At 28.3% G+C, this 144,179-nt stretch overlaps 2 protein-coding genes across 6 annotated transcripts; one reads left to right on the top strand and one right to left on the bottom strand.

Annotated features, from left to right (window-relative positions):
* Positions 1-33,955: 33,955 nt before the first annotated feature.
* LOC129985284 (transcriptional repressor CTCF-like) lies at positions 33,956-66,591 on the bottom strand. 3 transcript variants are annotated; one of them, XM_056095260.1, is made up of 11 exons: positions 66,499-66,591; positions 62,519-62,699; positions 57,656-57,769; positions 53,770-53,991; positions 48,336-49,247; positions 46,668-46,934; positions 45,123-45,284; positions 44,018-44,240; positions 39,007-39,138; positions 38,361-38,500; positions 33,956-34,435 (listed from the first exon to the last, which is right to left on the bottom strand). In XM_056095260.1, the coding sequence occupies exons 2-11, from the start codon at positions 62,696-62,698 to the stop codon at positions 34,379-34,381; spliced, it is 2,409 nt and encodes an 802-aa protein (XP_055951235.1). In that variant the 5' UTR covers position 62,699; positions 66,499-66,591; the 3' UTR covers positions 33,956-34,378. The 3 variants fall into 3 exon arrangements, with proteins under 3 accessions (XP_055951235.1, XP_055951233.1, XP_055951234.1); XM_056095258.1 differs by having other exon boundaries at positions 66,443-66,568; XM_056095259.1 differs by lacking the exon at positions 66,499-66,591 and adding an exon at positions 66,143-66,317.
* A 763-nt stretch (positions 66,592-67,354) lies between these two features.
* LOC129985353 (CCR4-NOT transcription complex subunit 1-like) lies at positions 67,355-112,624 on the top strand. Of its 3 annotated transcripts, none has more exons than XM_056095354.1 (47): positions 67,355-67,659; positions 72,178-72,285; positions 72,423-72,521; positions 74,274-74,454; positions 74,554-74,691; positions 77,885-77,973; positions 78,172-78,227; positions 78,334-78,460; positions 79,929-80,036; positions 80,163-80,333; positions 81,043-81,170; positions 81,805-81,931; positions 83,330-83,437; positions 85,155-85,394; positions 85,538-85,686; positions 85,772-86,187; positions 86,413-86,588; positions 87,545-87,669; positions 89,751-89,861; positions 91,045-91,123; positions 91,869-92,045; positions 92,629-92,772; positions 93,538-93,717; positions 93,802-93,918; positions 94,797-94,907; positions 94,985-95,119; positions 95,463-95,813; positions 96,301-96,441; positions 96,530-96,685; positions 97,183-97,323; positions 97,438-97,542; positions 99,095-99,214; positions 99,929-100,117; positions 101,376-101,633; positions 103,137-103,235; positions 103,385-103,452; positions 104,014-104,266; positions 105,133-105,372; positions 105,461-105,624; positions 105,869-105,986; positions 106,114-106,215; positions 106,298-106,555; positions 108,596-108,664; positions 109,021-109,201; positions 110,418-110,550; positions 111,498-111,632; positions 112,291-112,624. In XM_056095354.1, exons 1-47 carry the CDS (start codon positions 67,558-67,560, stop codon positions 112,355-112,357), a joined length of 7,050 nt encoding a protein of 2,349 aa, XP_055951329.1. In that variant the 5' UTR covers positions 67,355-67,557; the 3' UTR covers positions 112,358-112,624. The 3 variants fall into 3 exon arrangements, with proteins under 3 accessions (XP_055951329.1, XP_055951330.1, XP_055951328.1); XM_056095355.1 differs by having other exon boundaries at positions 99,095-99,229; positions 104,014-104,248; XM_056095353.1 differs by having other exon boundaries at positions 99,095-99,229.
* The last annotated feature ends 31,555 nt before the right edge of the window (positions 112,625-144,179 follow it).

Raw genomic sequence — 144,179 nt, 5'->3', positions numbered from 1 at the left:
TTTTCTGAGTTATTTTTGCCAAAGATAGGTAGACATTTTCCAAAGTTGTGTTTTTCGAACTAAGGCAGGTCTAAAACGTGAGAATTTGTCAGAATCTCGAGATCGAATTTTTTGACGATTGAAATACTTTCTCTGTACTTCAAATACGAGAAAGTAAAATTTGCTGAAATGTGAAGCTAAATTGATTAGTTAATTAAAAGCAACCTCATTAGATCCACTGCCTAAAGTCATAAATTACCCAAATTCGCTACAGACTTCATTTAGATTATAACATTTGTCTTTTTTATTATATTTTAGAAAAAAAAATTTCAGATGAATATATATCAAAAAATAAAAATAAAAAGTGCACAAAAGGAGGAGATGGTTGCTTAAATCATGACATGGTTGTCTTGGTAACATATAAATCAGACATAAATTAAAAATTAAAATTAAAATTAATGCTATATGCTAATTTGTTAATAATGCCAATGGTTTCTAATAATAAAGGCTATTAAATTTAAGAAATATATTTTAAAATTAATACACCATTATCATTGAAGATCACAAACTCTGAGAAACTAAGTATATATTTATCAGATTCAGTTTATTTTTTAATAATGATCCTGATTATTTTTAACGTTGTGCTTTCCAAAAAAGCATTTAAATATTATTATTATTTTTTTTTATAATAATAGGTTTAAATGACATTTCCCAATACGAACATCATTTTCACGAATATTACATTTAGAGCCACTCGTCATAATTTTTCGGATAAGAATATTATATAAGGTATTGATTTCTGTCAGTGAAGCAGTAACAAATGACATCCAAGCACGGTGTTTTCTTTTTCTCCAAATACTACATTTACTCTTAATATCTAAAAGCAAAGATATTTTACCGTCTCGTTGTCTTCTAAGATGGATGACAGGGACTCCATACCCTTTGCTCCCTCCCTTCTCACTGTCTAGTTCGTGCTGGCTAATGTAATTACTGTCGAAAGATTCTGATATGTTTGGATGCGGCGTTTAGTTTTGTATGCGTATGCGTATCTTTTTTAAACCATGCATTTCCATGTTTGGACAAGTATTCTTAGGATCATGGGGATATTTCTGTTTATTTCAGATATGATTTAATTTTCTTCATATTTTATATATTTACTTCGGTAAATGCCAATAATAATTTGCCTTTTGTTATTATTATTCTTACAAAATAATAACAGTTTTGCCAATTTGGGTTACTTTGCATCTTGTTTTGAAGTTTTATCTTTTTGTATTGACATTTTTACCTTGTCTTATAACCCCACAAGGGCACCTTGTAATTAAGGATGAGAAGCTTCCTGTATGGTGTTGGTTCTCACCACCCTGGTTGGTACATGAAAAGGGGGGGGGAATTGGCTCCTGCCATCGATAATGGGACGTACTTCCCAAGGGAAGTGTTTTACCGTGGCCGGTGATGGCCCTTAGACTTAACCACAGTTCCCGCCAGTGTTGCTGTTGCGGTGGTCCGGCCATTCAGATTTTTCTGTGTGCCTTCCGGCGGGTCGGAGTAACCAGTTTAAGGTTATTTTGTCATATACAAAGAGAAAATATTGAAATGGTTAAAAAATTCAAGCTCCAGATTTTGATGAATCTAAGTTTCAGATCTTCCTGAATCCAAAACGCACATTCTCACTTTTGAAATGTGTCTGCCTGCCTTTGAACATAATAACTAAAAAACAATTTGAACGAGATGGATGAAATTTCAAATATGGTCTTTGCACTAAATTTTTAGACTTCTATCAAATTTTGAACGAAATCTATTGATAGGTTTATTTGTCTAGCTGCCTAATCATTGATTAACACGATAACTACAAAATGAAGGAAGTTAAATAAATGAAATTTGGAAAACAGAATTAATATCTAAAGTGCATATAATTATTAAATATGGAATCAAATCCTTTGTGAGGTCGACAGTCTGAAGATCTACACTTTCACAAGCATGTAAATGCTTGAAATGAAAAGCTAAGTTGCTTTAATATGTGAAATTTGGTGTGTAATTTTGTGACTATAATTGTAGCCCAATTTTGGTTTCAATCGGTGGGACAAAAGGTATTCAAAAAACATATTCTGTGCTCTAATGCTTACGTATTAACCACATCGCAGTGATTATCGGGGCCGCTGTGGGCTGGTGGTAATATCTCGGCTTTGGAACCGAACGGTTTCAGGGTCGAGACCACATTCCGAGGAAGAACCACTATCTAAGCCTATCTGGTGCAGCCGGGGCCAAACTTCCTCCTTCTGGTGTGGTGTGGAAGGTTCGAGAGGGGTTCCCTCTCAGATGTCGTCCTTGTCATCTACGTACTGTTCAAAATTACGAGGTCTGTCACAAAAAAAGCCCTAGTATTGCCTTAAAATAGGACATTAATATAACTAAACTAACTGCTGCCAAAGATCACAAGCTTATAGGCTTTTTCGTAATTATTGTTCATGAATGGCATGCGTTAATAATGTGTAAGTGCATTTATTAGAGAGGACGCAAGAAAGTTCCGGGGACCATTCCCGTTGGTTTCATCATTTTTATTTTTTCATTTTTCATCATTTATATAGAATGAGATGTCCGATGAGATGGTTCATTCATCAAGGATGGAGGATTGAATGAAGGGGTTGGGGAGGGATAATACGCTAATTTGATAGACAAATCAAATTAGGGAATTAATTACTTCATCATAATGAGCAAATTTTTATATGTATTCCACCCCATAGAAAAGATAACAGTATACAAATATCGCCATGGTGTTTATTTTTTGTTATTCTTTTATTGCCGAAAGTGCGATGGTCTCATGAAAGAGTTTCATCTTCGAAATTAGAAGGTACTGGAAGTTTCCAGAATTCGCGGAAGATCCATCTTGTATATTAGCCGTACTTGCAAATAACTTTACAAACGAGTGTGATCTCTCCGAAACTTTCTCGCATATTATTTAATAAAAATGATGTTTCCTTCCCCATACTGGCATAAAATTGTAGATCTCACGCAAAGTCAATTTTTTATTTTCAGAGATCTGAACTTATGAATTATGTGCTGAGTAGTAGAGGGAAAGAAACTGGTACTTGCATCATTGGCAAACAACGGATGAAACTATTTAATGTGTGATCCTTTGGCGATTAATCGCATGAATGCGATTAGTACGTAATTACCACAAAATCGAATATTTATTTTGGACTTTTATCCCGATCGAATGAAACCGAAATGTTGACTGTTGATGTAATCGCAAGAATACACAGCAATTTTCGTTTATTTCACCATAACGATTTTTAGTTATCATGCTTATATACACGTAAAAGGACAGACTGACAGATTGTCAAACCCTCTTTGAATATGGTTCAAAATTTGATATAAATTCTTAAATGCTGTGAACCAAATTTTATCTGTCTAGCCCTTTACTCTTTGTATCTATCGTGCTTCCTCGGACAACCAGACAGACAGTCTTCCTCTAAATGGATTTCGTTCAAAAGTTGGTAGAAATCTGGAATTGTGGTGTAAGTTCCTTGATCTGATATTCATCCATCAAGCTCAAATGGTTTTTGTATCATCTTGTTCAAACATAGATGGACAGACAGGCAGATATAAGTCCAAAAATCTGTTTTTCGAACTCAATGGAAACGTGGAAGCTCATTAAAAATCTTAAGTTCGAATTTTTCGATAATACTTTCTCTATGTATACTTAGCATGCCAGGAAGTTAAAAAAATCCAAACAGTAAAAGTACAAAAGTAAAGGAATAAGTAAAAAGAGTAAAAAAGAATAATCCAATCTAATTTCAGAATTTTTTTAAAAAAATAGAGGGTTAGTTAATCTATTTCTTTCTTTCTTTCTTTTTTTTTTTTTTTTTTTTTTTTTTTTTTGCTTTCTTTTATATCCAAACATATGCTTTCAGTCTTAAAACAAATTTGCATCTTTTTATCATGCCAAAGCCTTTTTATCATGACCTTAAATTTTTGTATAAATGTCATGTAAAATTGAAAAATCGCATTTACCTAACTCATTGCACGAATGAGTAATCGGTTTCATATGCATACAGACAAAGAAACACACAGTTACGTGATATCAAAAAAAGATTTGAATTCAGATCCAAGGACATTTGAAACGTCGAAATTCTCTAATTCTAAGAATCATTTCTTTTTACGTCTAAAGAATTTTTTTTGTTTAATAAATATTGTAAAAATATATAAATATAAACTCTTTTATTTCGTGAAGAATATTCACAGTATTCATGTATTGATGTTTTGAAATATAAACAGAAAGCACTTTCTTTTTACAGTTAAGAAGCAAATAATTTTAAAACTCTTTTAAATGTCCATCTTTAAAAAAACATTCTTCATGATTTACATAAAAGGTGGAACTATGTATCTAAATGATACAAAGTACATTGGAACTCTTTTTGAAAATAAAACATCTTAAGAGAGCTCAAAAGACAGAAATTCTCAATGCTTTCTAACGCTTTTTTTTTTCCTTTATCAAGAAAAAAAATTTCTTTAAGAGGAAATTTAAAAATGAAATGAAATAAAACTCAATGAAGGAGAAAAGAAAAAATAAATAAACTCCAACTTTTTAAGCCAGATATGAGAGAATCACAAGTCATTAGCGAAAAGTCTTTCAAAAATAAGAAGGATGACGAAAAATAATAATTAAAAAAAAACTATGAATTAATTCATTACTTTAAAAATTAGTTTCGTTTTTATAAATGAATTCTTGAATTTTCTTCTAAATGAAGATTTTTTTTTTTCATTTCAAAAACTTGCAAGTGATTTCAGAAATTATATTAATGTATAAAGCTTTAAAAAAGAATATCTGTGTGTATTATTTATATAGAAGCTTTTTCTTAGACATTTTCAAAATGAAAACGTTTTATTTTTTGTATTTGTATACTAGTAATTTCTAGAAATTGTGAAAAGATTTATACACACTTTCAAAGGAAATAAATTTTTTAAAAAACTCGTATTAATTGATTTTAAACTGCAGTGGATGATAATGATATGAAAGTTCTTCCTTTTTTGCAGCTTTTTATTTTCCAATCTTAGCATTTTCTATCTTATAACTTTAAGCGGATAATTCATGTATAAATATAAATTTATTTATTTTTCGTGTATCTCAGAAACGGCCCTAACGATTCAAATCAAATTTTATATTTGGATAAGCTTTTACTTTCTGAGTTTAGGTGTCTTTCCTGGAAATAATAAAAACATTTTTTGTGACTAACTATTAGAATAAATTAATTTCGGCTTCGAAGTCTAGACAATGTAGCATAGTGGTCAGAACAACATCGCTGACGCGCGTGTTGCGGACTCTGGGATCGAGTAGCGTTTTGTTCTTTGCCTTTTTATTTATGTATTTATATTTAATATCTTTGCTTTTTAAGTTTATCTATCCAGGTGTCGTGTTCTTGGAAAAACAAGAATTTACACGAAAGAACACCTCTTTAGGAATATTAGAGACTTTTTCTATCTGCTCTCATGTTGACAAGGTCATGTAGCGCCATTTTGGACCCGATTTTTCAAAAATATAAATAATGATAGATAAACTGTAAAAAGAACACCGTATTATAGCAGATTGTTTCAAATGACATGTTAACCCTTTCTAGGGCAGTGAGAAGTATGTTTCCCACCAAATTTATCAATCTTTGTATGAATTTATGTAGGTTGGCATCAGTTCTAACAATTTTTTTTAGAAAGACAGAAACTTAGAGGCTTCAGTTCTTTATCTTACACAAAATGATGTGTCTTGATTTGTTACTTAATTATTAATTAACCTAATTAATTAATGAATCAAATTAAATTTATCTAATAAGCTAAATGAATCCCTTTTCTTATTCTAATTTCAAGTCTAAAAATATTTTAACATAATAGGACTAGAAAAAAATGGCCCTTTAAAGGGTTAACCAAAGAGTATTCATGATTTTTTTTCATTTAAATGATCAGTTTAAATGTAGGAAAGAATAAAAAATATTCAAATATAATCAATATGCGATTCGTATCTAAATATTTTCATCAAAACAACAACAAAATTTTACAAAAAAAAAAAAAAAAAAAAAAAGGAAAAAGGAAAAAATGCGAAGAAAAGCTCCGTCTTCTAGATATCCTATTCTAAAAGCACAATGTATTGAATTGAAGCGAGTTTTTCGCATGTGCATTAAAATAAAATCAAAAATCATTTAGAAATGTATAGATAATTTTTGTAAATTTCAATTTCCTCAAATAATCATTCGTTTGTTTAAGCAAAGGCCGTAGCAATAATATAATATGTTTAAAAAAAGATAAAATTGAAGATCCGTATACTCAAGAGGATCCTGCCGTCATGCCAGATATTCCTCATAAAAAAGGGGATACTTGAAACCTAATTTAATAACTGGATTCGGTTTGGTATTTGGTGAAATATCTATTCTAAAAGTGCAATGAATTGAATAGAAGCGTTTTGCGCATGTGCAAAAAAATCTAATATTTTTTAGAACTTTATAAATAATTTGTTTTAAATTTTAATTTTCTAAAGTAAATTAGATGAAATATTTCGTTCGTTTTAATAATAGCTAGAACAATATTACAATCTGTAAAAACAAAAAGATACATGTTTAAATCCATATTCTGATGACTTACAAAATAAACGAAAACTCAAGCAGATCATACCATCAGGTCAGCATGGATGCTTAGGCAACAGATACTTAACATCTAATTTAATAACCGGACTCCGTTTGTTATTTGATGGAATATTTATTCTAAAAGCGCAATGTATTGAGTAGAAGCGAGTTTTGCGCATGTGCAAAAAAAATTCGTTCGAAACGTCAATTTTGTGAAGTAAATTACATGAATTTTTCTTTACTTTATTAAGGCTACAGCAGTTCAACATAAGAATCACCTCCTTACCCCCAATCCACTTTCTGGATATGCTTATTGGGTCTACGAGGCGATAGCAGGGGACTCACTCCAACTACTCGATTTCCGATTTCTGCACATCGATATTACGGATAAATTATTTTTCATCTCGTGTTACTGTCCATTTAAGAAATGAATTTGTTTCATAACGTTTTAGCAATATATCTGAAGCAAAAATACGGGTCTTTTAAAGTTTCATCTTACTTTGTGGGATCTTATCCAAATATTAAATTGACTATTATTGAATGATGGAATTCCACACTTCAAATAATGATTTCTCCCATTTAGAACCAAATTAATTATTCCATCATTGCCGCGATTTGATCATTTCTGAGTAGATATCTGACTCATTAGTTACACACATCCTTGTGAATGTCAAGCGATTTATATTTGAGGGATCTTTCTTTCGTATGTCGGATGCATCTGTACTTGAAAAATATCCTCATTTCTGACGTTAATGAAAGATCCTGATAACATACCTTTTTACTTTCCGTATTTAAAATATCAAACAAACCCCAAAAGAATTTGGATGGTGAATTGTCACAGATTTTCTGAAAAGTAATATTTTAACCAATGCAATTCATTTCAAATATTAACCCATTCGATATGGATTGCATACCGTACGTGCTAACAGGCGGATAACCACGTGCAATGATTGAATTGCAATTATCAGTACAGAATTTTGACCGCAGGAGACGACATCAAAAATGAGCCGTTTCGAATATGTTAATAATAGTAATTTAATGGCTGAAAAGGGATCCATTCGAGGGTTTAAAAATTGCAGATAGACGAAAAATACCGGAAAGCTTTTGGAAATAATTTCGAATTTAAAAAGACGATGTTTAAAATTCATTTATTATACATGAAAGACGAGAATTTTTATAGGCATATACATAGATATAAAAAAGTAGGTAATATCATATACACTTACCACGAGCACTGCTAGAGTCGAGCCGATTTCAGTTGTTTCCATTCTCAAATAGTTTCATTTTGAACGCAACGTCTTTGCAAACGTAATTGTAAATGCTAGTTCCTTTGAATCGCAACTATTATTCCCCGTTTTTTTTGTTTTGTTTTGTTTTTGTATCTGTTAAGAGTTCTTATTATACAGGGGATGACAATATTTGTTTGGACATATCCCAGGCTCATTGTTTCAGGTTCATCCGTTTTCTTTGTAAAAATAGTGCTGAAAATCCAATCCTTAGTCTTCTGTTACCCATCATAGAAGCATTTTAAGGGGAGAAACGACTGAATGAGATGACAGTCAAATAGTCCCAATGCACGAGATTTGAGTAAACAAATCAGCCGTCATTTTTTTCCAAAATCATGTTATGAGCTCTAAGTGTAAAAACCAGGTGCCTAGAGGGCTGTAATCTAAGGTAATTCAATCCAAGTGAACTCTCCGAGGTGTCATCGAAGTTCGGATAACCGAGGTCCGGATAATGAAAGTTTGGATAATCGGAACTCGGAATACCAAGGTTTGGATAATCGAAGTCGGAATAACTGAGGCCAAGATTAGCAACTTCCGGATAATCGGGATTCTGATAATTTACGTTCAGATAACCGATGTCCGGAAAATCGAAGTTTGGACTACTGAGGCCCGGATAACCGTATTTAGGATTCCCGAGTTCTGGGTATCAAAGTTCCGATTACCAAGATCCAGATAATCAAGGTCCGCATAATCGATGTTTGGATTACCGAGTTCCGGATAATCAATGTTTGGATAACCGAGATTTGGACAATTGGAATTTGGATTATTGAGCTCCGAATGACTAATATTCAGTATACAGAGGTCCGGATAAGCGAAATTAGGATAAATTGGAGTTTGGATTACCGAGATCCGGAAGTTCAGATAATCGAAGTTCGTTTACCTTTGTGCTCATTCCTAGGTCCGGATAATCGAAGTTCAGTTAATTGAGGCCGGTTAACCGAGGTTACTCTATATGAGATATATCTGATGTTGATTTAGAGCCTAGAGCCAACCTATGAGAAAAATATTTCGGAAGGAATAAACCTAGCTGCCAATTCTTGGGAAAAGTGCTGTCTTGAGTGTAAGAAGACCTAGGCCTTCTTCACTCTGTCACGATTCAAAGAAATTGAAGAATCTTCCTAAAAAGGAAATATCACGATTATGCAGAAAATAAAACCGTGTCCCTCCAGCTAACGTTAAGCCCATCATTTTTCAACGTAAGTTGAATACATAAACAGCAAGGGCCCTGAATATTTTGCCTCGGTGGAAGTGAAATGTCCAGACCGCATTATTAAAATCCCATTATACAACGGAATTCTACTAACACATAGATTACTTAAACAATTCGGATCCTTCCTTTGTTCTAAAAGATCAAGAAATTTGAAAAACTCGTGAAGAAATATACATTTATTCTTAAATTATAAAATTCCTCAGAATTATAAATTTTAGAACCTTAATAGTATGGTAACATTTGATCTCGTCTGACTGTCTAATGGTGTTTCGGAGCTGTGAATGGATTTTATTCCCTCATTTCTCAAATATGTCACACACGCTTAGTTAATTTAGTTACATTAAAATACCATTTTGAAAGCAACACTAAAACTATTTCGGGAGCTTCAAGCAAGGATCCTACATTCACCATGATGAAAAGGAATTCTGGATTGTCAGACTACATAACTATTTTTTAATTCATCTAATGTTTAACTTAGATGCCCTTTATTTTACAAAGGGCCTCTTTTTTTCAATTTTGCACTCAAATCATAGATTTTTTAAGTTGATCCCATTTGCTATTAAAATGAATTATCCAAATCTCCGCTCGTCAAGAGCAAATAGCTCTTGATTATTTTGCTCTGCTATTTGTTGTATTGTATTATTGCACACTATTCCATCAGATATCTGGCTCCTTTTTCACTCCAGATTCTGTACCATTTATTTTAGCTGTCATTCTTGACGATTCGTGTCACTATTTTAAGAGAAAAGCCAGAAAGATTAAGGGTTTCGAGGATAACTGGAATTGTCTGTTTTGACGCCTATAATCATGCTATGTTCCAAGCCACGAAAATATCTTATTACTCCACAGATAGAGGAATTGCAATGTTTACTCATGCTTTTGATTAAAGGAAAGCAACAATGAATCCTGTTCATAATGCCAGCGCCTGTCCTGTAGAGAAGATGAAGTGATTCATATTTTCGTTACTCAATGTGGAACTTCACTATGATTGTTTCCAATTTGATTAAATAATGAAATAACTTTTGTTATAATTATTAATAATTTTGTGCCACCATTCTGGCATAAGGGTAGCGCATCTTCACTGTAATCTTGGTATTTCGGGTTCGAGTCCTGGTTCTGGCATGGTTGTTCTTCCTCTGTGTTCTGTCTGTGAAGTGTGTGAATGTTCCCCCCATGTAAAAAAGGGTTGTGCATGCGAATGTGATGCATGAAGTAGCTAAGTCGTACTCTTGGCCCTAGTTGGAGTACTGAAAAAGTAAGAGACGCTCGTTCAGCTTAAATCGCTGAAAGATGTTAGCGGGCTTGTAACATGCCATAAGTCACAACAGCAACATTAATAATTTTGCAAATACAGTGTTTCAAAGTTTGAAACCACTTGTGTTATTATTCTGTAGGGTATCTTTAAAATATGTGACAGAATTGTAAAGGAAGATAGTAGGAACCAAAAAAAGAGGGTTTTGTGAAGAAGAATATGTGTGAAAAATGCGGATTGAAGGGGTAAAGCTAAAAGCGGTACGGAATGGATAAATTAAACGTCATACCTGGCGTGAGTTTCTATCAATATCATTACACGAATCTGGATTCATCAACATGTTGCCAGAAAAAAATTCTTCATTAATATCTGGACTATCGTCCAAGACAAAAAATGAATACTCTCATTGCTCAAATTAATAATATCAAATTGCTCAAATGTCCATACTCCTGATATTTTTTTGCAAAATATTTTGTTGGAAATTCTTTTTAATATTTCTTCAATAATATTTGGATATCTTGATTAACATCTGGAAAACATTCTTCATTAATATCTGGATTATCGTCCAAGACAAAAAATTAATACTCTCATTTATAATATCAAATTGCTCAAATGTCCATACTCCTGTCGTTTTGTTTGTAAAATATTTTGTAGGAAATTCTTTTTAATATTTCTACATTAATATTTGGATATCTTCATTAACATCTGAACTATTGTCGAAATAAAGCATTAATACTATCATAAATACTATCAAACTGCTGAAATGTCCATTGTCTTGATTTTTTTTTTTTTGAAAAATATTTTGCTGGAAATTTTTTCCAATATTTCTTTATTAATATTTGGATGTCTTCATTAATATCTGGACTATCGTCGAAGACTAAAAATTAATAATCTCATATATACTATCTAATTGCTCACATGTCCATACTTTCGGTATCTTTTCTTCAAAATATTTTGTTGGAAATTCTTTAAAATAATCGTTCAAGTATGTGTTGAACTTCAACTTCTTGTAGGAGGAACGCCAGAAATTAGATGGAGGTCATATAATTACACGTTTCATATTGAATCAAACGGAGTGGATATGGAGGATGACCATCATCCCTGATCATTATAGTCACCAGATTCAACATGCATGGATTTATTCATCTAAAAGCCTATTTAGATTATGATGTATGATAGTCCTATTTCATCCGATGATTTAGCAACCAGACTGACCATCGCCGTTGTAGTTGTACATGACAGACTTGGCATTTTTACTAAAGTTCACCTATCTCTTGCAACTCTTGCATTGATGTTGTGGTCGCTCTTTATAGGACATACTGTATAAACATTGGAATATTTGTTTTCTTGGATTTCCTCTGAAATTTTCTTAATTTGATCATGTTTTTCTTAGGTACTAGTGAACTTTCTCATATACCATATTCTCTTGATTGATTTAGTTCGTAACCTGATGCATATCTGCAATTGCCGTGTTGAGGCCACAGGCTAGATTGGAGCAATCTAGCTCGTTGTAATTCGTAGTTATCGTGCTTGTAAACATACAGGCAGATAATCAAGTGACATTACGAAAAAGTGACAACATTTTTGTTCCTGAACTGGAATTAAAACTTTAAAAAAAATCAACCATTCTCGAAAACATTTTTTTTTTTTTTTTTTTTGCTAATACAATTATTTTGTGTGTGTGTGTGTATTTGGTGAAATACCCAAACCTGAATGAAATATCTATAAAATTTAATTTTAAGATTCTTTTAAAGAATTATTATCCAAAATATTGAAGATTCAATAATTGAAATTTATGTTAAAACAAAAAAAAAAAAACTTTTATTTATCATTAACAATGTTTCATAAAATATTTGATCACGTCTAAATATCTAAAAATCTTTTTTTCTATGTTTTATCATTTCTTTCTCTCTCTCTCACTCTCTCTCTCTCTCTCTCTCTCTCTCTTTGTTTTTCTCTTTCAATTCGAATTTTTTTAAATTTTTGAAAGATCTCAGTATCCATATAATAATTAGAAACATCAGAAAGAATATTTTTCAACTGAATTTCAAATAATTAAACCCACGTCTTATTGAAACATTCTTCAAAGGTCCACTAAAAGGGAAAACTGAGCATTCCAATTGTACTGAGCACATAAAGGCTTGTTCAAAAAGTAGGAGATAGCAAAGAAGCTTAAAAGATTGAAAGTCTCGAGGCTTTTTAATGTTTGCTCAGACTTTCTTCTCTCTGCCAAAGAAAATGTTTCTAAAGGAGAAAAAGTTCAAAACAAAATGAAGCTTAATTAATTACGAAAGAGGAAAAAAAAAAGATCCAAAGAAAACTCTTCAAATGAAGAGAGAGAAACTTGAATAATCAGCGAATCGTCTTTTCAAAAGTAAAAAGTAAGAGAAAATACTGCAAAAAAGTCTTAAAATTTATTCATTAATTTCTTTTTTAATGAATGTCATTGAAATGTGAATGATTTTTTATAACATTTCAGAAATGTATAAGAATTTAAATGAAGAAAATCATGTGAATCTTTGAAATAGAGTTTGCTTTAAGTTTTCCAGAATAAAAAGATAATATGACTTCATTTGCAAAAGAGAAATTGCAAGAATTTTTTTGTAAAAAATTCATACTTTTTAAAGACAATTAATAAAAGGCACATAAGCTCACTTATTTAAAGAACATTTAACGATATTAAAATCAAAGTTCTCTCGGTTTTCTGATTATTCTTGACATCTTCATTCTCCTTCATTTTGAAAACGAGTTAAAAAGAAAGAAGAATCAAGAATATGAAGAAAAAAATCAACAAGCCGATTTTTATTATAATCAAATACTTTCTCTTGTTTAAAAAAAACTATTTAATATTTAATCTCATTTGACTGCGTCCAATATTTTTTTTTACATTTATTTCTTTTCCAGAAAAATGCTTTTTGTTTCTGTCACATTCAAATAATTCTATAAAAAAAAAAGATCAACCTAACAGTACAGTGAAAGTTATAAATGTATCTTCTGCTTAATGAAATAATATTGAAGTACATCTAGGGCATTTTGAAAGTCATTCTTTTTTATTTAAACAGGATATGGCTTTAAATATCAATATTTGACATTCTCAGTAACAAAAAGTTAAAAATCAAAGAGAAAGTAGTTCAATTTTATAATTTTTACATACTCTTATGCGAAGTATGGAGAAAGTATTATAATCATTACAAAATACGAACTCGAGAATTCGATGAATCTCCATGTTTTAGATCTCTTTGACTTTCAAAATCACATTTGAAAAAAATGTCTAACTATGGCAAAGATAACTCTAGATGGATGAAATTTGGTATATGGGCTTAATGCCAAATTTCCATTCCGAGAAAGTCTGTCTGTCCGGCTGTTCAAATATAAATTAACGCAATAATCACAAAGCGAAGAGAATAGATGAACGAACTTCAGCATACAGATTTAATATCTATAATTTAATTTATATTTTGAGCCAAATCTAATTAGGTGTTGAAGGTCTGTCGGTCTGTACTTTCAGAAGCATGTAAATGCAATAATTCAAAAATTCAATGAATTAATTATATCAAAATTGGTATGTAATTTTGTCACTACAATTGTATCCTATATCAAATTTTGGTTTCAATCGGCTGGGGAAAAAAATGCATCTTAAAAATCAAATGTCGACTTTCAAATATTATTAACCACATGCCAGGGATTAATCGCCAAAAAACTCGCCAAAGATCATACGATAGGATCAGAAAAATTTTTAAATTCAAGCCAAAGGTTACTATTTCGCAACTTTTTTCTGCCAAAGCCATGCCAGGCGTTCCCTGTGATAACACAATTATTAATAGATTTTGAGGAGACCATTTTTCCTTTCTCTGTGATCATCTTAATGTAAGCACGTTCTTTTTACATTATCTCTCATATAAGATGCATGAAAAAACATCTCTTATAAAAATTTTACCCTGGTCAAACTGTCGTTTTGGAGACAAATTTTTTAATTGAATATATGAATAAAAATAGGAAACGGTAGTTATCAATTGAGAGCCTTGTTAATACTGAAAAAGTAAACTTTATCAACTATATAGAAATATATCTGTTAATTTGTGAACAATATAGCCGATGAACTAAAATAAAATATGGCGGAGATATTTGAAATTGCATACACATCCACAGAGCAAGAATATTCTGCATGTCGATTATATAGCCAAGATTTTCACTCTTCTGATTTTCTAAAAATTGTTGCATTAACAATTTTTAGAAAATCTTGCATACTTTCTAATGATAAAAAAATCGTCTTAAATTTCAAATTTTTAGGAAACTTAGTAGCATGATAATACTTAGATTTGATTATATTGAAAACCGAAGAATTCTGTGTGTTAATGGTATGTACATTGTACATTTTACAGGAAGAAAGCACAATGAAAAGAAACCAATTTAGAGAGAAAGAATTTTTTTAATCTTGATTTCAAAAGCATGCGAGTGATAGATTTGATTAAACAGTAATATTGGTTTAAATTTCGGAATAACAATAAAAGAAATGTTATGAGATATTAACCTTGAAAAATTTGTTAAAATTGAAAAGAAATGCAAGGTAATAAAATTAGTGGCACTAAAAAGCCAATTTTTAAAAATTGGTATAAAATTTAATTGGTATAAAAATAATTTTTGTGGAATAATATGTCCCAATCTTATTGAGGGTAGTATTTAAATTTCCACTAATTTTTAATCCATTACGAATCCAAGACCTTCATTAGTTACCATCTTCTACCTAAGAAGTAACTACGTACCAAATTTGCCATCTCTAGAACACGCTGATTTCTTTGTAGAGCATTGCATTCATTTTGCATCACAGAATTTACAGAAAAAAATTGGCATATTAAAATAATGTGAAATATCAATAAATTTATCAAAGGGGTCAGACTTAATTGTCTTTTTTTTTCTTTGCCAATATCACATCCCCGCCAGAAAAGTAGCCGCTTTGGGCATGCTCTGTAGTTCAGGTTTGTCTTTCCCATATCTGCTCGTGTAGCAAATATTTCAGCGCGCGTTTGTGTTTACTTTCCATCAGCGTAATCAATACTTTGGATGGGCAAACTGATGAGGCATTGAGGATAAAATTACCTCTTTTATTTCCCCATAAAATACGTTAAAGACCCACTTCGACAAACGAGTTGCAGTAGACATGCTGCCTCGCAGAGTTTGCTCTGGTTAAATATCCGAAAGGCGTGATGAAACCTCTTTTTCACTAGAGTGTTTACACGGTAGGCTTTATATCCACGATGCACGCAAAGCTGATTTTGTTTTGAGGGCAGTTATTTCGAACATAAGTTAAGAATTCTTGAAAATGCAAATAAAAAAAGAAGAAAAATATTTCTTATTTTAGAGGTATCTGCATAAACGTATTATTGCCTTCGAAGAGAGAGAAAAATTTACATACCTTGAAACTAGATAAGGGATAAGACTTGATTGGTAAAATATCAAGAAAAGTTAATGCTATTTTGATATTTAAAAACTTGCAAGTATTAATAAAATATTTTGAATCTAAATAAAGGACAAGGTTTACTTAGTAAAATATCAAGAAAAGTTAATGCTATTTTGATATTTAAAAACTTGCGAGTATAAGTAGAACATATTCATTACTATATCCTTGTTGTTTCTAATGGCACTTGCCATAGACAAGCTCGCTAACGAAGTCGGTGATTTTAAGGCAAGGGAACGTCTCTTATTTTTTGGTAGAGCCATTTAAGGCCAAGAGTACGTCTGAGCTACTCACGCATCACGTTCGCTCGCACAACCCCTTTTTACAGGGGGGCACGTTCACACATCTCACAGAGAGAACAGATGTAGAGCAACCATGCCCGAACCGGAACTCGAACTCAGGAAACCAGATCACGGGAAAGACGCGCTATCCCTATGCCAGGACGCCGGCCCATTACTATATGCAAGAACATATCTTATAATAGTTTTTCCGTAATTTATAGGTTTTTTTTCTTTTCGTGTTCATAACGAAGGAAACTGTACAAGAAAGTACTGCAAAATACATTTCATTGAACAAATAATGGCTGGCGATGAATTATGCGTATTTCACACCATTCTACAATCTAAATAGCAGCCTAACAAATGCAAAAAACGCAATATCTTTGAAAAAATGACCAATTGCACTTGAATGGCTTATTGGTCCTGACTCCAAATTAATCTTAATAATTGGAACTCTGTTACTTTAAATAAATTTAATCCACATTTTACTATTCTGGTACTTACAACAATACGCATTTTATATTTTTTCGAACAACAAAACTGGATATATTTTCGTTAACATTTCAAAAACAACACAAACAAAAAATAAATAAATAAAGCTATTTTAACTGCTATTTTAGAGTTCTGTATAATGTCAAGCCACAACAGACTCCCCTCTGACACCATTTAAGATGGTGCATTATTTTGACGTGTTATTTATTTTTTTAGTTTTGATTTTTAAAAATACTTACAGAGTGGTAAAAATATCTAGATTAATTTGGGGTGGGGGAGGAATTCAACTTAAAACAATTATATATATTTATTTTTCGGAACAATAAACAAGCCCTTACATTAGGAAAATAATTATGCATTGAATTACTTTTCCTACAGCAAAAGATTAAAACCAGAACCGCAACAGAAAAAGAGATCACTACGATGGAGTATTAAAAAGCCTATTAGAAAAACAGGGGGGGGGGGTATCGGTTTTAACGGCGATCGGAAAGCGTTAAGAAAAAATTTCATTGATTTGACGTTCAATGGTCAAATCAATGAAATTTTTTGACAATTCATTGATTTGACGATTTCAATCGTCAAACTTTATAGCATGTGATCGCAAGTTCAAAATTTTTCATAATAAATAATAATGCATTTTAGTATATTTTTATAATTTGAAGAAATTTTTCCTTGGCGCTTTTTGGTCGCGTTAAAACTGAATTGTACTGGAAATTTATTTATAATATAAAATCTTTGCTAAATTCAAAGTAATTATTTGGCTGCCCAAATAACATTAAAATTCAGCTTTTATTGATCTAATTTGTCATTCTTCGTAATTGAGGATGAGAAGCTTCCGGCATGGTGGTTGGTTCTCGCCACCTTGTTGGGTACAGAAAAAGGTGAAGGTCTGGCTCTTGCCATCGATGACGGGACGTACTTCCTTTTAGGACTCAACCACAGTTTCCCCATTGTTGCTGTTGCAGCGGTTCAGTCACCTTGATATGCTTCAGTACAGACCGGAGTAGCCAGTTTAAGGTTAATCTAATTTGTCATTAAATTTATCAGAATGCAATAAGAAATTAGAATTACTCTGATATGAAACTAAAAATGATTGAAATAAAACCGTGAATTTTTTTTAAAATTTTGGCATGGATTTTGGAATTGAGAAACTTGGCCTTCAAATGTACACTATGCATGAGTATTGATCCTCCCTCTCTCACTCTCTTACTAGCTGACTGATACTTCTTTCTCTGGTACTAGATTCATCACGACTGCAATCGCCATTAGAATAATTTGTTTATTATCATTGTATATTTCATAAAGTTTGCGCTATCTGATTAAATTATTGTGCCAGCTTTTTAAAACTTATTACAGACTACTTTTTTTACCCCCTTTTGCAAGATTTTAAACTTTTCTCAATTTTCCCCCACTATGCTAATGTACCAATACTTTTTTCAGCCAAATTTTGCAGTAGGTACCAGAATAGCAATTCGTTTACATAAATAAACAAATCATTAAAAAAGGATTTCCCTTAGAAAACTCAAAATGCCCCTTATGATATTATTATAACCTCCATGAAGCATTGTTCCAACACAGCCGAAGCTTGCAACCGATAAATTTCAACATTTTTTTAACTAAGAATTCAATATATCGGTTCACTATTGTAAGAATTGATAGATGAAGTAACAACGTAAGTAACATCCTAGTTTTGAAGATATAACATTCTAGTTGGTTTTTCTACTTTCTTAATCCAAAGCATTTTTATCGTGAAAGAATGTTTCATATTTCGATGGTGTGAAGTATTCGTTACCTTTCCAAGTCTAAACTCATTTTTACTCTTTACTTTCTGATTTTGATGAAGTCGATTACTTTGAAGGAATCTCCTTTGTAAATTACCTTCATATGTTTAAAAAGTTGTATTTATAAGAATTGTTGGTGCATTTGTATCTGTAGTTCTCATTTTTGAATTTGAATTAAGAGATTCACCTGGAATTGTATCTTCCTTTTTAAATTATTTATTCTAAGTATTTCTATATTCACCAGAATTTCAAGAAATAAGATTTTTCTTAATAAGAGAAAAAAAATATTATACTTGTTTGTTTGTTTTTTTCCTTTCTTTTTCTTCTTCACTGTTTTGCCATTAGAAGTTTTGACTTTTTTCTGCAATCCTTTCTTGGGATGTCGTCTTTTCAAGCATTTTGTTTATTTTAATAACAATTATTTTAATTACCAATTTTCAAAATGTGCCATGTATGTGTATTTCAAATGTGAACCTTAACAGTCAAAAAATTCGAACTCGAGATTTTGACGAATGTCCACGTTTTAGACGTCATAGAGTTCGAAAAACACATTTTTGGAAAATTTCTGTCAACCTAACCAGTGACTAATATAACTGTAAAATACTTTCCGCTAGACGGATGAAATTTGGTATACAGTGTTTATACTGAATTTGCAGATTTCTATCAAATATGGAGCAAAATTCATCCACAGAAAGTCTTTCTGTCCAGCTGTTCCAGCATAAGTTAATACGATAACTAAAAAAATGAAGACAGCTAAATATATAAATTTCTGTACGGAGAATTAACATCTAGAGTCTAGACACCTATCGAATTTTGAGCCAAACCCAGTCTGTCGGTCTGCACGTTTAGAAACCTATAAACGCGGTAATTCAAAAACGGAATTGTTTAAATGCATTGAATTTGATATGAGATTTTGTGACTACACTTGTCTTGTGTGAAATTTTTGTTTCAATCGGATGGGGAAAAATTCATCTAAAACAGAATTCGATTTTCGGATATTAATAGCACAGTGCCAGGGATAAATCGCCGAATAACTCGCCAAGTATGATACGATAGATTCAATAAAAACGCCAGATTCACGTCAAAGGTTAATATTTCATAGTTATTGTACGCTAAAGCTATGCACAACGATCTCGGAATAATACCTTTATTAGAAAATTTGCGAAAAAATTTTGAAGGGACCACTCCTGCTGCTTTAAATTATTTTTTATCCTTAAGCAAGTGAAAAAGACTAAGGGTACTAAATATCTTGATACATTGTAATGGCATGAAAGAGAAAAATCCTCTCTTGCAAAAGCATTTTAACTCAGAATCAGAAATAAATTACTAATAAGGCTAAAGATTAATAAAATTTATATAAGGCATCCACTTACTTCACATTATTATAAATTACTTTTTTAACTAAATACAATTTCTTGGTTCCATTTCAAATCAAAGACGTACTATATGATTTTTTTTCCATTATTATTTTTGATTTAAATAGAAAGAGGTGAAAATGTTTGATTCAAATACAAGTTGCTGCGGAATTAAAGATAACGAATTGAATTCCACAATTAACAGCATAAACTTTCAAAGATGTTAGTAGCTCTTTCTTTTTTCCCCCCTCAACTACATAATATATTAAACGAAAAGATGCATTCAGAACTTCTAATAAATACTAGCAGCCATCTTTCATCCGCATTTGTTCCAGGTATTAAAAAGAGCCCTGGGGTGATAAATCATCTTTATCTAGCGCTTTTCACGAGTTTTCGAACACCAGGGAATATCCATTAGAGAAGCCATTGAAAAATGTACAGGACAAAGATGAGGATCGGACAGAGATTTTTAGAGAGCTTATGAAAGAAATGTTAACTTAACGACCCGAAACATACAGTTGGAACTTCATTCATTCAACCATTCATCAAGTTTACTCCAAAAAGAGAAAGGGAAAAAAATCTTCTTCCTATTGTGCCTCTTCCCATTGATAAATGATGATGATGAAGCATGAACTTTCGAATGGCTCGAATAATTTTCGGCTCAATTCCGCCAATAATGCCGCCATTTTTTAAAATATGAAGGATTATTTAAAGATGCGCGTCAAAAAAAGTATCTACAAGCAAGGTTATTCCATACAAATCTTACAATCGATGATTTATTTCAAAAAGGCAGTAATGCTGCATCTAACACATAACCCAGGCATTTGAATTGAGGCTCATATCTCCTCCAGGCGCCAGAATACAATAACGGAAATGGTTCTCTGCATAAATTATTTGAACACATCCATTTTAATAATGTCTCCATTTTTCAAATGGCATTATTCATTTTTTTTATCCTTATAGTATAACTAAATTCAAGTCTTTAGACTGATAAACAAAATTCAGCACCAATAAAAAAAATGACTTTATATTATATTGCTACTTTGCACTTTGGGAATTATATGCTTAATAAAATATGCAGATTTGTTCCTTCTTAACTTTACATGTTAAGTAGTTATAAGCATATTTATAATACAAAGTTTTACAAAGTTCTTCAGTTCTATGTGATGAATGATGATGATAATGATGTGTGATGTTTCATGTCCCTAAGATTTTTTTTTATTCTTTACAATAAGAAATTTTTAATTTCCTTTATTCTGTGTTATTTTAATTCAAAAGTACTTCAGAATGAATCTGAAAGATCGATTAATTACAATTAATACAATTTACTTACAAAATCATGCAACTAACCTGAAAATAATTTAAATCATCCGTTAATCATGGTTGTCATGGCAACAATCAGAACATAATGCGCATGCGTGAATTTTCTTCGCCTGTTACGATAACGCAACTGCGTGAATTTTTCTACGTCAGTTGGGGTAACGCTATGCAGATTATACATTTTTAATTTCCTTTATTCTGTGTTATTTTAATTCAAAAGTACTTCAGAATGAATCTGAAACATGGATTAATTAACAATGTTTAATTTTAAATGCATAAAGCATTAAGAAAATAAACAGAATCGTTTGAAATAATCGGCCGAAAAATGTTAACCCTAACCTCATTACTGTTGGGGAAAAAAAACTGAAGCCTTACTCATTTGGCGTTGGGGAAAATAAAAAGATTTTTTGGCGGGAAAGTTAGTTTTTAATTAATAATTAAAATTCTAATTAAAAATTCAAAAAAAGGAACCCCAGGTGCACATTCCCGACCTCTAAGGTTATACATGTACCAAATTTGGTAGCTGTAGGTCAAATGGTCTTTTCCGTAGAGTGCCAACACACACACACACATTGAGCTTTATATAAGTATAGATTATAAATTTTCTATAGATAAAAATGCAATGGCTTTTTCTCTATATGAAGAATCGGGAAATTATGAAACTTCTGTTTTTATATAACAAAAAAGGACGCGATTACTACTAAGATGTCGATTCGGATTACAGTTACAGTTTTTAGCAACATTCTTGAAATTAAAAAAGAAAATCGTTTCTAAAAAATATTTATCTCTGTTTTAAGGCGAGAACCCATGTACCAGCCAATAAAAATAATTTAGTTATTTAAATTTTGATATAAATACTATAAACAAAAATAACTGCTTTTCATTCAGAATTAATACTTTAAGTAAACTCCGAAAAACTTTATGTAGGTTAGTCCAGAACCGAATGCTAAAGAAAATAAGGACACGATGTTTAAAAAAAAATGAAGGAAGGATTGTAATTTCAATGTTTAATTTGTGGAAGCGGAGGAACAAATACATTGCGTGTGCGCAAGCAAAACAGCTGTACATATACATTTAATTCCGCCAGACCAATCTACAAAGTTAAATTTTTAGATTCATTGCGCAGAAAAATTGCAATACAAAATGACTAAAAAAACAAATTTCTGGTAAAGAGAATTCAAAAGAATATATTTAAAACAATTGCCATAATGCAACAGCGAAATCCTCTATCATTTATGGAAATGAATGGCAAAAGCACTTAAGGCTGACAGCTTTACAGAAAGAAATCGTTTTAAATTCATCTTTTAAGCCATCGCGTTTTCCGTGGAGTTTTGCACTGAAAAAAAAAAAATTGCGTAATGGTACTAACAAAAAATACTTTTTTTATCATTAGTATGATTTTATTCTGAAATCCCACCGTTTTGTTCTAAGAAATAAAAAATACATTTAACAAAGAATAATGATTCACACAAATTTAATAACCTATTCTCTCATAGTACGAGAGAAAAAAGAATCCTTATTTATCATAATTTATGCATTTTTGTATCATGGTTTTCATTCTAACTCGGAAAGAAAAAAATGGAGATATTATGAAATCAAAAAGCCTCTATTTCTGTGATAATCACTATGTGCATCAAAAAAAATTTACAAAAAATGATTAATCACTCAAGAAAATGCCATTTTCTCTGAAATTAAATAGGGAAGCTTCCGTCGGTAATTGGAGGAATCAAAATAAATGAATCAAAACCTTGTGCAATTCTTTTTCTTTCATTACATTAAGGATATTCAATTTTCATCAGATTCAATATTGAAATTTTGTCTAAGTTTACACATCATAAATGCTCAGATTTATGATTATTTACATATTTCTGAATTCTAACATTCAATAAAATGAATACTTGCATCTCAGTTCCCGCACAATATTTAATATTTTCTAGTATCCCCAGGATACGAGAGCAAACACAGCTTTAAACAGCTCTCGGAAAATGGTCATTACTCTTCATTTATTTGAAGGCAGAAAACATAAAAGGAACAAATATTTTTTTTCCGGCTGGTTTGATAGTTATTATGTTCTTAATTAATTATTTTATTATGCATGAAACCTTAAATAAGTATAATTATTTTTCGGTTATTTAAGCTTATTCATGATAATAATGCATGTATTAATATTAATATATGTAACCCGATCAACCCCCTTAAGTATATATATATATATATATATATATATATATATATATATATATATATATATATATATATATATATATATATATATATATATATATATATATATATATAAGCTTATTTTGGTTGAAGCAGAATGCAGGTTCGAAGACATAGAAGACGCTTTAGATTTTTTTAATTATCTTTAATATCCATTCCGAAAAGCATAATTATTTACAAGAAGGCGCAGCGCGGTACAAAAGCAGCAACAGAGAAGAGAACGAAACAAATGATCACTAGTTTTATATAACATAGGATTTCCGGCCCAGTGGCGACTAAATACATGTGTTGACCTTTGACAAGGGCAACGAAAGTATCATTTTCACTTGATACGTAGACTGATTGCGCAGTAATTTTTACACAGCTTCATACGTGGAATGAGATCAGGAAATAAGAGAATATTTTACTATGGGCTAAATTAAGATAAAGTCTTTCAAATTAATTTGGATTAAATTAAGAGTTCAAAATATCATTACATATATATATATATATATAAAGAAGCATAACTCCTATATTTCGAAATCGTACATTTTTTATATTCAGCACATAAAAGATTTAAATTTCAATCACTTAATTAATTACTACTCTAACTTATCCAGGTAAAAACATTTTCTGTTCAAATGTTTAATGTATGCATGTAAAGATTTGCGTCTCACTCTAAAATTTAGCAGTGGATGGTGACACATGGAATTTCTAGATTCACAGTCTTAAAGGTCTTCTTAAGTTATTAATTTTTAACCTAAAAGATTAACAATGCCAGGAAAAAGTAACCTAAATGCTTTTGAGTCTCAAGTATTTAATAGTTCTTTTCCCTTAATGCATCTGCTGAATGGGTTCTTTTTTTAGCAAAAAATTGCTGTCATTCCCTAATATCAAGAAATTTAAGTTAGTATACATTAAAAAATTTCAGTGATCAAAGGATATTTTGCAAATGGCAATCATTAAAAAACAGTTTTTTGAAGAAAAATGTGTAAGGGCTATATTTTTTGATGATTAAAAACTTTACTTTTCATTCTAGCTTCACTTTTCTTGTTCTAGTTCAAGTTTCTTTTTTGAGTGGAGTGGTGCAAGAGAATATAATCTATGTCATTTTTGTTGTTGTTGTTACAGAATGAGACAATAAAGGTCATTGTAAATTCCATATTTATTCAGTATGGTTGAAATAATTAGACTTGTTTTTACTATGCCCTCTCTTTTATTTTTTAATTATGGAATAAAAAAAGAATATCTCTAAGGATTGTTTAGTACTTGCTGTTTTAATAAGTTTGATGCATAACATGAAAAGAGATTTTCTGGTAATATTTAATAATATTTCCGAGTAATCCATTCAAAATCTAAGAATTACGTCTTTTCATTCCAATAAATATTTGAATATCCTGGAATCCAAATTAACACGATCTTTTGGTTTAGTTTTAATCGAATTCGGATTTTCTTGATTATTCTATAAATATTTTGAAAAATAATTTTAAGATAAACTTTTTAAAGCTTGAAGAACAGAAAAACTGCTTATTAGTAAAAGTAATTTTTTATTTATTTATTCAAATTTTTGGAGAGGGTGTGAGAACTGAGAAGTTGTGAAAACATTTCGGCCATAAAGATAGAATTTATGAAATGAATTCAATCAGCGAAAGATTGTAATGGTAAGATACTTAAAATTATAATACTAAAACAGAATTCCAAAATTTAGATAATCCGAAATTAATTAATTTTCATAAAGTAAGATACAATAGGAACGTTAGGAATGTCATCGTGCATTTTGAAATTATATTTGGCCGCATTCCTTTATTTATCTATTGTGGCAATATTTTTTTGTTTTAGTGCAGATTTTATTATCTGAATTTATACATATTTAAGAACCTTGATATGGCCGTAATTGAGGTAATAAAAATTTTAAAAATACTAAGATATGAAAGAAATTATGTTGAACAGTTAAAGAAACAGCAATAACTGTAAAAGATAACATTTATAGACGAATTACTGCACACGCATATCAATAAAAATTGCATAACAAATTCAACTCAAATAAAAGAAACTGCGTTTTAAAGCAAAAGTAAAAACGCTGGAGAGAAAGTAACTTAACATCATCATTAGCAAAAGTGCGTGAGTGACAGATGTAATCTATACTTATAATAAAGCTCAATGTGTGTGTGTGTGTGTGTGTGTGTTGGCGCTCTACAGGCCAGGTCATTTGACATACAGCTACCAAATTCGGTACATGTACACCTTAGAGGTCGGGAATGTGCACCTGGGGTCCCTTTTTTTGAAATTTTAATTATTAATTAAAAACTAACTTTCCCGCCAAAAAAATCTTCCATTTTCCCCACCGCCAAATGAGTAAGGCTTCAGTTTTTTTTTCTCCCAACAGTAATGAGGCTAGGGTTAACATTTTTCGGTGGATTATTTCAAACGATTCTGTTTATTTTCTTACTGTTTTATGCATTTAAAATTAAACATTGTTAATTAATCCATGTTTCAGATTCATTCTGAAGTACTTTTGAATTAAAATAACACAGAATAAAGGAAATTAAAAATGTATAATCTGCATAGAGTTACCCCAACTGGCGTAGAAAAATTCACGCATGCGCATTGTGTTCTGATTGTTGTCATGACAACCATTATCAGCAGATGATTTAAATTATTTTTAGGTTAGTTGCATGTTTTTGTAATTAAATTGTATTTATGTTAGTTATATATTTTTGTATACGCTTATAGTTATAAGTACATCGTTTTTTTAGTTTTTTTTTAACCAGTTTTCAATGATTTAAATTATTTTTAGGTTAGTTGCATGCTTTTGTAATTAAATTGTATTTATGTTAGTTATATATTTTTTGTATATGGTTATAGTTTTAAGTACATCGTTTTTTAAGTAGTTTTTTTAACCCTGTTTTAGACCGATTATTTTAAACGATTCCTTTTATTTTCTTAGTGTTTGATGCATTTAAAATTAAACATTGTTAACTAATCGATCTGTTCATGATGAAGCTGAGAAAATTTTGTTGACAAATTCTTGAGATATTACATAAATTAAGAAAGATATTCTTTAGTGCCCATAAAGTTTAAACGCTCAGTGACTCTATTATCAGTAATCATATTATTAAAAAAATGCTTTGTTTCAGTAAAAATTATTATTATATTAATTGCAGATTAATCATTTACACTTTAATTTAAAGCATAAATTCTACGAGGGGTAACAGAAAATGAGAGAGATACATATCACGTTATGACTGAAGGCCTTTATAATATTATGAGTGAATTATATGACTATCAAAATTTGAAGTTTTAAGATATTCTGCTGAAGAATCTATTAAAGTTGGAATTGCATAACATATTTAATTATTAAAATTTTAACGAACATTAAGATTGGCGAACCAGCTGGTCGCCAAAGGCGACTAGTTAAACAATAAAATAAGTTTGATATTTTATAAAGGGATGTTTATACAATATATTTAGAATAATTTTAAAATATTGATTAAAATTAGAGATATACCCATTTAGAAACCAAACTGATGCTACTATAAAGCTACATTTTGTCAATATATCCAGCATAAAATAATGTAAATAGCATGAGAATACGAGATCCCGTAATTAGTTTTTATGCATGCCTATATACACATGCATAAAAACTCATAATGGGATTGTGTATTCATCTATATTCACACCGCGATAAGTCAATCAATTAAAAATAAAACTGTCCCAGTTTCTAGACACACTGACTGATGGGAAAAAAAAAAAAAAAAAAAAAAAAAAAAGAGCGAGAGTAATTTTAGAGTTAAAAAAAGGGGTGGGGTATTTTTTTTTGCCCAGCGTTACAGATGGCCATGGAAGTTTCTTTATACTGATAATGTATTCATTTTTTAATCTTGTAGGGCGTTCTCAGATTGAATGAAAGATTTAGAAAGCGTAGCATCAATGCGAATTTTAAAAGAACGATGGAATAAAAATTTTCTAATAAAAATGAACTCGTTTTCCATAAAATCCCTAATCCGACAAAGTACGTAGTACACCATAACGTGTAGTTATTCGCTTCAACAATGTCAAAGAAAACGGGGATCAAAAATGACTTTTGGACAAATCTGTATTTTTAAATAAAACAATATTGTCTAGAGTAGAAGGTTCTGTAAGGAATCCATTCTGAGGCGATGGCATAAGATTATTGATTTCCATTTCATAAATTAAATGAAATTGACCATTCTCTCAAGCGTTTTGGATAGACAACTTGTGAGTGCTATCCCTGTACGATATTTCCATGATGTTGTCCAGCATTTTGAATTCCGCGTAACAAACGTGTAGATATCCTTTGTTGTATATTTTATGCTAATAAGGATAGGATGATAACTCGATGGATCAGCGCCATCTTTGCTAGGTTTTAAAATTGGAATTACTAGAGCATTTAGTCATTGTCTTGGATAGACACGCTCATTCCAGATTCAGTTAAATAATCGAAGAACATTTAAGAGAATCTTCGTTCAAATGTTGAAGCCTGCAATATGTTAGTCAGTCTGCTCCTAGAGATGAATTATGACACTGGGATAGAGCATTTCGTAATTCAAATATTTTAAATTCACAGTTTTAGTAAGCATATTTGCCATTGTTAAATGAGACAGGATGCGATTAAAAATGTTTCTTAATTTCCTAGAGTTGAAAATCTCAGCCAAGTCCCACCGGTGGCATTAGTGATATCTTCCGAGGAAGAATAATCGGAAGACCACATTTCAAAATGATAAACCTGAAGTCATTGTAAATGCTTCTGGTTGCGCTAACGTTTTGGCACAATTGAGAACTCGACATTCAAGAAGTTATTGAGGAAGTGAATCGTATGTATGTTTGTATTCTACCAGCATATAATGTGGCGCTTTTAAAGGAAATAAAATTTCTTGTGTTTGGACACCGACGAATGATACCCCACAATTTTGAGGGGAGTTTTTCAGCAGCACAAAGTATTGTATCAATGACGTATCGAATTGCACTCGTCCTTTATGTCTGAAGATTTAACCATTTTCTCAGTGAACACAACGAGTTATGTGAACTTTTCCCAATCGCTCGCTAGAAAAAGTATTTACTTGGAAAGAATTGAACACACACTATATCAGCAAGGGAGACTAGAAGTGAGAAGTGACCATTGTTATGAAGGTCACTTTCAACAGCAAAATTCAAATTCAATATCATGAGGGGGAACAAATAGGTCCAATGAATGGAAGATACATGTTGGCATATGAAAATTAATTTTTTACATCCTTATTAAAGAGGCAGTGATCTAAGATAAGCTTCTCGATTCTTCTGCATCGAGAATTATTATTATCATTACCTCCTAACGTAATATGGCCATTAAAGTTACTAAATAAAATGAATGGTGTGGACACCTGATCAATCAACAAATTAAGTTCTTCCTGGTTAGTAGTTTCATTTGGTGGAAAATAGATGTTATACGGATTTAAAATGGATTTGTGTTGCAACGACCTGTAATGAAGTACGTAGTGGAAGATTACTATTAGAATATAAATTTGAAATGAAGATGCAGAAACCAATTAAAATTACATGTGTATCTACATCTTTTCTAGTACATACATACCCACTTACTTTTGCCAGAAGTATAGGCTTCAAGACCGAGCATTTCTTGAAAAACAATAACAACAAATTAATAAGAGGTAATTAATGCTTTAATATCAGAAATTTTGGTACGAAAACCGCGTCGATTCCAGAAAAAACAAAGAAGAATTTTAACATTATATATAAGGAATTCTGCTGACACCAATGCCTGCATCAGAAATGGTTGGTAAATGATCTGTTACAGAAATAAAGCTGTCCAAGACCAGAGCAGAGTTACTTGAATTCAGTTTCATAAGTTCTTTAAAGAGGCAAAGTTTAATTGTGTGCTTCAACAAGGTGGGGAAAAAATTAAGAGTGCTTTTCCATAGAATCAACATATTAGAAAAAAGAAAGAGAAATAATACCTTACAATAAATTAGTAATGGGCATGTCTGTACACTAGAAATTTAGTTGCATTATCCCTAAGAACACATTTTCTGCAGTGTCATTTGGACATCTTTTCTGTAGAAAATTGTAGCTATATTAGCAAAAATCAAGCGAATGCTTCCACCAAAGATTATCGAAAAATGCAAACATAGACGATAATTTAAATGCCCCGAGACGTGTAGTAAATAGATTCATGTGTTTGTTAATTCAATTTTTTATGTTAAAAAATATTAAGTTGTAATTATTATGTTGTTGTTGTGACTTATGGCACTTTACAAGCCAGCTGACAGTTATCTGTCAGTGATTTAAGCCGCGTGAGCGTCTCTTTATTTTTTCAGTAGCGCCAACTAGGGACAAGAGTACCACTTAGCTACTTCATGCGTCACATTCGCTTGCACAACCCCTTTTTACAAAGGGGGGGGGGTAGCACATTCACACACCTCACAGATAGAAAACAGAACAACCATGCCCGAACCCGGGACAACCACATTACCGGGAAGACGCGTTACCCCTATGCCAGGACGTCGGCGTAAATATTATAGGAGTGGCAACTCTTTGCATTGTCATATCCATACTCATCAACCTAAAATCAGTAATGTGTAACTGCATTCATGTTTTAATCTCAGAAAAAAATGTTCATCAAAATTTGTTTTGTGTAATATTTGTATTCCAAATATCATTATAACTGATTGGTTTAATACCTTTTACCCTCATACATTTCACTGAATTAAATTTATAAATATCTTTTTTAATATTAGAGTTAGTTTTCCTTAGATATTCATAAATTAATGTTTTAATCCTTTTTGTCTTCATAAATTCTAAAAATTTAAATTAAATCTAAATTTCTAATTAGAATTCTAAATTTTAGAATCAGAATTTTGAAAAATATCTCCAATAATTTTAGAAACACATAAATCTATTACACACATACTCAATAAATACTATGAAATCTATAAACTTTATATCTTTTTTTTTTTTTTTGCATTCTGGATTTTATATATAATATAATTTTATAAATAATATAAAATCCAGAAAGCAAAGTATTAATTAAATTACTTCTCATTTTGTAGCTAAATGAAGGCTATTTTACAATTTTGAATTAAATCAAATTCTGAGCACAAAACTACAGGGTGATTATAAATGAATATTGCAACTTGGAATATCCAACTATTAACCTTCATTGCATTATTTTTTCTTTTTTCGGGAAATAAATCTGGGAGCTATAATACATGCTCTAGATTAAAGGAAAAATGTTTAGGAAAATCCAAGTATAAATATATAATATCAAATAATTATAAAACAGTATGATGGAAATATTCATCATCATGCAAATTTACATGTTAAACTCAATGCAAAATCTTAAGTGTCCCTCTCTACTAAATTTCTCCACTCATTATCATGTTTATTAGCAAAAGAAATATCTCAGATTAGTTATAAAAAAATATTCAAGAAATCGCATGCTTCTTCCAACCACTAAAAACAGCAGAATAACAATTTCAAACCCGCTACAATGATGGATTCTTTTTATAGCTACGTTCCTTATTACGCAATAGTCATGACAAAGTTGCCAGCAACAGCCAATTTACAGTACACTTGTTTTGAATACAATTTTTTGTTCACTAAATGTTATGAAGGAAATTTCCATCATCATGCAAAGAAGGGTTAAAAGATAACAAAACAAACTTTGTTGCTCCTCTGAAATTACAAATAACATTTGAAGGTTTAAATTAAACACAGTTTTAAGTGCTAATTAATGTCCCACAAAAAATACGAGTGATATCATTACAATACAATAGTTCATTCCATACTTTTTCAACATCTTTGATGTGATGCATTAAAAGTCTGCAGATACACATGCCTTATGTTCATCAATGTCAGCTGGTAGCTGGGAAACGAACACTTGCTGTTTGATCCCATTCTATCCATTTCTGCATCCTTTCAATATATAACTTTCTCACATTGAATACTTATAACTGAATTGAATTTAAGCTTTCAATTGTTACTTTTGATTTCCAATGAACAAGACTGTACTTTCTTTCCTTTTCTTTTAACAGACTTGCATTGTTGGAACATTCATTTATAAACACTCTGTAGACTTATCACTACTCTCTCCAAAGTTTTACACAACACAAGTACGCAGTCATCTACCCAAAAGGGATGTAATATTTTTGTTCATGACAAAAATTCTCAAACTCACAAAATTTATTTTAAAAATAAGTACAATTCAATTCTCTTTAAAATTATACTGTTTATGATTCTTAATTAACAAAAATAACTCTATGCTACATGCGATACAAATGCTCTGATACCACATAAAGTAAACATAGATAGGCTGATTCTAAAAATATTTATTGTTATAAAAGAGAATGTGTTACGATACATATGCTCAATTAATCACTTATGTAAATAACATAGTTTAAACATACTCAAGAGAATGCAGATTATTTTCATCCCAATTTACTTGAAATTAAGATAACAATTCCACATAACAATTTAAAACATTTTAATTATGACTAATAACATTTTTATATTATTTTCAACTTAAACATTTTTACAATTTTACTTCATTTAAATTTTAAAATTGTCTAAGTTAGAATAATTATTAATGATACTGTATATAAAGTTTGTTTTTTCCTGTTTGCTAACAAATAAAGCACTGGGCACCATTGTAAAAAATTAACTAAGCAAATATTACTAACAACAAAATTTACTTGACTTAGAAAAAAATAAGGGGTAAAAATAGCAAAGAGGCCAAGAAAATTTAATACATAAAAGAAACTTTCCTTTAGTTATTTTGATAAAGAATCATATTTGAGGAACTCCTGCTTTGCTTCAAAAATAATTGATAGAATACACTTCAATACAGCATGAAGATTTACACAAGCAAATAAATGTAGGCAAAATGAAAATAACTAAAAACTGGAAAAATTCTTTAATCAAATTAATGGAACACATATTTTTATAAACAATAATTCCATATTTCATAATATAATTTGAGTTTTAAAATAATTACTTCTTTAATAATTTAAAAAAAAATCCAGATGTAACTATCTTTTTTTTTTTTTTCCCCATGAGCAGTAAGCAAGCAAATGAAAACTGTTGTTCAAAGATATTTTCAAATTTCATTTTCAAAATTCTGATGTTTGCTAATAAAGACACAAGATTGAAAATTTTTTTAAGTAACATTATACAAGGAAACATTTGGACAATAATTTATTATTTTTATAACACAGTGGAGCATCTCCTAATTCAAAATAAATTGACAATCATCACTGGCTGTGATAGAAGAGCTTATTTTCACTGGTCTCAATACTTGAGAATAGATAAATTTAGTCTGAAAAGTTGAAATCCCATTCAGTAAATCAAATTTATAGTTTATTCATTAAATAATAATTAAAATTAAAACAAAATGTTAAGATTACAGAAGAATTTTCAAAAATCATTTTCTAATATTCTTACCCACTTATGTTTAAATAGAGCATTAGAAAAATAATTTTGAGTCGCAACCATTGACATAATCCATACATTTTCTGAGATGTTTCCACAAGATTGCAAACATTCTCATAGTATGTATTCTTATGGATCATTTATTGCATGCTGTCCATATCAATTGAATGCTGTTCCAAATGCAAGACAAAACCATTTAAAATTAAATGGATATTTCACATTTCCAATAAATTTATTATAAGCAATAATCAGATTTGAATGATTTTTTCTAGTGAATCATCATATGATTATGATAAGGGTTAGTTTAAGAAAAAAATTATATTCAACTTCTTAAAAAAGAAGAAATTGCTTTTATAATTATCAAAAATAATAAAAAAACACTTTAATTATAATAATATGAAAAAACTGACTGTGATAAAGTTATTTAGACATTAAAAGAAATACTCTATGATATAATTTACTTTCATCATGACGCTAACAGAATATTAAATAACTCTCCATTTAAAGTTATTAAAAACTGATTGTTCATACAAACGAAAATTATTTTAAAGAAATCAGAATTCAACATTTTTATTAACTTTCAAACAATAAACATTTAGCCTTTAAATAACACAAATTAATTTTTTTGATGAATTAAAATTATTTTTTTAATAATACATAACCAAATTTCAAACAAAAAAAAATTAATTTCAACAAAAAACCAAAAAGAAGTTTGAAAACTAAAAGAAATAAAGAAACATGATAACATGCAAACAAACAAAGAAATAACATGTTAAAGAAATCTCTTTTTTATATAAATAATATTTGAAATAACAATCTTTAGTCATTATCTACCATTCAGTAGAAAAAAAATGAAACAACAGTCAATTTATTTATGTTTGAAAGGAATTTACACATACTGCTTAATAATCATTTTTAATGCAAAATTACTTTATGAAATGAAGCTAAAAAAAAAAGTTTAGTGTCTATATCACAAAAATAAGCAAATGGCAAAACTTTAGTTAGCATTTTACATATTAAATGCTTTTCTACAAATATAAATAACTATTTTTTTATGAAATTATACATATCATTCCATCAAATCAAATTATCTGAATTCAAAGAAAAAAAAACTCAATTTATAAATTTACATTTTGTTATTCTTCTTAAGAGACATACAAATCTTTAAATCATAAATATGGAACTGTTTCCAAACTGAACCATTTCTAACATTTAAAGCAAGATTTGCTTAAAATAACAATAAAATAATTGCAGTAATGATTTTAACATTCATCAGATGTTTCAAATAATGCAACTTTTGCAAAGAATAACACATATTATGAACAATCATATAATTCACATAATTTTTTTAAATTTAATATCATATTCTAGTATGATGAAAATTTCTTAACTGAAATTTATGCAATACATATATAATGCATTTCACTTGTATCTTGCATTTTTTTATTGATTATAAGTTAGTACTATATACACACATAAAATTTAACAATACCATATGAGGTCATAAAACATGTATAAGCTCGTAAAAAGAAGTGGTATTGATAACTGATTTAAAACTTGAAAAAGAAACTCTTTCAATACCTACAGAATTTCTATACAAAACATACTGTTCCTTTTATAAAACAGCTTTTGCAGTATTCTTAATCCATAAATAATCTGCGAAGTAGCTGGTCATATGACACAAGTCATTACTGAGATAAATAATTAAAATTTTACACATTATCAAGATATGTCTTCTAAGTGACCAGGGAATGGTTCATAGTCTTCTTCTTTGTCATCCTGGAAAAAGCATTTCAATAAATTACAATAAAGCAATTAATTAATTGCTTGATTTGAAATTAAGAAAAATGACTCAAATGCATTAAATGTTTTTGTTTTTTTCATTTCAAATTCTGCATTTATTGTGCAAAAGTACATAAATAAATAAATAGCAGTATGTTTATTAAAGATTATCCATTTAATTCATTAATGATTTTATTTGGATTAATGCTCCATTTCAAACCAAACATAAGGACCACTCTGAAGTGAGCATTGTCATTTCAAATAAAAATGACACGTGCTCTTCTTTCTATCAGCCAATAAAAACCATAACTAGAAATATGAACACATATGATCTAATGAAAATACAATAAATTGAGATGCCCTAAATAAATAAATGAAATCGCTTGTTTCCTATTATATATTTTATAACTGAGCAAATTAATGCTTTTCAAAATAGTTTCAACCATTTCTAATCTTAGAGATTCATAAAATTTTCCTATACCAATAAAATAAATAATCAGTGATTTCATAACATTATTGGGGTATGTATTATGATATATACTAATTTTATCAATATAAGGCTGGAAATTATATGTACGTACAATGTAAATAGTATTATTTTAAATAAAATAATGTGCTACATTTGTAATTTATAGTACATAATATTCTTCAATAAAGAATTCATTTCAATGCATCAATATAATATCACTATGCAACTACACATTTTATCATTGATAATATAGGAAACTTTTATTACATGTGTAATTTTAGATTTTCTTGTTGACAATCTTTGTTTGAGCTTATTTTAAACTGATATACATGCTAATGTAACATTATAGAATCAATGAATATGTAGTTACATGCATACACAATTTTTTTTTTTTTTTTACTTTAAAAATGTTTAAAATCACTTTTAAATAAAAATCGGTATAGTAAATTTTTAGGCAGCTTAGTTAGCTCATTAGATGAGATAGCAAAATTTTGGCACTTTACCATTTGGAGAAATTTGATCCGTACTGAGCCTTTTACCAAATACTCGTCTATGTGATGAACTTTTGCAGAAGTGAATCACTAATCTATAATTTTATAATTCCAAAGCAAAGATTTACCATAAATCCTTACATTATTTATAAAATAAAATTAAAATCCAATGTAGTTTGTATTATTTCTGAGTTTATTACCTTAATTAATTTGTTTTGAAAAATATCATCCTTTAAATATTTTACTTATGTAGCCAGAGGAGACTTCACATAATAATCATAATAAAAAGAATAAGAAGAATATAATAAACATGCATTATTTTATTAGGAAAGAATCTGCTTCTGTAAAAAGAAAAAAGAGAGATTTAAAAAGCATATGAATCATCAATTTAATACAGTAAAAATGTCTCTGATGATTAAAAAAATCTTTAAATTTAATAACAAAAATAGGAAATCAAACAAAAATGAAAACTGAAAGTCTTATATTTTATTTCTTTATTCACCTAAAAGTTGATTTCACCATGCAAATTTCAGAATTTGGGGACAGAATTTCAGAATGAATGGTATTAAATAGAATGAATATATGATCATGAATATAATTCTATTTAATTATACGAACACAGATTATTTAAGATTCAAATTACTTTCAGATTATTTAAGGTCTAATTCATAAAATTTAAACAGAAAATTTCAACTAAATGAAATGAAAGAAATTGACTATTAAAGGATTTTAAGTTTCCATTTCTTAAAAAATATTTTTCAATTTCAATAAATTCATCAGTTATCATTAAAAAAAAATATCTACAAGACAGTTTATATGCTAAAAATAGTTTTAAAAAATTTTGCAGAAAAGATTTTCAGGCACTTAATGAGACTTACTTGGAACAGAAAAACAAATACCCAAAATTATAATAGTATATAAATAGAAAGCATTTTGAAGATTAATACAATTATAGAAAAGAAAAACTGAAATATCATTCATCACCATAAACTGTAATTGTATGAATCATTAGTATAACAAAATAGAATTCATTAATCTGCTTTTGCTGATCTTTAAAAAAAAAAAATCACTGAATAGACAGAAAATTTAGAATTTAATCAGTGCTACCGAAATTAAGAATATGCACAGTTAAAGGATTTTAAGATTATGAATTTTCTTTAAATTGAAAATGGATTTAAATGGAAAAATTAAATTATTATTATTTTTCTCCTTTGAAAAATTAATTTCTTGGTATTTTTTAGCAACATGCTCTTATTAAACTATCATTAATTGTTTTCTAATACTTAATAAATTAAAAATTTTAAAAACTATTGTTTTTTAGAGATACAATATTTCAGAGCTATCCACCTTTTAGAAACTCTTCTGCGACTTTTTAAATGTAAAAATGCAATTTTATTTTTATTTTAATATAAAGTTTTATTAAAAAACTAATCATAATGATAAGCTTTATATGTTCTTTACAAAAATATGTGCAACTAAGTGACTAATCAATATGATGGCACACATTATTATTAAATAAACTATCTATTTAATGACAAAAGAAAATATTTTTATTTAAAAAAAAGCAATGCTAATGAGAGCAGCAAAAAACATCAATATGTGAATGCTAATTGATTCACTATCAATTGAATGCCAAATGTGAAAGGAGTAAGAGTTCTTAGAGTATATTTCTACCTCATACTCCTTTTTTAAAATGGAACTTATATCCTGTTGCTCAACATTCTAAGTCAGTCTGATATGTCACATTAATCTGTTTTCTACAGCTAAATTATTAATTAGCCATTACTTCCAAAATGCAATTAAAAAATTTATGAAATTGTAAGGATTTCCAAGGAAATTTTGAAATACTAGTGGAAGAGAGTAAATTGCAATGTTAATGCAATTAGTACTCTCTATAAATGTAATTATACTAGAAATTTCCTTTCATTAGATACGCTTGCTTATGCATGCATAAGCAAGCGTATGCAAGCTCATTGCTTATGCATGTAGATATGATATCAGCATATTTATGATCATATTAACAATTACATAGCCAAAGAAAGGTAAATAAACACATTCTGTTCAATGCCATAATAATATTATATTTCACTGAGAAAATTCTGATGTTTACTAGTCATTTGATAATAGATGAAATTTACTATTTTTACTTATTTATTTGGTTATTTTACAATGCTTTATAATCCAAAAACCAAAAAAGATTAGTTTTATACTAAAAAAAAACATTTTATTCTTTAGATTTTTAATGGAGCATTTTCCTCTCATAACATGAATTTCATACACAACAATTTCAGCATAAACAAATATATATTATGATACTGCAAATGATAATTCTAATATTCTTTCTCAGTTGATGTATTCAATCTTTCTTTTCTCTAATATTTTTTTAGTAAGAGAAGAAAAGTAACAAGATACATAAGGTAATAATAATAATATATATTTGGTAATGGAGAATATATATATATATATATAAGATTTTGATTTCATTCCTTTAACAATCCTAATCATATTAACAGAATGATTTAAACTGGAAGTCTTTAATAATGGATTGTGATCCCAAGTTAGACGATGTACATAAATTTAGAGAGGTGCCAAAGTCTTGGATTGCAATACTTCTGACAAATTCTTCATTATTAGCAAGTAAAAACAATACAGAAAATCTTGCAGATTTGGACAATTTCATATAAAATTTACAAATAAATATATTTAACAAAAAGTTATTAGAAGAAACTTTATCAAGAGAGACATTATAAGAGATTTTTTTTTCAAATATAAATGGAGACATGGAATATATTTTACAGCCCAAAAGGGTTTCATAGAATTTTTTTTAAAAATGCTTGATCTTAATTAACAATGAATGAAGTACAAAGTAAATAAAAAAATACCTACTAACCAAAACTTATACTAATAGACAGAATAATGCTAAATTTGATATAAATTCATTAAACATAGAAGCATCACTTACATTAAAACCAAAACATTCTTTCAAATCTTTCTGAATTTGTTCTGCTCTTATTTTATCAAGTTCTTTCTCTTTGTCTAATAATTTTTCATTTAAGAATGAAGCTTGGTCTTCAGAAACTGGAACATTTTTTTCAGCAATAACTGAAAGTATAAAGAAGTCAATTTTATATGGAGGAAAGGAAAATATTCATGTTGATTATAGAAAAAACAATTTCAAACAATAAACATCAGTTGAAAGCAAACGCAGCAAAATCATTAGATTAATTTAAACTAACTTTTGAAAGTCTTATCTGGAATAAAAAATATTCTATAAAATCTTTATTTAAGCATTAGAAACATTTAAATGTATGGTATAAAAATATTTTAGAAATTTTCTTTTAAATTATTTATAAAGAACAAAACATGAATCGAACATATCCTTTAATTTGCAAAATATGCGTAACATAATTAACAAAATAAATTTTAATCTGAGAATTAATGATTATTCTTCTATTCTATAACTAAGCTTCAGTTAGTAAATAAGTTTTTATTGTTAACTGATCATGCATTTGAAAGAGTAAATTGCTTATTAATAAATAAAAAAAGTTCTTAATCCTTTCTCTATTTTTCAGATTTCAACTAAATACAAAAATAAATAAAATACATACTTTTAAGGAGTTGAGCAGAATTGGAACCTGAATATTTGCCTCTACGCAAGCTCTGAAGAGGAGATTTCTTCTTCTTTAATTGAATACCAGCTTTCCCAAGAGTTCTGCTCTTATTTTTAGAAGTAATTTTTGCTAAAATAAAGCATCAAACAAAATTACTTAACATATAAATTTTTTTTTTAAATTAGAGATCATTACATAATGTACCAGGCATACAGAAAGGAAAAGGAGAACAAAATGCACTACTAATACATTTTCAAATTGATAAAAGAAAAGCTGGGATTCATTTCCAATATATTCATGAACCCTCATCAAATTCAAATTCATAATCATATAAATCAAATGTCATATACATTTATGCAAAATCAAGTGTCAGTTAAGAGTTACATGCTCATTGGTAATAACAAACACTGAAGTTAGTTCAAAGGATGTATTAGTCATATAAAAATGCAACTGTACTGCCATCTAATATCTGCAAATTGCATTGGACATGCACCTTCATCAAACATATTATGCAGTGTAAGGTAAGTGTATTTACATTTTGAGTAAGGAAAAAAAAAATGTATTATTGTTTGGACTTTTGCTGTCATCACGCAAAAGTAAAAGAGAACTATAGCACAGAAATATTTTTTTTAAATTTCCAATTAATAAACCTAAAATATTAAAACCATGGACAGAGAAAATTTGTAGAGAAAGTTTTAAACCAAAATTTTACCGCATATTATTTTATTTTGAATATAAAAAAAAATTGCATCATATTAGGGTGCTTATATATTTTATAACATTAAGAAATATTCAAATGAAAAATGTATGAAATAATTAAAATAATGTCAACATGATTGACATGAGTATTACGCAAACTAATAATATTAACATAAAAATAAGTTTGATGTGAACAAAAAAGGATAAAGAAAAATAAATGAGATAAATTTTAAGGGCTCATAAAAATGCAATTAAATTCTAAAGTAAGAATTAGAGCCATAACATACTACAGAAAACATAAAGCAGTAAATAATGAATGATTCCAAATAGCAGATGAATAATTTTAAATCCTCCATTAGGTGAGATTATTTTATGCATTATATTAGGCATGATGATTGTTTAGAATGTGTATTTCTTACTAGCCTCAAAGTTTAAATGTTTAATTTTTATAATTTAATACTTCTGAAATATTTATTTTTAAGTATATCATTCATATTATGGTAATTTTGCAAAGCATTAATAGCTAATTAAATCAGAAATAAAGGAAATAAAAAAAAAAGAATTCTGATGTTATTAAAATTTCTTATTCATTACAGACATATTATAAACTAAACAGAAACAGAAGAACAGATTAAAATAATCATTTATTTGGTAATTATAAAATAAACTAAAATATTGATTTCAAATATTAAAGCATAAATAAAGAAAACAAATATAAAAATTCATATTCAAATTTACTATTTTTGCAAATGATTAAAACTGACAATCAATTGTGGATTTTATGTTAATTAAATAAGCACCATAGTCAAGTAAATTTTGTCAGCCTTCTTTCTTTTGGGTTTAACAGGATCAGCATGCCTTTCAATTAAAATATGATCTAATGAGAACAAAGAGAGTCATTTTTCTATAATGAATTTTTCAAGCTCAAACTGATGAAAAATGGGAAGCCTGTATTCCACTTTAGACATCTTTGTCAATACTCTATCAGCAATAAGTTAATCCATTTTTGAAGAAACACTGGGCAGGTTATTACTTTATAATTTTTGCTTTTTATTCTAGTAGTAGTATTGATAACTCACATATTTGATAATTCACATTTTAATTAATTCAACCAAATTCATATATCAGTTAATCAGAAGCAAATATGGTTAAATCCAGGAAATAAGTATAGAGAAAATTAAAATTTCTTAATACATTAAATTTGCACTTTTTTGTTTATTTAATTATAAAATAGAGTTTATTAACAAATTATATGAAACAATGAGTAACTCTTTAGATACAAAAAAAATCAGAAAACATCAAAAAATGGATTTAACTACATTGGCTTCAGAGTGACTCATATATAAAGCAAAGTGCTTGTGTATGTATTACACAAATACAGTTTTCACCCATTCTTGATGAGATTTTTTTAAAGTGATCTTTTCAAAGTATAAAAGTAAAATACATATCAGTTGATTAAAAATTAAATAAGTGTTTTATTAATGTCTTCTAATGTGTTTTATCATATCTCATAAAAATGATTTCTATGTTGTTAAAAAAATTACCTATTAAACCATACTAATTTAACTAATTTTTCTCTCAATTATTACTAACTCTTAAAAAATATTATGCTTTGTAGCAATGCTTTCAATGCAATAAAAATTAAACTAATTTCATAATTTTGTAATAATGCATACACAATTTTTTTTTTAAAATGATTATTTTCACATAAAAGAAAGATGAAGACTATGAATCCATGTCTTATAATATTTGCATTAATATATAGATGTATAAACATAATTTTGCAGATGCATGGCTGTAAAGAAGAAACTTTTGGAATTAACTCCAGTTTATTTTACCATGGGAGCCATAATTTGTACTAGGGGACAAAAAGTAGAACATGCTTATTCAAACCAGAATACAAGAGAATAGCAATAGATTTTTTTTTTTTATTTCTCTTCAATGATTTTACTATGAGATTCTGATAGGGACTTTATTTACATATCTCCAATTAGGGAGTATTAGGTACCTTTAAAAGAATGCCATAGGCATTAGAGATTTTTATTCCTTAGCTCAAAGTATATGTTAAAAAATATTAAATAAAAAAAAGTGGAATATAGATCAGGAAATAAAAGAAAATTTTAGAATAAAGTAACATGAGGTAATTTAAGATAAAAATTAGGAAATTAGTTAGGATTTCTAGGCTATTATATTCTATTTTGAATACATGTTTAACAAAGTTTTTGTAAATAATTACAAAAAAAAAAAACCTTTATTTGATATATTTTAAAGAATATTTTTATATAACTGCAATTAATAATACATAAATTTTAAAATTCATTTTGGAATTCTACTTAAAAGAAATGATTTTCATTTAACTTGATAAATTTTAGACAGTTAAATGTATATTTGTATCAGCTATAAGCTGACACCTTTTTTGATATGATAAGAAGCATTTGTTTTTTACTTTATTTTCTAATTACAGATTTTAAGTTTTGTGGTAATTTTGCAATTATTATAATTGAGGCTTATTTTTTAAGGCATTTGTGTAATGAAAATTAAAAGAATATCTCATTCTTTATTAAATTTATCATTCCAAAATTCTAGCAGTTAGTTCTTTTAAAATCATATTTTGGTAAAATTTATACACACAGCATTGTTACTAGATTTTAATTTTTGTAAGCATTAACTCTCAAAACTTTATAAATAAAACAATAATTGGTTATTTTGATGATAATTTTTTAAAAAATTTCAATGTCTAGTAAATAAATACTTTTCAACTTTATGAACAACAAAAGAGCAGTTTTAAACAATTAAATATTTCATACCAATTTAAGCAATAATTTTATAAATTTGGCATCAGAATGAGGGAAGAAAAAAAAATCTTAAGACCTAATAGTTATTAGGTCTTAATAAATCAATTAAAAAGCAGATATAAAAAAAATTATTTTCACGTAAATTTTTATTTTTATTAAATTTATATTTTTTAATCTCATCAAACAGTAAAGGCGCAATTTGAAATTACAAGTAAAAGGTACTAAATGTTCATTTTGTAACAAAGATTTAACAACTTGGAAAGCAATATTTTTGGGAAAAGAAGCTGGTCATTAAAGTCATTTATCACATGCATAATGAAAAAATATTTTTAAAAATCAAGAGAACACTTACTATTGCACAAAAATTGATATAAAAACAATGACACAAAAATGAAAATAAATTGCAATCAGAATTATGTTCTTCAGAAGCATCAATAAATATCTTCTAAAAGTAATTTAAATAACTTTTGGCATTAACGAATTGCTCCTGCTGCTCTTTAATTTTAAAGTTTTTTCGGCATAACTTGTATTTAACGGAAGAAAACAATATTTTTCACAAATTCTATTTTCAAAACCTTCTTTCAATTTCGCTATTTTTGTAATTTTTTATTGTTTAACTCAATAATAGCCATGATGATATCTATGTAAATAACATATTTAAAATTTTCACTGGACTGAGTAATAATTGCAATTTTACAAGAAATAAAAATATGCTTGATGAATATGTTGATTTAATAAATTACAGGCAAATAAATAAAATAATTTAAAATGAATATACTATTGTTTTCGTATATGAATGGTAACACATTTAAAAAACATGCACAACATAATGCCAATTATTTGGTTTTCAATCAACTGAAAACTCTGTTAAAAACTGTGTTTTTCATTTTTTTAAATAAAATTCCCAAATTTTTCATACAAAAAAAATATCAATATCCTCAAAGCAAAGACTTCTACAAGGCTGTTATTAGAAAGTAATCTTTAAATATTAATTTATAGAAGAAAAATTGAAAACATAGTTTTATTCATGAGAAATTCAAATAGCTGTGTAAGAAAATTCCATTCATTTTTATGTAAAAACAGCATGACAAATGTGTTGAGAAAGTTTCATACTGTGGGGCAGGGATTTTTTTTTTTTTTTTTCAAAACAGCTTTAAATAAACCATTAAATGAAAAAAAAAAAAAAAAAAACAGTGAAAATCAGAAAAATTTATGACTTCTCTAATCAAAATTTATCAATATTTCAAAAAAAAAATCATAGATAAATTTGATTACTAAAAAAATGTTTGTTAAAATGATAATATGCAACAGAATATGCAGACTTATTTTTATTATATATATTATAAATATAACACATTCTGACTTCATTGAATCTAATAATATTTCTCAGAAACCTATAGAAGGATATTCTAATTACAGAATTATCAAAGAGATAATCAAAAAAAAATTTAAAAGAATTAAAATCTTTAAATAATTATGATTAAGAAAAACTGTTACACAAAATATTTACTTACTACTTGAAATAGAAGAAATATTTCCCATATTGTCAAAAACATCTGTTTCTTCAGATAGATCAAACAAATCTCTATTATCATCATCAGCTGATTGAACAATAGAATATCCTTGTGATTCCAAGCCATTCAATGTGATTGTGTTGCTGTCCATCGATGCAAATGATGAATTTTCATGACCTACTCCAGTGGATGGCGGGAGTTGTATTACCTCAAAGACAACAACCTACAGCAAAATTAAATAGATTAAACTGCAATTATTTTATATAAAAGTTTATTTTTATAATTTTCATGGAAATGCTATTCATTACTGATTTTTTTCATAAAAACTATTTTTTTTACTAAAAATAGTAAAATAGTTCAAAACTACTTTTATGTTAAAGTTTATTTAAAAGTTTCAAATTTGAAAAAAAAAAAAAAAAGGCTAAAGACAGTAAAATGTACATTTTGTATGAAATTGAAACTTAATATTCGGAACTTTTTTGTACCCATAGAAGTTTAGCCCTACAGTTTATCATATAGCCACGACTACACATTTTTTTTCCATTATTATTTTTTTGTGATGTAAACAATACGTTGTAAAAAGAGACTTTTATTTTTATTACAGTATCATTAGAATGCGATTTGTGCCACTGGAATATTGTTTAATTTTAAATGTAGGCATTTGGTACATTTTAACTGTTTTGTTTAATTTTTTTTTAAAAAATTAAAAATTTTTAAACAATTTTCTTAAATTACAATTAGTTATTCAAAGCATAGACATTTTTTTCATAAAAAAATAAATATAAAGTCATGCATTCTAGGGTTAAGAAAATATATAAATATTCAATATGAATTGCAAGCTTGAAATCTGAACAAGAATTTAAAAAATGCTAGAGTGACCATTTGGAGCTAAAAATAACACAGTAATATAAATAGAAGGACATTATTAATAAAGTTAACCAAAATTTAAAAAATTAATTACTTCAAACATTCTTTTCTATCATTTAATTTTTGGAACAAGAAAAAAAATGGTTCTATATTTCTTAGACTAACATTTATATTAATTTTGACTAGACTTTCATATTAATTATCAGAATACATAATAATAAAAAATAATAAAATTTACTTGCTGATCTTCATTTTCTGTCAGATTTCTTTTCAATTCCTCATCATCTTCCCCATCCTCATCATCTCCGAGTCTTCTGGACTCTCCCAGTTGCATAGCTAATTCTTTTTCAGAAATGGTAGCGTCAGGATCATGAACAGCAAAATGACGCATGAGATTTCCCTTTACAACAAAAATATAATAAATATGCTGGTTACAAAGATCAAAATTTAACAAATAAAAATTTTTGTTTATCAAGAAAAAATGTGGATATATTTTAGTTTTTGATAAAGTACAATTGTGGATATATTTTAGTTTAAGTAATGTACAATTATTAAACACTGTTAATAAAGCAGAAAAGCTATTTGATATTTACAACATCAAGATATAAATTATTGAATGGCAATATTCCTAAGACTGCTTGAACATTAATTTCATTTATAGTTCAGATCATATTATGATTAGCCAGTAAATAAAAAATTTGACAAGTCCAAATTTAAAATAGTAGATCCAGATTTCTGTTGATGATCTAAGAATAAAGCAATCATAACATACTTTGGAAGATATTAAATCTGAAAATGATTAGACTAAAATTTTGTTTTCTAAATAGAAAATTATATTTGAGCAGAATTATTATTATTATTATTATTTACAAATGTGCACTAGAATCTATATTTTATATTACAGCAGTAATAGTACCTTAATATTCATGTTACTATCATTAAGAATAATTATTAAAAAACATGTTACGTAATGATGTCATTTAAGAATCAAGTAACCATATCTAACTAAGGAAGACATTATATACAAAAACTGATTACTCAAAAATTTGATTTTTTATAAATGTCCACATCATTTTCATTTCATGTTACAGTAATTATAGTATCTTAACAAACATGTTATCATCATTACAATTGTGCTTCCTTGGAAAGCATGCATGAGCTTGTGATATTATATATAACATATCTACAGCTTATTTTTGATCCATTCATGTCTAATATTATATATCATTTCCACTTCAATATAGATACCATATAGTTATATAACACATACAAATATATTTATTTTCTCATCAATCATTTCATCTCATTTTAAAGCCTGTAAAATATTATGATCTATCCCTAATAGCACAAAGCTATTATAAAAGAATTTTTGAACTTCAACAAATAAACAATACTTTAACAACACAATACGTTATCAAAAATATATTATAACAAAGCTTATTGAATTTTGAGGAAGTTTTATATATATAGATATGTTAAACATTGTTTTTTTTTTTTTTCCTTTACTATTTTCTTTTTCTTCTTATTTATAAGGAAATAGCCTAAATCTATATTCATATAGATTTTTACCTTGGAATATTGTAACTACAAACATGGAATATTTGTTCAATAAAAAAAGTTTTTATTTAAAAAAAATCATAAAAAATAAAAAACAAAAATTTTTGAATAATTCTACTATCTTTCACATATATTCTTCTTTTAAAGTACAAATTAAATTCAATTCAGTTTCAGATAACAAAAACCTTTCTAAAGAAAAGTTTACACCTAATTGTAAAAATCTTACTTTGTGACGGAAAGCTCTGTAGCAAACAGCACAAATGTGTGTCTTTTCTTTAGGCTCTGGTTTTACATAATCTGGATTGTGATAAAGGTTTTTATGCCTTTTCAGGAGCTGCTTTTGCCGAAAACACAGATCACATTCATCACAATGGAAAGGCTTTTGGTCTGTGTGAACTAACATGTGAGTTTCTAGGTGGCGTTGAGAGATGGAAGCATAATCACAGAGATCACATTTGAAACATTTTTCACCATCATGACTCTTTACATGGATCTAACAAAAATGAAAACAGAAAAAGAAAATTCTAAAACTTAAAACAATAAAATGCTTTCTCTCTTCAATTAATTCCATTATAAAATGTACATTAACTATAGAAAACATTGCAGGTTTTCCAAATGCACTAAAAAATTTTCTTTGTTAAAAGCATGGATAAGATGTAAGATTTGTAGTGATACATACAGAGAAAAAAAAACATGTTACAAGTAAGTTTATTAAAAAATTGAAACAATATTTATTTCCAAAAAATACAAAAATGGATCAATTATCTGTTCTAAAAAGAAAGGGATGATTTATCAATCAAGGTTTGTGTATTAATATTAGCTACCACACATTTAAAATTTATATTTATAATGAATGCTTGGAGAAAAAGAAAGCATTAAAAATAATTTGATCTTTTGTCCTAATCTATTTCAACTATTTTTATTAAAAAGAGATCTGTAATACAACAATTTCAATACTATATAATGTATTTTGAGTATTGGATATAAAATACATTTTCTAAAAACTACAGATACTGTGATAATAAAATAAATTCAAATGCTCAACACCACTAAATTAACATTGAAAAAAAAAAAAAAAACCTTGAAAGCATATTTTTAAATGATGCAGTTGGAAAAATTTATCCTTATTATTTTCTTAAAATAAAAATTTTACCAAAGTAACAAATAACCAAAACTATGTTGATTTTTTTATATTGTACTTTTTTATAGTTATTTTGAATATTTCAATTCATCAAGAAGAAAAAAATCTAGTATACCAAATGTAATTTTTTCTTCACATGATGTCAAATGACAACTTTATATTTTAGCAGTTGAAAATAGTCTGTATTTTACTGTTTCTAAACTTTCTTTCGCCTAAATTTTCCATATTGCAATAAACCTTCTTGATTATGCATATCACTGCACATTTTTATAATTTTCTTCTTTTACACTTATTACTCACATTTGGAACAATTATCAATCTCATATCAACATTGTTCAATAAAAAAGTTTTCATATATCATTGAAATTTCTAACATTACTGCAAACACTCAAAATGCTTAATATTTATTCAACTTTTAGAAAATTCATTCTCTTTCAATATCATCCAATAACTACTTAGAAACATCATTGGTTCAATAAAAAGATGTGTGTTTTTTCATTGTTCCTAAGGATTTCTCATATCAAAAAAACGTTGCCAGTACACTTTTTTTTTTTTTTACAATTATAACATGAAACGCACCACAGGTTTGAAGAAAGATCATATATTTAAAATAAACAGCACATGCAGCTTTTTTTAAAAATAAAATATATAAAAGTAAGAAATAAACATACTTTATGTTGTTGAATTTGAGTTGATTTAAAAGTCCAAAAGTATAAACATTTTTTTACTTGAGATTCATCAATTTATTCATACCTTGTAACTATATCTGTCAAGGAAAACTTTTCCACATCTCTTGCAACGATGTGGATTGTCACTAGAATGAAGCTTTTCCATATGTATACGAAGATCAGTTTTTCTACCACAAGTGGTTGGGCAATATTCACATTGAAACACTGGTTTGTTTCCAGAATGGATCAGTTTATGAGCTTTCAAACTATTTGACTGAGTGAATCGAGTTTGGCAGATGTCACATTCATATGGTTTTTCCCCAGTGTGAATGCGCAAATGGCGCTTTAACTTGTAAGTATCTGGACTAGCATAAGTGCAATGAGGACACTGATAAGGCCTTTCTCCAGTATGACAACGCATGTGTCTTTTTAGTTTACTAAGTTCCACACTAGCATAATCACATTCAGTGCATTTGTGGGGTTTTTCATGAGTATGCTTATATCGTATATGACGTACTAGTTCTCCAGAAGTTGTGAAACAGGATTCACAGTCTTTACAAGGATGTGGGCGTGTTCCAGTATGAGTATTCACATGATTTTGAAGTGATGCTAAAGTCTTAAATCCTCTTTCACAGACACCACATTTGTGAGGACGTTCATCTGAATGAGACTTCATGTGCCGAGATAACAAATACCTTTTAGGACTGGTATAGCTGCAATAGGCACAGACATGTTGCTGAGATACAAGCTGAGATCGCCTTGTTGACAATCTTATTGTTCGCATTTTGTGTTTATTAGAGTCTACTTGCTTCGTCAGAAATGCATCCCCAAATTCTGAGACATCATTCAGATTGAATACAGACATGGATGCATCTTCAACTAATTTATCTACCCCATCTTCAGCCTGGGAAACAAACAGCACATAGCTAAGTTCTCCAGGGTTAGTATCAGATGGAACTATGGTTACTGTCTGGTAAGAACTTCCATTATCTAATCCCTGAAAGAAGAAGGAAATTTCGTAATGTAATGGAAAATAAAAATTCTTAAACTATTACAAAAATTGCTTTATACTTTCACTTGTTTTGAAGACGGTTATTCCAAAATTACAAAGAAACAGCAATATAATACAACAGCAAGATTAAATAATTGCAATTTTTTTCTTTTAAATTTGCATAGTTTGTACATTAAAAATCATTTGACATATATAAAAACTTAAACACCCCACAAAAGAATATGTATATCTTTTTGTATATAGTAACCACAAATTGTTGAAAATGGTATTGCTGTATTTTTAAAACCAAACAGCATTTTGCAACATTAAATGGTGTAGTATAAAATATATATAGATTAGATTGTTCTTTTCAAATTCTTTTACATTTAAAAATTTTCAGCATTTATAAGCAAAAAATGGTACTTGTTACGGAGACCAAAAAGTGGCAAGAAAAATTTCACCAATTTGACGAATTCAGTCAACAACCCATATACATACTAGAGTATGATTTTATAATTTGGAGAAATTTTTTCTTGGTGCCTTTTAGTTGCCTTTCAAAATAAATAGTACAGCAAAAACTTCTAAGAAAATAATCTTGCCTTAAAGAACTTCATTAGAATTTGTTTTATAATTACTTCCAATTGAAAATACTTTTATTTGTCATTCATTAAAGCTTTATTATACCATCCTTCTTATTCTAGGACATTATAAAATATTTTGGAAGAAATGGAGTCTTAAGAAATAAAAAATTGTGCTTTAAATAAATAAAATGCATGACACCTGTATTTAATTGTTCTAGCTTAATTTCATTTAATCTTCTTAATTTTGTTTCTTTCTTGGTTCAAGTGCATTTAATTCACACAAATGTAATTAAAGATAATATTAATATAATTTTAATTGAAATGCATTTAAGTTATGAAATATTTGGTTCATTCAGAATTACTAGTTAACATCATCATCAAAATATCAGGCTGCAATAACTCGAAAGCAGAATTTTCATTTCTACTTTTATTTTATAATATACATGTTGCATCTCTCTATATATTATCCTTTTTGTACCCTTAAAACTTAATCTAACATCATTTATAGAGGATTTGGATAAAATTGTGAATTGTGATTTTTTTAAAGTTAATTTTTGTTTCATTGATTGTGCTGCCTTAAAACTTTTAAGTATTGATTAAATTTTTTGAAAATGTTTGAATTTATCTTGCTTTTTGTATTAAATAGTTTAGTTTAAATTTTAATAGACCCAGTATAATAATGCCACATATCTCTTTAAGCCTACTATTTTTTAGCTTCAGACAATCGAATAGAATTTTATTTCATTCAATAATTTATTAAAATTTTTAGTGCATTTTGCAATATTTTCTCCAAATGGTTTGAAAGTCAGATCTTTTACAATGGATTTTTCTTTCTTTTTTTTTTTTTTTGTAGCATTGCATTGTAAATACAGAATTTGAACATTTTTTTTTGTTACTAGTTACAACCAAATACTAATATGCCATTGTCATTCATTAGTAAAATTTTTAAGTATATGTTTTCCTATTGTTTTAAAAAGCTATTATTAAAATTTTTTAAATTTCTACCTTAGTAACAACTTTTATGATTCAATGACAGAAGTACAAAATGATAAGATCAAATTTTGTTTAAATGTTTGTTTTGACTCCTTTTATAATCAGAGTGGTTATAATTAAAGTGAAAATGTTTGAAAGATTATAGAAGAAAAACTATTTGAAATATGTTGAAGACATTTGGCATTTATTATACTTAGGGCATGGAAAAATGAATTCCACAGTGAAAAATTCGTTCATTTTTTTTAATAGGTTGTGTTGTATGTATTAAAACTTTTTTTTTTTTTTTTTTGCTTTCTTTATTATGTCACAATTGCTTGCCACTTTAATTAAAAAACATTTTGCTGAACAAAGTAGTGTGTCTAAAATACAACCATGATTTCATTAATGGTAGAATGTGCTCTTTTAGTAAAATGTTTTTAGCAAACTAATAGCAATTACAATTATTGCTTCGAAAGAATATTGTCATCCTAATGATTTGAGAAAAGGACAGATGTCTGTGAATGGCTTGAAGAGAATTATAAGTAAATTTGTAGATATGGGAGATTTCCAGGAACTTCTTAGAAGATGACATGCTGCAAATCAGGAAGTTTTGGAAGAAATTAAGAAAGCAAATGATTCAGTGATAGTGGATCAGTGACATGTAAGTACTAGAAGTTTAGCAAGGACATTATCAATATTATGGCCAAACACTACCAAAAGTCTAGCACTACGTTTTCCAAAGGTATCCATATAAAATTTTTAGCATCTGCAACTAGGACATCCATAATAAAGAAGAGATTTGCTAAATTTATTCTTTAAAAAAATTGATCTTGGATTCAAAAGATTTTGTGGACTGATGAAGTGCATTTCACTTTATCAGGACAAGTCAACACTCAGAATTGTAGAATGTTCATCCAACACACATACTGCTTTTGGAAAACCCATGCGTTCATGCAGTTGTTATAATTTGGTGTAGTATGACTGTTGACATAATTATTAGTCATTTTTTTCTGAAAATTTTACACCAACAGGATTCATTTGTTGTACCATAAACCGATACTATTTACAATAAAATTCTAGAAAATAATGTGATTCCTTGTTTTCCAAAATAAACTGTCTAAATTTAACAATATTTGTGCAAGATGGAGCCCTACCTCATATTGCTTAGTCTATTAAACTACTGCTTCATTAAACTTTTAGTGAGGATGGTATAATTTGTGTACCAACCGGATGTTTCTGAAATGCTTGCCCAGCCTGTTCACCTGATTTGAATCCGTGCGATTTCTAACTGCAGCAACATTTAAAAGACCACTTCTATAAGGACAAATTTAATTCTGTTGCAGATTTAACAAGTAATATTACTATATATATTCTAGCAATTTACCAGGAAAATTAGGTGCTATTGTAGATCATACTGTCTGCAGCATTTGATTGGACTCGAGGCTCACATATTGAGCAAATATTGCAATAATTCATTTCATATCTTTTAACAAAGAAAAATATATTGTAATTTCAATATATATAAAGTAGTGACAATAAAAAGCTCCACCTATCAAAAAAATTAAACTAAATTTTTTATTGAGAAAATTATCTCTCCATGTTATAAGTATAACAAATACCAAGTTTCTTCATCATACTCCAAATGGTTTTTCTTATAGAATCTTTCAAACACTAGGATTTTAATTATAATCACCTTGTGTTTTGGTACACATCAATTTGTTATTGCTTTGTTAACCTCGTAATAGAATTACTTTTCAATTACAGTTTCATTTTCTATATTTCATTTTTATTGTATTTATAAGAAAAGGCCTTTTTTTAAAGATAACTAAATTGTGAAAATATCCAGTTTCAATTCAGTGAACATCCAATTAAATCTTACTTTCTTTCAAATTTTGTATTAAAGTTCAATATTTTAGATCAATAAATAAATTGCTAAGAGCAAGTACACGCATACAAGGGAGTGAATAAGCATAAGTCTCCAAAATTAATATAGATGGGAATTCTGAAATTTCAATGTAAGTGAATGTGCCACTTATATTAGACACAAACCAGTAGAAAATATATGTGTGAACAGGAATCACAAAATCTGAAATTTCAATTTTTATCTCAAGAAATCTATGATAAACATGTTCACTGATGTGAAATATAACCGATATTTTTAGATGAGCACTAAAACAAAAAAAGTCCAGGCAAGACATCAATTTAATTTATGTGTTTGATAGATGTGTTAGATAGATAGTCTACTTAAGTAATGCTGCATATTCTTATTGCTGTCTATTGTGGCACATATAAAAAATAAATTCAATTCACTGACAATCTTAAGATGAAATCTTTCAATCATGTGGTGCAAAAACTTGTGATTGGTAGAAAGTTCTATGTTGCACACACCAATCTTAGACAACCTTTCTCAGTTATTAATTTTTTGCTGTTGAATCTGACTTTACAAATACATCTAGTTTTTATTTAATATTAAATGCTTTATTTTGAAAGCAGGTTAAAACAAAATTTATTTTTGAGTAAATTTTAATTAGCACTAATCACTATCATTAATTGTTATATTTTTCAATCTTATTGAGCAACAGAAATGAAAATTTTAAATAAGTAAATATATTCCATGTCAATACTTTAACAGTGAGGAAAGTCTATATTCTTGTTAATGATAACCTTAAGAAACAAGCTATTGATATAAATCTCCCAAGCAGTACATTATTCTTATCTTATATTTTTCAACTCAGGACAATGAGCTTTCAAATTTGTTAAGCACCACATTTTTGGCTTCCAACATAAATTTATATGTATATTAGAAATGTATAATTAAAAATTAATCAAAAATAGAATTGTAATTATTTTATCAGTTCATCATATTCTTTTATCAGTTTGAATATTAAACTAACTGTGATTATTAATATAAACTTTGGTTCCTGAATATAAAAACTTTTACAATTTTACAATAAAAGAAAGAGAAAAAAAATTACTGATAAAGTGGAATTCTTAGCTGCATTAGAAACAGCTTGCTCAGCAAACTGGGCAACCATTTCTAAAGTTTGTTGATCATCGATATGAAGTTCTTCACCAATGCCAGGGATGACTGTAGTTTCTTCATTTGTTTCATCTGACAGTTCACTTATTTGGTTTGTCATCACAGGACTCTTGTCTCCTAATCGAACTATTTCAGCAGTACTTTTTCTCATATGTTTCTGAAAAATTTAAAACATTTTTTTAACAGCTGATTCTAACAAAAATTTTTAAACTATATAAAATGAAATAAAACATATATGTATATAATATAATCATTCATACAAAATTATATAAATTATTAGAAAGAGCTATAACAGATGATAAAATGACTACTTTCTTACATTGAATTTTCTATGATTCTATTAAATATGAACTGAAAATGAAATATTTAAGTTCTTATTTTTATTTATTTTACAATGTATTACTTATACGGAAAAAAAAAAGGTTTTTTATTGAATTATTATTGTAAATCCATAAATATGTTTAAATTTATGAAATGCAGCTTCGAGCATAATTTTTCATTCCTATTAATTTCCATTTCAATATTCCATTCTTTCATTTAAAATGAAGTGAACCATTTGCTCTAAAATGCAACAAATTACAAGAGTAGATGTACAAACAAACAATACATAATAAATTACAAGTTAATAAATGTTAAATTTTATATGAAAATGAGAAAAAAAAGTTACATACCTTGTAGTATTTGTATCAGGGGAAAACATCTACAAAAGCATTTTAACTATATATACTACTATTACTACTAAGTAATTTTTATAACATGTTGGACACTTAGAACATTTTTCAGGTTGACAACTTTGATTTTATGATATTTTGATGCAGAAAAATCTGCTTTTCATAATATCTACCTTTTTCATTTACAATCCTCATTTAATTAATGGCAGTAAAAAAGCCTTTTCCACCTTAGTTTTGATTTCACAACCATTTATGAATGTCAATCTAATCAAGTATAAAAAGAACTTGACAACTGTATAACTTCTGAATCATTAAGCTACATATTAAATTTATATTTTATGTTGTTTTGCTAATGTCTCAATTCATGAAACATTTGATTTTGTTATGTACTGAAAATTTCTACTCTTCTCTGATTTTTTCAATTAACTTGCTTTCAGACTTCTTCAGTGCTTCCTTTATAATTTTTCAACATTCATTTCAAATTCTTTTTTATTTTAAGTCATTAAATTCATCTGTAATATGTTACCTTTTCTTATTTTTTTTTCCTTCAATTAGTGATTATAATCTTTGTATGTCTATTTTTTTTTTTTTTTAATTCTTTTGCCGTTTGAAATTTTCCTACTCAACACTATTTGTTTCAATTCACTTAAAACCAAACATTTCGTAACATGTTTCTTCTTCAATATCTTCAGCATCAATATTTTTATTTAAGCAAAAGTCTGTTTTATACAATGGCTAGAACATCTGATGGTGTCATCAGAATTTAAATTATGCTCCACAATTTCTAAAATGACTTTTGATATTTTAAATATTTTGATAAAGCTCATCAAATTGATTCTTGGACATTTCAGATTTCTCAAATTCTACCAAAATGCAAGCGGCATCAATCAAAAAGTTGTTAAATTCTTTAAAATAGAGTCATATTTTTCCTTTTTCAATTGCAATCTGCCAGGATAGAAAGAATGGCTTTCATATTGTTATAAGAGCAATGATCATCAATCTAAGAGGCCATACTCATTACTTTAGCAAGTAAATAGCTGAAAAAGGTTTTAAAAAATCTACTAAGTTATAAAATTCATGTTTCAACTCTATTGCCCCCCCCCTTTTTTTTCCCTGAATAGTAAGATTTTTAACATAATGTCCCCACAGAATTCCATTCTAACTTTGCTGATATCAACATAAAAGTTTTTGGTAGAAAAAAAATTTTAATTAGGAAATGCTATTTAAAATTATTAGATCTTCAAAACATTATTTTTCATTGGCACTGAAAGTTTTCAAACAGCCAGTGATAATTTCTTTTATATCATGTGCCAAAAATGGCAAAGATAAAGAATCTAATTTTTAAAATGATTGGATAAATTTGATGAATGATAAGAAAATCCAAATTCACCTGATAAAGTTTACCTTTGCTAAAGTTTTCAAGAAATTTATATAATTTAGGTTCTGGTGTAAGAAATCCGACCTTTTCAGCAACCTGAACGTATAATACAAAGTCGCTCCATATTTCATTTGCATGTTCAGCCGCATGCAAATGAAATCCTCTAGCCATCTGGTTCTAAAAAATTCAGGGGAGGGGGGGAGAGTACCTCAGTCATTGAAAATTTTAGATTGTCCTCCCTTCTCTCAAGTGAATTTTTTAAGTAATACACAATATAAAATAAAAAGAGACCAGTATTCCATTAGGATACTATTTCGGCACATGTAAATGAATTATTGACAAAATGCAGATTATTCAAATTTATCAACAATACTGAATTTTCTTTTGGAATTTCATCACTCAATAAATTAAATTTAAAAAAAAAATACTTAATATACTGATGGACTATCTATTGAGATATATTCAATCTTTCTCAATCTAATTTTTCCATAGAATTATAAAATTCTTGAAAAATATCTTTAAATTGAAAGTTGAAGCCACATATCTTGTTTCAACCTCCATACTTTTCTCATTCCAAAACCAAATATGTATCTCCACCAGCAAGATTTCATGAATGTTTCCTCAAATATTAGTCTTATATGCATTAAATTCAAGCAGATATTTAAATAAAATACTCTTAATATATGCAACCATGTTCCAAAAATAAATATTAGTAAGAGCATTTTATTGGCCTACAAGAAAACTTTTTGGCAATCTTGCTATCTGAGGATGCTTCTTAGAAAAATGTGAAATCTTATAAAAGTTATATGACTAATAACCTTCCACAAAGCTCTGCATTTAAGCAAATTTGAAGACACATTAATAGGCATAATAATATTATCCGCATCTGCTGGTCAGTTGAACATTCCTTATCAATTGTGATAGTAATTCTGCTATTTCTCCTTTCCTCAAACCATTTAAAGTAAAGATTAATGATTGGTAACACTCTCATAAAAATATACTTTTTCATTTATGAAACTTTCAAACCAAAATCAAATCACAAACTAATTTTCTTTTCGCTCCCAGAAAATAATAGATGCACACTTTCACATATTTTTAATGACTTTTCAAAAATTTAAAGAAAAAAAAAGAACTTTTCCAAAGCCCCAAATATAGCAATAAATAAAATAAATTCATGAATTTTTCAAAGACAGCAGAAATCCAGTCACAATAATAATTTCAGTAATTGCTTTATATACAGTTTTTATAACATTAAATCATTGGATTGTGTATAGCTAGAAACAGTATCATAATTTTTTGTTAGTGAAATTATAACTATGATGAAGAACAAGCTTACAAAAAAAAAAAAAAAAACAGCCTACAAAAACATATACAAGATTTATAGAAAAAAAAATATATTATGTTATATTTTCTGAAATAATAAACATAAGTTCATTTGTAAAACAATTTTTAAAATTGCAATTATTGTTTCAATAATGAAATTGTTTGAATGTGCATTTGCATGTACCATAACAATATTTTTAATTATGTAGGAAATGTCCTACACTACATATTTTAAAGTTTATAAAATACTTACCACAATCACTCTAGTTAAATACATTAGCAATAAAAATTATGTACTAAATAAAAATCTCATTCTAAAATGTGAAAAGATATTTAACTCCTCACTAAGTTTTTCTTTCTAAAATAATAAAAATATTCTGAAATAATTTCATAAAAAAAATCATGCTATAATTACACAATCTAAAATAATTTCAATTGTTAGCACTTACAGTATTTTTGTTTTTGACATTATTTACATTTATCTGATGTGGATTAGAAACAATGCCAGAATAATACTCTGGATCATCTTCAGGTTCATCTTTAATGTCAATTCCACCATTCAACTAAAGAAAAATAAATAATTTATATTGATAAGATGATATAATTAAAACACTGAGCTAGTATTATTTTAAAGCATTAATTTATAATGTAAGCTTAAAATATTTTTTATCACTAGTAGCATACTACCTAATGGAAGAGGAGGGGGAACAGTAAGGTTTGACCAACACTGAGAAAGAATGTAATGATGTTTCTCTGAAATCTTTGCCATATCTTTATTTACCTTCTAGTTGAATAGCTCATTATGTGAACAAGATACTTAAATATTGTCAAAATACTTAGAGAATTTTTTTTCCTATGTAGTTTATTATTCTTATTGTACAATTTCAAAAGAAATAATGACTTCCAAAGAAATAATGAGGTTCATTTTAAAATATAGAATTAGGACCTAATAATCACATTTTTTAATTCAATTATAATAGCAAGTACTATTTCTATATTTTAGCAATTTAAAAAAACAACACAAAAACCACATTCAACACAAAGGTTCTATGTGTTATTATAGTAGCATATGTGATATATTTAAATGTGAAAGAAAACATTTAATATTTGCAAATAAATAGTGCATTTTTGCATTTATTTCCTAATTTTCAATGGTATATTTCACATTAGAAAGAAAGAGCTTCAAATTATAATAAATAAATATATTACAAAACAGACATAAGCACAGATGGGAAAATTTGTATGTTTTACTGAAAAGTGTGATAAACTTGCTCGTAGTGATAGTCAGTTCTAACGATATTAATGCCACTGAATGTGTTATATAAGAAACTTTTATAACTGTATGATGCAAGACTAATTTTTTTACCAACAACTATACATTTTAAAGATAATGATACTTCAAAGCCTATTTTGAATCTTTATAGTGTACACACAAATTTTAATTTGAAATACATTGAAACTTCCTTTGCAAGCACATGCAGACATTAGTAGAGGAATGTAATTTTTATCAATCTATTCATTTTGTAAAATGCTTCAATGTTCAAAAATTATACTGTTGCAATTGAAGTAATGTTTCTGGTTTAAATGCATTTTACTTCCTTGCAAAAATGCAACACATATTTGCCAAATCAATTTTTAACAGACTTTCCAAAAAGTTCTTTTTCTTTCTTCAATCCCCTTGACATCCAAGCATTCGATGATTGTATTTTTGTACCATTTGATGAAATTAGTTAACTATAAATAGTATTGATTAGTAGTATATATTTTCTAACTTTTAGTATAGTATTATAATTCGTATAAATTAGTAATTTATACTACTAATTAGAAGCATATATTGTCATAAATAAATGCATAAACTCATCTAATTACACATAAATAATCACATTACTCAAACATTTTATTTTGATTTCACTATTCTTGGATATTTTTATCCAATAAAGAAAACATTTAACAATCTGACTCAAATACAATTTTAAAGCAATCAATACAAATTTTAAAATATCATTCACATATTTGAAAGTCAGTTCAAGATTGTCAAATTAAAATACATGTCTTAGGTATGCATAGAATCTAAAAATGATTTTGGTATTAAAACATGAATATAATCTTAAGCAGGATAATTTTATATAGAAGAATAAACTTTTGAATATCAATTTACATAATTTTTAACAATGGTATAAGCAAACTATTGGAAAAGTCCTAAAACCTTCATGTTCGAATATTGGCACTACCTTTCATTGCTAAGGTTTGAAGTCAACAATGTCATAAAGTGATAAAAAAAATCCAGATCTAAACTTACTTTTCCTATTGTTTGGATAGCATAGTGTAGCTTTTTTAAAAGAGAGAATAAAAAGAATAACAAATACTGCACATTTAAAGTATTTGATCTTCTTGATGAAGATTCTGGTGCCAAATGTGGTGACTTGGCATCATGAAGTATCTGGAAAATTTGGGGGCTTTCTGAGAGTTTGATAAAAAGCTTGTTACAGTCACTGCTTTTGTACTTTCACTGAACAATTGTGACACATGGTTATCAGTGTTCGATTGTAATGAAACTGCTGAACTTGGCCACGGACTTGAGCCAATTTCTTGTAAAATTTTTTCATGCTCTGTCAGTGACATAGTGCATTGTTATAGTAACCAATTGAAAACTAGATTGCTTCTGCTTTATTAAAAATAAATATTTGTGAAAAATAGTGTAAATAAATTTGTCTGTTTCAATTAAAATCCTTTCAATCCATAAATCCATCCAAAATGTAAAGGACTGATGTTAGAAATGGACTGGAACAATGAAAACTACAGCAAAGACTAAAAAAGAAACAAAATTTGAGCAACTGCTTCATTTATGAAAGGAATGCAGGCTAGTATATTAAATGTAGTAAACACACAGATGGATACTATTTAAAAGAAAAGTGACGATAAATGATAAGTGATCACATAATGCAGAAAAATGTGAATAAGAGAAAAAAATTTATATGAATACTGAAAGTGCTGGTGGAAATGAAGACAAAAAATGTTCTATTAAAGAAAATGCATCAGAATAATAGAAGTAATGGTGAAAGTGAAAATTAAAAAGATGATGATAATAATATAATAGAAGTAATGATGCACCCTTTCATTTAATATAGATTGAGGAGAAAGAAAGCAGATCAGCAGATGAAAATAATAAAAAGAAGCCAAAGAAACTAGTAATGATGCTGAATCAAGCAGGGAAACAGAAAGTAATAGAGAAGGATCTGAGTTTAGAGGTCTTATTGCTGAGATATTTGATAAGTGATGATGAATTTGAGAGCTAATAAATTTGAAAGATATCTAAGTTTTGATGCAGAAAAAAAATATAAACTCAAACAACAGTGCTGTGAAAGTAATAAAGAGAAAATGGCAAAGATAATATTTTATTTTGAAGATAAAGAAGATATTAGTGAGAAAGAAGAAATTGAGAAAACTTTTTATATCATTGAAATGTTCCTGAACTACCAAGGAAAGAAGAAAAAAAAAAAAAAATGCAGAAAACCACAGAAGAAGAAAAAGAAAAACAGATGTGGGAAAACCACAGAAGGAAAAGAAAATAAGAGTTTGATTCCTAAAATGATGAGGATCAAAAAGTGAGAGAATTTTCTATTGGATTGCAATTTGATGCTCAAAAGAAGAAAGAAGAAAACAAACAGAAGTTCTTAAGGTAAAAATAATGTGAATGAATTTAACAAACTGAAAGAGGTCTCAGCATCGAAGTCTCCTGCATATCCTGAAACTTACCCACTCTACTTAAAAAGCGATAACTATTGTAGTATTTGATTTCCAAATTTGAAGCATCACATAAACTTCATTTCAATTGAGGGAAAAATTTTACTCCAATCAATTTTTTCAAATCAACAAAACACAGCCACCTTTCTACACCCACAACTAGACAGAATGGTAAAATAGTTTAAGCAAATGATCCTAAGTAATCTTTCCCTCATAATCTCAGAGAATCAACAAAACTGGGATTGGAAATCACCTTTGTTCCTGCTAGCTTATTTGCCATTCATAAAATAACTGGATTCATTCAATACTGAATGCTCATCAGCCATGAACTGCATCTGCCCTATGATCTCTTACTCTGTTTTCCAAATTTTTATCTTATTCAGATTTATCTTTCAAAATATACATCTTTGGTCTGAGAACTATGCTCAGAATCTTCAGGCATGGTTAGACATTTCTGAGTTTGCTCTAGCTTGGATCAACATAGCAATGGAGAGGATAAAGACCATATATGATATGAGAGCTACAGGACATGAATTTCAACAAGGTGAGCAAGATGTGATTCTGGAACCTGATTTGATGCAAGGGACTTTCTCCATAACTGCAATCATACTGAAAAGGCTCTTATATGCTTCTGAAAAGACTGAATGATATAGTGGCTTGGGTCTGAAAATCATCAAATTTTAAGCCTAGAGTTGTCCATTATGGTCAGGTAGCTCCTCATTACGATATTACCTCCTAAGGAAAGATTAACTGAAACTACGATTCTTTTCTTTTGAAAATCATGCACAACATGTTTATTTGTCTGAATCATAAAATTTTTTCCTAAATTTTATTATTCTTTTGAAATAGAAATTCTTATCATCCTAAGGATATTATTATTTTATAATAGTTGCTTTATTATTCTATTATAATTTTAGAATGGTTTTAAATTGCTTTTTGCTCAGAGATTATAATGCCCTGGATGTGCAATCTTTGAAGAGATGGTAATGTTAGGAATTCTGTAAACTAAAAGCATTTTGACAACATTTTTTACAATAGATGGCAACATATTTAGCAAGTTGGCATTGAGAAAATTCAACTCTTTTTTTGGAAATTTTTGGAGTCCACCAGGAGAATAAAGAAGTCTCAATGTGAAGGACATAATACTAATATTTTATTATTTATAGACTTTATATTTCTCACAAATTTATTTATTTAGCAAATAAAATAATACTTCATCCCCTCCCCTCAAAACATCAGCCCTAGAAAAGGAGAGACAATCATAAACCTAACCCTATGGATGTGTTATGAGAGAAATAACTTAAGCCATGAAAATAGCAAATTCCTGCAACTTTGTGATATTAGACTGTTGTACTTATGTACAGAAGGAATCTTTGTATACAGAGCTCCTGTATACATCTGATAGATTCAAGAATAATAAACTATTATATTTTTGTTGTTTACCAATAACTGTAGTCAATCTAAATGAAAATATTAAATTATGATTTTCATGCATTTTTAATTTGTGCATATACACAAAAACTTACAGAAAAATCATGTAAGATTAATACATTCCATGCTATACTTGCCTCACTTTCTGATAAATAATTACACAGTTCTTCAGGACTTAAACACTCCTCATCAGAGTCCTGTTCAATTAAGGAATTGGATTCATCTGCATCTTCTCTTTCTATTTCTTTATGAAAAGAGGCAAGATAATTCCGAATGTCAGAAGCATCCTCTTCTTCTTCATGATTTAATTCATCCATTCTATCAAAAGATTCATAGTTGATGCAATTTTCTTTCCAAAAGATAATAAATGAAAAAAATTATCTAATTTTACACATTAGATAATTTAATTTTCTTTAATGGTATTAATACATGGTGCAAATTATAAAATAAAATATGCATGGAAAATCTTACAAAAACAGCATATTTATAAATTGACTTTCTTTGAAGTTACTGGCATTATTTAATTTTTTTTATGATAGTAAGGTAATTTTAATGGAGAAAATTAAATAAAAAGAACAAGACAGCATTTTATTCATGGAGGATATTGTAATTAATGCAATGATAAAATCAAGTAATAAAATATAATTCACAAAAAAAAATAAATGTGCAGAATATAATAAATATGTTACATTAGAATAAATTAAATGTTTAACAACTGACAATATTACTACTTGATATAAATTTTTTATTTAATTTTCATTATTTATTAGAAGGCATTGATGTTTTAAAATCATAATGATACCAATTATATAATAATAATTAGCATTCATATAATTAATAAGTAGGCAAAATTAAAGAAAATGACAATATATTTAATTGTAACATGTAGTTAAGGATAATATAAGTTTTCAGAGTAATGGAATGCATATAAAAATATTAATAACCTAAATATGAGATATAGAGAAATTCCAGTAAATGTCATTAAATTAAACAAATTTCTTTATATATATAGATTTGTTTCATTACAAGTAACTTTGATGACTAAATGATTCACCAGAAATTTTGATTACAATTACTTTTATTTCAATAGTATAGAACCTAATTTCATGTTCATGATTCCACAAATTTATCCGACATTAAAGGTCGGACAAATTTATCCGACCCAGAACATCTGGCCTATAGCCATTGCTTAATGCAATGGCTATAGGCCAGATGTTCTGGGTTGTATAGAGATAACATATAGGCCAGACATCTGGCATTCATCATTATTATTAATTTTATTCATCTTTAAAATCGAACTTCTTCCAACAGGTGCAGAATTCAATTAAAGACTATTTATTTCTGTGTAAATAATACATTTTTATTTCTCCCTATCATCATATAGAAACATCACTGATTATTTTTTGAGAATGATTACTTTAAATAAAGAAAACTATTGACAGAATTATTAAGGAGATTTTCTTATATTCATAAACATTAATTTTCAGTTCTGTTTTCTAGTGGCATTCCACTTTACAAGCTGAAATTTTTCATATGTTTTGTTAACTGTATCAAGTTTTTGCAATTTTCATACTTTTGTAAAATTCAAAACTTAGAGAATAAATAATAATTTTTTTAAATTAAATTTCATACTTTTCAAAATACATTTAATTTTGAAATAGGCTAACTAATATTTTCTGAATTTTTTTTTTTTTTTTTTTTTTTTTTGTTTAGCTCCAAGGGTATAGGCTCTTATGAATCTGTATTGTTTAAAAAGATACAAATAAAAATCTCCTCAGTTTACAAATGATCAGTTATTTATCTATTCTGAGTTGTAAGCAACAAAATTTAAATAAAATGAATGTAGATAAATGAAATATCTGATTTAAAATAATTAGTTATTACAAATTTTACAAATAATGTTTATCCTATAGTGAAAGATTAAAATTTTCTGGGATAAAATAAAATGAAAGCAAGAGATCTCAATGAATGATTTATAAATAATTAGTTACATTTTAAATTCATTTCTACAAATAATCTATATGGTTACATTTTAAAGTGAATTATCATTATTGTTTTTAAAATCAGAATGAAAATTTTCCCATTGATAACAGGATCTGAGAATTTCAAGAAATGATTAAAAAAGCTACACGAAATATGAATATTATCTGGATTTATATCTTACCAGTAAAATACTTCAAATAAAAAAGATAGTAGAAATTAGAATTTCTGGACATAAAAGAATTCAATCATTGACAATAATTTTCTATTAGTTGACAATAATTTTCTATTACTTCAAAGTAGCTAAATTAACACCCAAAATTTATTAAACACAGAAACTTTATGTCATAAAATGTGTGGCTTTTTTGCCATCTATGCAATATCAGGCTGCTGCATTTAGCACATTTAAAAGCATTTTCACAATTATTTTACTAACATATACATCTAAATCATGCATGATATGTATTTCCACCTGAAATTATGTAATACATCTGCCTTTTGACAAAAAATAATAGAACTTACAAAATTGATTGGAATAGTTACTAAAATGTTAAATTTTTAAGCTTAGAACAGAATCAATTCATTGCATCTAGTTATATATAAGAAAATAGTAATGCATTTTATAAAATTTTAAATCCTTTTCATCAATTTTTTTTTTCAATTTCATCATAAGAAATACAGTATTTGAAACATAATACATTCAATCTGACTCATAATTTATTTTTCTATAGTTAGTCTTGTAATAAACAAAGAATCATATCATCATCAGTCATTTCATTAAATTTTTAAATTATAGAAAGAAATCACATTAAATTAATTTCATTTAAAAAAAACAATATAGATGAACCAGGAAAGTAAAATTGGCTTTGCGAGATATGTTGCCAAAAAAGGTCTGAATAATAAATTGAAGATATATGTTATTCTCTCAGTACATGTATGAATGCATAGTTATGTAAACAAACATCAGGCAAATTAGTATGAATTTGGCATTAACACTCTTAAGTATATGTCTTAAAAACAGTAAAAAATGTGATGTGAGGCTATAGTATAACTTCATGGTTTTATTACTTACCAATTATATACTAAGAATATAAGTATTTGATGATAATTATAATGTGAAAAATCTTGTTGCTGTGAATAATTTTGCAATAATTTTAAACTACTGCACCTGTTTAATACTAATTAATAAGAGATTATTAATAGAAAATAATATACTACTTATTTATCTAAAAATTCTTAGTAAGAGATTTAATAACAAAATTCATACATGAAATTTTATCATTGATATATTTGACATAAATGCTTCCTTCGTCTAAGAAATCTATAAATTAATATAAACATCATATCCATTTATATATGAAAAATAGTTTATAATACTTAAACTAAATTTCATACATTTAACAAATTTCAGTAGTCATTCTCAATGTAGATTTGAAAATGCAAACCGAAACCATTTTGTAATTAGTAAGAAATGATATCAGTGTTCAAATTTTTAAAACATTTTGCACTTTCAGCTATTGTATATGATTTCGCTACAATTCCTCAAAGCAACTTTCCATTAAACTTTATAGAAAGTATCATTATTTTAAAATAATTCATTCAATTAATTCCAAAGTAAAAAAAGCTTGGAAACTATCAACCACCCACCACTAGGTAACTACCACCCTGTCCACTAACAAAGAAATAATTATAAAGAGATAATGTTTGGATCATTTATTTCTTGTTGGATATGAAATCATGTTCTCTTATAAAGTAATGGAATTTGGTGGTAATAATTACACCTGTATGATAAAACGAATTGCAGATATTTCAGCAAGTACTCTAATTGATGTGTGGCTAATTTTTATTATTTTGCTACTAGACAGTTTCATACTGAATTTTCTCACTTAAGTCTTAATTTTCATTTTAATAAATTAAAAATCGATTATATCTTTTCCACATCCATCAAAATTCTGATATCAGAGTACTCTGGTGCTGATTTATAGAATTATGTTTCATTTGCTGGTGTAGCGCCATCTGGTTCAATAGACACAACACGTTTGAAAAATAAGGAAACCATTTAAATACTTTCTAATGTTTACCTATTTAATGCAGCCTTTAGAATAATGAATATAAAATGTGTTAATTAATGTAATACCGGAAATCAACTCCAGCAAACGTTGATTTACTTCACTATTTATAAAACATTTTAGGTAAACGTAACGACATTATTTACAGTTAGAAATTCAACAGTTAAATATATGAAACCATTTTGCGGAATAAGTTAACATGCTAAAAACCTCGAAAAAAGAAATCGGTCACAATCTATAGAGTAATTATATATATATATAATTAATTCAATCAGAGAAAATGCACCTCAGACTAATGATCCGGATTACTTTCCTACCTTTTTAGCTACGTGATCAATTTCATGATAAAGAGTCTTGCTTCCTTTATATTCTAAAAAAATACTTTGAGTCCTTATTAAGCATGTGAAAGATTATTAATGCTTATTTAAATAGAAACGAACAGACACGAACAATTTCTCTAGTCTTTAAGCATGCAAATATTGGTCTCTTTATTTTTGTGAAACTTTATGAAAGGTTTCAACCTCTCACAAGTGAACTTAACCTCAGACAATATTTCTTCAATTTATTTTGTTTTCATATTAAATCATGGTTGCTATTCAAAAAAAGAGAGAGAATATATTTATTCACTATTAACTAGTCAATGACAGAAATAATTTTATGAACAATTCACCTCAAATATTTCAAATTAAATCACAGGTACACTACATTGCTTTTTCGAAAAAGAAATTAAAGAATGAATGAAATCTTTCAATATTTATTTCTCCGTTAATTTCAAAAAGTATTCATTACAGCTATCGAATAATGATTTTGAGAAGAAGAAGTAATCATGATGCATTTCATTGTTTTTATAAAAAAAAAAAGTTTAAAAAAATACTGGATATCCGCAAAATTTTGCTTTTTTTATTTTTTTATTTTGTTTGCTTTTTGAATGGTAGATTTGGCAATGGTGAAATTTGCTGCGCGTTACGCCATTACGTTTAATGAAAAATATTTATAGTTTTATCGATGTGTTTCAATTACTTAGTGCTTGATTTCAGAGACATAATTTTCGCATATCGAACATTATCTTTTCCTACTAAGAAAGCTTCAAAGCTGTTTGAAGCTTTCTGTGTAGTATTCATGGAACTATGAACCTGGACTCGTTGTCTTTTGCTTTGTCTAATATTAGTTATTCTGTGGCTAATTTGACTAAAAAGAATTTTAAATCTAGTGTGCAAGAAATAACCAGAGTAAGTATTATACTTGTCCAAAAGAAATTTTCCTCCATCTGTTGTTGTTAGATACGCGACTGTTGTCAGTAAGCACTGTATGTAACATGCTTGTGATGTAGAAATAAATGCAAAATAAAGGTCATATCATATTTCACATTGTTCTGCATTATAAAAAGTTGTAATGATAAAAGATATGCAATTTATCAGTATCGTAGAAGACTATAAGCGTATACAAATTCTTGTAATGAATAGGCCTAACTCGTTCGTTTTTTTTTATTGCATTTTTTTTCTTTAAGTTATTTATTACACAAAGCATTTGGTATTGTTTCATTTTGTAACCATGTTATACATTCTTAAGCCTTTAATTTTCCTTTTAATTCTATATCTTTTGACGAATTAAAATTTTTGTCTCAATCATAGTATTTTAATTTACATTTCCTGATTTCTTTGCATTTCCTACCTAAAAATGCAATGAGTGTTTTAGTGCTTGTAAAAGCCTCTTATTAATGAAAAACATTATCTTTAAAGCATTTTTGATTGAACGTGATTTGCTAAGTGGTTTGTTAATATTGCCCAATTAGAGAATTCTCAAATATTTCACAAAGTTTTTTTTTTTTTTTTTTTTTTTTTTTTTAAATAAGCTGCAAATTAAAAACTGTAGGTGTTAAAGGAAACTTTTCATTTAAAGAACATTTTGATATTTGGTTATCATAATTTTACCAAAACTATAAACATGGAGAACTTCTGGATTGATATTTAATGAAGTAATTCTAAAGTTACCCATATTGTAAACTTGATAAGATATTAAATCATATAGAAAAAAATGACTTAACTAAAAAATACCTTGGTATTTTTTTTTTATATTGAACATTTTCATATAATGATACTTGCAATATAAAAAATTAATTCCTAAATCAATTTAGTTTATAATGACTTTCCTTTAATATTTAGAAAACTGTAATGAGAAAACCTAATTATAAGCAAATTTTGAAACAATTAAATGAAATCTCTAAATTTTAAGGCTGAGATGATGATTGATAATGAGTGAAGATTCCAGAAAGGCTGTATTAAAAGATTATATATTCCCACCACTTTTCATTATAATCAGTGATGAAATTATTGCTATTATTTAAAATTATTTTAAATATGATAAAAATCAATTAATTAAAGAAATTTGAAACCAATTTTTGCAAATTCATCTTCCTAGCTAATCATTGTGTTAGTTTAAATAAAAATAATGAATTAAAGTATTTAGTTATAATTTAGCTTGTAGAAATTTGGAGACCGTCTTTTCCTGTAAAGTTAACTTGATTTTATAGGAAGTTGCATGCCATATTGTTCACCACAGTCAAATGATTCTGAAATAATCCTAATGTATTTAAAGAGAATTATTTTTAAATGCCAATGATTAATATTTTGTAAATTCAATTAATATTCTGAATAAATTTAATTTATTTATTTGCCTCTCTTTTTTTGTCCCCCCCCCCCCCAAAAAAAAAACTTCTCTCCTTCCTATCTCAGAAAATTCAATTTAAAATTTTGTAAGAGTTAAACATAATTGCAATTTATTCAGATTGAGCTATTAATCATTTTTACGTCCTTTTTAATAATTAAATATTGTGGCTTGATGTTTTTGTAAATATATATATATATATATATAAATAAAGATGCATGAGTGTGTGTGTCGGCACTCTACAGGCTAGAACCATTTGATCTACAGGACCTAAATTTCATACATCTCTATTTAGAGCTATTTTTTTGAATTAATTGAAAATTAAGTTGAGTTTTGGTATTTTTTCCATGATAATTTCCAAAAATATTGTACAAAAATAAATTTTACACTATTTCAAGATTTTAAAATGTGCTTTAAATTGTTTCAGTGTGATAGTCATGTAAATTTTTGCTGAATTTTGACAAATTTTAACGTGATTTCTGAAAGCAAATTGCATTGCTATCCTAAATTTCAAATTTTTTTCATTGTTTCATCAAATATTTCAGTGCTTGACTTTTCATTTTTGAAAGCTAAGACGAATTCTATTTAATATCTATGTAGTTTATGAGATGGGAGGGGGAAAAATTATAATACAATAAAATTTAAAATATAGTCCCATGTCATAATATACATAAATATTTGACCCAAAAGAATGATTGATGTACATAATAAATTGAATTTAAGCAATGCGTAACATTGAAATAACATGACTTTGATGTCAAAGAGTTTGATGTAGTTTGACATGAAGTCATATTTAAATGATTTATCTGAATTCAATTATAACCAGTATCTGCAGCTGATTAAGCAGCTTTATCTTAGCTATCTTCTTATCTATCTTTAATATCGGTAGCTTTGTTGCCTAAAATGACTAGTGTGTCTCTATGTATACAGAAAGAGAGAGAGACAAGAATGAAAACCAAAATGTTGCTGACATTTCTCAAATTTTTAGAAGTTAAATAAAATATATCAAAGTAAGTTTATGCTCACTTCTAGAACAGAAGCTTTTAATTTACGTAAAATTGCTTTTAATTTGCAAGATTTATAAATTTTGACTAAATAAGTGATCAGTTCCACTATACAACATTTTTTCTTTGCAAATTGAATTATTTGAAGACAACTGATGCTTGTGAAACAAACTGTCACTTCATTATGGTTGAATCGAAATTTTGCTAGCCAACACTACATTTAAATAATGAGGCCAGAATTAAATAAAAGAAGTAAATAAAAATTAAGTATTGCTGGGTTATGCACAAAAGAAGTGTATTAATTACCTTTTGTTAAATTTAAAGAAAATATTGACGTAATATAAATTTCTGTATTGTAAATCTATGCTTATACTAAAGATGAGTGTGTGCTTCTGTCTATGTGTCCATCGGGGAGGGGGGGGGGAATACTTCCCATTAAATGTCTATGTTTATGGTGGTTGCTAAAGAAAAGGTTACTTTAGGAAGAGTTCATTTCGCATTGATAGAGGTTCATTCTAGTTTCTTACATTATCACATTTAGTGCCAAATTATCAATATTTTGTATTGCATTTGAGTTTTGAAAAGAATTTTTCAAAATTATTTGAATGCTCAGAATCTTGAAAATATCTGATATTCCTGCCATATATATATATATATACACAAAGAACAACGATAATCAGATGAAGAAACTGATTAATTCTTATGTTCAAACAATTGCACAAGAAACGGGGGAGGGGGATTAAATTTAAAGTAGAATCGTATGTGATAAAACAGGAATAGTCTTCATTACATTTGTTAAAAATTTATGTGATTATTTAATATTATCAATCGTCATCCCCTATCATCATCAAAGTGATTTTTTAAATATTTTGATTAGTATTTCAATTAAAAATAAGCAAAATTCAACACCTCTACAACTTCTGAAAATATTGTGACACCGAAAATAATTTTTACATCATGTTAAGATTCTTTTCATGATGCTTCTTTCCTATACAGTTTTTTCTTTTTGAAGTCAATTTAATATATATGTATATATATATAATATATCATATTTATCATCAATATATTTCATTCTAGCTTTTTTCTATTTTTGAATTATAATGGATATGGCTTTTTTTGTCTGTATTGTGTAAGTTTTAGTAATTGTTTTATTAAAATATTCTTGTTTTTACAATAAAGGTTTTTAACTTCAGAATCAAGTAATAGCGGCTGTTTTTTTCTGTCTTGTAACATAATTAGATGTATAAATATATAGACGGAAAATTAGAGAAATGCATAGCATAATTAATTGGAGAGTTTTAAAAAAATTATGTATTTGTATCAAAATTTAAAGTATAAAAAAAATCTTTATAAGAGATATAAAAAAATGCAAGTGAAGTTTTTATTCATTATGAATCTTGACAAACCAGCTTAATGGTTAAGATGTCTAATTTATTGATAGTTTGTTAATATTCATTTTATATTTTGTTATTTTTTATTATTTTACTTTTAATAAAATATTTCTTATATGCTTTATCAAAATAACTTAAACAAATATCACTTTTGAATTTTTTTTCTCTTGTATAAAATTAAAGATTTTAAAGTCTATTATATTTAGGTTTAATTGCCTTTTCCTAATAACGTACAAATTTTATAATTGAATGCAGTGTGAAAATAAATTGATTCACTTATAGTTTTTGTTTTGGGAGTAAGGCATATGTTTGTATGCAGTTAAAAAAGCTTAATCTGAAGTGATGATTTTTTGTTCCATTGACTTATATTATCAAATTTGTATGTTTTAGACTGCAGCGATTATGAAAATTTGGATTCTGCATGTATTAACAATCCAAATTCTTATAATAAATATACATAAATAAAAAAATATTAAAAATTGAATTAAAAAATCTAAATTGATCCCATATTTTTTCAGCAATTCTATGATTTCTAATTAGAAGAGTTTCTAAGATTTAAATTTTCAATGTTGATTGTAATTGAGAATTGATTATCATTTTGGATTAATTATTTCATTCATAATTTATTGGTTATATTTCATTCTGCTGATTCTTTTATGCTAAAATAACATGTTTATTTCTTTTTTAGCTTGTAACCTGTCACGGGTTAGAGGCTGAGCGGCACCTCCTGCGCTGTCTATTTTCTCATGTGGATTTCAGTGGTGATGGTAAAAGTAGCGGTAAAGATTTCCATCAGGTATCATATTTATCACTGTATATTTTGCATTATGTAATGTCATTTTTTACATCTGAAAATTTTAATTCTTTTTTTTTTCTATTGACTTCAGTTTAATTCTTGGAAAATATTAATTTTTAAAATTTTCTATTCTTTAGACTCAACTTTTAATACAGGAGTGTGCGTCTATTTTACATAAACCAAATTTTGTATCAACGTTTTGTTATGCAATAGACTGCCCTCTACAACAACAAAAGGTATATTTATATTTATGAGTTGAACAAAATATTTTTCATTTTAATTTTTCTGCAATTTTTTATTTTAAATGAAAATTATAATAAATAAATTTAATTAAGCCTTATTCACAGTATTAGTTATAGTAATATATATGTATATGTAATATAGGATTGCAACTTGTAAATATTAAATATAATGACAATATATACTATCATATATATAATCTTCCTAATTTTTTTTCCTTGGTAATATTTAATTTAAAATCAAAGAAAATATTTTAGTTGTATCGTTTCATAGATGCTAGTTATTATTTCACAATGAATATTTATTCAAAATAGTATTTCCTAATGAAATTTAATATTTTTTTTGTGATTAAAATTATAATATTTCTTGTAAGTATGCATTCATCTATTTGCTTTATGACTATCAACTTTTCCTATTAAATCTTGATCTGTCCTTGAGGATAATTCAGTTTTACATGAGAAATTACTTTGGAATTTATTCCAACAAATCCCTCCCTCCCCATTAAGTTATGTGTTGTTGCTACAATTTAGCCATATTTGGTAAAAATGTGCAATTTGGATTTACTTTTTTCATGTACTCGACAGGTGTTTGTTATATCTTTTTTTTTTTTTACGTTACTGTCTGTACACTAGGACAATGTGATATGCTTTCTCTTTTCATATAACTTTTATGGAGTCTAGATTGTTTTGCATCTGTTAGATGTGCATTCTTACTATTATGGTACAAATGAATGGTATGTGTATATTAATGTGCTTGGTGTTTGATCTTTTCTAAATTTGGGGAAATTTGAAAACTATTCTGAAAATTGGCTAAAGTTGTTTTAAATAAATTGAAATAAAATCTTGATGTTAATTTGAAAAAATGTTTCAGAAATATTGATGAAAAAATTGTGCTTTTACATATTTTGGGATATACCTCGCTGGTTTCCGTTAAATTTTCATTACTCGCACTTTTCATATTTGCCCAGTTTTTAGAATATATTTAATCTTAAATGTCACTTGGGAGAATATTTAAACAGCATTAAAAGTACAATTAATGCAGATGTGACTAGAAGCTGATTCAAATTCTCCTTGCATAATGCAAGTAATTTGTTTCTGGATTTTATTGGAATGGAAAGTTTTTTAAATAATAAATATTAACTGCCACTATCTGTCATGCCATCTAGAATGTAGCAATAGTTCTATTTATTATGCCAACTGGTTGGCTGAAATTTAATATTTTTTCCAATTTGAAGTAGTGACTTCTGTTTGTTCTTTAAAAAAAAAAAAAAAAAATCTTATTTGTGTTGGTGCTATTGTAGTTTTTGGAAACTCCTAACACAGGGGGAATTTCTTTTCTTTCCTTGCAAAGACTCGTGATATTAAATAATAAGGTTGAAATTTAGCAGCACAAACTTTAAAAATTAGTTCTTAACTCATTTACACATATTGTAACAGAAAATGACAGTGCAGTAATTTTGACCAAAAAAATAAAACTATTTTCAAATATTTAACTATATATCAGTGCAGAAATATGATACAATTTATTCTTTTAGTAAGTTGTGAATAAAAAATTTGTGTAGATTTTTTAAAATTCTAATAAATTCATTTTTGTCTTGTAATGAATGTTTGTAATGTAATATTTTATAACATTTCTATTAATTTTTAATCTGTTATCACTATAAATAATAAATTTATATGCAATTTGCACCATTGCTCTCATCAATCTTTCTGTGTTAACTTGGTATATATAATTCAATCATATTTCAGAGTTTAAGACCATCGTCCTCTCTTTTATCCCAATTGAGTAAAGTTCTCAAGTTATCTTCTGTTCAAGAAATTTCATTTGGATTAGCTCTTTTGCATTCTTCAATTCCTGACCACATTAACCATTCTGTGAATTTTTTGAAACTAAAACTTCCCGATTTTATTAGGAATATTTGTGACCAAGGTATGTATCTTCTTTATAATAATCTTAATTTTGTCTGTTCTTTTTTATGTTTATTGTTCGTATTCATTATTTATCTATAAAACTTTGATTTATTTCTAGATCTGTCAAGCCTTGAAGATTCTTTTGACTTACCTCCTGTAATTGTACATTTGTTGCTTCATCAGCTAAACTGTGGAAACAAAGATTTAGGTATATCATCAGAAAGCAAGGAGAAATTGAATAAGCGACTGAGTCTAGGTATTTTATTGAATTTATTATTAACTTACCTGAAAGGCTTTAAACATTTTTTTTTTAACTGAAATTTTTGCATTAGTAAATATAATGAGAAATCTATTAATATTCTGTTTTTAGTGGACCAAGTATACAACTTTCATTGTTATGCTTAAGTTCATATGGTTTGAACTTGCCTAGTTTATTGGTTTTAAATGTATGTATTATGGGTCATTTTCAAAATTCGGTGCCATTTGGAAATTGAAAAGACAAAAATAAAAAAAAATTTAATTAGTACATTTTTTTAAATATTATTAAACAGACATTATTTCTGTATATTACTTGAATATTTTTGATACGTTTTTTTCTTTTATATATTTTTAATTGATGTTTTTTTGGTCAGATATGATGAAAATTGTCATGTCTGTTACCGGACATTTTTCTTGTAATTTTAGTATTTAAGTTCAGTGTACAATAATGTAAAGCTATATTTAATATAAGTATAGAGTCATTTTACCCATATAATAAAAACTTTCGAATAAAAAAATATTTCTTATGGTATTTTTATACTTTCGTTTGTCATGTCTCTAATATAGAATTCTTACAAGGATTTTTTTAATATAAAATACTATAAAAAACAATTAATGCAAAATGTCTGTCATTCTTATATATACTAGGCAGAGTCAATTAATATGTAACTCTAATTGTAGCAATATTATGTCAATTTGAACTTTTTAAGGAAAATTTTGAAATGGTAACAGACATGACACAAAGTAACAGACATGACACAAAGTAACAGACATGACACTGAGTAACAGACATGACACTGAGTAACAGACATGACATAAATTCAGGAGCCAAATTTTGATGTAAAGCTTGAAAGATAGAATTAAGCTAAAATGTGTTTCTCTTTCAGTACATAACTTTTTACTATAAAATAATATATATATATATATATATATATGTATATATTATTTGAAATTCACAGGTACAGAATTGGAACATGTGTACACATTTTATTTTTTAGTATTTTCTTGAGTTACAATGCTATTTATTCAACATCATATTTGGAGAGATCCACATCAAATATTATAATTGACGAAAAGAGCATCCAGTTAGATTTGGATTTGGAAGTTTCATTACAATATCCTCTGCTTCAATATTATATTCTTTATCATCCTCTCAAAAGAACTTTGCATGATTCCTGACTTTTTTTAAATACTTAACTATAAAATTGTTGTCCTGGATGTCGATTATTTCTGAAACGAAATATTTTATCGATCATTTACCCTCCAATTTTACAAGTACAAAGCTTCCTTCTTGAATATCTTGTTGAAAATTGTTGGATAAAAGAGAAGAAAAAGATTTACAATTATTTTCTGTGTTATTTATTGTCATGGCTGTGCTTTCTTGTTCATTTTCTTTTAATGCAAATACATTAACTGTAAAACAGTCACAGACATTTTTCTGTCTGCAGAAACAGCTTAAATCCCTAAAAAACATTGAGTCATTCCCAAAAGAAAAAAATTGATGTATGCTCATCATTCCTTTTAAAACCAGAATATCAGATGGAATTATTTTTTTAAACATTTCTACATCTGTTTCACAGATATAATGAAGCTGAATGTTTGTTTTATTTATTAAAACATTAAACAGAGTTTTTGCATCGGGTATATCTGTCCCCTGTGCAACTATTTTGTCAGCAGCTCTCTTAATGGCTACCCCTATTCCATCAGCAGCACCCTTGCTGTGACCAGCCTCAAAAAAATACCATGATCCATACTTATAACCATTATTTGCTATATGCTCATTCAAAAGGAAGAAATTTTTCTTCTGCCGATATTGCATGGTAGGGCCATCAGAAAAAAAAGTGGATAATTTCAACTTCAGGGGAAATTCTCTTAAGCTCGTTGAATATTGGCTGAAGGTGAGCCCAAATTGCTGCAGGACCATGGTCATAACATTCGGAAATTGTGCAGAACGAAATTGATTCATGCTGGTTTCTTAGATATAAAACGCCATTATGCAGAGTTGCCTGCTTTCTCGATCCCCCGAAATGAAATGCCTGCACTTCTGTAGCATGTTTGCACACGTAATTTTCAGAAATAAAGTTTAATAAAGCAAATGATTTGATAACATTGCAAACATTAATCAATTAAGTAAATACAATGTGATAATAAAAAACAAAGAAGATAAGAGAAAAAATGAAAAACAAACATGCGCTTTTAAAAAGTAAGAACTTACATTTATTCCCCCCCCCCCTTAAAAAATTCTTCCTAAAATATCAAATAAATTTAAACAAAACAAACCCAAAAATTGAACCATATTTCAAATCTTGAAACATGTCAAGTCTGTTACCAAGATTGTCATGTCTGTTACTATATAGAGTAACAGACATGACATTTCAAAGTACAAAAATTAAGGAAACTAAATAATTCCATAAAAACATGTAAATAAATTTTAATTAAAATTAAAAATCTAAATTAATCAGTTGAATAAATTAATAAATAAATATATTTTATACAAAATATTAAGGTAACAGACATGACATGCAATAAAAATACTTAACACAAAAAGGCTTCAGCTTCTTCAATCAAACATTCAAGATGGCTGCTTGCATTTCTTTATTAGAACATGTTTCACTGGTATACAAGTGTTGTCATTTCAAAATTTCAATCTTGTTGCTTAAAATGTTGAAAATATTGTATGGTAACAGACATGACAATGTTTGGACAGCTGTATTTAATTGGTAAAAATCATCTATTCTTCTTAAAAGGTTATTAAAACCTTCTTTATAACATAATTAAAAGTATATTTCACAATAAAAAAATATGTCAGAATAAAAATTTTAATTTTTGGAAAGTAATGCAGCAAAAAACATTTTGAGAAAGATTTGGACAGCTGAATTTTTGTTTCCTCACAACTTCTTTATTAGAAAAAAAAAATAAATAATCAGATGAATTATTTTAATTTTATTGTTTCTCCACTGGAAATTGCCTGCTAAAAAGCATGGTAAAAAGAAAAATCATTTAAACTTTATAACATCTTGTAAAAAAAATGTGTTTCACATGGACAACAAATGGCACCGAATTTTGAAAATGACCCTTATATGTGTGTTTATAATAAAGTTTGATGTATTTTAAAATTGAAATAAGGTTTTAATCTCATTTTTGTATGTTATTAATTTGATTTTACAGTGTTTCTTTGTTCTCTTTTTTAGATTTTGCTGACAAAGTACCTTTACTGCCTTATTTACGTGTGGATAATTTAGATCCCATGATGGAGAATATTGGGAACGTACCAAAATCAGTAAGTTTCAAACTATCATATCTAGGTTGATTTTCATTCTTAAGATGTTGTACATATATATATAGTAATAAAAATTTTAAACAGTTAAATTTCTTATATTTTTTACTTTGGTTGAATTCCTTGTTTTTAATTTCTATTCTGAACCTCCATTATTACCTTCTGAACACTTTGATATTTATATAGACTCTTCTCTTTCAGTCTGATGATTCTCTAGTAGAGGTCATACAGGAAATGGGTTATAACTTCACTGCAAGGTATATATTTATATAACTAAATGATTTTATTCTTATATATTCCTACTTTAGTGGTTTTTATTTATTATGAGTTTTAATTCTAATTTTAGTAATTTAAACTTTTTAGTGTTGAAGAATGTAAAAATAACATGGCACAAATTGGACTAAGAGAAATAAAGCCATCTCTGGTTGCCAGAGTTCTTTCAATGATGGCCCGATCTCATACTGGACTGACAGATGCTATGCCACTTCAGGTAATTGTGTTGATATAAATCTTTATTCAAAGCTGTGGTGTAAACGGAATGGGTCAGGTGGGACGTACATCACGGGACAAAGTTATAAAATCAATTTGTTGTATTGAAAAGAAAAGTTTCATATCGGCATAATTTTTAAAAATTAAAGCAATTTACAAAGTGAGAGAAAATTAAAAATGTTTTCTTGCTAGGGAATGAGGACTTAGGACAACAAAATAATGTTATGTGTTTAGCAAAATAAAATAGAGTGAAACTCATATTAACTTAAGCTCCCCCTCTCCCTTTTTTTATATGAAAAGTAAGGAGTAGAGATTTTGAATCTTTTGGATTTATGTGAAAAGAAATTGCATTGCTTTTTATTTCTGGCAAAAGCAAGGAACACTCGGCAACAGTGTAGCTAAAGAGTGTCTGAATTTCTTATTCTTTCAATAAGAGTGCCATATGCATCAGAAAGTCTTTTTAAAATATCAAAACATTAAACAGATTAATGGGAACTGTGTTCCTGAAAATTGAATCATGAATATTGGAAAGTATATTTATGATTGATATAACTAAGGCATACATCTCGAGATAAAATTAATGGGAAATACTCATAATGAAACTAAATTCCTGGCTTTTCTTATTTGGCATACCAATAGAAGTGATGGGGGGTGACATACCAATATACTTCAGACTAATCTTAGCCAGATTAGTCTGAAGTATATTGGTATTTCTCTCTCTCGGAGGTCAGATTGGAATGGGACACATTTTTGTGAATCAATAGGTTTTTGTAAATATAAACAACTATTTACTGATGAATACTTTTTGCGATTTATGTATATTATTTTTACACAATCTATTGAGTATTGACTTAGTGATGGGTAATAAATGCCCTGATTTGTATGGACTAACAGCATTTGTTTGGTCTTGTCCTGTGGAAGCACTTTTTTTCCTCTTGCATCCATCCCAAAGTGGTTGCGTAGATTGGATTTTAAATTCATTTATTTTACTTTCAGAATAATTAATAGTTTCATTTGTAATAAATTGTTATAATATGTCAAAAAATTTTGATTTAGATGGATAATACATGGATTATAAATAAGGAATTGCACCATTCATATGGATATATCTGTTTGTATTAAGGAAAAAGTTAATCACTGATTTTATTTTCAAAGATTTAATTAATTTTTATTTTATTTGTTTTTAAAAATGAATAGTGAGGTGCAAGAAATAATCTAACACAGCAATGTAAACAGCATGAGTTGATTGAAAGTCCTAATAAAATGTATATACTTATATACAATATAGACAAGTTACTGAGAAATTATCAAACTTGTGATTATTGCTCAATCCTGGTTCCATTTTAATATGGAATTTTGCAGTTATTAAATAGTTAAGCACAATATTTTAACAATATAAAATTTTTTTATTAAACTCGTATTGATACATGAAATATAATTTGTAACTGTTACCGATGCTTTTATTTTAGAATATGAATAGTAATATGGTGATGTGGGGTGGAGAAAAAGAAAAATCTGAGGTTAATCAGCAAGCCACATGGAATGTGGAAGTTTTTGTCCAAGCTGTTCGTGATTTGGTATGCTTTTTTTTCCTTTTTTTTCTTTATTTGTTTTTAAAATTGTTTGAAAGCAATTTATTCAAAATCTGACTATAATAAAATAGCCTGAAAATCTAATATGCATAATCACAACTCTCCATTTAGGCACCATCATTAGATTGGAAAGAAATTGTTCATGATCTTGATAATCCTGATTTTCTTCTGAAAGACCGAAAGGGTTTGAAACTTCTATGGCAAGGTCTCATTCTGGGCTTAAGTCAAGAAACTTTTCCCATGGATAGAATGTATAGACGTTGGAGAAACTCTGAAGGCCAGGTATTCCATTATAAAGTCTCTAAATATTTTTCTTTGTTTCAGAAGATTTTAAAATAACATGTACTAAAATTCTTGTGTAATTGTCATTGTAAATGTGTAATTTAAGTTGATTATTTAATATTGTATGTAACCATATTCATTTGAGAAATTTTCTTTGAAAAAAAATGCTCATATGTTATATAATTTATGCAAATTAAAGTGCATTTCTACTTGTAATGTTTTTATTGCCACTAGCTATCTTTGGTGACCAACTAGCTTGCTGGGAATACTGATTGCATTTAAATTTGATTAAATCTCTTTGTGTATAACTAGATAATGATTCCATTGACAAAGTGTTTTAAACACTCTTTAATTCTTGCATCAGTTTTAATCATTGTGTGTGTCAACTATTCTAATAAAATTCAGTTAATGCCATTGTAATATTATTAAAATCATAACTGTCTGATTTATTTATTTTCTAATTTTCATGATAATGCAATTCCTATTTCTTATTTCTCCTATGAACTAATTATACAGATTTGAAGCAAAAATCCTTCTTAACTTTAAACAGTGGGAGTTGGATTCTACCCAAGATTTAGCTGGAGTAATCTAATAAATGCTCCAAGGAGTATTAAAATTCGTTTTAGAATAATTGTTTAAAAATTTTCAAATATACTTAATTGTTCGTTTAAATATTGCATAATTTCATTTTTTTTAAATTTTTTTTCAGTTCTCATTTTTTCAGCAAGTTCTCAATTGTTGTGACATAGTATGCCTAACAGATTATCCCCACCGTCCTGTTTTAACAGATGCCTTAAAAGCTCCTCCTGAAGATGATAACAAAAGCATTTCAAATTGGTAAATTGATAATTTTTATTTTCTCTTCATTTCTAAGAGAAAAATATCATAATTGTCAAAGACTTCAACATCGATAAATCTTAATTGATTTATCATAATATAATTATTTCAAATGAATGAAATGTAGATAATGTCTTGATAAGTGAAATGTGGGATTTTTCCCCCCCATTAAAATGGCAGGCATGTTTCATTTTGAGCAAAATCCAGTGGCAGGAAATTTATTCATTTGTAGCTTATTAGTCAGTGCAAAAAAAAATTGAAATGCCAAGACTTGTTTGATTGAAATTTAGTCTATGGTATTTTCTCTTGTCTTATAACTTCATCAAAATTTAGGTCAAATTCTTTTACAGTGAATTGTTTGTGAACGAGAACATTCACAAATATAAACATGCAGGTGGAATGAAATTTGATACATGGTCTTGTCTTAACTAAAATTGAAGGCGATTATCAAATTTTTCACCCAATCAGTGGACAAAAAGAGGTCATAAGTGCATAACTCCAATTTATATTTGTAAACAAATAGAAAAATATTTAAAAATTGAAAATATTACTATTTGAATTATAAATCTGGTTATACTGCTTGGATATTTTCTTATTCTTCAGATATTTATGTTATTTTTTAATTATTATTTAGGAAATCACTTGACCTCATAGAAACTTTGTTATGCTTATCAGAAACACCTTTTTTTAAAGATGAATTGTTTAAATTTCCTCTGGCACATTGTCCTGATCTTCTCATTTTAGGTCTCATTCAAACTTCAGTAAGTATTTTTTATCTTCAATAATTTATATATCTAATATTAGAATATATATGTATTGGTCATCTTTGGCGGCATTAATATTTATCTATCAACTACTTTGTAATTGTCAACTACTTTATCTATCTACTTTGCTCAACATATGAAAATAATAATGTTAAAAGTAATAAGTAAGAAAAAAAAACCCTAGCTTTTTTTAAAAAGTTTTGGATCTATTCAAATTATTTTCCATATTTTAAAATATTAAATCATTTTTAAATTAAGTAATAAAATTTAAGAACTGTTTATTTCTTGTTAGTTACTGTTCCTGTATTTGTTCTATACACAAGGCTCAGCAAAATATATGTATTTTTATGTCAAAAATTTTTTGAATTCTTGTGTACTCTTTTAATAACCTCAATCCTAATTAAGAGTCAATGATTCTTTGCATTTGCATTCTTAGACTTGCCATTTGGTACATACTTGCAAATACTTTAAACCTAGAGATCCACTCTAAATTTGGCAAAATATGTTTGGTTGTGAGAAGAACATGAAATGTCTTTGTTGATAATAGCAATTATAAGAGATATTCTAACTTAAAAGAATAATAATTTTTAAAATTCTGCAATCCAAATGGTTTTTTGATATCTCTTGCTTAATACTTTCTTCGTGTAATAGCAATAAAATGATTTTAATTTGCTTGTTGGAATGCCAACAGGCTTGAAAATAACCATGTTTTTTTAAAGAAGAAAAATATTATAAACCACTTATACTATTTTAGTATATTATATTGAATTTTTCTTAGCTATTTAATCAGACATTCAAATCGAGTTGTTTGGTTAGTCTTATGACATGAGGACACATTTAAAAGGGGCTGATTGTAATTAAAAATAAAAATCTAGTTAAATTTCTGCTGACAAGTTTTAAGCAATTTAATTTTGAAGGTGATTTAATAAAACATATAATTTAATAAAATAAAATGAAATAAAATCTAATTTGAGTCCAAACTGAAGGGGGAGGGGAAGTCATTAAATAAAGAAAAGCATGCTAAAGAATCCAAGATGAAATTAAACCAGATAATAAAAGAAATTGTAACAATTTTATTTTACCTGATAGTATTTAATTATAAGTTATTGTGCTTGTATATTAAAAAGTGTTTATTTCTAAGCAAAAGCTAAAAATCTGATGAAAGTGATTTAACTTTGAGAAAGTCCAATTGCTGATTAAGTATTGAAATAAATTTGATTTTTTTTTTTTTTTTTTTTTACAAGACATTGTTAACTATTGTTTAGATTGATTAAAAATTGGGTAAATAGTTGGTGAAATGAAATTGCTATCATTGAAAAGCTTTTAAAATTGTATGTTTTAGTGTTATATTTTTTATTTATATATGCTTTTTTTTTCCCCCCTCCTAATTTCCAGCGAGCCATCAATCCCCTTCATAAGGAGCTATTGTCAAATTTAATTCCAATTTTTCTTGGAAATCATCCTAACTCTGCAATGGTTTTTCATCTTGCTTGGCATAGTCAGGTATTGTATACATATATTGAGATATTTTTTAAGTAATGAAATCAAAGAACCAGTCTTCTAAATGGAGGAATGGTTCACTTCTTTTTTTCGTCTTCAAGTTTTTGTTTCCTATGAAAACTCGTGATCATTTGCACTTGTATGCCCTCCTGTATCTTTTATTTCTAAGAATATTATGTAACTATATGCTCTGTGTATGTAAAACCTTCCACAGAGTTTCCTAGCCACAAACCTTGTGCAGATTTCTTATATAAAAAGACAATTATTATATGGGAATGCTTATTATCCTGAATGTGTCATCAAGGATGGTTACCCCCTTCTTATTGAGAGATATTATAGAATAAAATTTTGGTAAAGCTCCCAACCTCATCAACTGAATGTATTTAAACAATTTTTATCATTAAGACAGTTTTGCTACTTTTATAGTGTACATAGAATGTATACTAATGCCTTAATGTTCAAGTATGCATTTAAAACTTTTAATGTGATGAAATATTCACCAAAGTCAGTTGTCATGACTAATTTAATCTTATTAGTCATCTTTGGAAATCATATTGATATAAGCATATCTACCAATTTTACATTCTATCAAATATTTTAAACTATGATTTCATGATAATGATAGGACATTCTGTTAGCTACAATTGCAAAATAAAAGTTCATTATTGATGGAAATTGTTAACATTGGTCCAGTTACTAAAGTCATGTTTTATTTTGTGATCTATATTAAATAGAAATTTGCATCTGCTTAGTAGTTGTGATTTAGGAACTGGTTCTTTGATTTTTGTAATTTATTTAAATATCTAGATAATGTACAAATAATTGGTTGTTGAAGGCAGGTTGTTTTTTCTAAGCATTTGAATGCTATTCAATATTTTATTTTTTTCAGATGTTGTGTGATTTTGATTTTAGGGAAACAATTTTCATTCATTTATCTAAGCATTTACAGTTTCTTTTAAAGAATAACTACTTATATTCATTAGAATGAAATATAACTCAATTTTATGATTCATAAGAAATAGTTTATAATTTGGCCTAAATATTTATTATCATGACATATATTTTCGCTTTTAGAGTAAATGAGTTGAACATTAAAAACATACACACACACACTTTGTTACAGAAAGATAGACAGTTTATTAAATATTCATGTATGTTTTAAATTTAACTGTATATTTAAAAATGAGTATTCTGCTTAAGTTAATCTGATATATTAATTGAACATATGAGCATCATTTGCTATTTGTTTATTTCCATAGAATGAAGCTTTTTAGTTCTTCGATTTGTTTCCTCATATTGAATAAATGGTTTGCAACCAGCTTTTGTTAGTTTTAATTGTATTTATTGCTGTTAATAAATGCATATGAATGCATGAGTATTTTATTTGCTAATATTTTATCTTAAAATGATGAAGAATTGAAAGTTAGAATCGTGAAAACATTCTGAACTACGAATTATGTATTCCAAATTGCTATTATTGACAGTTGTTTAAGAATTTCATATTAATTATCAAATTTGTAAGGTTTGTCGTGAGATGTACTAATTCTTTTAATATAATAGAATAACATTTTTATTTATGGATGTCAATCAATGTACTAAAGTGATAAATGTTTTTTAGTTGTATAAACATGAAGTTTTCTGTAATATATTTTCTCAATTGGTGATATTGAAATAACTTGCCTATCAATTCTTTTGTTTGATTATCCTCCTTTTATTCCAGTATCATTCTGCTACAATCCGCAACATCATCATGCATGCAATGGCAGATTGGTATGCTAGAGGTGATGGTGACCAAACCAGACTTTCCAGAATTCTTGATGTGGCACAAGATTTGAAAGCTTTATCTATGTTGTTAAATTTAACACCATTTTTATTTGTTATTGACCTAGCTTGTCTCGCCTCTCGAAGGGAATACCTTAAACTGGATAAATGGTTGACGGATAAAGTGAGAGATCATGGGGTAATTATGACTTTCTTAATAAAAATATATATTAAAGGAAACAAGCTTGTTTCTGCATGTTTTATACTAAGTGTTTTTTTTTTTTTTTTTTTGCACATATGTTCATATGAGAATATAAATTGTTTAAACACTGTCATTTTCAGGAGTCATTTGTTGAATCATGTGTGAATTTTTTGACCCGGCGATCTCCTCAGATAATGGGTGGAAATATTAAAGAAGAAAATCTTCCTAAAAGTGCTCTACCAACTGAAACCCTTGCTACAATGCTTGGATTTTTGCATTCTTTAGCTCCGTAAGATTTTCCATGCCATTCTTTCTATTTGATAAGTTGAATCTTTATAAAGATTGTTTATTCATTTTTTATTTATCTTCAATAGGTCATTACCACAGGAGCTTTCCGAAAAAATTCTTACCATGGTTGCAAATTGTGCAACAGTTCTTAACAAAAATCGACTGCCTCCACCTGGTGTAGTGAAAACATCACAAGGGTTGCAATCTGTATTGTCATCTGCTGTCATTAATACACCTAATACACCACTGGATCAACTTGTAAATCTTACTTCATCTGTATCTGGACTTAATCTGGGAAATAATGTTAAGAGTAGTACAGGGAACACTGCATTTCCACCATTGTCTCTTGGGAGCTTTACTATTCCATCTTCTGGATCGCCTGCAAAGATGTTGTCGGTTGGAACTCCTGCTATAAAAAGTGGTACGACAAGTAGCCAAATAACACAAAGCCAATTTTCAAACGTTATGGCTTCAGGTACCCCACAACTACCAACCCAGTTTGGTAAGGACAGCTATTTGCATATACAATAAAATTATCTTATGTTATTGTGTACAATTCAGTATTTTAAGCTTATTCATAGTAGCATTATTATTTTTATAGAAATATTATATTTTCTTATGTTCTATTTCAATATTTATAGAAAGACATTGATGGTAGTAAAGGCATTTCCCTTTGAAATTTTGATTACTGAAATGCACTTGTAGCTCATTGATATAAATTTTGCAGGAGATGTTGGACAAATTCTTACTGAATCATCTGGTCCTGTATCAAAAGAAATTGAAGATGAAGCAAATAGCTACTTTCAAAGAATCTATAATCATGCACCACATTCCTCTTTACCTATTGAAGAAGTTCTGGATATGTTAAAAAGATTTAAAGAATCTCCAATTCAAAGAGAACGGGTTTGTTGGAATTTTTGTTTATTTTACTCTGACAAATTCCATTTAATATAAGCCACAGAAAAGGAAAATGTAAAGTGAAATATCTTTGAAAGTTTGATTGAAATCTAAATTTTTGTATTAAACTATATCTGTACTTAGTCTAGGCTTTTTATTTATTGAATTTGAATTTCTTTGTTCTTAAAATATTAATTTTCTAAGAGTAAAAGGATAGATGAGATTACTCGAATAAAAAAAAGACTAAAACTTAAGTTGGGAATATAAACGAAACTTCGTGCTTCTCTAATTCTTGGAATAACGGTTATTTTAGTTTTTTGGAATTATTTTTTTAAATTAATTTTGCATTATGAAGAATGCAGCTTAATTTCTGATATTTACTGAGTGTTTCAAATGTCTATTATAAAATATTCTCATTTGTTTCAAAATAGTTTTTGCTTTGAATGGAAACTGGAGATTTAAAATTAATTAGTATATTAATTTTAATCCTGTAATGATTATAAATTGTATACAATGCATTTAGAATTAAATAAGTTTTACAATCTTATAATTAACTAATGATCTTTTAATAGTTTTCTTTTTCATGTAATATGTTAATCTATTGTAGATGGTAAGTTCTGTTTTTATAAATGCAATGTGTGAAGTGAAAACAGTTTTGATAAATAAAAATTGAAGGAAATTAACAAATCAAGTATTTAGACCATGGGGAAGGAAGAAAGACTTGTTGGAGAAATTAAATCATTCAGTTGCTTCTTTAAATAATTTTTTTTGTAGGTAATTGAAGAAATGTTTTAGTGTTTTTAGTAACTCAAATATTGTACCCTCTTTATATAAACTGGAATGATTTTAATGTGTAATTAATATCCAAGGTGAGATGCTGCTTAATTTTCTATTCCAAATAAAATTATTGTTGTTGAATTATCAAAGTGCTTTATTAATACATTTTTTATTTTATTTTTTAGGAAGTTTGTAGCTGTATGATAAAAAATCTCTTTGAAGAGTATAGATTTTTTCCTCAGTATCCTGATAAAGAACTTCAGATAACTGCACAATTATTTGGAGGGATTGTTGATCAAAATTTAGTGAGGTAATATTTAATTAGAAGTACTCAGCCTTTTGGATTATTTTTATTAGTTAGCAGAACATTGAATTTGAATACTAAAGATTAAAATCTTATTTCCATGAAGTTAAAAATGCACAATCAAATTTGAATTGTAACAATAACCATTCATGATACACTGAAATGGTTGAAGAAAATGCATGCTTTTGTCATTTTATACATAAAACTGATACAATAAAAAAAAAGCAAGTGTGCACTTCTGTTGTAAACTGATCAAAATAGCATACCTAGCTTAGTTTTATAATATTTTTTTATTTTTTCTTTAAAATATCTAACTGATACATTTCATTAGTTATTGTTATTGTTAATGCATACTATAGCTAATAAAATTCATGCAATTTTAATTACACCTGTAATTAATACCACATGAACTTTTTATATTATTCTCTATTTCCTGTATATATATATATATATATAATATATATATATATATAATATGGCACATCTCGGAACATTTAAGATTTTTGGTGCATTATATTTCTTAGTTTTATATGTGAAAAATATAGTTTAAGATTAGAAGAATTACACACAAAAAAAAAAAAAAAGTCCCAAAATGCTGCTGTTTTATAAGTGACTATTTTACTCTAAGTATTTTGTGGTGTTTCAATTCCTTTACTTGTATGCTATGTAAATATAAACTAAAATGGGGTTAAATTTAAATGAGTGTGCACAAGTTATTATTACTGTACATGTTTATAAAAGGACCTGTTTTTAGTTAGCCGACGGTAAACCTAAAAACTCCACATAATACTGTATATCCTTTTACTAATGTTAAAAATTACCTCTTACCTTAATTATTAAGTTCATTTTACATCAGACAACTATGATTAAGACGTATATGAAGCATACATTGATAGATGAAATAAAATCTATTTTATTTAAGGAGTAAACTTCTAGACTATATAAAATTATAGAAAGTTGCTTTTTCACTAAATTAGGTGATTGAAATCCTTAATGAATACAATTTAAATGTGCTATTTGCATTCACTTTATTCCGAACATCATTATTATAATATTTCATAATACAAAAAACTGCAACACTTATGTAATAATATTAAAATAATTTGTCATTGTATCTATAAAGACTTGATACTGTTAAATTGCTGAAAATACAAGACTTCGGACTTTTAAACTGCAGATTATCCTTAAGTAATTGTCATTAATATGGCTCATCTCGACACACTCGAACTGCAAGATTAAAAAAAAAAATGAAGGCACTTATTAGGGTTTTCAGTTGATTACTATTTCATCGCCTTCTCAACCATAAATGATTAAAAAATGGAGTGCATGCATTTCATTAGTCAAATACCTATCATCCAGTAATTTGGTTGACTGCCTTTAGTCTACAGCAGTCATTCTCTCAGATAATGAATCAATTGATGGCCAGCCATCCGCTGTAAATAACAATTCAATGATGGCTCTTGACTATCATTTCAGTAATTCCAAGTGTAGTTCCCCCTTATTCTTTTATTACTTCTAGACAAGTGCATCAATCAAGGTTTGATTTACATTGTATCCTTGGTACTGTGCAGTTGGCTCAGCTATTCACAATTTTTATAGCAAAAAATCTCCTGGACATTTTTATCTTGTGTATTTGTCTATAAGTATTGCATCATATTCTTGCTATATCATTGTCTTATTATCTGAAGGGTGCTGAAATTATAATTTCCTTTGTTGTACCTAGTGCATTTTCTGATGTAAAGTCTGCTTTTTGATGAGACATCCAGTTAGAACGCAAAATATTTTTTGCACTTTGGGCAGGGAAACCTGAAGAAAAGTGCAACGTCCGTTTTCAAAAAACAAAAATATCTGAATTAGTTTCTTAATTTGCATGCTAAATATAGAATGGAATATTATGAAAGTTACAAAAATCCATGAAATTGTAAATGTTGTTCAGAATGTTGGGAATTTGAAATATTGTTGGCTATTAAAAATCGTAAATTTAAATTTAAAAAAATTACATTGTTTGATATGACAGTAAGTATTTGTAAATTTACTGTAGTACTTGATGTAAAATGTTCCTTGTTAGTATTTATTTATTTTTCCAGCTACCTCAGCCTTGGCTTGGCTTTGCGTTATGTGCTAGAGTCTGTTAAAAAGCCATCAAATAGTAAAATGTTCTTCTTTGGAGTAACAGCCATGGATAGATTTAAAACAAGGTAATTTTTTTTAATTATTATTATTATTTATATGGATCTGTTGAAGCAATTACATGTTTTCAAAAGTCTTATCTTCAAGTTAATGTGGAAACCATGATGGTTTAAATGTTTTTGAAACAAAAACAAAAAATAAGTTTAATCAGCGAAACAAATTTTTTTATCAGCTAAATTTATTTTTTAATAATAAAGTTACTTTTTTTTTTTTACTTTATGGTATTAAACATAATTTGCAGTTATATATTCATGACCGAGGTTTTAGAACAGCCTGTTGATATACTTGGTATTGCTTGAAATTAATATTCTTTTGTACATAATATTTTCACTGTAAAATCTACTTTTGTTTAAATCATTTTATCATCTAGAATCCTTGTCTGTTTTTAATTGAAGTTGGAATAACTACTGAACCAAAGAAATTTTATAAGATCACCAATTGGTCACTTTCTCCATAAATTAATATTTGTTACACTGGACTTTTTTTTTTTCTTCATATATGTTTAAATATAAGAAAAATTGTTTTCATTGAAGGGATTGACATTGGCCTAATTTTAAGCCTGGTTAAATCACTACATTAAAAAAAAAAATCAAAAGACTCATTTTTAGAAAAAATAAGTGTTAGATGTTATAGGCAAATAAAAAAATACATTTTTTAAAATAATTTCTAACTAATCAAATGATTAAATAATTTTTTGTAATTTATAAAGAACTGAAATATTCTTTCTCGTATCTTATATAATGAAGATTAAAATTTAGTTGAATTCAGTCCTATTATTTAGGAGGAGATGTGAAACATGCATACAAAACCACACTGGTTTTTGCTTACATTGAGGTATTTAGCATGCATGAGTATGTTTTGGTACCTGTAGACACTTCTGATAGCTTGCCCTGTACTATACAATATTCATTAACTATTGTTGATTACTGCTGAATTAAAGCAGAGTTAATATTAATTGAATAAATATAAATTGAAGTTGTACAAAAGATATGTTAATAGTACTAAATTGGGTATATGTACTTTATTGGCTATTGTTGCTCATTATTGATATTTATTTTGCTTTAATTTTACTTTAACAGATATATAATGTATCTTCTTTTATATATATATATATATATAAGTGGCTTTGGCAGCTCTTATTTTTATTACTGTTTTTTGCAAGTAAGAATTATCATCAAATACTATTTTCAGGTTAAAAGACTACCCTGCATATTGTCAGCATCTTACTACACTGCCGAATTTTCATGAATTGCCACAAAATTTAGTTGAGGTAGCTATCTGTATATACTTTCTTTTTTATTCTGAAATTTTAGTATTTTGTAATGTTTACCAACTTCAAAAAACAAGGAATTTCTAGCTGAATAATGATGAAAATGTGGTAATATTAAATGATATATTGCAATTCAAATGACTTTGTTCTTCCACTGAATTTTATTAACTTAGAAATGGGGAAACTCTTCAAAAAGAAGAAAGTGTAGGAAAGTAGAAAAATCTTATGACAGTATTCTGAAAAATATTTATCATATTTAATATCATGTATTGGATATATGAATTACAAAATTGAAATAGGCTAACAAAATGTTAGTGTGAAAGAAATAATTTTGTATACAACTGTAGTGCGTACATCTTTTAACCATTTGATAAACCAATGGAATCTTGCTATTTCAAAATGCATAATCAGTATTTCTAAACATTATAATTTTATATAAACTTATGCTAAGTTACAAGTTACTACTGGTATATGTACTTTATGTGTGTATGTTTGTATAGTTTTTGATAATTTTATGCTGATAAATCTGGATTAAAGACTGTTTTACAGCAATCGTCTGCAATCACTTGATTTATTACTATCAAGCTCCAAACTATTATGTTAAATTTTACTGTTAATGGTCAATTTGACAAAAAAAAGGATTTTTTAAAATTTTAATAAAAGCTGCTTATTTTAATATTTGCAAAATTGTATTATGTCTGTTGTATAATTTAAGTTTTTCTGTATATTTGTTGATGTTTTTTAGTATATTGAATATGGTGCCAGATCTCAAGAACCACCTCTGAATAGGCCTGTTACAGTTTCACAAGCATTAAATACAACATCTGCATTTCCTAACATTACTCAAGCTCCTAGTATGCCATTGACAACCACGACAACTACTGTCACCATCACAACAGCAACACCTAAAATAACTGGCAAAGTAAGTTGATGTAAAATACAATATTAATATTTTTTTAGATACTTTGTATTTTCTGTTTGTCATTTTTTCCATTACTTAAGAAACACAAAATTATTCTAGCTGAGAAATTTTTAAAGTTTATCTTCAAATAATTGTTACATGGTTGGAAAACACTTATTTATTCTTATTTAATTTAGTAGTGCTGTTTAATAGATGTTTCCTCTATAAATGTGTGATAATTTTGAGATTTTGGTTTAAATTTCGGAAGTTTTTCTAATTATGAGAAATTAAGCAAATGAATTGAGAACGTAGGCTAGTTGAAAATTTGATTATGTTAGAAAATTCAATATGTATTGGTATTTTTTACAAATGTTTTCTTCATAATTTAATTATTTTTAACTGCCATTTTAAGCTTTCATTTATTTTTTCTTAATTTTATTTATATATTTTTGAGTACACTATTAATAAGTATTCCTTCATCTATCATGTATAAGTGCATATTTATCAACTTTTATACTTTTTAATTTTGAAACTTAATTTTTATGTTTTGTTATAATTATATAATATGTATTTTACATTTTTCATAAATTTTTCTGCCTTGCAGCCTTCTATTGCTAATGCAACCAACATTGATACACTCTTGGGTGCTACTGAAAAAGATGAGAAATTGGTAAATCCTCCTGATTCAGTGCAAGATAAAGTTTCATTCATTGTAAATAACTTGTCTCAGTCAAATTTATCGCAGAAAGTGAGTATATATTCTGTAGTGCTAATTCTTTGCTGTTAAATAATTTTTGATATTTAAAGTATAGGGACTTTTCATATTTAATGCAGGCTTTGTTATGGGGGTGGGGCTTTAAGCCGTTGAATCTGCAAATAAGAAAACATGAATTAATCAACTCTTCTTGTAAATACTATTCAGCATAAAGGAGATATTGTGACTATACTTAAATAGATTATAATTTATTAAATTATTTTTCTGTTGATCTATTATCTTAATTATTGCCATTCTTAGTGAGTCTATTTATTATAGTATTTTGTCGCTCCTCACACATTGCTTCCAAAATGTCATTTGCTATGCTTAATTAAATTTTGTCATTCTTTTAAATTTGTTAACTTAGATATCGGCAGCTTTCAAAAATTGTTTTGTGCAACCTTAAATCTCATTTTTATTTAGAATAGAATTTACTTGCAACCTCTAAGGAGATCCTGTCACATTTGAATGAAAATTATTTTTTATTCATAAAAGATGGGACAAAATGTCTTTCTTAAGCAGCAGCATGTATATCAGATAGTAATTAGAATTTGGAAAAAAATGTCTCAATGTTCACATCATTTGCATCTTAAGTTGTTCTAGACTGACTGTTCAGGATACCAATTTGCATTTTTAAAAGAAAATTTGATAATTCATTCATCAGTAAATGACTTCATTTTTATTTATTTATTTTTAATTTGGAAGTGCATGAAGGAAGTTTTTATGTATGTTAAGCTAATTTCTATATTTACTTTATAGACTGAGGAATTTCGAGAAATTGTTAAAGAGGAGTACTGGCCTTGGGCATCCCAATACCTAGTCATGAAAAGAGCTTCCATTGAACCCAATTTTCATACCTTATATTCAAATTTTCTGGATACATTGAAACTCTCTGATCTGACAAAATTGGTGATTAGAGAAACTTTCAGGAATATTAAAGTATGTGGTGTTAAATGCTTTGTAATTAGTTATAGAACACAATAGAGTAAAATGTGGTAAAATGACACAAGTTTAATTCCCTAGGTTTTGTTGCGGAGTGATAAGACAGTTGCAAATTTCTCTGATCGATCTCTTCTGAAGAACTTGGGACATTGGTTAGGTATTTTAACTCTTGCCAAGTGTAAACCAATACTTCAAGTTGTAAGTATCAACTTCTCTGCATTTTATTTCTGACTTTGTTTTTTTTTATTATTATTTTAAATATAATAGAAATGAATAAATGAGGCTATGTTATTTTACATTAAAATAAATTTGCTTAAAATATGATTACCTTTAATTTTCCTTTTTAAGTCAAGCATTTGATCATTTCAATATATGCTAGTATAATTGTAAAGTTATCTTTTGTTGTTATAAAATTGTTTTTAAATGACATTTTCTTAATTTGGAAAATAGTTTTAAGTGTTTTTAACATCAGATTTGGTGATTCTATCAATTGATGAGACATATTGATTAAAGACTCTACTTTTTCAAAATAGGTCGTAAATGTATAACTTTTTAACATTAGTTGTTTTAATTAATTTTTATCTGTTATTTTTATATATTTTTCCATTATGACTCCTTGGCCCATTATTTTTAAAAAAATTCAGCACTTCATCTGAAATTTATATACTAGGTATAAATTGTCTTGCATGATATAATTTTGTAACGTGAATTGACCATTCTATAATCATTTGCTTTTTAAAAGAAATATTAATTGCTGGACATAATCATGTATGGTAAAATCTTTATATCGGATTTTGATATTTAACCTTTTACTTCCCATATTTTTAAACTTTTTTTTTATCACAAAATCAATAAAAATATTGAAATTGTCCATTCTGCAAGCATTGATATGTACTGAAGGCCCAAATTTCATTTGCTTATAGCTGTCGTGTTTTTGATTGATTCATGGATATATTAACTTTCTACTTGATTTTTCCCCCTTCTTATCATATAATTTTATTACTGATTTTATATGATGAATGTTATTTCATTTAACAATTCACTAAAATTTGGATGGATTTTTCCCCCCCATATAGGATATAGATATCAAATCACTTATAATTGAAGCCTATCACAATGGATCACATGAACTGCTTTATGTTGTTCCTTTTGTTGCCAAAGTGTTAGAATCTTGTGCAAAGAGCAAAGTAAGTAATATTTAATTCAAATACAGTTTTTGCTTAAATTTTTCCTGTTGTTCTTCTAACCTCTTATATTTTTGCAGGTGTTTAAACCACCTAATCCCTGGACAATGGGAATAATGAAAGTGCTGTGTGAATTACATAAGGAACCAGATTTGAAACTTAACCTTAAGTTTGAAATCGAAGTCCTGTGTAAAACTTTAAATATCGATATAAATGTAAGTTCCATTTAGTAATTATTGTACAGTTTTCTGTGATATTTATTTCTAATATAAATTGGTTATATCTATTTTTTATGTATTGCTTTTTGTGGTAAAATTTTGAGCATCAGTTAATTCAACTTATTTCACTATTCTGTAAAAATATGAATGAAATAATAGTAAAAGGATTTGTGTAATTCTATTTAAAAACTATTGTAAGCTAAAAGTGCAACTAATTAAATTTTATCCTCTTTTGAAATATAAAAAAATGTTTGTTTCCTTGGTTTCTTAGTCATTTTTAATGTTGAGTTTTTGCTAAATTGATATTTGCATTAATTAATATTACATCTTTTCTCTCTAGGAAATTAAGCCTTCAGGCATTCTCAAAGATCAAGATAGAATATTAAAGATTGATTCCCAGTTGTCTCCATTACCAAAACATAAAGAGCAACAGGCTGTTGGTTCAGTCAACATCCAAGTTCCACCTCAGCCTGCTCTTAGCAATGTGGTTCCTCCTACAGCAAACCCACTAGCTAATAATGTACTTCATGAAGAGAATATACCAACATTAGGAAGTCCACCTACGACTTTGTCTTCTGGGCAGATTCCACCTTTATGCGCTGCTGCTCCTCCTCAGCCACACTTTGCTTATGGGGATATTAATATTGTCAACTTAAGTCAGATAGCACAGCACCTAAACATAAATTCTACGGTAAATAAATTTAAAATTTCTTTCCTTTATAATAAAATAACCAATGTACTACAAAACTTCTGAGGATAGGTTTGCTGTTAAATTGGGATTGCATTTATTTAGCTTTGGCTTAAGATGCGCTTATTTGATTTTTGATTCTGTTGAGGTCAACTATCCTCTTCCTAAAGTGGTGGATGCTGGCTTGGACACTAACCATATCACCATGGGTCAAAATTAAGTCCTTTCCTGAGACTTTGCTTAATTTCAAATTTTAAATGATGATCTAACTAAAAATTGAACTTTTTCACTGTTAATTTATTTGAAATGTTCCAACAGTTATAAATACATCTTGCACTTAAAAAATTTCAAATAATTTTAAAGTTTAATTTTGCATAATAGCTTTTTAATTTCATTTAAAACAAAGTTACTAGTTATTTTAATTTCTTGCTTGAAAATATAATACTTTTTCAATGAATTACTAATGTTTTTTAACTTTTTTTTCATGTAGATTCCTTTATTCCAAACTCATTCCCAATTGAAGCAATTTGTTAGGGTAGCTATCGAAAGAGCTGTTCAAGAATGGCTTGCTCCTGTCGTAGAAAGATCTGTGAAGATTTCTCTGACAACCTGTGAACAAATCATCAAGAAGGTGAACTCTCTAATCTTTTTTTCTCCCACAAATACTTTTAAAAAAGTTAGAACAATTTTGAATTTTTAAAATTTTATTTCTTTTGCAGGATTTCGCCCTCGACCCTGAAGAAGCGAGAATGAGGGCTTCAGCTCATCATATGATCAGAAGTTTGACTGCTGGTATGGTGATGATTACATGTCGTGACCCTCTGTTTGTTTCAATCATCACTAATTTGAGAACTGCTTTTTTAGGAGCTTTGAGGGTAAGCTTGTAATACTTTTGTTTTAGTTCTTAAGTAAATACTTTTGCCATTCCAGATCTAATATGGCATTATATATATTATTTTATTTAACCATTAAATTCATATGTCTCTTTAACTGTCTGGTGTTAAACTACAATTTCATGTGGTTAAAGTAGATGCTTGTTTAGATAGATTTTATTCAAATCTCCTTTTGAAAGAGCTTTAAATTCTTTCTTGCATACTTCCCTCCTTCTAATTTCTGCCTTTTTCGAGTGTGTTGCTGAAGTTCATGGTTGTGGGATTTCTGACCTCTTAAGGCAGAAATGTATTCATTCCCTATGAAAATCTTTATGCAGCCATGATGTTGTCAATAAAAAGGTTTTGTTTATATATGTTTGCAACGAAAAGGCTTTTCAAAATGTTGTGAACTAAATCAAATCTAAAAAATTTTACTTTTTAAGGCTTCTAATTTATTGGGGCATTCAGAGCTAATTAATATGATTTTTTTTTTCTTCTAGAATCCTACTCCACAGCAAAAAGAATTGACAGAGCAAGCAGCAGAAGTTGTGGCCACTGAAAACTTGGAACTTGCTTGTTGCTTTATTCAAAAAACTGCTGTCGAAAAAGCTCTCCCTGAAATTGACAAGCGTTTAGCCTCTGTGTGTATTCTAAACTCATTTAAAAATATCAGTTTTAAAATTGGAACATTTCTTGGTTATAACTAGATCTTAATTTTTTTAAATTTCAATATATAACTAGATTTTGCTTTCTAGGAATACGAGGCAAGAAAACATGCTAGAAGTGAAGGTAGACGTTATTGTGACCCAGTTGCGTTAACTTATCAAGCAGAAAGGATGCCAGAACAAATAAGATTAAAGGTATTTAGCTTTTTTGGCTATATCTATGTTTCTAAAAGATAAACAAAAAAATTACTTTAAAAACTCATCACATGGATTTATGATTTTAATTAGCTTGCCTGCATTTTACATACAAGCTTAATTTTTGCATGAAGATTATACAAAGCTAATTAATCTCTTACAGGACATTTTCATTTTTTATGACTAAATTATTACAATATTAAAATACTAGTGCACATTCTCGAAACATTTTTTTTTTTCCATTCATGTTGAGTAGAAGAAAAATGATCAGATTTTCTTATTTTTATAGTACAATTTGTCTTTGGTGTTTTATTTTGTAAACATTTTTTTGGAAGTGGTTTTGTTTATTAAAAAGATAGTAAAAATTAGAAACTTTCTTTAGTTTCATTAAGTTTATATATATATATATATATATATATATATATATATATATAAACTTAAAAAAAAGTTATTCTTTAAAATTATTTGGAAAATTGTCTTTTTATAAATGATACTTCGTTTAAACGTATCCTATTAAATTTACCATTAAACATTATATATGTCTGTTTTGTTGCTTAAATTTTAAAATAATAAGATAGAAAGACAATTTATTTTTGTGATTTTTTTTTTCTTTACAAACAACTTTGCAATTTTAAATAATTGTCCTTTTTGAATTATTTTATTTTGTGTCTTAAAAGCAATATTCTGGACGAAACAGCTGGTTACTAAATGTAGTTTAGCAGATAAGATAACATATCAGCATAACAGAATTTATACAACATTTTGAAGAAATGTTTTGATGATAAATACGGATGGAATTATTAATGCAAATTTATTATTTATTTATAATACTCTGAAATGTATATATATTTTTTTAATTGATCTAATAAATTGCAATATTTTAATTATCAGCTACAAAATATGCTGTTATTATTCATTCTGGAATTCAAGAATTCCTTGCTTTTTCTCATTTTAGGGGGCATTTATTTCATCAAAAAGGGGGTAGGAAAGATGTTAACATTTAGCGATGGGGGGGGATTTAAATTATTCATTGATTGAGAAAGCATAATAATTACTCTTGTTACTGTGCACCACCTCTTATTATGAAGTACGGTAATCAAAAAGTGCTAGTCTCGGGATTTTGAAATGAACAGTAATTATATTTGTTTGGTTATTCGAATACTGTTTCTTAAACTGGTGTTTTACAAAATGACTATTTAGGCAATTTTGTATTTTTATCGAAATATTCCATGTAATAAGTATTCTTATTCATTGTAAAATGTTTTTTTAGAGAATGTCTAACCTTGTGGATAATATATATATATTACATAAAAAGAAGTTTAGAAATATAGTGACAAGGGGGGCTTGCACTTATTTATTAAATAAAACTAGTCTACAGATTTGTGTATTAATTAGCAAGTTGAGTAAACTAATGTAACAATAAGTCAATTAATATATAAAAACAAGATTGAGAGTAGCATAATATAACTGAAATCAATCTTTTGTAATATATTTATCGTATTTTAGAGATGCAATAGAATTTAAATATTTCATTCTTGGCACTGTTTTCTAGGTTGGTGGTGTTACTCCTCAGCAAATGGCTGTTTATGAAGAATTTGCCCGTATGATTCCTGGATTCTTACCAAGTGGTGAAAGAGAGCAGCAGCAAGCGAATCTTGGAAGATCCGTGGCTGTGAGTGACCTACTGGTTGGATTCGTTCCGGTCTCTTTTCTTAAATTCTGCTTTTCTGTCTTTTTTCCCTCTCCTATGCATCATCTCTTTCAGTTGTAATATACTTTTATTAATCTTCATTATATGTCATGAAGCATTTTCTTATGTCATTGTAATAATAGCTGTTTGGTAATCTAAAAAAATGATATTCATTTTTTCCCCATTATTTTTTATTTAGTGATGTATATTTTTAGCATAGTAATTAGTCTTTATAATGTAAGTTATTATAAATACTAATCTAAATCTTTTTTCATTTAATTATAAATTTAAAATTTTATTATCAATGGTGGTTAGTGTAATTTGCTAACAGATATTGCTTTTGCCTTACTCAAAATGAATTTTTAATTTTTGAGCTGTAAGGGAATTAAATCTTGTAAAGCCTGTGTGTATAATTAAATTTTATATTCTAGTTTAATTATACATGTTTAAGCATTTACTACGTTTGTAATGCTTATAAAAAAATACTACTGTTCAATTTTTTTTTTATTATTGCTAATGGTAATTATTTTTTACCTTGCAAAACTGAATGCTTTACACTATTATTTGAAAATATCTGCTAAATTAATGAAAATTCCCTTTCAAAACATTAATAACAGTTTATTTTAAGCACTTATTAAACACTTTTTGTTGTGCTTTCTTTGTTTTTAGTATAAATTTTTCTTGTTTCACTCATAGATGATGCAGCCATATGCCACAGATGAAATGTCCCAGATTTATGACAAACTAATCAGTGAACTGGAAATGTTACTGCATGCTACAAATCATTCTAATCCTCATATACTGGCCTTGCACAGTTTATTGGAAGCAGTTCTAATGGCCCGAAATACTAGAGAAATGACATCAGCTGTTGCCCTGCTACAAAAGGTTTCTTTCTTTCTTTTTATGAATATGTATTTTGAATTCTATCTGTTTTTTGAAATATGTAATCTTTGTAAAAGCATAAAATAGGTTAAAATAACCAAAGAAAATGGCCATTTTAATTGAGCTTGCCACTTATTCTTTTAACTTTCAGTTAGAAAGAATAAGAACTTTCCGTCTGTTCTATAAATATTGCGTAATTCATAAATATATGTTCAAGATTATATTAACCATACTTCAAAAGAAATACCCCAATATTAAATAATTCAGAGAGGCTGCACAAAGATATACACAAGTTTGCTACCGATAATACATTTTCTGGAATCACGTGGATGATTTATCAGATAGTTGATTGTTATGTTGATTATTTATTTCATTAGATTGGGGATTTAATATGTAGAATAAATTAGTAAACTGAAATAAAAGCAATGGTTATGAATTCTTTGAACAATTTCTGCCACTGGAACATCTGATCTGTTGTGTCATAGATTGATAGTGTATAATATACTAGGTGGTATAATCTCTCACTTTTCTCAGCCAGTTAATACATTTCTGATGGAGATTCAGTACCAGATATTCATGTGTAGAAATCAAGTATGTCTGTCATATTCTTATACATTGGTGCAGATGAAAGGAACTATTTAAGAAATTGCATTCCTCCTATTATACTGACTGCATTCACATGTTGTAACTTGCCAGAGGGCAGATTACACACTTATTGTTTTACAGGCACCATCACTGTTAGTCATTAATGCATTTTATTTCTAATTTGCTTCATTTAATAAAAACAACTCAGCTGGCATAGCTAATTTTGCCATAGGAGACATTTATTCTGTAATTTATTCTATACATTTACTGGATGATTATGTTGAGTAAATGGTAAACTGAAGTAAAATAAGTGCTTTTAGTATGAATTGCATTCTCATAATCTATTTTTCTCTTTACAAATTTGTAATATTTTATTTACTTTATTAAATATATATTCATCAATATAATTCTTTTAACAAAACAAAGTATTATATTTAATGATTTATTTGCAATATAGTTGGAATATTTGAATTTTTATGAACTCACATTAACAATATTATTTTTCTCTCATAAATGCACATCCCAATAAAATTTGAGAAAATAAAGAAATTGGGAGTTGTCGTCATATCACGATTTTGATCATTCTACCATAATATTTATGCATATGAAGAGTTTGATAAAATGCCCTTTCATTTGCTGCATTCTTATTTAAAATATTTCTGTATTACTCTTGTAGGCTGTTGATGGATTTTTGGAAGGTATGTGTCAAGCTGCTTCAGACAGTGATGTGTCAATGCGCTTTAGAGATGGTCATCTGCTAGTGATGAAAGCTTTGGCTGATCCTAGAGTCTATGGTCATCAATGGACTAGTAAACAGATTACACGTTGGTTGATTGAAAGTCGTGAAGAGTGCAGGTATAATCCAGAAGCTGTAGATCTTTTAATTAGAAATCATCTCATCAACTTACAGGCTTATGATTTGCATCTGACCCAGGTAAATAACACAGCTTTGGTAAAAGGTTTATAACTATAATTCATATTGCTTATCATCAAATTTTTTATGATAGCAATTGGTTATCATACATTTAAATAAAGAAAAGAAAAATTTACTTCGTAAAATAGTTAATTTTCATGCCATAGATAAAAACAGTTAGAAATGATTATAATTACCTTTGTACAGGTGTAACTGCTTTATAGAATGCTAATCATTTACATTGACTTCTAGTTTTTACCATGCTATTACTTATGATTTTGTGATAGTATCAGTAAATTTGAAAATATGCAAATTGTTATACAAAAATATTATAATTTGTATTAATGATTTGCAATCAAAACTATCCTAAGAAATAATTTCTGAACATAAGCTGTTTTTGATAAAGACTAACTGCAAAGTCAAACATACAAGTTTAAAGTAAAATGTTTTTAAAATGGATTTTTAGACTGCTTTATTGAAGGGAGGGGGAAGAAAAATCCTTAATGAAAAATATATGCAAACTAAAATGATAGATCATTATCAGTTTAAAGTTTATCAGTTGGTTAATCAAATCAAAGTTTGTCAAAATTATAAATGAATATGTATATTTGCTGCTTTTACTCAAATAGCTAGAGAGTAGCCTGGAGCTTCTTTTTACATTTAGTAGCAGTTTAAAAAGCATTTTAAATTAAATAAAAAAAACAATAAAAATTTGAAATAAAATTTTAATGACCTCCATAAATCAGGGATAATTATACAGTTAGAAAACATTTACATATTCATGAAAGTAAACATTTATATTGGTGAAACACTGTTAATATTTTAATTTTAATGTTTTTATAATTTAGGTCATTATCTGTTTTGGTCTATTTGTATTTCTAAATGAGTTGTAGAAAAACTGGTTTGATATATGTACATTTGAATTGAAACTAAAAGTTTGGTAAAATTTCACTGAAAGTCACATAGTTTTAATATTAATAGAAAGATTTTCTGTATTCTAAAATGAAGTATTTTGTGTGTAAAATGCATTTCATATTTTTGAAAAATGTTTTTAAAAAGTCATAATTTATCTTAACCTGATTAAGGCTGTAATTTTAATATGGGATTTTTGTTGAATTTAAAAATAAAAGTACATGTTTAATTATTGTTCTTACATTAATTAGTATAAACTTATAATTTACTAATTATTTTGATTTTGTATTGATTGATAATTTGTAAGAGACCAAATTTAGTAGTTTGAAAGCTACTTTAGATACAGCATTGCGAAACATTTTTTACTTTAGCATTTTGGGAGTTGAAGGCTTTCCTCTTCTATTCTTCCCTTATATTTTTTAATTTGTTTATTTATTTATTCTTTCTTTTTATTTACTTGTGAATGTGATTCTATCCAGAAAGACTGCAAGTCAGTCATCAAATATTTCTTGTAATCTTTCCCTGATATTTATTGCATTTCTTTTTATTTTTATTTTAATCAAAGTTTCTTTGTGTTTTACCCTATTCTTATTCTTTTTCCCCCCTTACTAGTCAATGGAAAATGGAATGAATATGATGGCAGTTCAATTTGCGATGCAATTAGTGAAAATGTACTTATTGGATGAAAGACATACTGGTTTGGTATCGGAGGTAAATTAATCTTAAAATGTTTTATCGAAATCAATCTAATACCTAAAACTGTCAGTTTTCATACCTAGAAGTAAATGCTGGAGTAGATATTGCACAAATCTAAGAACACATGCTCAGTTGAATTAATTGAAATTGGTTTCTATTCATAGGCTGATCTGTACAATACTGTTGAAACGTTAGGTCGCATAACATCAAATCAACGGCAGCTTCCTGATGGGTGAGTCATATATAATATTCAAATTTCAACTGAACAATTTTTTTAATGCTTAACATTCTTATATGTTTTTAAAGAGTTTTTTAGGTGGTGTGCATTTAAAATGCTTGAAACATTTGAATTGCACATAAGACCTTAAGGATGAGCTAATAATTTTCATCTAAGAATTAGGCCCAATATAATTTTTAGCCACCTGTCTTGTCATTGTTTGTATTCTCCTTTATATCATAACTACCTATCGCAGTGATGGTATATTAGTGTTATTGTCCATCATTGCATTTGAAATTTCTGCAAATTATGTCAGTTTTGTTTTTCAAAATATTAGTGGTTATTGACTAGATGATATTTCTGTAAAATTTTTGACACCATAAATACTGAGTCTATACTAATTTATATTTGAAATGCTGACAGAAAAATGTATGCTAAAGAATGTACACTCATAAAAAGTTTTTACTAAAATTTATTTGATGTTTTATTTCCTTTGTATAAACATCAAATTAATATTCATGTACTGTAAAGAAAACTTTTGACTTGTCCCATTTATTAAAAGAGAAATTTTTCCAGATTAAATCAATTGCTGGATATGTTGCGTAGTACTGGTGAACCTTTCCTGGATCGTGCTCCTGGCAGTGGTCCCATAGGAATGATGTACTCTGGCATAACTCAAGCCCGAGAATTTGATGATCCTCCTGGTCTTTATGAGAAAACAGAGTTTTTATTAAGAGAGTGGGTTACTATGTACCATTCACCTAAAGCTGGAAAGGACAGCACAAATGCTTTCTCATTGTTTGTACATCAAGTTAGTGCTCCGAGATTTGTATGAAAATTTATATTGTATTAATTGATATCCCTAATGATACTCAAAAATTATTTTTTTATAAATTATAATATACATAATCCTTTTATTATACTTAATCATTTGATTGGCTGCCCTTGGACCTTAGTCACTTGTAACAAATTGTTTAAAGATGGAGAGTGTATTAGTGCTTCCATTCTGTTTTTTACATCCCATTAAATAATTTTTAATCAATTTTAAAATATGTCAAATGATACAAATTTCAAAAAATAAAAGTAGAATAAATCGGAATCTATTGTATTTCAAAAATGTATGCATTAAATTTTAAAATAATTAATGCAGTTGAAGAAAAAATTGCACATAAAAGCTGAAACTGAAAATGTAAAATTTTGATTTAAAATATATCTTGTAAGATAATTGGTTCTGAAGTTACTATAGAAAAAGAGAAAATTCAAAAAATTTCTAATTGAATATATAACAACTCTTGCATTTTAAAATGTATGTTGTTTTCTTTCTTGTCTTAAAGAATAAATGTGTATGTGAAAGTGATCCAATCGATTAGGAGATGTGGAACATGCCTATATAGAAAAAATCATTTCATTTATATTAAAAATTCTGATAAATCAGCTTTGAGTTCAGTCACTATTAAATCTTGGAAATTAATTTGATTTATGTAAAGCAACTTTGCTTCTTATAAATAAATAAAACTGCAGCTTTCATATGAGAAGCAGTTTCATTCAAATTGTGTTTTAAAAATTATCTCCTTTTACAGAAAATATTAATATATAGAATTTTATGTATTTCGATTTTTATGGTAAGTTGTTAAAATAGAATTTATCCTTGTTTTGGTTTTGACATGCCTGCTCTAACCCATGAATAAATTTCAGATGAATTTACAAGGAATATTAAAGACTGATGAACTAATTACTCGCTTCTTCCGCCTGAGTACTGAAATGTGTGTTGATCTGAGTTATCGTGTTCTCATGGACCAAAACCTTAAATCGCCAACAGTTATTCGTGCCAAGTGTTTTCATACTTTGGATGCCTATGTTCGGCTGATTGCTCTTCTGGTAAAGCATAGTGGTGATAACAACAACACAGTAACTAAAGTTAATCTTTTGAACAAGGTATATATGAAACTTTTATTTTTTTACTTCATGGTTTTTTTAATGTTTTCATTGTAATTCACAAAATTTTGGTGTGTTTTTTCCCTAGGTATTAGGTATAGTGACTGGAGTGCTTCTTCAGGATCAAGAGTTGAGAGGGGTGGAATTTCAGCAATTACCTTATCACAGAATTTTTATCATGTTGTTTTTAGAGCTGAGTGCCCCAGAAGCCGTTTTGGAAGCTATAAATCCCCAAATACTTACTGCCTTTTGGTATGTGTTCAACATAATCAAATATTCTTTGTAAAATCCTTCTGTCAAATGTATAATATTAACTAATTGATTTAGATCAAATTAAGTGTAATCAACATTTTTATAAATGTCTTGTACGTAAATTGTGAATGGCTTTTAAAAACAGTAAACTTCAGTCAGAAGATAAAATGGGTATTAACTATAAATTTGTTTACTATTTTTCAGCAGTTAGAGAATTTTGTTAAAATTTTGTTTTAATTTGTAGCAATACTCTGTATTATTTGAGGCCACAGAAAGCTCCAGGGTTTGCTTATGCTTGGTTGGAACTTGTTTCACATAGAGTATTCCTTGGTCGAGTTCTAGCTCTTTCACCTGCCCAAAAGGTAAGTTTTTAAATGTCTACAGTCAAAACTTTTGTTTATTTCATTATTTTATCATATGCAATTTTATAATATCTTTTCAATTTTTAATCAAATCTTTTGACTTAATTCCACCATTGTTCATTTTTAGGGATGGACAATGTATGCCCAGTTGCTAGTCAGCCTCTTTAAATTCCTTGCCCCTTTCCTACGGAATGTTGAACTTGCAGCACCTATTCAATTGTTGTACAAGGTAATTTTACTTCATCAAAAGCTGATTGAATTACTGACAGCATTTTGGTAATTTTAATAACTGTTAATCGATTTGTTTATAGGGTACACTTCGTGTATTGCTAGTACTTCTGCACGATTTTCCTGAGTTCTTATGTGATTACCATTATGGATTTTGTGATGTCATAGCTCCTAATTGCATTCAGATGAGAAATTTAATTCTCAGTGCATTCCCTCGCAACATGAGACTTCCAGATCCATTTACACCTAACTTAAAAGTGGACTTGCTACCAGAAATCACGCAAGCTCCCAGAATCCTTGCAAATTTCAACAATCTGATTCAACCACCTTCATTCAAAAAGGTAGGGTCTCATTTTCAAAACATTCATTTGAATGTGTTGTTAATATTTTTTTTTTAAAAAAGTGCTTTCTACATTAATGATTCTTATGCATAAAATATTAAAAATACTACCAAAATCTATAGTTATTATAAGAATTCTCAATATTCTTTGTTTTCCTGTAAAGTTGATTTCTATCACAATCACATATCCAGAAGATAATTTCCATTTCTCTTTAAACATTTGCATTCACCACTCTTAATTATAAAGCAGGAAATAGAGACAAGAGTTAGTGATCTATTGCATAGCTGGTTATCTATTAAAGTTAATCTTATGCTCATTAATTAAATGATCTTATGTTCCCTATTCGAAAACCAACTAAACGAAGAAAATTGTGAATTGGCTGTGTCCTTGGTGGTCAGTTGGTTAATTGAGATAGCTTAGAATAATTGCTAAAAATTGAAATTCTTTTGTTTATTTTCATCTTAATGGTGCTTATAGCTTAACTTTGATAGATATGTAATTTTCGCTACTTCAAAACCGTGCACTTTTCTGTCCATTATATTATGCATCTACCAAATTTTGTGTCATGTTGCCAAAATTTTGACATTTAATTTAAGATGGGATTAATTAAGTTTTAGCTAATCTAATGCATTTTTGCTGAAACTAAACTCAATCAAAATATGTTTTGTTGAATGGGTTCGAGAAGTTTTGAAAATTTCATTTGTTGCTTGCTGCTCGCTTTGTAAGAAGATAAAAAGCCTAAGTAATATGGGAAAAATAATTACTGGTCATGCCAAAAGAGGAAAACATACAAGACTGCTTACCAGTTCCTCCACTTAGTATTTAAAGGGAATACTGGAAAATATGGCATGCCAAATCTGAAAGCATCAAATTTAATGTTCGAAAATAAACCGACTTCGAACTTTTCAGTTTAAGAGCAATCATTTAAAGCTGAATTTTTATGAGCATTTAAACTTGGTATGTCACATTCATCCTTTAATTCATTTAGTAATGTATCATATGTTCACTGAAAAATCTGTAAAAATTGATACATTCACGAATTAGAAAAAAATTTAAAAAGTAATCTTATTTATTTTTTCAAGTAATCATTAAACGATTTATATCATAATAAAATTGTTTTGTTTTATTTCACACAAGTCCTTAATTTTCTGCGGCTTGCAATTAAAAAGCATGTGTGGTAATATATAAATTTTATCTTGCTAAATTTTAGATAATAAATAAAGAGAAATTATCTTTTTATTTGTATGTATATATAAACCTTCTTTCTTAAAATCGTATTGCATTATAACTAGCACATGAGTGCTATTAGCACAAATCGTCGCATCATGAATATATGTGCCATATGTTTTCCATATGTATAGAAAAACATATGGAATTTTTTTCCAGATTTGAGTAGCAACTCTGTTAAATGTCTGTATATGGATTCATTTTTTTAATTTTTAATCACAAATTCAATCCCCCCCCCCCAAAAAAAAAAATTAGTAGGGAGTGAATTACTGTTTTTACTTTTTACAAATAAAACTTTCTTTTTAAGCAACTTTATCCTCAGATGATATAAATAATATTAGATTAAGCACTGTTGAATAGTTAGTCATACCATTTGAAAGAAAGTATTTTAAAATAGTATTTTTTTAAAAAGTTATTTTTCTATTATAATTTTTTTAGAAGGGATGACTGAAAATATCAAACTTTTAAGTTTCAAATAAGCAAAAAATTTCAAAGCAAAGGCACTGAGATTTATTTTTGCCCTCTAAAGTTCTGCGATTACCAACAGACAGGCTTTCATCTTTATTTGTATTGGGATTGCTATACTGTAATACTGAATGTTCTTTAAGCATTATTTGCTATGAAAAATCTTTGATGAAGCAATCTAATTAATATAATTAGCTAACATATTAAAAATAGTTTCAATTCATGCATTTATATCTTACTTTTGGCATTCGTGTATTTAATTGGCTTGTGTGACAGGTTTAAGGGTGTTTTTTTAAATAATTATGGCATCTTTTTATACTTAGCATAAACTTAAAATTTTATTTTCAGGACTTGGATTCATACATCAAAACAAGAGCCCCTGTAACATTTTTGTCTGAACTTAGAACAAGTTTGCAGGTAATGGCAAAACATTTTTTTTAATTATTTCTAATAGTGTTTGACAAAATTTTACAATTAATTAGCTGTGATTTTAATTACCATCTCTTAATCTCTTAATTAATTTTTTTTTTTCAAATCTCTATTTTACCAAAGCAATTTTTTTAAAAATAATCAAAGCTTTTTTTTTTTTCATGATCATCATGTGAGATTACATATAGAATAATTTCTTAGTAACTGATTATTATTTATTAATATTATTAAAAATCTTGATTAGCATAGTTTTTTCATAAATGATTTAATAATTTTAACATTATATTAGAAATTTATGCATCAGTTTTCTTTTAATGCTTAATTTCTCAAAATCCATTATGCAGGTGTCAAATGAGCCTGGAATGCGGTACAACATACCTCTTATCAACGCTCTAGTTTTATATGTTGGCACTCAAGCTATTCAGTATATCCAAAATAAAGGCAATACTCCAAACATGAGCACAATTACCCATTCATCTCACATGGATATTTTCCAGAACCTTGCTGTAGACTCTGACACAGAAGGTAAAATTTTATCTTCTATCTTTTAAATACATATATTTAGTTAATAAAATATTTGATTAAGTCTAAATTTTAAAATTATTTCTTGTATTACTTTTATCTAAAAATAAGTTTGGTTATCGCTGATGTATGATTTGCAGTGGATACTGTTATTTAAGGTAATATGAAATGAGTATTCAGTATAGATTATATGGTAAAAAAAAATGTGTGTAAGGATTTAAAATATTATAGAAATTGCCAAAACTGGTTTTGTTGAGTGATTCAGTGTATTTAAGGTATCAGTTAAGGTAAGGTATTATCAAGGTATTCAACTTAAGATATTAAATTGATAATCAAGCTTTAAATTTTTGAAATTGAAAAGATTAACAAGAAGTAATCTCTTAACATTCATAATTGAAATGGATTTTTTTTTTTCCAAATAAAATACTGCTTTAACATTCATAACTATTGGGCTATAGTTAATTTGCATAAAGATAATTGTTCTGTGTCATTTGAGTAGTTTCATGCTTTGTGGTATATTTCACTAAAGCTCCCGGTTGTACCATATAGTTTGACTATTTCTCTAAATGCAAATTTTGTAACATAATAGCAAGCTCCTGATATCAATGCGGGAAGTCCATTTTTGGCTATCATGTTAATCTTGAGTATTGAATGATTCTTATGATCATAACATTTTTGTTAAAAATTTATTGGTAAGAAACTTCTGCTATGAAAAGTTCTATTATGTTAGAATATTTAATTTGTGGTAAAATAAACAGGATATAGTGCTTGATAAAACAAGCTTGCTTTATTTCCTCAAAATTATTCTGTACTAATAAAAAAAAAACTTAAAAGGAGTAAAGAGTATTTTCAGTGAATAAATCTTGTAACAGAATTTTTTAAAAATGTATTTATAACGTGGTATTTGTTTTTGGAAAACCATCACATCCAATTATATGTAAAATAAACTTATTTTATCTCTTAAAATTCTGTTCAGCGAAGCCATTCTTCTATTTTCAATATTTATCTCCCTCTGACTGTCTAAATTTAAAACTGATTTTTTTAAAAACTCGTTTGACTTTTTCTTTCTGTTGATTTTTATTTATTGTCATTATTATGAAATATTATATTTTAATGGAGAGGAATGTTTAAAAACTTCTGAATTGTGTGCCATTATTATTTCTCTTGTGTATGAGCTTATAGAAGCCTTATCAATTTTCTTCCCTTCTTTCTTTGAAAGGGCGCTATTTGTTCCTCAATGCCATTGCTAACCAGTTGCGCTATCCTAACAGTCATACTCATTACTTCAGTTGTACCCTTTTGTACCTGTTTGCAGAAGCAAATACTGAAGCCATTCAAGAACAGATTACAAGGTTTGTATATTTTTATAATAAATGAATGAAAATTATATTGAACAGTAATACTTAGAATTTTAACACTGATATTAAGGATAATTTTTAAGAGGGGGGAGGGAAATCCATTCATTTTTAATATCTTGGAGAATAATTTCTGTATGTAAAAACAAATTATGTTCTGTTGTAATATTAGATTCCTTCAATTTTATTTGTTTAGTGAATTTTACTCTTTAAATATGTAGGAGAATTATCTCTGTTTCGTAATTTATATTTTGTAAAAGTATGTTGTGCCTTTTTATCTATTAAAATAATCAAAGGCTGCTGTTAAAACCTATGCAACATTAAAATTGAATGTGATTGGAATTTTCTCAAGATTGTACTAAATTTCTGTAAGCTTTACTGCCTAAAGAAATGAAAAAATACAGCATAGGAATCCTCAGTGTTTACTATAGTCTGTGGAATTTCTGTAGGCATTTCAAGGACACTCGTTTTCCCTACTTTTCACTCTTTTTTTTCCGTTGCCATAGTTTTGACAAAGCTTTTTTTTTTTTTTTTTTTCCCACGCTAGTGCATTTTAGAAATATCTTAACAGCTGTGTAAAAAGAAAAGTGACACTGTTTTCTTCCTCAGCATTGTGAGGCCAACAACTGGTTATGAGGTAGAAAATGTGACCTTGAACCACCTATAGAAAATACAGACTATAAAATGAAACATGTATTGAATAAAATAGTATAAATATTTGCTTGTTAAACTGTAATTTTTAGAATCTTGACATGTAAATTAAGATTCAAAGGAGAATTGTATGGTTATTTCGGGAAGTTAAATAATTCATGTTTATAAAAACATATGCTGTTTTAAGCTATCTCCTAATTATGGTATTGTAAATTGTTTTAAGGAGATAATTATCTGATTGCTAGAGATTTCTTACTCTTATTTTGTTCTGCAAATTATTTTTCCCTTTTCAGAGTTTTGTTAGAGCGTCTGATAGTCAATCGACCTCATCCTTGGGGATTATTGATCACTTTCATTGAACTCATCAAGAATCAAAACTTCAAATTTTGGAATCATGAGTTTGTTCGATGTGCTCCTGAGATTGAAAAGTAGGTGTTCATTAGGCACTGTTTGTTTTTTGTTGAATACTTTCTTTAGTTATAAATTATCAAACCATTAACGTTATGAAGTTTTGTATGAAGGATTTTTGTTTTGTAATGCCCTGGTGATTTATGTACAAATGTAAAAAGAATTTTTATATAAAATTTCTGATTTACTGAAGTTATTGAATTTGTACTGACATAAGATTGAACTAATTGTATCCAAATTTTATAAAAAAGGAGAGAGGTGAGGCCAGTTACATTATACATCAATCCTTTTTAATTAAAGTGTAATTACCCTAAGAGGTATCCTGAAATATTTAGGAATTTTATTTTCTCTTGAACTTTCACTTAAAATTCCTTTAATAGAAGGTAGAATAGATTGCAGAACAGAAATTTATTTTCTTGCAGCATTATTTACAGTTAAATCATAATTAAATGTGAACCTATACTTCATATGAACTCAATAAATTGAACCTTTTTTCTTTTACTTTATCATGACTCTTTAATATTGCAATAGAAACAACTAGGAAAAATTGAGTCTTAAATTGTGTATATTTTTTTATTGATATAAATCATATACTGTGATTTTAAATATTCTGTTTTGTATTTAATATTATATGTATTGCATTCTTTTTTTAAAAAGCTATTGTTCATCCTTTCATAGGTTGTTTGAATCTGTTGCAAGGTCCTGCATGCATCCAAAGCCTTCCTCGGAGCAGACCACTTCGTGAGAGTCATTTGTGTGTACATACATTTATCAATCTTCAACTGTGATTACTGCCCTCTCATAGACTCTTGCCACAGTTCTTTCGTATTCATTCGGTCTCCTCTGCCAAACAAAAGGACTTATGCAATGGATTTATTTTAAAGCTCAGGCAGCTGGGACACAGTGTATATTGAAGCATCGTAGTTTCTTTTTGTTTTATGTATGTGTATTTTGTAGCTATTTTATGATTCTGTTCTTAAATGATTTTTGCAATAAATGAAATGGAAATTTTTGTGTGTTTGTTTTTGTGATCATTGTCAATTTTCTATAATTTGACAACATATACTATAAATACTATGATTTGGGCTATTTTTTACTAATTTCCCCCAAGGAATATTTATTTTATTGTATATCATCTCAAGTTTTCAACTTGAATTCATTGTTTTAAATAAGAATTTTTGAAACAGGCTTAATAACTCATACTTTTTATAGTGTATATAAATATTGAAGTTATGGTTTGGCAACTAGAGATAAAGTGTTCTACTGCATAACATAATTAAGTAAATTCTGAATAATATTTCAGGTGAATTATCAATTTTGGGGATGTCTGAAAGTTTAATAATTTAAAATTGGTAAATTCATCAAGCATTTCTGAACTTCTAATATGCAAAGTGGGTGGAGCTCTTTTTGCTGCATAGTGGGGGAAATTATTCTTTAACATTCTGTAGCATAATTGTGCAAGATGAAAGTTTTCACTAGAATATTATAACTTTTTGTGGTTGTGATCTGTGTCAATCTCAAAGTAGTATCTTTTATGATCAACAAAGTTTACTTGCATTTATATGAGTTTGTTTACTTGCAAAAGCTTGAAATTGTTATCTTTGCTCTCAAAATTACTATCTTAATCTTTATATCTTGTACTGAGATCAAAATGGAACTTCACTAGATCATTCATTTATCGTATAGCAATCTAAGTGAAGAGATTAAAGAATTATCTTTAGATTTGGTAAAATTTCAAAAATTGACTTTCAAAAGTTTCCTTGCTATATACCTTCCTGCCGGTGAAAAATCTTATTTTAACATAGCTGATGAAAAATTATTCATGAGATAACCTATGTTATGAAGTAAGAAAACACAAATTTTTATTGAGTTTTTCTAATGATGCATGAGTGTTAAAAAAAATAATAATAAAAAAACTGGATATGTAAACTTGTAATCGTATTGGCTATAAATCATTATGTATCAAATATTAATTGGAATACTTCAAGTACTTACCTATTATGAATTTTTCATTGTTTAGTTTTTTTTTAACCTTACCTCACAACTTGCATTTTAATAAATGAAAAATATGTGATCCCAGTTCAATATATAATCTTAATTTAGACTTATTTCAACTAATATCTTTAAATAGACTGTTGATACTGCAGAAAATTAATATTACATTTATCTTAAATTTTATTTGCTTATTTAAGTGATTATATTCAGATATTTTTGGTCAATTTTCTTTTCTTTAAAGGAGCTTAGGTTGAATATGTCTGCATTTCTCATTTATATATTTAAATAATAAATAACCAGTCACTCAGTGCAAGATATTCATTTAATTATCTGTAATTTTATTTGACATGAAAACTTGTGGCCATTAGATATGCCATCAATGATTACTTTCTCTTCACCATCTTCTGTTCTTGATAGAAATTTCAAAAACGTTAGTTCACTATACCCTCACCATGGGGGAAAACCTACTGCAGAATTTACTAGTTGCAACCACTGAACTGATTTTGAGATTTGTACTTCCTAATATGAGAAGCATACAAAAAGAAAATATTGTAATTGTCAAAAAATTTAAACTTCCAAGCTTCCTTGAACTCAACGTATGAACATAACTCAAAAGCGCTTTGAGCTAGAATAATGTAAATTTGGTATGTGGATTTATATTAAATTTGTTCAGACATTTTTTATTTAATTTGTAATGAAGTCCAATTAGAAGAAGTCTTTTAAGTTGCTCGAGTACAAGTGAGCACTAGAATTGCAAAATGTAAGGAACTAGACAATTAAAATTTAATAGTACACAGGTAGTAACATCAGGGGTGTTTGTGCTCCGGGGAAACCCCGGAATTCCGGGGATTTTGAACTTCGATACCCGGAAATTCCGGGGATCGTCGTTCAAAAGGAAGTAGGAATAATAATGAATTATTTATTTTGATCTGGGTAATTTTGTTTGCTTTGAAAGCAGAAAACGCAAGATCAGTGTGTGTGTGGTGAAAACTTTTCCTTTCTTTCTCCAAAGGCAGTGATAATGCGTGAAAAGGGGGAAAAAACTTCTTTTTTGTTCTTTCCTTATTGCGAGTTATGACTCATTCCCCCGGTTCTCGGACATTCTCTTCTGGATTCTTTTCGGCAAGTAGGCGCGGCAGAAAAAAAAAGGGAGAGACTTCCTTCGACCAGATGTGCGATCACGTGACCTGGGTTCAAAGGTCTTAATTTTGCAAAAAAAGTAATTAATTGAACTTTTATAATTAGGTCATTCAATACTTCATAATTGTAATTTTTCATTTCTTCCCCCCCCCCTTCTCGAAACTCCAAAATGTCGGTAGTAAGTCCGTAAAAGTTTCAGGGGATTTTTTGGGGTCCCACAAACACCCCTGTAACATTGAAAAGTACATCTGCATCAAATTTTGAACCAAATCCGTCAAGGGATTAAAGAAATGAAATTTATTTCGTGATTTTTCAATAACAATTATAGTTTTATATCAAAAAATTTTTCGGTGATCGTTAAAAAAGTTGTCGAACATTCATATTCGATTTTCTAGCACTTGGGTATTAATCCCATACCACTGATAAATCAGGTTAGATTCAATAAAAACTAGATTCACGCGAACATTCAATTTGAAAAGATTTCGCTAGTGTTTGCAATTAGTATTCAGACGACTGTTTTCTTTGCTGGGGAAAGGTGTTCATATATGGGCATTCCTAATATTCAGGGCTTTGCCCAAGATCCTCAGTTTAATGCAACGGGGGGGGGGGTGAAGTGACACCTTTGTTAGAGGAGAATTTTGTGCAGACCATTCCTGTTAATTTATTTCATATGAAAAGTTCGTGGCCTCTAGATGTATCATCTGTAATTATCTTTCCCCTCCACTCCATTTTCGAGATAAATCGAAAAAAATATATACTATTGCACGGTACATTTTTTTCGGGGAAACTTAGCAATTCTCTAGATTCATTCATTGTGCCGCTTAGGATAAAATCTTATACACAGACCTGCAGCATCAAGATCGTGCGGCACATAACAATGCCGAATCAAAAAGGGGCAGGACTTCACATTTAAAAAAAAAAAAATTAACTCCAAACGGATATATATATATATCCATTAAAAAAACAAATTTAATTTCTTATCATATTTATGGTGATTTTGAAATTGTGATATTCACTAAAACAAACAGTCCGTTTTGCTGCCTGTCTGTCTGAACAAGAATATTCTTGTTAATAATGGCACTTGCCATGTACAAATTCGCTGACGAAGTGAAGCAGAGCGTCTCTTGTATTAGTAGGGCCAAGAGTACGTCTTAGCTACTCATGCATCACATTCGCTTGCACAACCCCTTTTTACAGGGGGGCACATTCACACATCTCACGGATAGAACAGATGAAGAACAATGTTCGAGCCCGGGTCACGGAGAAGACGCGCTACCCTTAAGCCATGACGCTGGCAGAATTTTCTTATCTTGCGCAAATGTTTCTAAACATGAAAACACGCAATGCCGATGAGTCGATAAATTGTTTATTCCTTTTCTAGTACCGGCTGTTAACTGTCGCAATCGCAATAATTTATAAACATTTATTCACTCAGTCTTTTTTTTTTTTTTTTCGTCTGATATCGATGGACGACCCTTTACTATATATATATATATATTTAATGCCGGGTTAACACCTGTATTGCTTATTTAGACGGTTGCTAGCCAAGAGACGAAAAATTTGTGTTCATCGAAAAAGATTTTTAAAAAAAGCACACAACGGAATGTTATTTATTAATGTTGCCACAAACGATGCGTCTAAAAGTAGAATCAACAAATAATATTGTTTTATACTGTTCATTTCATGTTAAATAAGACTTTACTTTTTCTTTCTTATGGCCATTTCACCGTCTAGTGTAATATTTTAAATACTTACTATGACGTAATAATATATTTAACAATATTAGCGAAACACACCTCAAACGTAATGGGTCAGGTGACTCGCACCTATCAATCACAAAGCGAATAAAACGCAATAAGATATATATATATATATAATTAACAGTAATCTAAAATTAAAAGAATATTCATTTTCTAAATTTTAAATATTCTTCTGAGTGGGGAATGACGAGCAGAGATATCTCTTATCAAAAAATGTGGTGCTCTGGAAGATTGCTTTTCTTATGTGGGTTCCGCCTCCACCATATTCTAAAGGGAGTATGGATGCAAATCTTTGGAGATACATTGTTCGAATAGCCTTTGTTCAGTTTCTTATAATATATTCACCCGTTTCTTTTCCCGTTCGTATCTTGGAGGGATGCGACGCTCGTGGGAATTCGCATGTGGGCGCGGTTCAGGATGCGAAGGCAATCTAATTTCTCCGTTGAAAAGTTAATAGGAAAAGTGGAAGACATGGGGAACATCTTATTTGGCCTGCAAGGAAGTAAAAATGCAGATTAGTTTAACGATTCAAAAGTCGAAAACGAATCGCATGTCGGTCAAATGTCATCGCTTTCTCCATAAATTATATTTTTAAATGAATCATTTCGCTAAATGTGATGGATGAATAGTGATATATCGACATCATCAAGCATCTGTGGCAAACACTTTGATAAGGTATCAAAAAGAAATAGAAAACGGATACTTTTTAACTTTCACAATAAAATTGTTTTGGCAAGAATCGTCATACCGTTTAATATTTTCTATTGGCTTAGTTTATTTGGTATCAAATTGTGAAAGTTACTTTTATTTAGAAATTAGCCGCCTTCGGAGACGAGCTGTTATGCAAGGGATATTGGTTGTATTTAATTTTAAATAAATCTCTTGGACATAAATTTATGTCTGTGATTCCGTCGCCAAATAAGTTTTAACGCAACAAATTTTCATAGGTATGACAGGCGTGCAATTTCAATAGTTTTCGCTTTTGTAACTTCACTTTTAAATTTCACTCGAAGCCTTTGGAGAAGAGCTGGTTCTCCGTGGATATTGATTATATTTAATTTCAATTAAATCATTTAGACATAACTTCATATACACAATTTCGTAAAATCCTCAGACATTAATACTTTGTATTATTTTAATAGTCTTGCTATTTTAATTGTGTTTTATTTGTTTTGTTTAATGTGTACGCGGATCTTTCTAAAGGAGAGTAGTCCCATGGCATCACATCGCTTTAAAAATGTAAATTACCTATTCATTTCTCTTCTAACGACCGCGATATTGCACTTTACTTTTTTGTTCGTATTATAAACTGCACAAATATTGAATAGAATCCTTTTTTATTTTTCAACAAAGGAAGAAAATCACGTTTTTAAACATTTGATAAAACAATGAAAACGGTTTGAATTTCTGAAAAACAATGAAATCTATTATTGAAAAATAGACAAAAATATATTTAAAAATATTGCCGAAATTCATGAAAAATTTGCAGGACTATTAAATTGGTGTAGTTAAAAGGCATTTAAAAAAATTGAAACAGAAAAACATTTTATTTTTGTACAATAATGTTTTCAAAATATGTAATGTAAAAACGCTACAATTCAGTTTAACTTTTAATTAATTAATTTTTAAAAATCATTCCGAAGTGGATACTTCCATCCACCAAACTATATATGAGCCAAATTTAATAATTCTAAATCAAACGGTCTGGACTGTAGAGCGTTAATACACACATTCATTTTCTTTATTAGTAGAGGTAATTAGAAATTGACTTCAGTTTGACGCGTGAGTTTTTGTATATCAATATCAATTAGTATTCGCTATATTTCGAAATTATTTATTAAGAATTTAACTATTCATTATAAAAAATTAAATTGGCAATAATTATAATATTTTTTTTTAATTTTGTATATACATTTTATTTATTGCAAGCTGTAAGTCAATAAACAATTTTCAAATATAAAATTTGTAATGAGTTTGACACTTTCTCTACAATAATACTTTAAGACAAAATAGGTTAAGTAATGGCAGTGCATGGGCATTTTGATTTTAATTGTCCCATATTTAACTAGCCCCCCCCCCCTGCTGTCTTTGGCTATTTTGAAAATGATTCGAATTAAAGAAGCTGAAGTTTCAAATTGGCTAGTCTGAGAAATACTCACTATTTTCTAGAGAAATATGTTGCTTGATTATCTATTTTATGGCAAATTTTGTTTGTTTAGAATGATTTATTTGAATTGCCTGATTTACATTTTGTCAAAACAATAATAAATTTAACGTAATTAAAAGACGTCGTTTCTTTTTTGCTCAGAATTATGCGAGCAGTAAATAACTATATCAAGGATACATGTGAAAAATATTAAGAAGCCATTACTATTATAATTACCTTCTGGAGAAGTAAAATAGATGTGTAGTTGAAGTGAATGCAAACAGATGTGTAGATGCAGCAAAGCAGCTGCAGGCCTAGAAAGAAAGCCAAGAATTTCGTCCCTAAAATAACTACTTATTATTTAAGTTATTATTATTATTTAAGTATAATTCTTCCTTTCTTGCTTCATTTTTTATTTTGCAATTATTATATTTTGATTATAAAAGTCGTTTGATTTTAAACATAATAGGCAATTGAATTGTTTTTGCAAGTTTTATCAAATTGTATGTTATCTAATGGATATCATCTTTTCCTCTTTTTTTCATTACTCAATATTTAATGAAGTTCTTGCCAATGTTTAACAATTTATAGCCAATTGTGGGAATTGACCATAGTGCGATTTCGACAAAAATGTACTTATTTTAATGGCATGCCGTTTTCGACAATTTATTTTTTCCCCCCGAACTGTTCGATTTTGACGAAAATTTTAATTCAAATACCCTTTAATAAAAAGAAAAGCAATTTTGATTTTCTTTCGGTACTTTTTTGTTTCCGAGAGCGGATGGCGGCAGTTAAATTATTTTAGCCAAATCGTCAACAGTTTGGCGATTTATTATTATTATTATTACTATTATTATTTGGAGCTCGGGAACGGAAAAGTACCATTATATTCTGAGGACCGTTGGCAACAGTTAAATTATTTTCGCCAAATAGTCAACAAAAAAATCGTAAAAAAATATCAGCAACAGTTTGGCGATTTTTTTACGGCCCTCTCGGAAACAGAAACGTGCATTTTTTTCTCCTAAATTTGAAGTTTTAACACTTATATATATACTTTATAACTTCCCCTATTTAACTTCACTTGCAGCATCCTGTTCCACTATAGTCTTTTCTCCATTGATATAAATTAATAACACTTGAACGCTGGAATATCTGATTATGCATAGTATAAAAACACATGCTACTGATCTTATATTTAAGCGCTGTCATCAAGCGGATGTTGCATTTCAATCCCAGATCTCGCACTCCACGATCGTTCCACTTCTGCTGAGATTTGTTCTCAAGATTATGAATGGTGGAGAAAAACTGGAACAAGGTTTCGAGATAAAAACGTCTAATAGCTGCCTTTTGGACACTTGCAAATCAGATAGGCAAATTCCGCCATCGACCCCGATGGAAGGCCAAGTAGGTTTATGGTTCCACGAGAAGCATCCAAAGAATCCAGGGAAGATATCATTGCTATGCGAGGCACAGTGAGAGGTGAAAGTTTTGCATTTCAAAATGCCGCTTCAGTCATTTTTGCGTCCATATTTCAGATTAAAAGCGCTTTCACTGAACGTGGCTGGAAAACTACTTCTGCTTGTTTAAATAAAATTTTGCTCTATGAGATTGGAAGAGTTTTAATGTTTTCGGATCACAACACAAACATTGGAGTTTCCTAATTTTTTAAAAATCCAACATGTATACGAGGGATTTTAGATACAATGAATAATTCATAGAAAATGAAATACCTCATGTTTTTTTTTTTAATTTAGGAGAAAAAAGTTTAATATTCTGGTTAAGATATTGTTCTTTTAGAAGTGTAGGACACGAGGGTTTATTTTATCATTTCAAGACCCTGGCTTTGCCTGTAGAATTTTTATAAAAATATTACTTCAATAAAGGGAAGCATATTTATCCACTCAATTCTTATTGTTATTAAAAAAGGTAAAAATAGTATAAAATCTTACAGATGAAATGTAAAAAAAAAAAAAAAAAAAAAAAAAAAAAACTATTCGCTGCAATCTGTAAATAAAAAGGATTAATATTTAAAAAGCAAAATTAATTGTTTTTATACGAACTGACACATATACATCGGTGTCTCTTGGGTTTATGTAGTATGTGTTTTGTTACTGTGGATGGACAAACAACTGTAAATCCATTCGCTAATTTAAATTGCATGCAGCATCAATAATCGGGAAATATTTAGCAATTCAATTCTTATTGTTATTAAAATAAAAATAAAAAATGGTATAAATCGTACAAATGAAATGTAAAAAAATAGAGAAAAAAATTAGGCACAGAAATCTTTAAATAAAAAAGATTGATACTTTAAAAGCAAAATTAATTATTTTAATATAAGCTGAAACGTTTTTTTTTTTTTTTTTTTTTTTTTTTTTTTTTTATGAAAATGAGTTTTGGTTCTACTCCTTTTAATTAACAGTGCATTGCTTTTATTTATTCATTTATTTTTGTATTTTGATCCGAAGAAAAAGAGCAAAGAGCTCGAGGACACAGAGGTCTATTTTTTTCGTCTCTGTTTTAGAAAGTTTTTTTTTATTATTATTATAGAAATAAGAATATATCCGAGTCAAGTACACAGCCTGAAAATATTATAAAATAATAATAAAAAAAATATAATGGAACAGAGAAAGTGATTCTTTCTAAAGGAAGAAAGAAAATTACTATTCAGGGAAAAAAAAAAAAAATCTGCTCCTTAAAATTTGAAGCATCAGTCAATTCAAACTGATCTGATAAATATAATTTTATAATTGCAATAAAAGTAACTGAATGATTTTAGAGATTACTTTTTGTAACTTGAATTTCTATTTGATTCTAGTTTTTTGTTAACACTTAAAGAAGTTACAAAAACAGATTTAAAATCTCCGATTCAAAAACAAATTTGAAGCAACTGGGTATAAGAATTTGAACTAGAGGCAAAATTACACAATTACCTTTGCATTTCTGAAGTAATATATACAATTTCTGAAGTATTATGCACAATTTTTATATAAGTTGCTCTACAGTTATTTTTATTTCCTTCAGGGAGATCCAAGTTAAAGTATTATTTTCGTCATATTATTATTGATTGGTATCTATCTGTACTATATGTAATTTTTTATGAACTGATAACTTTTAACCGCGGGGTAGAATCCTGTAGAATTGTTTTTTGTTTTTTTTGGTGTATACTTCGGTGGAAACTCCAATCTAACTGGATACCATGTGTTTTTCGATGATATCACGGAATTTTCGTTTCATATTCGAAAATGCTATCTCCTGATTTAAAATAATTGTTCGCCATGTTGGCAATTTCTACTTATCGCTGAACGGTACCCAATTTTCTACAGATGTTATTTTCGGAATTTGATAAGGAGTGACTGACTTTTAATTGTGGGGCAGAATCTTTTAGAACTTTTTTAATGATATCGAATACTTCGGTCGTGTACAACTAGGGATCCTGTGTTTTTCGAGGGCTGACAATGATTCTCGGGGAAAGGCGCTTTTTGAGGGAGATGATTTTTGTTCACCAAAGAGAAAACAGGATTGACGATGTAAGGTCCCGAAGTAGTAATTTAGATGCCATGGTTAACTGTCATGTCAGTTTTCTTTATAAAATCATTTAAATTTTATATTGAAATACATTTTTTTCGGGAAGTTACACTGATATTTTATATTTGCATTTATATATACTTTAATGTTATTTTCAGTCAGTTCAATGCTAATTTCTCAAATTCTAATCTTCGAGAGAATTTTCTTACGAAAGAAAAAAAACCTCATAAATAAAAATCTAATATTATTTAATGTATATTTTTGTTCAAATTTGATATAATAATTTATGAGGGTTATTCCTGAAAGGGAATAAATAATTCATTCATTTAGAAATATTTATAGTTGTTTTAATGCTTCATAATGTGAAAAAAAATTGAAAATTTCATGTTATATATCAACCGAAACTCAATATTTAAAGATTTGAATAGAAATATACCTCATTTTTTAGCTGAAGAACTAAGTAATACAGGGTGTTTATAAAGTCCTGGACCCATTTTGATGTTTAATAACTCATAAAATAATAAAGATAGATTTAAATTAATAACATAAATGGTTAAATAGACTCAAAAAGTTTCATGACCCTTGTCAATGAACTTCCACGTCTACCCACTTCGTCTCACGGAGAATATCAAGTCGATAGTCAATTTCACGCCAGGTAGCGACAAGCATGTCGGCATCCACAGAGCCATTTGCGCACATTATGGCGATTAACAATGCCAGAAACATGAAAGGATGCTTCATCGGAGAACATTATGCTCTTCAGAAAATCAGCAGCATCTTCTATCCTTCTTAGCATATCTGTTGCAAAGGCCATCCTCCTACGCCTATCGTTCGGTTCCAAAACTTGAACAATTTGAACTTTGTATGCATGCAGTCTTAATTTTTTCTTAATAACCTTGTACACCGTCGAAATTGGCATATCCAATTCTGTTGCCGCTGATCTCACAGATATTCTAGGATTGTGTAAAAATGTCTCTCTGACACGCTCAACATCAAAATCACTTGTGCAAGGACGTCTGGAACGTTTCTTATCTTCGATACTTCCAATTTCTAGAAAATTCTTTTTCCACCGCAAGATGCTGTTTTTGGATGGAGGATCTTTTTGGTAAATTCTTCTGAAATTTCTCTGTGCTTGCACTATCGATTTCATTTCTATGAATTACCATAAAATCTGTGCTTTCTCTTGTGGTGTATGCATTCTCCTTAATATCCGCTCGAATAAAACATCACATACAAAAGTACTACATAGAACAAACACATCAAAAGTAAACATAACATTGCAATAGTTGCCAAAAACAAAAGAGAGAAAAATGCAATTAATAAGCAGACAATATTTAGAAAAGTACAGGTATTTAGACTGGAAAATGAAATTATCTGAAATTAACCACACGCGCAGACGATATTTACAAAAGTAAAAATATTCAAACCTGAAAAGGAAAATATATGAGTTATTCCATCAATAAATGCCATAAGTTTGTTTATATCTTTATTATTTTATGAGTTATTTAACATCAAAATGGGTCCTTGACTTTATAAACACCCTGTATATTTTTTAATTTATCCGCAAAATTTTACTTAAATCATTTGTAAACCTTTAAACTGAATGAATTTTGCTTTATACCATTTTTTTAGTCAAAACGAAAAAAGACTGTTTTTCAATTTTTTTTTAATTGTTCCTTCTGTGGTATTTTTTGGTTTCGTGTATGCTTTTTTAATCTTTCTTAATCAAAATTTAAAAATATAACTGTTTTGAATATTTTTCAAAAAATTCATACCTTAAGAAATATATTACAAAGTTCCTGAAAAAATAGTAGCAGTGATTATGTTATGTGATTTCATTATTTGTAATTTTTTGTTTTTCATTTCATTATTTTATTTGTATTTTTTATTCTTTGTGTACATTTATTCATACAGTAAAAATTAATACTGAACATAGATGGCGCAATATGCTCTAAGCCATTTGTATGTTTGGAATGTGAGGAAAGCGCACAAGCTTTTTTATTGTAAACACTTCAACCTGAGAGTTGGTGTGAAACTGGTGCAAGCAGGCACCGCTCGCTCTCCGTTAGCGGCAAAAGGCATTATTCGTTCACTTTTTGTTAGCAGCAATTTCTACTTTTAAATGTAAATATTATGTGTTTCCTTATTTATTTTCGCGCACACACACATATAACACAGTGTTTTTATCCAAACTTTAAATGCTGTGTTCTGTTGAAAAATATTGTGATTTTTTTTTTTTTTTTTTTTGATTAAACAATTGAGAATTTTTTTTTTAATGAACATATCTTTTACTTTCTAGTTTAGGAGCTATAGAATATATTCAGGAATAATAATATTAAATTTGAAAAAAATATATACGTAAAGTTTTAATTTATTAGGGGTTTTTTTATAGGATTTTACCAGAATTAAAAATTTGAAAAACATTAAGACTTACATCATGCAAGAATAAAAATGCACATTACTTTCCAACAAACGAACGTAGAAATAAAATTCAATTGATTATATGAAGAAAACTACCCAGAAATAAAAATTATGGAATTAACCAGTTTGAGTGATCTTCTCGAAACTATCTCTAATCTTTTTCAAGTAAGGTCTTAAACCGTTCCTTCCGCATTTGTAAGGCCAAAATAGCTTGCATGAAATTAGCGAACAATAGTTATGAAATATAGAGCTCTGGAGTAAATCTAACATTTTCACTGAATCTATCATGCGAATATGTAATTTGAGTACATTTTTACCACCGAATAAAACCAAAATTTGACACGGAATGACTGTTGTAATCGCAAGATAATATATCGGTTTTCACTGATTTAAATCAATCCGCTTTAAGCTATTGCACTTACATGCATTTGGAAATACAGATCGACAGACGGTCAATCCTTTGACATCTTTAGTTTACAATTTAATAAAACTCTATATTTTGAATGCAAACCTACTACAGACCAAATTTCTTTTACCTAGCTCTTACATCTTGGAGTTACTGTGTTCACTTATAATCGAGTAGCCTTACATACAAACTTTCTGGTACCTCGTTGGCCTGTTGGTAAAGTATCGGCTTCGGAACTGGAGGGTTTCAGGGACGAAAGCTGATTCTACTGAAGAACCGTCGTGTAAGCGATCTGGTGCGCGTTAAATCCGTCGGGGCTAAACATCCTCCCGCTGCTGTGCTGTGAAAGCTTGGAGAAGATGTAGCCAGCTCAGGGGCCGTCTTCGTCATCTGACCTCGGTTCAAAATTTCGTCTGTCCCAAAATATCCTTAGTGTTACTTTAAAACGGGAAGTTAATATAACTAAAACTTCAGACTTTCTGAGAAAGGATCTCTTTCAAAATCTGATAGAAATTTACAGATATGGTCATAAATTCATATGCTAAATTTCATCCGTCTGGCTCAAAGCAGTTTCTTAGTTATTGTTTTCTCATACAGACATAAAATCAAAAATGCATTTTCCGAATTTAGGGAGGTTTGAAAAATGGAAATTCGTCAAAGTCTCAAATTTGAATTTTTTGGCTACTTATGATACTTCTTCTCTACTTCGTATACAAGAAAATAAAAAAAAATTTATCAAAGCGCGCAATAAATTTTGTTTTACTTTCCCCTCCAGTGATGAATCCCATTTTTCAAATACAGAATTGAAGGTCATTTTGGTTTTTACTTCCATGGATCATGTAAACATTCTAATTCTGAAACCAAACTTTAAAAAATAATGCTCCGTCAAATGCTGTACAGCTTTTCACGAGTTAACGACTCATTTCGTATTCGTACCATTTTCGACCTTCTGGCCCTTGTAAGTAAATCACGGTGATGTAAGTGTCATCTGCTCGAGCCATCTATGAGGAAAATAAAATCATTTACCTAAAGACAATTGCCTGGTCATATTTTATTGCCTCTGTTGAATTATTTACTTTCAGAATCGCTCCATGACCATCGGCTAGTGATCTACTTTTTGGCTGTCCAAAACTTTTTGTTTCGGAAGTTGGCATAAGTTCGCAGACGATCCAGCCTTGAATCTTTGTCGCATGCGCTCACACTTCCTTTTTTGGTTGACGAAACTTCTTTTCCAGTTTCATCCCAGAAAAAATAAGATCAGAAAGGAAACTGCTCCAGACATAGCTCTCACTCAACTTTTAAAACTGGGTTATTTGGAAACGCAGTTGTAAATTTTATTTGTAATTTACGATAAATTGCTAATAGCTGTGGTGGCTTCATGTAGAGTTAATGTCTTTCAGTGAGGTCACCTCTTGAATACGGTCTCATAATTTTCAGTAAAGGTTTTTAACTGATGGTCATTTGCAAGAAAGAATTGAAAGCTTCTGCTGCTTCTTCATTTTTCTTTTCTCGTATGCGAAATAGAGCAAAAAGACAACATTGTAATTGTCAATAAATTTCTTTTTAAGAATTTAAAGAATCTCCATGTCTTTTCACTTCAAAATAAATAAATAAAAATATGTTTAGAATTAAATTTCTCTTTTGCGTGTTAAGCGAAAATAATAACTAAAAAAAATTATTCTCACCAAGCTGGAAGGCAAAGATAGATTACTTGTTATGTAAGTTACTGTTTTCTAATATATAGAAAATTTGATAGAAATCTACAGATTTGGTGAAAAATTCATATACCAAATTTTATCCGCCTAGATCAAAGCACCCCACAGAGAGAAACAGATTTACTGACAGACAGACATAATACCACAAATATGCTTTTTGGACTCAGGGTGGTCTGAAGTGAAGAGGTTCGTCAAAATCTTGAGTTGATGATAATTTTTATCGAGAAACTGACGAGTAATTTTTTGGTGATTACAAAACTTCTTCTATATTTTGGATACAATAAAAATAATATATATAATAAAAATAATATAATATATATAAATATATAATGCTTTTCTTGATATCACACAATTTAGCATTTATTTCAAGATAAACAATATCAAACTACGAATATTATAAAAATAATATACAAATTTAAGCTTGTCGCAAGACTTATTTTATTGAAAATCTTTGAAGTTATTAGCAATTGCCAAAATTATGTACTTGTCACCAAGAACTGAAAATTTATATCTGCATTTTAATCACAGATTTGAAGAAATTAACTATCGTTTGCAATTATTTTCTTCTTTTAATTAATTAAAAGAAGAAAATAATTGCAAAGAATATCGTTTTGCGATAGAAAGTAGAAATTTATTGTTTGACTTTCTCATGTATATTGAAGGGAAAGATAGTCTGCTGTTCTGAATTAATATTGGAATAAAGCTTTTATCTGTTGCGCATTTAAATATTTTTATTAAAGATATTAATTGGAGCAAAAGGGAATTTATCATCAGTTTTTTTTTTTTTTTTTTTTTTTTTTTTTAATATTCTTCGGCATTTTAGCATTATTCTCATGTCATTGGCGAATATAGTTGCGACTCGCGAGTTAGTCGAATAAAAGGATGTCTTAAGCGATTAATTGCTATTATACGGTTAATTAAAGTACCTATACTTGGCTTACAGCTATAACGGTTATTTTATTATTTATTTTTTTACTAAAAACTTTTATTACAATGTTTCCTCAATAATCCGGCAGCTATCAAAACAAAGGACCACCGAATAAACAAAAACTCCAGAATAATGAATGCCATTTTAAAAAAAGTGTATTCAAAAGAACTAAAACACATACACACACGGCTTGAAATTGAATGCAAACCGTGTGTGGTATTGGAAATTTTTAAGCTGATCCTTTTTATATAATGTTTCCATTAAATCTTTTTTTTCTTCTTTATTTTTATTTAATCAGTTTTATTCATGTTTTTAATCTTTAGTTCTCGTGCATTTAAATAATTTCAAAATATGAAAATGAAATAAAGATAAAAGCTTTATGGTATTTTTTTTTTTTTTTTTCAAAATTGTCAGCATAAATTGTTACGTTAGAAAAGTCAAATTAGGGGGTTGAAAATCACTTCTTAGCCCCTATTTCGAAGCAATTGCAGCTATCGAAAAACCTCAAATACATAAGTTGTTTGTCTTAATGAGGTGCTAATTCGATTCATTTGTTTTATTTTTCTATCTTCAAAATTAAGGAAGTTATAGTGAAATGAAAATGTCAACCCTTTACCATTTTCACCCGCTTTGAGATAGATGGCCCATCTACGAACTCATCTGAGTTTTTACATTACATTTACCGTAACAATTATATATTTATATACAAACAGTATATATAAATATATATTAGTTATCATATTTTTATATTAAATATTAACTATATATTTTAAATTTATTATTCTATGCTTTCTCTATGGTTATAATGAAATAAAAGCATTCAAAAATTTATGGAAATTAGTGAACAAAGAACACTTTAAACAAATTCATATTTAAAGTGCTGGTAAATAATATCACTGAATGTAAAATATTTTTGGAATATTAGGATAATTTAAATTTGCTTTCTTCGAATAAAAATTTCAGAAACTATTTCCAGAAAGCATCAACATTATAAAATTAACAAGAAAAATTTATAATCCTCAACAGATAAAGTAAATTTTAAATGTATAAGAGTTTGAATGATGGTACGATAAAAACTTTCTGTTGTTCTGAAGATGATATGGCCAGTGGGGTTTCAACGATAGTTTTACAATAAATAAATAAAATAATTGGAAAAAAATAAATTTGAAGGAAAGCTCAGAAGAGATATAGCAGCGAGCTAAATGAGTCGATTAATATTTCTTGTGAATGAGTAAATCTGCATTTTGTTTTGATTTCGTAAGCTTACTCTTTCTTCGTATAGTTATTGATTGAAAAATTGTAATATTCTGATAAAATGTTTTATGATGTACGATGAATTTTCTGAAAATATGCTCTTCACATGAATCGCAAGATATTTCATAAATTTGACTGTAAAGTAATACCACTGGAAGCTGTATAACGTGCATGCCATTATTCCTTTAACATTCAAGTATTTTTCGTTTATCAAGAATCTTACTCTTCTATATTTTGGTTATTGATGAGAATTTCGAAGTTTTGAATCTTTGCATTTTTGTCAACAGTTAGTAAAATTTTTAAATTTTTTTGGAGGTGTGTGTGTGTGGGGGGGGAATTATTTACACTCTTTGCATTTCAAAAGGAAATAAGTTTTTTCATAATTTTTTAAAATAGAAAATTTGTGATTTTTTTATTTTTTTTTTGCGATTTTTTTTCGTAGTTGAAATAAAACGAAATTTATTGAGAAAAATAGTAATGTAGTTGAACTACGTGTGGGGGTCATGTTATCTTTAAAAATTATAAATAGAGGTGTTTCGCAACATTTGAAATTCGTAAGTGAAAAGCGAAAATAAAAATTAAGATAATTTTAAAAATTTTTTAAAAGGAGAGATAACAGAATTGTAAACACGTGATTGTCATGTTTTCAACATTGGCTCAACCATCACAATTTTAATTTGAAATAAGAGTTTCCATATTACTTTCGGTTATATTATATATCTTCTTGAGAACATTATTTTCATCTTATAAATGGCATCTTTTTGTGAATATAGAAATTTATTCAATTGCTCACGTTGTTAGGAGAGTCGAGGGAAAAGGCTAGGCTCCCTTTATTTCAGCCTCATATTGTATATTTGAGACTATATATAATATTAGAGGAGAATACAATATAAACTTTTTAAGATTTGTGTGTTTATCCGCATTAGTCTAAAAGCGCTAAACGCAACCTCCTGTAAAATAACTGAAAAGAAAAACATGTGTAGTATACAAAATGGCTTCATTAAGCAGTTTATTTTCAATTAACATTTGAGACGCTTCGTGACATTGTGCTTGAGAAATGAGAGAGATGTTCATCTGCGTTCACGATCTTTGTCCTCAATTCTAAATATTGCTTTCTTTTATGGATTAAAAATGGATTCAGTCCACGTTCTGGTCACCGCGATACGATAGAAATGACATACAGCAGAAAAACTTTTAGACTGCGTGAAATTTTTTTCTGTGTTTTTGAAATATAATAATGTTGCTTAAGAATTTTGCATTTTATTTTTTAAAATATTGGGGTTTTTATTTAATATGAGGGATTTTCAGGCATATTAATATTGTTTAAGTTGTAGGTGAGATAAGAAAACAAAAATTTAAATGGCCTTTTAACTAACTGCTAAATAAATAAATTCTATTATCACATATGTTTGATTGCTTTAAAATTTAAACTTATGAACAATTTTTCAAGTGTGTGAAAAGGAAAAAATTTTAAAATAAATGTTTTGAGAGTTGACAGCTTTCATAGAATATTACAGAATTTTTTTATATGTGTATTTAAGTAAAATGACATATAACTTTTTAAAACAGTCTATTAAAAAAAGATTGCAATAGGTTCGCTTTCTTTCACATAACCTGTTCAGGATATAAATTTTTGTTATGTATACCCAAATTGCCTAGATACAGAAAAAAAGGTCAATAAATTAAAAAACAAATTAAATGTCTTTTACAGGGAACAGTTTTTGTTGAATAGGGTCTCGAAACTAGATTTTACAGTCCATAGTTTCACATTCAACTAATCAACCTCGGCCCCAAACATTCCAAAAGGAAATAGTCATATAAAGATAGCATGAACTAAATAAAAATTCGCTGAAATCGACTGCATCAGAATTTCGAAATTTAGTTCCTGGAAATCTAATTATGAATTGATATCATAACCATACATATTTTTTTGATTTAAATTATTTCAAAAAAAAAAATGCAAAAAAAAGCAAAAAAAAAAAAAGTTTTTTTTTTTTTTTTTTTTTTATTCAAAATGATAATCGAGATATGTGATTTTTGATTAATCAATCTCTTGACTGTTTCATCCTTGCAATTATTATCCGTTTTCTTTTTCGCTGCAAATTATTCATATCAAATATCACAAGTCACGAAAATGAACTAGAAATGCAAAGAAGCACTGCGCTCAATCATATCTTTAGTCTGCATCCTTCACACGAAATGTGTATGCATACTGATCAAGACACGTGCTTGTGTTTGATAAAAGAATTCGAAGTATCGGTTAGAATTCAACATGTATTTTAATGTTAATGGCCTTTTGAAAATTGTTATATAAAAATATACTACTAAATACTTGTTATATAAATAATATTATGGGAAATGAAAAGAATGAAGCATCAAAAACTTAATTTACTTCAATAAACCAAACAAGGTATATGTGTTTTCCACGTAGTAGGAATTCATATGATTCTTACTATATTTCCAACACTTTTTTCTTTTCTATTTCGAATTAATCAGATTATAACAATAACCAATGGCAAATAATTGTGTAAAGAACAATCCAATTATGAACATTGTCTTTATACAGATTGCAGTCGTTAACTGATCACTATTTTTTTTTTTTTTTTTTTTTTTGTTATTTTAAAAAAAAGTCTTTTTTAATTAAATTTTCATTTCGCATTATTGATATAAAGAAAGCAGTTTCTTTTACAATAATGAATGGAAAATAATTGTATAAATAACAATTCCAGTAACGAACATTGAATAGATTGCAGTTGTTAACTGATCACTCATTTGTATTTTTGTCTTTTGTTATCTTTTAAAATATCTTTTTTAAAAATCATACTTTTATTTCATATTATTGATATAAATAAAACAGTTTTTCACAATAATCAATGCCAAATAATTGTGTAAAGAACGATTCCAATAACGAACATTATCTTTGAACGGACTGCAATTGTTGATTGATCTCTAATTTGTAAATTTGTTGATTTGTATTGTTTGTTTCTTATGGCACTTGCCACTGACAAGCCCGCTGTTACGAAGACAGCGATTTAAGCCTGAGGGGAACGTCTCTTATTTTTTATAGCAGCGCCAACTATGGCCAAGAGTACGACTTTGCCACTCACGCATCATTCATTCGCTTGCACAACCCCTTTTCACAGGAGGGCACATTCACACATCTCACAGATAGAAGAACAGAAAAACAACCATGCCCAAACCGGGACTCGAACCCGGGATGCCCAGATCACGGGGAAGACGTGCTACCCCTATGCCAGGACGACGGCGATTTGTATTGTATTTTCTTATGTTTGATTTGTTTGTTGTTTATTTAAATGTCTCCTTTTAATCACACTTTTATTTTGAATTATTGATATAAAAAAAAGCATTATTTTTTAAGTAAAAGCATGATCATTAAATGTAGATAATTTTGAAAAACAATTCTGATATCAAATTTAGAGATCTTCTACAACTCTATATATATAAAAAAAATGCACTAAATGTATTATAGATTTTATCATTTTATAAATATTTATATCTATTTACATAGAGCAAAATAGAACTTTCAATGTAACTTACAATGGGATTGAAATCTAATATATAAAAATGAATGTTTGTTTGTTCGTATTTTATGCGCTGCCACACAATTCATCCGATTGCCATAAAACTTTGCCAACTTAATACTTGCACTTGCGCGAAGGTTACAGGTATAGTGCAATTATTATATTTAATTTATAAAAATGGATTTTTTTAATCTTATTTTATGCGCTAGAATACTGTTATCAGATTGCGATAAAACTTTGCCAACTTATTGCTTTGAATTTAGAAAATCCATGTTTTTCACATGGCCAGTTGTATATTGGATGCTCAGGAGTCGGACAGCCACGAAATTTATTTGTTTTTGCTGTAGACGGAAAAACAAAAATATTATTAACCCTAAAGTATACTTGAATAATAAAGTAAAAAAAAACAATAAATATTCATTATACTTCGCCTTTATATATCATTCAATTTCAATGAATGTATTCATTGTCGACAAGAAAATTAAATATTATTCTTTCTATCAATCCTAATTAAACCAAGACAGCTATTTTCAAATTTCAAACGATATTTACAAATTTATTTCTTCTACTGCAGCAACGCGCCGGGTACCAGCTAGTGGCTAATGAAAAATTGAGCACTTATTTTATATTCTGAAACAAGAATAAGAGGCCTATTTATTTTTTAATAAGCCATTTCAAATCCAAAAGTATGTCAGAAATTTCCCTAAATGAAACAGTTTGTAATCAAATAATATGGCCTTTTTTGCGTTTATTATTCTATATTTAGCCAATTGGGATGGACAATCGTGTGCGAACTTCGTCGGCTGAATTAAAAGTTTACCTCAATTAATATTTCTTAAACTGAGCCGAAAGGAAAAAGAAAAGTAGGTCTTTTCACAAAGCAAAAACGTTTTTCTTTTCTTTTTTTCTTTCTTTTTATTGCTTTTTGTTTTTCACTTAGCGCAGTGAGTGGTAAGATGTGAAAGAAGCAAATACATTCTTCTTCAAGGAAAACCCGCAAAAAAAAAAAAAAAAAAGGCAGTTTTCTTTGTGATGAGCCTTCACACCTTATCCGTCATTCCGGTCACAGGGATGACAAAAAACTCAATGGATGATACATTCCAAACACAGACGCGGAAATCCTCGAGGCTCCTCAGCAAGTGTGAAAATTCTCTTTTTTTTTTTCTTCTGAATCTTTCCACTCAAACAACACACAATTCAAAAGTTTTAACTCCGTGCGAAGAATTGTAACCCCTAAATGATAAAGGGTTGACGTTCTATTCTGGGCTTATCGTTCAACACCTGTTCTCTCAGCCCACGCCTTCGAGACGTACCCAGGAAACTCAAGAGGCAAGGTACCACCTGAAGAGCGCGTTTATTGAAAAGGATTAAAATACCCTCAGTTGTTTTTTAAACCGTCAGTCAAAAAGGAGCACACATTTTCTGCAAATTAACTCTGTATATCTCAGTTGTGCGTTTCTTCTGTTTTCTTTTCGAAGGTGTTTTTATCCTTCCATTAGTCGGACTGGGTCAAAGAGATTCACTTTGTCGGTTTTTAATCTTAATTTACTCCTCACTTTCTAAGTAGATTGGATTTTGCAACTTTTTAACTTCAGATACTTCCGCTTAAGTTAAAATAGTCTGATTTTTAGAAATGTTTAGAAAAAAATGTTCAGAAGACTTTTTAGACTACAGAAGATTACAACATTTTAAAAACGTTTCGGTTAACCGAATGGAGGGTGATTTTTGTCTTAATCATATATACACTGGACGTGGTGTATTTTCTGTGCATCAAAGTCGTTTCTTTGACGAAAGTTCGACTTGTCAGCGTGGCACTGAAGAAGGATCTATAAATCAGTGATCAAAGCTTGCGCACTATGGCGAGAACACAGACTCAGATAACAAAGAATTTGGATGTCTCTTAAAGTTGAAGAACTAATAAAAATCCCATTCATTAAATCTTCTATTAGGGACATTTTGTCAAATATTTTGTATTTTAGCTCTCTCCTAATGTAAAAATTAACATTCATTTAACGTATTTTTAATGTTTCAGAACTTAATACGTAGTGTAAAATATAATGCTTTTTTTAAAATTCTTTTTCTGTACCAATATATGTTTTTTTAGAGGGTTCTTTATTGTTTGCAAGGATCCAATGTCATCACATGTCGTTTGTTCCTTTGTGCTAGGTGGGGTTGCTCTTCGGCGACCTCATCAAGTTTCCCGCATGACCTCTGGCTGGGTATCGCATAGTATTACAGAGAAAACAATCAATGTTATTGGATTGAACCAATGCTCTCTATGCGATCATAAAATTCTTTAAAAACTCTATAATATTATAATAACTTATCATTCTAACTGCAAGGATTTCAATATAATATTTGCTGTATAACCATAAACAGCTACTTCAATCCGCTCGAAGACACATGGAAATATAGAATGATTGGAACTCCGTAACAGCATAGGCGGAAACTATGATTGAGTACTAAGGACCATCCCCTGGCCACGGTATAACCTATCCAGCAGGGGCACAACCCGTCATGATTAGGGGGTAGCTGACTCCACACCATTTCTCTACACAAAAGGGTATCGAGGACAAACCGGGAGCTATATCTGAAATATCGCCAAAGAGCGTGGGGAGGGGGGGGGATTGGCAAAAAAAAACTGACCTGTATCAAAAGCATTTTTTTTTTTTTTTTTTTGTCAATTTCAAGAATCTAACGACACTAAAATCAAAGAAATGAGGCAAATCAATAGAATAGTACAAAAAAAGGAGAGAGAATCTTATATTTGATTTAATCGAATGTCATTTTTAAGGTGCGCTTTTATTTTTTAAAATATCAATTGTAATTTCCAGCATTTCTTGCGAGCATGCTTTCAGAATTAAAAATTCGGAAATGTCCTACCCTGGAAATTCCCGCATGCTTCCACAAAATGATGCTATTTATAATATGGATCTAATAAGTAGTTTTTCTAAGTGATATGCAGGTAAACATTTCTACTTGATATTAATACAGATCTTGTAAAAGTATCCCAAATCACTTTTTTCATTGGTACCATCTATCGGTGTTTCTGGAACTAATTTTTTTTTCTCGCTTAATCCGTTTCCCCATGTCTTAAATAGTGTGTTCAACAATTTTGTGTCCTTTACACTAAGTAGTTCGCTGTTTAGGCAACTCAGTATTTGAATTTTGACCACCTAATATAAAATGTAATTATAGCTTTCAATTTTTTTCAAATATTAATCTATTTTAAAAATTTAACCAGGAATCTTTGTCGTCAAGCAATTCGCCCTTCGTTTTAATAATATCAATCAACAACTTATAGCACTAAATGATTGCACCACAATAAATTAAATTTGCATATTAAATATACAGTCTGACTTGTTTGATATGCATGCAAAGTGGCGAAAATAGTTGTCGAAAGTAGCCCATTATTTTATGACTGGAGGTTTGATAAATTTTTATTTTGCAATATCTTTTAAAACTAAAGGAATGAAAAAAAAAAAAAGGTTATTGTTTGAACTGCTAAATCATGTGAAATAAAAATTAGTGAAATAGGACAAACGGTTGGAATTGGGGAATTCTGATCTGGTTTTTTTTCTCTCCATAGAGAATACCTAATGAATCAATAAATTTTGGAATCTCTAGTAAATAGCGGTGATGGGAATAAGAGAATCATGGTAATGTATCTAGCGGTCAATGACATAAAAATTGATGAATATCCAACTTTGGTTTTAAAATATGAGAATTAGAAAATGACGCGTTTGATTGTTACTCAAAATGACAAAGTTCGTCTCAAAATTATTCTTATTCAGTTTCAACACGAAACATAAATTTAATTAAAATATGAGAGTTTATAAACTTCTGTATTATTTACAATTTTTATCAGATTATTGGATACCAAACTGCAAACTTCCAATCAGCAATGTATTTTTTTTATTACAAAAAGATTGAAATCGAAAAAAAAAAAAAATTACATATTTCGTGATAATCACCGATTTAAAAAAAAATTGCGAATGTTCTTTTTTTTTTTTTTTTTTTTTTTAATGTAGTGAATAAGTTATGCGATGGCCGTCGCAAACGAATTTATTGCTTATTCTCAAGAATAATAAACAATTTTTTAAAAATTTTGGGAAGATGCTTGCTTATACGAATGCTGAGATTCGTAAGCAATTTTAAGATATGTTATGTTTACGGAAACTTTTGCTTTAGATCCACGCATCTTAGCTTCAGAGTAGTTCGCGAATTTTAAATTCTAAACACTTCTGACATTTTTTAAGCATTTACCTACTTCCGTGAATATATTCACAAATATTGCAGAATTCACTCAAAGTTATTTATCTAGTGAGGAATTACATTTAAATGAATATTCAGTGAATTTCATGCGGAAGAAAGTAAAATTTGTGGAAGTTCTGTTGTCCTATTTCAAATATTCGTAAAGCTCTTTATAATCTCTCTTAACAGATAAGCTTGTGGAAAATGCATTGATATGCAAAATTACAAAATTCCAGCAACGTGAATAAGAACAACAGAGTAAGTAAGAACAGAGTAAGAACAACAAGAGAGTGAGTAAGAACAACCGACAAGAAATTTCGGATTCATCAATTGGAAGATGCATTCCGGCTCACAACTCGGTTTTATTTTTTATGATAAGAAAATGCACAAAATAAGAAACTGTTACAAAGAATTTTCTAGCACATGTGTTGCCATTCATGTGTATGCATTTCTTGTTGTGTATACGTATCTGCTTGTGGTCACCTATGTACAAGAAGAATATGTTATACATTTTAAGTTATTGTACTTATTTGCTTGTTCTTATTGGCATTCATTCCAGTGAAAATAATAAATACAATTTAATAATTGCGTATATGTTATCTCAATCATAAATAAATAGGATAAAACAGTATTACTTTGCTCAATAGTCTCCAAATTAAACCCTTCAAAGACGTTAAAAAATCAAAAAATAATCACTACAAACTATTATTGGAAAAAAGTACGTTTAATTCTTTTTAAGAATGCGATTCAAAAACGTTTAGATACAAAATATATAATCATATTTACTTATATATTATTAGTGATTTCAATGTATAACCCGTTGGAGTGATCTCTCCAAAAGTTTCCCGCAGACTATCTAATAAAGGTGTTATCAGGACCTGCATGCTGTTGGCGCACAAAAGTTATGAAAAATTATCATTTAGTGCGAATTTAGCATTCATACTGAATCTATCGTGTAATGATATGGGGTTTTTGGTATTAATTTCTAGTATTTAATGAATTATATCTGAAAATGAATTTGTTTTGTCTGTGTTTTCCCCAACCGATTGAAGCGAAAATTGGATAGAAAGACACTTGTAGCCTCAAAATCACATACCAAATTTGATATATCTAAGTCATTACGTTTTTGAGTTATCGCGTTTACCTGCTTCTGAAAGTACAGACCGACAGACGATCAATCCCTCGCTTTTGAAAATTTGATAAGTGTGTACACTCTAGATGTTAAATTTGCCGAATTTTATCCGTCTAGCTCTCTTCTTGTAGTTAACGTAGTTAATGTGCTACTCCCTCTTTCCTGCCTTCCAAGAGGTGGCGCTGCTATCTCTGGTTGGTTGGGGGGGGGGGAGAGCAGAAAGACAGACCAGACCTTAGTCCGGGTCCGTAACAATTTGCTAAAGGCAACACTGCGCATGCTCCAAAAGAGAGCACAGCTTTCTCGAGCAGCAAACGCGCCAATTTACTTTTATGTTTACATTATTTTTCGCTTTTGAAAATCTTCACTTTTTAATATCTTCCAAATCCCATTCCTGAAAATGACAGTAACGAGAGTGATGTTTAAAGTAATGTACTTTCAGGTACATAATGTAAATTCCAAGTATATCGTTCATTTTGAATATTTGGAATGTAAACAGCAATATGCTAGCAAGCAGAATTGAAAGCGCCATATATTAAAAATCCATCCAAAAAAAGAATTTTTGGAGCCTGTGAAGGAATAGAAGCTCCCTTGTAAGGATTGTAATAGAAAATTCTTTAAAGAACATTATAATATCACTTTAACCCTTTATAAGGCCATGGGAAGTATGTTTCCCACCAAATTCATCAATCTTTGGGTGAAATTATGTGGATTGATTTAAGTTCTGACAAATTTTTCAATAAGACAAAAACTTAGATTCTTCAGTTCCTTATCTCGCGCAAAATGGTGTGTCTTGATTTGTTACTTAATTATTAATTAACACAATAAATTAATTAATCAAATTAAATTTATCTGATAAGTTAAATGAACCACTTTCCTTAAGCCAATCTCATTCCTAAATTTTTTTTACTATACTGTGCCTAGAAAAAATGGCCTCTTAAAGGGTTAAGTTTCACATGTGAAAAATATTTATTTCAAAAACATTAATTTTCAAACTTAAGTTAAATTTCATATAATTTAAAAACTCAAGCTTAATGTCTAACATGTGAACATGGAAAACAAAATATGTTTTATTAATACAGTCATATATGAATGAAAAAAATTAACTGTGCAAATAAATAATGTTTGACTAGGCTATTTTGTTTAAAGACAGGAAGAGCAGAGGTGAGCTCCGTTGATAACGATATAGTTGGAATGCATGGACCGATATATTTTAAAATTGTGAAAGGGATGCTGGTTTGCGAAACCTTCAAAATTATATCAGCATAATTCCGTTGTGTGTGTTGTTGTACCATCCCGTGTCTTTAATAAATGTTTAATGTGAAAGACAGAGCATTTTTTTGGAACCGCATTTTCGCAAACATGAGGCCACGAATGCTACGAACGTGTTAACTTATATTCGAACAGCAGGATGGACAGACTTCCTCCGAGCGGATTTTTCTCAAAATTTGATACTAATCTATAAATTTAATGTAAAGACCGTATAAGAAATTTCATACGTCTAGCTCAAAGTATTTATTTTAGTTTTCTTTGTCACTGACAGACATAATGTTAAAAATATGTTTTTCGAACTCAGGGTGGTCTAAAATGTAAAAATTCGTCTAATTCGAATTTATTGCATTCTTCGTACACGAGAAAGCATTAAAAAAACATTCTGTGCATAGATATAGTTTTAATGCGTAGTTATTTTTTCCAAAACTTAATATATTGAAAATTCAAACACAATAATATTAAAAATTTCTTTAACAAAATTTAGATGATACAGTTACTGTTTCCACAAGGTTAAGTGACTATGATATTTTGATTTAATAATATAACTCAGTAATGTTTTCTCTGATATAAGACAGAGCACACAAGTAAATTATACAATAATTAAAAGATATATATAGAAGGAATATTTTCATTCAATCGGAACAGCAACGAGCATGTTTAAACAATCTCTGGAACTTTGATATATTTTTAATTTTCTTTCTAATCTTACGAAGATAGCGTTTGTTTAGGCAAAGCGCACCTCACACATTTTATCCAAAATTCGAGTTTCCACAGGTTTTCAGTCTTAGTGAAATAATCATGCTTCATTTATCAAGCCAATTGCCTTTTTGATTGGTCAGAATAAATAAACAAAATCCCCCCCCCAAAAAAAAACATTTTTTTGAGTTCAGGTCCCTTATCAATGAATCGAAAGCTACTTTTCCGACAACGATAATATGTTTTAGTATTTAATTTCCAAAGTGGAAGGGGGCTAAAATATTTTACGGAATTAGAAAAATTGGTTTAGAGATTAGAGAAAAATTGTGATGACGAAATGTAAAAATGCTTTTCCGTACAATATATTTAGGATATTTACATTCAGTAATATGTCTGGTATCCTGGCCTAGGGGTTGCACGTTTTTCCCGTCATCTGGGAGCTCCGGGTTCGAGTACTGGTTCGGACATGGTTGCTCTTTTCTCTCTGCTCTATTTGCGAGGTGTGTGAAAGAACCACCACCCCCTTTAAAAAGAATTGTGTAAGCAAGTGTGTGGGAGTGTCATCTTTATATGAGATAAATTCAGACTTCTGCTCTAGGCTGTTCAGGGGTCTTTACCCTCAGAACCTACTGCACTCTTCTTCCCGCGGTCTATTGTCTTGGTTTGATCTAGTGGTCGATGTAAGGGAGATAAGAAACAACAACCTAGAACAGAACAGTAGAAGTAGCTTTAAACATAAAAGAATCTGCATCTTTAAACAGAAACTTACAAACAATCTAGATTTCAGGTTAAAATCTTAAATGAAACTTTAAGCTTGAGCACAAAAACAATCTCCTCGTAAATCAGTCTCGTTTTAAAAGAATATGGACACTTTCTTTTTTCTTTATCAGTTTGTATTGTTACTTTGTCTCAAGTACGTACAATATCTTGTAACTGGTCGTGACAAATACCATGTCAAGGATATTCAAATCGTTATTTAGATGCAAGTTGCAATAGTTTTTCAATTAACATGCTTGTTTAGATGTTCCATTTATTTCTCATTGTATGTAGCTCAGAAAACAAAAAGATTGCCCTTAAAATGTTTTTCTTTCACATTATCAATTAAATTATTTACTTCTGACCGGCTTAATAACGCTGCAATAAAAAAAATATATATATATTACGTCACAAAAATAGACAGCTTACTTGTTATATATATATTCTATATTTGCTAATGAGCTGGAAAGAGTAAGTTTAGGTTATTACTCAGTACCTAGTGAATAACATTCTTTCATATTTTTTAACTGATAGAGATTGAGATATTTTAACTTCCTGTTCATTTTCTCTACTAATTAGATGACACATACTGTTTGGAAAACATATTGCCAATTTGATTTAACTAACCATCAGTTAAATAATTACCTCAATTTTTATTGAAATACATCGCCTTGAAATTTAGTTTGTTTTATAAATTTGGAAATTTTATATTTTAATGCACACATCTTAAAATATCATGCATGTCCAGGGTGAATCATAAATTCGAGATAAAAGAAGTAAAGCGCGGAAAAAATTTAGGTCCGCTCGAATATGATCAGAGGGAAATCGTATTTTTTTTTTCTCCATGTATAAGAAAATGAATCCAAAAAATAAACAAAAGGGGTTCCTCACACGTCATATTGAGTCATTTAGTGCAAATCAGGCAAACACAGACAAACAATGAAACAGAACAGAATAATAAGACACTGCGTATTTATTTTAAGGTAAAAGATGTTCAGATGACCACCATCAAAAGGAATCACGCAAGTCAGGCGCGTCACCACACAGCTTAGTATAGCATGTCGACATCGACGCCACCTACAACGCGTCGAATGGTATACAAGTGGTTATAATTAAAGTTCCATTTTGAAATGGTCATAAAAGGAAAACTACTAGCCCAAATGCTATCAAACTTGGTAATCATTTAAAAAAAATCTTGAAAACTTCTTTTCTACCAAAAAAAAAAAAAAAAAAAAAAGGCCACAAATTCACCACCAGGGGTGAAATGGCGCTGTGTCAATGTTGTTAAGCAAAATAGGACATGAAGACTTAGTTTAGTTATATTAACGTCCTGTTTGAAACAACACTAGGGCTATTTTGGAACGGACCTCGTCATTTTGAACCACGGTCAGATGATGAGGACGACACCTGTGGGACATAAAGACACCGATTTAAAATGTATTTAATCGCATTCATTGATATAGGACTTCTTTGTGCTTTCAGACCTTTTACCATGCGAAACTTTTACAATGCGATGGTTGTGGATACATCATTCTTATAGAAAGATTTAACCATCAACGCCCGATCTGTTAATGACAGAGAACAGCCGGCATTGAATAACGAATTCATTTGCCAAGTATTTTATTGTTAGCTTTATTTGAATGAAACATCTCAGTATGATGTTTAGTGCCCTCTTCCGGTTACTTTCGGAATTTTTTTTTATACATGGATAATGTTCCTCTGATTATATTTGTGCAAATTAAAATTTTTCCAAGTATTGCTCTTTTTTTATTATAAATTTTAAAAACTTTTGCCCGAATGAATGATGCACATTGTATTTTAAAATATCATGCTTTTAATTCGTCCCATGGAATAAAGTTTTGGTCAAAATAGCAATATAAATTCTAGTTTGTTTAAAAAAATTTGGCAAATTTCTATGCTTCTTCAAGCGTTTGAGACTTTTCTATGACATGTTGTCTCACACCAACGTAAACTTCGTTCATTCTTCTGAATCGCTATCATGTCCCTGTCTACGACAATTCGTCAAATTCAAACTTTTCTCGTGCAGAGATTTCATAATTTGTTTCTTCAAGGCCCTTGAATGATTGATACTTTATTTTCCTAAAAAAAGATAAAATTTTATACAAATTTTTTCATGCAGTTTTTCTTTTTTCGTCGTTCATTCATTTTACGTATCTATATTTTTCGCTATGTTGATAAATTTTAGAAACATTGTCGAATTGTATTTTTGCATAAGAATGCAAAACATTATTTTTATTATTTTCATTTGATCATCCAAGATATGTCATTGTATCGCACATACGGATTTTGAAACTGATAAGAAAAGTATACATGTTTTAAAATTTAATATCGGTTTGTTGCGCTTAAATAAAGCGTCTTTAATCTGCAAAAGAAAAAAAAAATCTCAAATAAAAGATGAATAGTAAAAATCCTATAAAATCAGCTGCTCTGAAAACGTTAAAATAATTCGATTAGGTCAAAGTAATTTTGTAAAAACATATATTTTAGAAAATACTTTTAATTTAAGCAAATTTTTTACATAATATTAGAATTTTTACAATTTTAATATAATGCATGTTTTACAAGACAGAGTGTCTGGTAAAAACATAAAATCGATATTTGTATTACATATTTGAAATTCAGTTTTCAAAAAAAAAAAAAAAAAACATCGAAAAATGCCTGCTATTCATTTTCTATAGACCCAAAAAGAATTGTATTCCAAATGTCATGTTCAGTAGTTTCAAACGATTTCTATACAATTTAAGCGGAAGGAAAGGTGAAGGTGAAATGACACTAAGTGGTAGGCAACCATAAACCGCTGATCCCCCACTATTTTTATACCCACTAGGACGGCGAGAATCAGCCACCATTCCGGAAGCTTCTTATCCCCATGTCTGAGATGCCTTTTGGAACAAGTGATTGTCAAGAGTAGATGCCCTGGATCCTCTTATAAACAACATTAAAGACATTTATAATGATATAACTGATGACAGTGGAAAAACCCTACTTTTAGCAATAAAATTAATACCAATGATTTTTCTATTTTAGAAAATCAAATTTTCATCGAATTTATGAAAGAATATAGAATTTAATTTGAAAAGTAAATGATTTTGTATTCTGCGAGATATCTCCTATAGAATACTTAGTCATAAATTCCGAATTCATTCAGAATACAAGGTGAGAAAACATAAACAAACAAACAAAATAAAAACAGCAATTTTGACTACAAAAAAGAAAAAATAAATTAATAGAACAGTAAAAAATCTCTATTAAGAATTATCTTCTATTTTGCAATGTTTTCACTTAATTTAAACTCCTTAGTTATTAGATTTAACTAAATAATGATGGTCAAATTTTTAACTTTTGTTATGATTTCTTTACCAAAGCTATGACGATTTCAGTGCAGCGCACCTATTAGGAAGGCAGAAAGCAGAAAAAAGCGGTGGGGAGAAATTATTTTGAACTTATATATTTCCATTGAAAGGAATTTGCCCATATATATTCTGATTCTGTGGAAAAATAATAGCATGTCCAACTCAGAAGTTAAAATTACAGTTAGAGCGACTATAAAATCACTTTTAGAATGAAGATTATTATTCGAACTGTAAATATTAAGAAATTT

The sequence above is a fragment of the Argiope bruennichi genome, chromosome 9 (genome assembly GCF_947563725.1).
Source record: "Argiope bruennichi chromosome 9, qqArgBrue1.1, whole genome shotgun sequence".
Taxonomy (NCBI): domain Eukaryota; kingdom Metazoa; phylum Arthropoda; class Arachnida; order Araneae; family Araneidae; genus Argiope; species Argiope bruennichi.
This window is presented reverse-complemented; position numbering and strand designations above follow the sequence as displayed.

Coding starts and splice junctions, on each gene's coding strand:
- LOC129985353 (XM_056095353.1), top strand. CDS start 67,558: ATGAACCTGGACTCGTTGTCTTTTGCTTTGTCTAATATTAGTTATTCT. Junction 100,118..101,375: donor CTGTTGCCCTGCTACAAAAG/GTTTCTTTCTTT, acceptor TTACTCTTGTAG/GCTGTTGATGGATTTTTGGA. Junction 109,202..110,417: donor TGTAGACTCTGACACAGAAG/GTAAAATTTTAT, acceptor TTTCTTTGAAAG/GGCGCTATTTGTTCCTCAAT.
- LOC129985284 (XM_056095260.1), bottom strand. CDS start 62,698: ATGGATGAATTAAATCATGAAGAAGAAGAGGATGCTTCTGACATTCGG. Junction 53,992..57,655: donor ATGTCAAAAACAAAAATACT/GTAAGTGCTAAC, acceptor TAAATTTTTCAG/AAACATATGAGAAAAAGTAC. Junction 39,139..44,017: donor TATTTCTTCTATTTCAAGTA/GTAAGTAAATAT, acceptor GCTTTATTTTAG/CAAAAATTACTTCTAAAAAT.